This window comes from Micromys minutus (genome assembly GCF_963924665.1).
Source record: "Micromys minutus genome assembly, chromosome: 20".
Lineage (NCBI taxonomy): Eukaryota > Metazoa > Chordata > Mammalia > Rodentia > Muridae > Micromys > Micromys minutus.
In genome coordinates, this window is record NC_137955.1 from 13,533,201 (window position 1) to 13,677,379 (window position 144,179).

The 144,179-nt window shown below is 43.3% G+C and overlaps 1 protein-coding gene across 1 annotated transcript; it reads left to right on the forward strand.

Annotated features, from left to right (window-relative positions):
- Window positions 1–18,497: 18,497 nt before the first annotated feature.
- Window positions 18,498–110,736, forward strand: ANKRD55 (ankyrin repeat domain 55; the record flags this gene model as incomplete). Its single annotated transcript, XM_080933857.1, has 11 exons — window positions 18,498–18,552; window positions 43,549–43,671; window positions 49,575–49,705; window positions 53,466–53,575; window positions 62,449–62,509; window positions 74,603–74,731; window positions 85,121–85,305; window positions 91,916–92,083; window positions 96,124–96,788; window positions 107,614–107,706; window positions 110,474–110,736. 11 exons carry the CDS (start codon window positions 18,498–18,500, stop codon window positions 110,593–110,595), a joined length of 1,842 nt encoding a protein of 613 aa, XP_080789983.1. The 3' UTR covers window positions 110,596–110,736.
- Window positions 110,737–144,179: the final 33,443 nt, after the last annotated feature.

Genomic DNA, 144,179 nt, shown 5'->3' on the forward strand with positions numbered 1-144,179 from the left:
TCTGCTTTTTTGTATAAGGTGTAATGATAACTTTTGGCTTTATTCCAAAGGTTTGCACTGTTATTTTTTGTGCTTTAAAAATTAAATTAATAACAGCTTGGGGGTAAGAAACAGCAATTTTTGAAGGTGAGGCTTGTAAATGTACCCATAAAATAGGTCCTTGATGTCAAAATACTTTAGTTAGAGTATGATCAGATGAAAATACTAATAATTGTAAAGGCATTCAATAATCTATACATTACAAATGTGCTCTTTCTAATGTTCTTTTTGACCTTTTGTAAACAATCTCTGACTTCAGCAATAAGCTGTCTATCAGAGATGGGATCAGCATTACTCTTAAGAATATCTAAGAGGATATACACTTTTAGCTGCTTCTCTAGTTAAAGAAGTTGCAACTAGAGAGCTTGAAAATGTGTTAATACTCAGATAAATATTTTAATTTTCTAACATCAGAAATATGAGTAATATTCATTTGCCATAATTGATTAAGTCCTCGAGGGTGAACACCATTATGTGGTATAAAAAGAAACTGAGGACATTCAGGACAAATCTTTACAATTTGATGTGCACATTCTCTAGAAATATCAAATTGTTGCTTTAGGCCATTACTTGATGGTAGAAAATGAGATTATAATCTGCCTGGTATAAAAATCTGCTGTATCATTGCTTTTACTAAGGGATCCAGGGAACCTAGTATCTCTTAAATATCCTATAAAGTAAGGGACAGTGTGTTCTCTCAAATTAAGTTGTATTTCTATAAGCAATTGCAAAACTAAAAAGTTAGCAGTATCTAAAAATGGAGCAATTTCAAGCAATAATAAACCATAAGCTATATATTGGCTATCAGTATATAAATTGAAAGTTTAACTAAATTTTAACATTAAAAAACAGTGGCGACAGCACATAATCCAATAATTTCTGCTTCAGCAGGGGAAACTCAAGAGAATGAACATGTGGTCCAATTATATATGCTGTCTTCTCATTAGATGAGCCATCTATAAATACAGCAATTGCATTATCTATGGGCTGCATATGTAAATTTACAGAAAATATGAAAGCATGCATAGAGAAAAGAATTTTAACAACTTGTCTATTGGATAATGATTTATCAATTTTGCCTGAAAAGTTTGCACATACAATAGGCCAAATATCAGTATTAAGCAATAACCAATTTAATTGCTGTTTGGAATAAAAAACAAATATTTCATCAGGTTAAGAAATTTCTTTTTTATATACCTTTATAATTCTATCATACAGTTCTGTATTAACACAGCAAAGGTTACATCATAGGATGCTAAAAATTTACTTAAAGAGGAAAAACGATGGATGCACGTTAATGGCTCCTCCACCAAAAGGACTGTTGTGGCTGCAAAGCAAAAATTACAAACAGCCAACAGTTGATCATAATCTATATAATATCTGTTGTTAACTGATTGTTTTCTTTATATTTTCTGCAAAACTTTTCATTCCTCAGTTAACTGCAGAGGGGACTAGGATTTGCATCTTCTGAGAACAACAAACAGAGGTTTAAGACCTCCTGTGGTGAGTTTAAGGCAAGGTTCTAGCCAGTTAATATCTGACAGCTTTTGAAAGTCATATTAAGTAAATTATCTTTATGAATTTTCTATGTCACAATCTGACTAGGGTGACTGATAACCCAATTATTTGGATCCTTTTCTGGAGCAACAACCTTTCCCCAAAATTATAAAGATTATTGTAAAAGCAAAAAGTCCAGCTAACAAAGCATCGACAACAGTAAACATTGAGGATTCTAAGTCTCAGCTTCCTGCCACTAAAGCAGAGGCAAATCTCTGACACAATACAGGACCATTCAGCCATTCCCTGAGACAAAATTTTTTAAAGACATCTATTGCCTCAAGGGCTTTCAAAACTACAAGCGGACATGCCAAATTCAAACCCTTTACAATCATGAAGATGCAAAGGAATAGAATGAAAACAATCTTTTAAATTTATGATAATTCTTTGGAATGGCAGCTGAAGCAGTAAACCAGGCTGTGATGCTCCCATAAGTTCTTCGGCCTCACCAGCTCTTTGCAAAGCTGCAGCAATCTCTACTTGTTTGATGTTTTTCCTTAATTACAAATATGTGGGTTAACATCTTGAGCCTGAGATCAAACTTCAAACTGCAGCCAATGGAACACCAGCACTTCAACTATCATTTTTAAGTTTCTTTTGTAACATTAGAGCATAACCATAATTTTGGAAAAGCAAAACCAATTTTTAACAGTGTGAATGATCTATTTTTAATAAAATCAGTATCAAGTTTACTACCTTCACACTACAAAGTTTGGCTGCAAGTTTATATGTATGAATGAATGGTGAGGCAGCTTTGAATACTTCATTATTTTAAAACACATCTTATAAGTCTGTTTTCTAGAACAAGAACTTCATAAAATATTACCCCAAGTTTGGGGTACCTATAGAAAACTGTTTCCCAGGTTGGTTCATGCTGCCTGTTGTCCAAAATGACTCCAACCAAGTTATTAGTTTTAAACAAACTTTTTGTTAGCAGTGTTACAAATTTTTAATCATACCCAATTGCTTATAAGCCAATAATCTACAACCAAGACATGCAGAGCATCTTTATACATTTTTCCCATTTACATAGTTTACTTAGTAAATTTAGTTGTTCTTTTCTTTAATTAAACAACTTTATTTTTTAAAACAGAGATAAATATACAGATTTTAAAAGCATTTTTCCATAAAACTATATGAATATTTTTTGTCAGTACTTGATTTTTTTAAAGCTTTGATAGTATGCATTGAAAACTTACTAGTTACAATACGCATAAAGTACATGTAAAACAAAACATAACATGGAAATAGTCAAAGTTTCCTTGGTGTGTAAAGATTTAAACATAATAATTTTTAAATACCAAGGATTGCCACAAGGCTATCTTCTTAGCTCTTGAATTATTAATGACTATATTGATACATTTTAAAACCAGTCAAAAACAAACATGAAGTGACCATACATCTTATATATTGAAACCAGATAAAATTCTCACTTTTTCAAGCTATAATTTTAAGAGATGAGCACCCTGTCACCTGCTGAGCTCAATAAACACAGTCAGAGATTTTTCTAGGAGAAACAGTCATCAGCTCTAAATTGAGAAGCTGCTGGCATCATTAAGAGCAACTTAAATCAGCTCCTAGCAGGTCTCCAGCTGAGCTAGACTACTAATTTCAGGTACAGGGCCCCAAAGGCCTGCTTTTTATTTTCACCTTTTATTATTACCCTTTTAGACACAAGTTAAAACTAAATCCAGGGCGAACAACAAACACATAACATTTTAACTATTTTTTTAACATAAAACACAAAGCAGCACTCAATAAAAACATGGACACAAACTGACACACACCCGGGGACAAACAATGAGAGAGAGAGAGAGAGAGAGAGAGAGAGAGAGAGAAAGAGAAGAGAACTAGATGTGTCAAAGAGACCCTGATATCCTACATAAGAAACCCAGAACCAGAATTAGACATTTCTCTAGTGACTTTCTCTTGTCCCTAGGAGAGCTCTGGAACGGTTTACATCTATTTTTCTTCTCTTTCACCAAACCATTCCAGACAAAGGACCATTTTTCTGGGACTCATTCTCTCTCTCTCTCTCTTGTCCAATTAAACTTCCTCTAATCTATGTACAAAGACTTAAATCACCTATGAAAATGATCTTCACTCCTCTAGATATTTAACATAACACATACACAAAACCATTCTACCATTAACTCTTTTTATGCTTTTTGATTAAGCACAATCACTAGTTGATCCACCAGCTGTGGTTCCCATTTCCAATACACCCCAATTTCCTTATACTCTGGCCGGCTTTTGTCGTGGGAACATTTTTCAGAATGTCCTTTCTGTCCTGGATCTCAGTGGAACCTCCAACTAATGATGCCTGTACCGCCAATCTATTTGGAATTGAAGAAGGTCTGAGGGTTTGAAAAAGAAAGACACAACTCGATTACTCATCCTGTTCCCAGAAAAGGCTGCTTTACTCTCTGAATCCAGCTCTCAAGATAAACAGCTACAAAGGCAGGATGCAAATTCCCTAGCTGCTCAGTGAGTCTGTAACACTCACTTGGTGAGTTGGGCAGTAAGAACAACAGGAACACAGGTATGAATCAGCTTGTGACTGGGCCCATCTAAACTTGAAAGGAGGGCATGTCCTTTTCCCAGTGTCTAGACATACAATCGGGCAGTTCAGCTAACCCTTGAGAGGGGATGGGCATGGCTCCCAACAGGTAAAGAAAAGTTTGAATCTGTCATTTAAAGATGCAGAGATTCACTTCAGATTTAGTTTTTGAAGATCACTTTTTTTTTTTTTTTTTTTGTTTCACTAAGCCTGGTTGTGCTGAAATTTTTATTCTGTATGTTGAGATCTCATTTTCCCCTTGTGCTAGCTGATTTTGCATGTCAACTTGACACAGCTTGAGTCACCATAGAGAAAGGATCCTCAATGCCTCCACAAGATCCATCTAAGGCATTTTCTCACTTAGCAATCAATGGCACAGGCCCGAGTCCAATGTGAGTAGGCCATCCCTGGGCTGTTCTGTTCTCTCAGAAAGCAGGTTGAGCAAGCCATGTAAGCAAGCCAGTAAGTAATATCCCTCCATGACTTCTGCATCAGCTCCTGCTTCAAAGGTTCCAACCCTGCTTGAGTTCCTGTCCTGGTTTCTAGTGATGAACTGTGATCTGAAATTGTAAGCTGAATAAACCCTTTCCTCCCCAAATTGCTTTTTTTTTTTTTTTTTTTTTTTTTGGTCATGGTGTTTTCATCACAGCCATAAAAACCCTAACTTAGTCACCCTTTAATTTCCCAATTTGAATTCAGTGGTGGAGTTGCCTTCCCTGCGGAAAAAGAAGAAAACATGTCAGAATAGTCGGAAGATGAATTCCTGAATGCTGAGTGACTGTACCTATGTGACATGTCCCATCAAGTAACCTTGCCTAATTTCACCACCAGATGTAGACATCAAACCTTTCATAAACAAATAGGATTGAGTGTGCTAAAGCAACAATTAGTGTGGTTGCCTTGTGGAGCAGTCAATCAAACCAGCTACACTGAATAATGCAGAGCAATTTGCACTGTGGCTTAGCTGCTTCTTCTGTGCTATAAACTCCATGGGAATCTGCTGGCTGTGTTTCCAGGGAGAAGAAACTAGAGTTTTAAAAATCTGTCTTTAAACGAGAACTTGTGAAAATAAACAGAAAGTTCTCTCAGCACGTTGTAACTGTATCCCTGGCAGCACCACCTGTGAAAGCAATCTTCTTTGTCACTGTGTAAAGGAAACTCCAAGTCCCCTGACATTATTAAATTGCTGCTGCCACACTGATACAGTGGAAGCATCTCTTCAAACAGCTAAACAATAACCTTGAATTTCATTCTATAGATGAAATTGTTTCTTTCAATGGTTATTGCTTGAATTATCCACTCTTCTCTGGATCTGCTTAAAAAATGAAGGTGAGTAAGATGTCTCTTTCTTGGCGTAGCTTAGAGCTCTGTGAATGTTGGGGACTTTATCAAGACCTGTGAGTACAGGAATTTAGCAGTTAAGAGTCTCCTGAGAGGAAAAGGGAGCCTGGGGCAGAGCTGGAGGGAGAAGGAATAAATAGATAATACTGAAAATTACAAAACTAGCTTCAAGACAGTTAAGGTTTACTGTTCATACAGAACTTCACTTTTCCAACCAAAGGGTCATGTCTGGGTCCAGTAGTATTTCAGTAACTCTTTATTTTCCTGCCTTAATATTTCTGAAGATAGAAATTCTTCCCAGACTTCTCTACATAAGACATGTTGGTTAAGGATCCAGATACCAAACCTGTTCAGGCTCTGCCAGCATTGGACCCAACTAAGATAGCTTCTGTAGTTCCATAAATAGAGGAAGATGGGAGTCCTGAGTGAGTTTAGGAGCAAATAAACTCATCTTGATTGAGCATTTACCATACGCAGAGCAATATGAAGACTTGACTTGAGGGCAGGTTTATGAGGCTGAACTCACTCTTCCTTTCCTCAGGCTGTGCTGCTTGGTCTATCCTGCCCCACATCCACTGCCCACAACACTGAAACCACCAATGAGAAAAGCCTCAAATACTACAGCCTGCCTGGTTTTCTTAGCCCCACTGTCACAATTAAACACCTGTGAATTAGGTCCATCTGGTTGGTTGTCTGTCCCTGTCTGGCAGTAGATTTTTCTTCTGGCAGCCAGGGAAATAGGATTGGGCTGCAATGGAACAAGAGGAGACTGGGTGTTGCCAGAAGATAGCGACTTACTTGCTTTTCTGAAGGTATGCTAAGAAAGAAGAAATGAATGGGATCCAAGAACCATTTTAGTTTTTATCTCAGTGTTTTTAAGGCTGCAAGATCTAAGCACAAGTTTAAGCTAAAGAAAGTCTCTCAGGGATGGATGAGGATGAAGGTAAAATGTAATAGAATAAGTGGTAGAGATTGCAATAGTAAATGCATGGTAAAGATTGCTATAGAAATCATTCCTCTGAGAACTTGACATACTTAATCAGTTTACTTCACTCAGGAATTGTGTACACTGGGCATGGTGGTACTTGGTCATCATTCCAGCACTTGGGAGGTGAAAGCATAAAAATCACAAGGTTGAGGCCAGTTTGTTCTACACAGGAGACCTTGTTGGGTAATAACCTCATATCATGTCATGAGGAGTTGAGTCAGGTTCTACTGAGCAATAGCCCTTAGCCATAAAGAATTGCTTGGCCCCAACCTGACCATTCCATTTGGCCTGCAGAAACAATACACCCTGTAGATATTAAAAACAATTCACCTGCTTCCAGTAAACCACAAAAGAATAACTGCAACTTCCTAGTAGTTATCTATATGTGTGTATATGTGTATATACATGTTTCCAGCCCTCTAATGGACTCAAGTTTTATCCCATGGAAAGGCTGAGGTCCCTCACTGTTCAATATAACAGATTTTGCATGTTGAGATCAAATCTACCTGCCTCTCTGCCTCTGTTTCTTCCTATTCAAAATAATACAAAAAAATCAACTTCAAGAGAAGGCCTTAATATTATTCTGATTGTACAGATTAGGAAAGTAAGGTCACACCATGTCAAGACCCAACATTAAAAATAGGACTCAGACAGTTCAGTACCCAGATTCTTAACAGTGGTGCAAACTGGCCTCTCCGGGGAAAGCTTTTGAGTAGAATGAGGTTCAAAAATAATGCAAGTGCATTCTGAGGACCAAAAGACCAACATTTCCTTTTAGCAGAAGGCATTGAAGTAATCCAAGGTAAGTAACAGAAAAATACAGAAGAACAAGGAAGGAAAGCTGAGGTCCTGAACCTTGGATAATGCGGCTTGTATAGACTGATGATGTGGCTACTCCACGTTGTGGTTAGTGGGGAAGGTTTTATTGTAGATAAGAGAGAGAGAACAGCCAGAGGCAACTGGAAGAGTCCAGAGCAGAGAGAGAATGTGTGTGACTGAACCTGGCCATGACTTGAGCAGGAGCAGAGCAAATAAGGGGTGGGAAGAGAGAGGGAGGATGCAGAAGAGAGAGGAGGATGCAGAAGAGAGGGGGATGCAGAAGAGAGGAGGATGCAGAAGAGAGGAGGATGCAGAAGAGAGAGGATGCAGAAGAGAGAGAGGATGCAGAAGAGAGCGGAGAATGCAGAAGAGAGGGGAGGATGCAGAAGAAAGAGGAGGATGCAGAAGAGAGGAGGATGCAGAAGAGAGAGAGGAGAATGCAGAAGAGAGAGGAGGATGCAGAAGAGAGAGGAGGATGCAGAAGAGAGGAGGATGCAGAAGAGAGAGAGGAGGATGCAGAAGAGAGAGGAGGATGCAGAAGAGAGAGAAGAGAATGCAGAAGAGAGAGGAGGATGCAGAAGAGAGAGAGGAGAATGCAGAAGAGAGAGGAGGATGCAGAAGAGAGAGGAGGATGCAGAAGAGAGAGGAGGATGCAGAAGAGAGGAGGATGCAGAAGAGAGAGGAGGATGCAGAAGAGAGGAGGATGCAGAAGAGAGAGAGGAGGATGCAGAAGAGAGAGAGAGGAGGATGCAGAAGAGAGAGGAGGATGCAGAAGAGAGAGAGGAGGATGCAGAAGAGAGAGGAGGATGCAAAAGAGAGAGGAAGATGCAGAAGAGAGATATAGAGGATGCATAAGAGAGAGGAGGATGCATAAGAGAGAGGAGGATGCAGAAGAGAGAGGAGGATGCATAAGAGAGAGGAGGATGCAGAAGAGAGATGCAGAAGAGAGAGAGAAGGATGCAGAAGAGAGGAGGATGCAGAAGAAAGAGAGGATGATGCAGAAGAGAGGGGAGCGTGCAGAAGAGAGGGGAGGATGCAGAAGAGAGAGAGAGGATGCAGAAGAGAGAGAGGATGCAGAAGAGAGGAGGATGCAGAAGAGAGAGGAGAATGCAGAAGAGAGGAGGATGCAGAAGAGAGGAGGATGCAGAAGTGCCGAGAGGGGAGGAAGGAGGAGATAGAAACTGGGAGAGGGGAAATCAAGACACCAAGAGAGGAAGACAAAAATGGTGAGCACAGGGGTTAAAAAGAGCATGTGTAGGTGGAGGAGAAATGCTCACAAGCTGAAGAAGGTTAGGGTAAGAGAGGGGATGATAAGACCTAGAAGGACTCTCAACTGTGTAACAGGTACTTGTGGTAGTGAGGGAGCCTGGAGGCTGGCATTTGCTTTGCTATGCTAATAAGCATCACAGGTGTGGTCATTGTCCATTCTGACATCGCTTAAAAGAAAAATCTCTTACAGTAGAAACACCAGCTTTAAGTTCATATGGGATTGCTGGCTTGTTTAACTGCCAGAATTTAGGAAAATGGAGTTTTCCTTGGACCTGACAATACTGGTCCTTTAGCAGAGTAAACACTGTTGTGAGGACAGATACTCAGAAGGGAACTACCTCTCTTCTTGCTAGAGCAGCTGGTGTCTTCCAATTAATGTACCAGCTACAATTATGTAGGCAGATGTGTGAAGGGCCCAAAAAAATTTAGCAGTATTTAGTTTCTCAACTTGCAGATCTGGCATGCCTGTTATGGTGTGAACTTTTCGAGAAATGGCCCCAGCTTTGTTTTCATATGTCTCTAAGGCTGAACTGTGTGAACATATGTTTAAACGGGGGAGAAGCAGGATCTATCCTGAGACTTAACAGCTTTGAGTCTGATGCTTAGGGAGGTTGGTGGTGAGCAGGGAGGAGGGACAGGGGTAGGGGCAGTTCAAAGTCAGTGGAGCAATGAACTCCAAAGGTCCACAGCTCTGCTTAGCTTTCCTAGGAGAGGTGAAAAAACAAACCACGGACTGGTCCTAGACTGGGTGTGTTAGTCAGAGTTCTCTAGAAGAGTAGAACTTATGGAATGGATTAACATAGCCATGTCTATCTATATCGATATAGAAAGCTAGGGTTTTACTGCTGTGAAAAGAAAACACATCATAACCAAAGCAGCTCTCATAAGGACAACATTTAATTGGGGCTGGATTACAGGTTCAGTGGTCCAATTCATTATCATCAAGGTAGCACGGCAGCATCCAGGCAGGCATGGTGCAGGAGGAGTTGAGAGTTCATCTTCATCTGAAGGCTGCTAGAAGAAGACTGGGTCCCACATGGTTAAGAGGAGGGTCTCACTAACCACTCCCATGATACCACACTTCCTTCAACAAAGCCAGATCTCCTAAGAGTACTACTCTTAGGCCATGCATATATAGACATGGATATGGATGTAGATGATAGATAGATAGATAGATAGATAGATAGATAGATAGATAGATAGATAGATAGATGATAGATAGGTAAATGATTTAGATAGATAGATAGATGATAGATAGATAGATAGATAGATAGATAGATAGATAGATAGATGATAGGTAGGTAGGTGTAGACAATAAAGGGGATTTATTAGAATGGCTTACAGGCTCTGGACCAACTAGTCCAACAATGGCTGTGTATTAACAGAAAGTCCCAGAATCCAGTAGTTGCTCAGTTCACAGGGCTGGATGTCTCGGCTGGTCTTCAGTAGATGCAGGAATACTGAAGAAGCAGGCTCTGATGGCAGTGAGGGAATGAACGCATCAGTGAGAGTGGGAGCCGCAGGCAGAAAGACAGCAAACGTCCTTCTCCCATGTCCTTTGTGCTGGAAGCAGGAGTGGCCTCGATTAACTGTGTACCTTCCCACCTCAACGATCCTGTTCAGAAGTAGGTCTGCACACTTCAAATCATTTTACTAAGAAAAAGATCCCTCGCACATGTGCCCAGCCATTTGGAGTTTTAGTTGACTCCACATGTGGTCAAGTTGGCTACCAGAAATATAGATACAGTCATAATCACTGGTTTCAGCAAATGCTCATACTTCATGCAGTCTCCAGTTTGGAGCCCCACCACATGTACATTCCTTAAAAACCGTATATATCAGACCTTAAGTAGTGGAAGATCTCAGAGAAGAGAATTGTTTTAAAGTTTCCATCACTATCACAAGTACTGAAGACAACTTTTTTTTTCTTTTCACCCTTTGAGACAAGATTTCTTTGTGTAGCCCTGGCTATCCTAGAACTCACTTTGTAGAAAGGGCTGACCTTGAACTCAGAGATCATCCTGCCTCTGCCTTCAGAGTGCTGGGATTAAAGGTGTACAAGACAACTGACTGGCTGAAGAAAACTCTTAAAAGAAAAAGCTTTATTGGTTCATGGTTCATTGGTCCGTCAGGTTCTGGTTCCTGATTAGTCAGTGCTGTTGTCTATATGCTTATGATGAATGAGTGAATCACAGGAGTCAATCCACATACCACACGGGAAGAGGGAGGCAAACCCCCTCCAAGGGCACACTCCCAATGACCTAAAAACCTCCAGCTGAGCTCCTTCTCTCAAAGCCACCACCTTCCCACAGCAGCACCCTAAGGATGACTTATTAACATGTGGGCCTTGGGAAGGCTTCAGACCCAAAGCAGAGCAATAGTTGAGGCTGTGGTAATTAACATCCATGTTGAGCTCTTTAAGGCACCAAATTACTTTATGTATATATATAAAATGTGAGGTGACTGACATAGTAAGTTCTGGGCTAACGTAGACAAAAAAGGTAGGACTCTACTTTGTGGGTGGGGTGCTGAATCCACGTTCCTACACAGACCTATTAACTCAAAGTGCTCATCGAAGTTAACCCGAGGTGATGTGTGCCCATTAAATGTTAAGAAGCACTACTTTAGCCCATAATGATCAACTTGGGTCTTTCTTACATCAAGAATATGCCATGTTTTCGGTTGTTTGTGAGTTGGCAGGGACTGACACATGACCAACACCTTTGATGGCTCTGTGTCCTTTTTGTGGCAGGCACAGTCAGTAACTACAAGGCATAGCACATGACAGCATAGAGTCTAGCTCTACAGAGGAAGGCTTTTGTCTCATTAGCAATTTCCTCAGTAAGCAAACGTTCTTCCATTAACCTTGGTGACCTCGGAATTCACTTCCCTAAGTCTACAAGAACCTTCAGAGAGACAAATTCAATTACATTCCTCTTAAGGGCTTCTTCTAAAATTCAATCAATCAATCAATTCATTAATTCATTAATTAAGACAAAAAAAGTATTGTTATTTGGATAGTTCAGAGCTGCCAAGAAGAAGCCAAATGGGGATGTGACATTGCTGGAGACAGACCTCTACAAAATACTCACTTAATTCATGCCACAAGACTCCACTTGAACTTCACCAATCAATCTACCAAGCTTAAGGTGGAAATAGAGAACATTTGGTTCAAGTTGGAACATTTCAAAAGGCTTTTGGAGATGTTCAGCAAATTCACCATCCACATAGGTATCTGAACTGCTGTGGGTGGGTTTTTATTATATTTGTTTTCTCTGTTCCTGAAAATCTGTTGGCTTGATGAGAGAGTGGCTACAATCCAGACATAACTGAGTGCTGATCCCCAAGGCTTCCATAGACATTCAATGACGAAACAAATGCACTTCGGTGAAGAAGAAAAAAATAACAGTATCTATATTTGAGATTTGAAGATAAAGCCCACGATGTTTCTAGCCATGGGTACTGTTGCAACAGGAAGGTCTACCAACCAGTATGAGCCTAATTATACCCAACCATCATAACCTCTATTCCATTGGCTAAAAAAAAAAAAAAAAAAAAAAAAAAAAACAGTTATGCATTGATGAGTCACCAGTTTGGTGTGCTCTTGGAAGGTGGTAAGCAGTGGAGTCCTTACAATATGGGGCCTGATGGTTGGAAGTTATACCCCTGATGCGTGTTCTGAAGGGGACATTGAGATTCTGACTCCTTCTTTCTCTTGGTTCCTGATCTCCATGAGACGAGCTACGTTTGTTCTGCCACACTCTTCCCTCTATCACCATAGGCCCCAAACCAAGCACCAGTTGAGCGTGGACTAAAACCTGTAAAACTATGAGACAAAATAAAGTTGTGCTCTTTACTGTTGATGACTACAGGCTATTTTTCCAGTTTCAGTAAGCTGACTAACACAATCAATATTCATTAGAAATAAGACAGAAATTATATTTCATAAACCTCTATAATGAGTTTTAAATAAAATATATTGATCAAAATGTTAACCAAATGTTTACTCAAAGTGCTAGGTAGACACTATCATTTGTTTACATACAGTTTAAAATTAAAAATCTTAGCCCAAACAAATATGTACCTGTTACCATAAAATTAATTTTTAATTTATTCTTATCTGTTATCTGTGACTTATAATGTAATATCTACTTATTACGAAAAAACATACTAATATGTTATAAAACATATGATACAAATAATATCATACTAAAATGTTTACATTAATAGGTCCAAAGTCTTCTGATTCAGACTGAGATGTTTACAGAAGAGAATGTTATCTGTTGATTTAAGTTGCAGCTGTATTTATTAGAAGAGATGGATATTTCTGGGTAGTTTTATGAATAATTAACCTACCAATTGAGTTCACTTGAGTCTACTTTTAATGAACTGAACAAAGAGAGATGATCAACATATCCTTCTAAAACCAGTAACAAACCCACAGGGTTTGAAAATCAAATCCATTCACAAAGCTTTTTCAAAACAATGTAAACTCTGCTTTTATTGATAGCACTTTATAGACTAACAGTCCCCATGGAACGACTACTTCATTTCTCACTTATAACTAAAGTACAGTTCACAGTTGCATGGCCCCCAACCTCAGGCACTGTCTACATTCACCCAGCGCAGCTCACATGTCCTCCGTTTGAGCACACTGCTCAGAAACTCTGGTTTTATTGGAGTAAAAGATAGGAATTCCTAAAGCCTGTGTCACTTCATCTGTGGTGGTCAACCAGTCAGAATGCAGCTCAAACACAGCAGAACATCAGAACCCCTCCGTGTTCATTCTCTTGTTCTTATTGGAAAAACATCAGACTTTTTGTGGATTATTCCAATGGCCAGCCGGCTAATGTCACTTTGTCAATGAACAAGACCTCAACTTTGGTGTGAAAAGTCCTTTATAAACATTTCCTCCTTCACTGAATCCCCTCTGGTTCCCTCTCCGCTGTACTAGAGACATGGAATAAACACAGATGATGAGACCTGTGTGGAGTTTGCACTCTAGTGGAGAAGCCATATTTGGGTTTTTGTTTGTTGTATTTTTATAGAGTCTGTGGTAGACCAGTCTGATCTTGAATTCACTCTGTATCCAGGAAAGACCCTGAATTCCTGATGCTTCATCGCCTAGGTGATGGGATTACGTGCAGTGTCATTTCTTATCCTCAGAACTGGGTCCTGAAACAAGGACACAGTTTAGACACAGTTACAGCAATAAAACATTGTGGCAACACCTAAACCTGCAACAGCAGTCCTGTCTCCATGCTCCTGGACTTGATCAGCTGGAGAAAGGTCAAACTGGTGTGAGAAGTCATAAAGCATGGCAGTGGTACATATTGTAATGTTAGTTTGCCAACTATACATACATCCTACAAATTAGAAACATCTGACTAAAATCATTTGTTCATTTTAAAAGCCTGTTCATTTCCATTATTTCTACTTTTAACAATCTTGTTTTGAAAGTTAGGTTGACATCATAAGTTAATCTATGGAAGATTATATTGTTTATTTTTTCAGGTCTGTTGAAGTATAATTTTTGTACATTCACCCTTTGAAGTGCTGGGTCCTGTGAGCTTGACAAAGGATTACAAGGTGTGTTCCCCTCACCACAGTCCAAAAGCCCTCAGCATGCCCCTTGTAGGTCATCCCTCTCTCTGGAAGGCACTCAGGAAATCTCTGTCTGTGTTTTGTTGTTGTTGTTGTTTGTTTGTTTGTTTGTTTTTGTCAAGAGTGCCTAAAAGAAGTGAAGTGAGAATCTCTGGTTTCTTTGGAGACTCACTTGTGTCATGTGATGTTTTTCTGAAAACCGTCTTATGAGGGGATGTTTTGCTGAGAACAGACATGTGGTGTTTATCTAGAAGCTGCCTGGGGAAAGGGTGTGTGATGTTTTACTGGAGCAGACACTTGAGGACACATGATGTTTAGAAAGAGTGTAAGTACAACCCAACAGACAGTGGACTACACTCTTGCATTGGCTCTGCATCCCCTGCATTCGTTAGCCTTGTTTTCTTCGCTGACCATTGTCATGACTGAAATAGAGAAGAAAAGACCAGAGAATTTTTTGTGTATTCTGGCTGCTCTCTGCTGCTTCCAAGAACTTGTGCTGATTGGTTGAGCCCCTCATTTTCTTCTGGATGGAGCCTTTGCTACCGATTCATGTTTGGTGTTTGCTGGTGGAATGGACCGCTGACAACAAAGACTGGAATGGCTCCAAAGAACTATTTCTAAAAAGGTACACAACTCCATTTCCTATCACTTTCCTTTCCCCATCTCTGCTGGGTAGTGGGCTAGAAGGGAAGTTGAAGGTTAAAGAACCATAAGTAAAGAAGGTTTTGAAAAATCTAAGCCTACAGAGAAGAGATTTTAGTATGTAGTCTTTTCTGTCTGGTTTCTTTAACTCAGCAGCATGTATTAAAATCCATCCACCACAGAAGGTGCTTGGGATCAATTAAATAAGACTCAGAAAGACAAACTACACCTTTCTTCCTCTCATTTGCAGAGTGTGTGTGCATGTGCATATATGTATGTATGTGAGTGTGTGTATATACATGTATGAACATGTATGTATGTGTGCATGTACGTATACCTTGCATTTGTGTGTATGTATATGTGCATGCATGTGTGTATGTGTGTGTGTGAATGTATGTGTTGCTATGTGTGTGTGTGTGTGTTTATGAGAGAGAGAGAGAGAGAGAGAGAGAGAGAGAGAGAGAGAGAGAGGAATGGAAAAGGAACCCTATCTCTGGAAAGAGAGAAGGGGGAACAAGAGAAAGAATAGAAGTGAATATAATCAAAGAACATGATACATATAGAATAAAGTGTCATTACAGGATATACTATATGTTATAATGAAGATATACTAAAAAAATTACAGAGCAAAATTCACAAAAAAATTTAAATGCTCTTTAGAACATATGTTGTTTTTCTACCACTAAGTGTTAAGTTGCTTGGCTGTCCACTGGTTTTTTATTCTTCCATTAGGTTGTGAGTTTATACTTGCCAGAAGAAGGGCTCTCTGCAAGGAGCACCAGAGAACTTTAAAGTGGTAGAAACAGTCTGCATCTTGATTGCAGTAGGATATTCCACCATCACTGCAAATGAAATGGAAAATAGAATTTCTTAAAAATCTAACATTTTTGAAGGCCAGAAAAATAACTGAATGATGACCATGAATTCTCACAAGAAATTAACTCCCATGCAACAGATTAAAAAGCAAAGCTCCCTAAATAAACAAAAAACAAAACAAACAAACAAACAATAAAACCCATGAAGTTTGCCCAAGCCACACCTATGTAACACTCAGGCCAGATCACCTTTCAGTCTGTCTGCCTGCCTTTCTTCAGAATGAGCCCCTACAATCAAGAAAACAACCCTACCTATCACTTTGGTTTGGATAGTGATAAATGCTTTCACAGAAATCTACTAACTGGGGAGGTTTTATTTTGAAAGTCCTCTGCATAAATTTCTTGAAGCTGCTGTAAGAAAATTATCACAAACTTGGTGGCTTCCAACAGACAACCAAAACTTACTATTTCCGCCTGGAAACACAAAAATCAAGGTGTTGACAAAGCCTTCCTCTGGGTTTTAGGAGACAATAGGTTCCTAACTTCTTGCTGCTCTTAGTGGCTAGTGATGCTTGGCTGAGGGTTGTGTTGTTCCACGCCCTCCCTGCCTCTAGTCCCTGAGTGTTCCTCTGACCAGTACAAACCACTGAGACGCATTTCAAACGGAGCTCCTTTGCTCCAGTCTATGAAAAGATGCCATTTGCCAACACGGTGATGTTCGTGGGGTCTGGGAATTAGAACATGTAAATCTTTTCATGTGGCGTTCGTTCTACAAACCACCGAGCCCACACACACTTCATATAGTCCAAGAAACTCTCCAGGTAACTGGCTGGAGGGTCAGAGGCAGGCTGACTTCAGTTGTTCTTTTCCCAGGACCACGTTGCCTAGTTCCTCTGTCAACTATGTGTTGTGTTACTGCTCTGTATGCACATATGTGTGTGTTTTCTTGCCGGGGTATGTGCATGTGTGGGTGACCAGAGTTGACACGAGTCTCTCTCTTGATTGCTCACGACTTTATATATTGAGACGCAGTCTCTCAGTTGGAACCGGAGCTCACTGAGGGTCTAGCCATCCAGCTTGCTCCGGAAATCCTGTCTCTACCTCCTCAGCACCGAGATTACAGTCAAACTGCCACATCCTGAATTCTAAAACTAAGCGGGAATTTCATCCACTGACTTCTCTCTCCAGCCTCTGTTTGCATTTTTAAATCAAATAACTGCAGAGTGTTCTGCAGGAGGGATCCTGTGTGGGAAAGAGTAAAGATGAATAACATGGTTGGGTAAATGATACTGCTGAGTGATAAATAGTCTCTGAAGTGAATAAAAGCCCTGCTAAGTGAGAGCCAGCCTGCGTGTCTGATATTACTAGTGAGTAAGCGTGGTTGTTGTCACAGGGATGTGAGGCCCTTCCTTTCCTTGTTTTTTTTTTAAAGAAAAATAAATGGCAGGCACATAGAAAATGTAAGTCAAAAGGCAAGAGAGAAGTGCTTACAAAAGAGCACAGAAAATTAGATCATCCTGTATCAAAACAAATGTCAGGGCTAAGAGTGTAGTTCAGTGGTTGAACATTTATCTAGCATATAAGGTTTGGCTTTAATTCCTGCACTACAAAAACAAAAGTATTTAAAAAAGAAAAAGAGGGGTTGCCCTTACCAGCCGATTGAAAGCCAGGCGATACCGCTGAGCATGCAGTCACTTGGAGGACACAGGAGAATCCTGCCTTACTGCCTGCCGACCTGGGTGCCTGGACAAGGCCTGGGTGCCAGGCTGAGACTCTGTCTAGAAAAAAACATGAATGGTGTTCCTGAAAAGAGATTCCTGACGGGACCGCTGGTCTATACACACACAAGTGTGCACATACATGTGCACACGCATAGATCCAAAGCTAAAACCACAAATGAAATGTCTTCATTTTATAAAAAATAAAAACAAATCAACCGTGGAGACGGTTTTTCCCCTAGCAATCGATCTTGCCATTGTACGCAAATCAGAGCACGATTTCCCCCTCAGAGTTTTGACCCTAGAGGATGAATTTGCTTGGCTCCGTCTCAAAGCAGGACATCTGGTGACTTGTCTTGTTTCCTGCAGAATGCAGTAAGCAAAGCCTTGTGACTGCAGGCTGTTTTGATTTCGGTCCGCACAGATATTTGAACCTTGACCTACAACCTTTCAAATGCCACCGCCCACCCCCAAAGTCTTTCTGCCTGGAGGAGGTCACTGCAGGGAGCCTGAAAATCCGCCCCAGCCTGGCACGAGCGCTCAGCAGGGCACGTGGCCTGCAGCCTCCTGCTACAATATTTACAGCCCAGTCCATTGAGACGCCGGCTCTGCTCACGTGACCCAAATGCAGTTCTCCCTCCACCAAGAACAAACAGCCGGTCTGCAGTCTGCGCGGGCAGCTCTGCACATGCTCCGTCTGGCCCGGTGAATCTCTCACTCATTGAGATTTCTATTGGTTTAAAGCGACCTCCCCAGCCGCCGCCGAAGCTGCAGCATTTTCCTGGCCCAGATCCAAGGCAGGCACCCCCATGAAGGCTGTCTTACTTTAGGGCTGTCTTATTTGATCAACATTTGGGATGTTTTGTCTGTCTGTTTGGGGGAAGAGTATGTAATACTCACATGAACATAGATGATGAATGGGGCTCTGAAAGTAACCCTTCCTCCCCTGCAGTTTTTATAGGAAGAGTGTTTTTATGTCTTTTCAACGGTGGCCTTGTAGGCAATCCGCAGATCGAGCACACACTTAATTCTACAACCAACGGGAGCATCAGCCAACGATGCTGAAGCTGACCGACTGCAGTGTGTGAAATGGTGCTTTCTCCTCTCCAGAGTCCTGAATGTCGCGGCCATTCTGATGGTGAACGATGAGACAGGCTACCATGGATTTCAGCACCTCATCTGTGTTTGATCAGCACAAAGGTAACGTGATGCTTTATTTACTATGTCCTTTGGTGTGAAGAAATTTCCAGTTTGTAAGGAAAGGAGGAAAGGAGTGTGTGTGTGTGTGTGTGTGTGTGTGTGTGTGTGTGTGTAAACAAACCTGGTAAGAACTTGGTAAGCTTTTTGGAAGAGAGAAAAAGCAAAAACAAATAAAAGCAAGCTATGGGCTTTCTGTCTTGGGGACACATTTCTAGTCCCATTCTTTAGCTTAGGTTTAAGGCATATCGGCTACTTAGATCACCTTTATGTAATGGCATAGAGTATGTTAGAGGAAGTGACATATATCACAGAATATATCACAGACCTCTTTCAGTCCGTAAGTCCTGTCTTTCGTCACTTCAGCCACCACAAGCCACTGTGGATTTCCCTCACAGACAGGTCACGCTGACGCCACACCTCGTTCACGGTTCTGCAGTGACTTAACACTGTATTACTCCATTGCATTGGCAGAGTATTTTTTTCCTTAGCCTTCATTTGCATAAAGGAAGTCACCATCCACAGGCCAAGTAGGCTGTAAATTTTATTCACCCTTGGCATCATCAGACATCCAGACCGTCAGTCTGTGCGTGTGACTTAGTGTGTGCTATGTGCCTCCACACATGTGTCTGTCATCTGTGGAATTATACCGCTTTCCTGCATACGGTGGAGGGCACTCCCACACTGTAACTATAGCAGACACCCAGCATCTACCCCACTCCCCATACTGAAACTGCTCAGCTTCCCAAGAACCTTGAATAGTTGTTTTCTTTCAGCTACAGCATGAAATGGTGGCTTGTGAAAGCCTCATTAGGAAAATCCATTTCTTCTTTCTTTTTTTTTCCCAAATGCCGCTGCTTCAAGCTAAAGTCACCTTTCCTGGATTTATATCTGGCTTCATGAGTAAATGATGTTTGCTCAATAGATTTCTCAAATAATAACATAGGTTTAGATTTCTGAGGCAGTTGCTAGATAGAGTGTTCCCCAAGTCTTATTGGTGGGGGGATGACAGAGAGAGAGACCCTTGAGAACGTCTTGATTCACACTGAGTCTTTACAGGCACCACAGGAAGGGGCTTGTTGAGGTTCCCCTACCACCCCCTCTCCTCTCTGTACATTTTGTTCTACTGACGGCAATCAGCAGAAATGAGAGCTGTACTTAGAGTCAAACAAACTGCTTGTGGTGATTGGAAAACAGTGTTGCCAAGCTGTGGATGCAGAGAAACACAGTGAGCTTATTTGGGGGCCTAATCTGAGGGAGCAGGGGCTGACTGCAGAAGAACAAGCCCTTCAAAGCAAATGTATCTGTCCCCCCACCCCCGGCGCTTTCTAACTGGAGTGAGATCAGGGCATAACTAAAGTGCTGGTTTAGATGATTTTCCTGCAGCATCTTTTCCGGGAGAAATTCAGGGCAATTCTTCTACCTGATTCTTCCCATAATATCAACCCTCTCCTGGCTATCTCGCATTTCTCACTCACTTCTCGCTGATGGAGACAGGATTCCACATCCATAGCTCTGAAGGCCGATCAGCTCAGCCTCACGACCTCAGTACTTTATCTGACCTCTCGGGACCTTCATTTCCTTTGCAGTAAAACGACACAAAAGCTGCCAGCTGCAAAAATACAAATGATACTTAAGAGGCAGCTGAGGCCCAGTAAGTGTTTGCAAATCATGGCTGTTCCTGGTGATTTTAGTACCACCCTAAGCTCTAACTTAAGTGTAACCATCTCAGTTGGGAGGTTCAGTTGCTGTTGGGTGGACTAGATTGCATGCCTTCTTCAGTCAAAACCCCTGGGGCTAAACCTTCCCCTACTTTAAAAACTCCAGAGAGTCTAATACGTTTTAAGACATGAATAGATTTCAATATTATATCCTTTAGCAAACTGTGGTTAGATGACTAGAAGAGCTGAGAAGTTCAGTGTGATCGCTTCCCAGACTTTGGGCTAAGATGAAGCGAATATCTGATCGACAGGGAGGTGAAATGAGAGATTGTTTTGTTCACTCCATGCATCTGCCTGGTATTATAGTATCTCCAGGAATGGTGCAGTCCAGGGGAATCTCAAAAATTAATTAATTAATTAATTAATTAATTAAAAGATTAAAACTGGGCTGAGTGTAAAAACCCAAGGGCGACAGCACCAGATTCCTATACATATGTGGACAAAGGCATTTCTTCTGGAAGCAGCTTAAACATCTTTTCGAAATTTTCCCTAGGGACAAATTATAGACAACTATCTACCTTCTTCCTATAGACCACCAAGGCCCGGGAGAACCATTGAATTTATTGAGCTTGCTTACTGAGCAGAGACAAGTAACTCACAGGATCATGATTGACTCCCAAGCTGCTATACCACCCAAAAATCTCACCCCAACAGAGATAACTTTCCTATTACTGTATAGACGGAGTCGCCCTCTCAGTGAATCAGCCACAGATTGTAGATTCTAGCGCCTCCCAACACCCCAAGGCCACATGCAGTTAAGGGAAAATGGCTGTGAGGGGCAGACGGGATCTAAGGTGAGACTCTAGTGATCCTCTCAACCCTCCTTTGAGGGATGAATGAATAAATGTCCATTGTCAACAGGCTCCACCCACAGCTGCTCTGATGAAAATGGCAGCTGTGGTGCTCAGAGGCCACTGTTCTGCAGCAGAAATTACACAGTCCACTGGGTCTTAAATTTAGATGCGTAAGAAATAGTCTGGGGACCTGGGGGACATTGAAAATAGTGATGATTTGGTTCCACCTGTGGGGTATCCAATAAAATGGGTATGGGTCCTGCTTGATCCGCACCGCCAGGATGTTTCCCTGTGAAGCAAAGGTTGAGAAGTGCCCCGTTCATCCCCTACCTTCTCAGACGGGATAACAGAGCACCTCAAGGCAGCTCTTGTAATAATCACCCGATGCTAGTTACTAATAGGGAGGGCCCAGATCTGGGTGCTCTCTGCACGGACAACAAAGAGAGCAATTGTAAGCTTTTAATTCTAAGCATAGGCCAGAAGTCAGCTGGTGGCTGAGAGAACGGAGGGAGGGGGCTCATATGCAGGCTCTAATGAGTCTCTATGACTGTATTTTTCTACAAAGTCTCATCTCAAGCCTCCATAGCTGCCCTACCCAATGGCTCTCTCTTGGCTTTGGTTCCTTTTCCCATGTGCTGTACAAGGTCTCTGTGGGCTTCAAGACCAGGTTATCTGACTGGCCCACCTTGCTTTGTAAACTCTAGAAGGAGAAAACCTGAGTCTGCAAGGCTCCCTGTTCCTGTGTCTTGTGCTTTCTGCTCTCACCATAGCAACGGCTCTGATCCCACGTGTTCCTCCTGGCTGTCTTCCCTCTCACAGCCCACATGCAGGAAAGCACTGTAGTAAAATTTACTACAGAACACAGAGGTTCCTGCTCAAATTGAAATGCTCCTTAACTGAGGGGAATCTACGTTATCTGCGTCTTTCAGCTCTGCCACAACTTGTGCAAAGTAAAGCTTTTAACTGTGTCTGAAGGCATCCCTGACCTCAGAGAGGAAGCCGGAGACAGGACTGGTTTCCACAGCCTCCTTTGTCCCCGTCACGGGGAGTGACGAGGGTTGGGTCTACTGGAGTGCTGTTGGGAAATGGAGCTGGGGCTGCAGGCTTCTCACAGCCTGTGTCTCTTGCAGAAGCTTTGTGGGAATGAGAGAGGAAGGGCTGCTCTTCTGCTTGAGTTAGTCCAGTCGACTAGGATCCAGGAACTACTGTAATGAAGAAACACCCCCAAGTGGTGCTTAAAACAACAGGAATCTCTCAGTTCTGGAAGATGGAAATCTGAAATCAAAATGTCAGCAGGAGAGCACTCCTTCTAGAACTTTCAGAGAAGACTCCTTGCTTCTTCCAGTTTAAGGCTGTCATGACCTCTCTACTTCCATCTCTGCCCCTATCTCTGTCTACCAGACTGTGTGCATGCATCTCCTCTGTGTGAGCAGTCCATGGTACAAGTCTCAAACTCCTGCTCCAGACAATGCAGGAGAAACGCTTTATCATCTGAGTTAACCTCAGTTTGTCACATCTAAGGCAAGTGGTGTGTGTGTGTGTGTGTGTGTGTGTGTGTGTGTGTGTGTGGTGTGTGTGGTATGTGTATGTGTGTGTGTTATAAATCAATCATCATGTTTCAGGAATTAGGACATGAACGTATCTCTAGGGTTACGTGATAGAAGTCAACTCTCAGGAATCAGGTATGCTGGTTAATTTTTTTGTCAGCCTAATGAAACCTGGGGTCATCAGGTAAGAAGGAACCTCAGCCAAGAAAATGAAGTCTATCTTACAGCTGGTCTGTGGAAGAATTTTCATAACTAACGGTTGATGTGGATCATCACCACAATGAGCACTGCCACCCCTGGGCATGTGGTCCTGTGTAAGAAAGAGGTACATGCCTTTGATCTCAGGAAGCAGGGACTAGAGGATCTCTATGAGTTCAAGGCTAGCTTGTCTACAGAAAGAATTTCAAGACGGCCAGGGCTACACAGAAAAATCCTATCTCAAAAAAAAAAAAAAAAAAAAAAAAAGCTCAGCAAGCCATAGAGAACAAGCCGGTAAACACACTCCCCCATGGCCTCTGGTTCAGTTCCTGCCTCGAGGTTCCTGCCTGGAGCTCCTGTGCTGACTTCCCTTCATGGTGGACTGTGAGTTGTCTGATGACACAAACCTTCCTACCTCAAGTCATTTCTGGTTATAGTGTTCAGTATAAAACCCACCTAGGACATAGGCAAAATGATGACATGTTTTTTGGTAAAAATGCATCTTTGCATGGAAAGTTGGCATGTAAGAGAAGAGAGAGCACATCTCTGTGGTGCCAACTCTGAACAGGCAAAGTGTGTAGATAACAGGGAGGAAGAACTAATGTCCCCTGAGCACTGCAGAGCCAGCCTCCTGTGCTAAAGACCACACAGACCAACTTGCAGAGTCCTAGTATCAGCCTCTTTCTGTTTATTCCTTTTTATCAGCACAATTCAGAAAGCTCATGGCCTAACCCAACATTATCACAAAGTTGGACGGCAAAGCTGAGTCTGTTTTTCTTCAAACCCCATGTTCTTTTTGCCACAGTATGTTGTTTTATTGGGCAGCTATAAAATTTAACAAGAAAATTAAGGGATCAATGAAAAAGATAAAATGAGCTACTTTTCACAAACAAGTTACCCCTTGATATAGATCAACACATAAATGTGCTGATTATAACAATCACCATCTCGTCTAAAATGTGACCGCCATTTTAACAGAGATACTTACTTGCATTTTACTGAAAACGCAAAAGTTAAAACTGCTGGGCTATATCCAGATGCCTCCAAAGGAAGAATAAGAAAATTTGAAAGGATCCAAGGAAGAGGGCAAAGGAAAGCAGGCAAAGCGGGGGATAAACAGAGGGCTTTACCTGGGTTCAGCTGATGGTCTCAGGCTGAAAGACTGAATTTGAGGTTGGTTTTCTGGTTGACAGTACAGGCAAAAGGGGAATGCACAAGGAGCCGGCAACCCACGGGTTAGAACTGAATCCCTAAGGTGATGGTCAGCCTTGTTCCTCTCTGGGTTAAGAAAGGAGAACAGAGGAAAAGGACGGAAGAAACTTCTTTTTTACCAAAGTTTTGGGCCATTTCAGACCAACTCTGGCTCCTCTTCCTTCTCTGTTCTGCCACTTCCCACCAGACAGCTCTTGGGTCAGGGGATGAGAGACTGGTCCATTTCGGAGACTGCTGAGGTTCACACTCACCAGTACCTCAGAAGACTCCACCTCCAGCCACACCTTAAGGAAGCTGGACACTAGGGGAGTGATGTAATTCTCTACTACAGGGCAGCTCTGCTATTAGGGGCAGAGTGCGAGGATGGTATCCTGAAATTGAGGAAGACCTGATTGGGTAGCCAGGTTTCCAGTGTCAACTTGGTTGCCTCCCACGATGTCACCAGATCAGGAGTCTAACCCTCAACTCAAGCAGAACTAAACTGGGTCACCACACAGAGTTCTTCATCTTCTCCGTTCAGGAACTCCACTGCATTGCAGGACCACATCTCCTTCCCTATAGATTTGCTCCTTTGGGGCCACCATTTTGGCACCTACAAGAAAAACCATTAAACTTCTAGTTGTTGTGATATAACCAACATCTTACCCACCCACAAATATGGGCCAAGGTGAGAAGGCAAAGATCTGAGTACACTGAGGTTCAGGGTCCGGGGAAAAGTATGGCATGTGACTGAACTAGAGCCATCTCACAGAGAGACTACTTCCAGAGGTTGTCACATACTGAGTGTGCGCAAAAATGCTCAGAGAGCCTGTGGGTCGCTTAGTGCCTGCTTATTCTGTTATGTCCTGAAGGATTTGCATCTCATACTTTCTGATCGACCTTCTAAAGTCATGAGAGTTTCACCCCAGGATTAACTCTCTGTTAATAGGTGTGTGTGCTTTATAAGTGTCCTTCCTTTGTTTCTGTTTGTGAGAACTGAGCCTAGCACTTGGGCATTAAAGAGTTTGTTCTGGGTCATTGGTTATGCTGGGGAAGGAGAAGGTATTGTGACCTGTGCAGGAAGCATTTCTATTTCTAAATGTGCCCTCCAACATAGGCACATAATAGGCAAGTGCTCTCATCGTTGTTTTAGCTATTAGAAAATAACTGTGTGTGTGTGTGTGTGTGTGTGTGTGTGTGTGTGTGTGTTTGAGAGAGAGAGACAGTGTGTGTGTGTGTGTAGGAGAAAGTCTGTGAGAAAGAGAGAGGAGAGAGCAAGTGTGTGTGCGTGGAGAGAGAGAGAGACAGAGACAAAGACAGAGACAGAGACAGACAAAGAGAGAGATAGATAGAGAGAGAGAGAGAGAGAGAGAGAGAGAGAGAGAGAGAGAGAGAGGGCATGCATGAGAGTGAGAGAGTGGCTAGAGAGAGGGTGAGGAGGAGATGTTTATACAGTGGGCTGAGCATCAGAATAGCAGGGGCTTTTTTGGCTAGACTGACTGGCCAGCAATCCACAGCCATGCTCCTGTATCTGCCACACATGGTAAATAGACACATTTCTCTACTTGACATTGTACAGGGTTGCTGGGGCTCACACTCTGGTCCTCAACACTCCCACTGCAGGAATTCCTGCCTGCTCTGCTGTCTCCCCAGCTCCCGAAGAGAAATTTTAATTTACAGACTGAAAGTAATATAGAAATTCAAATAGTGTCCACTCAGATTACATTCGTATAATGTAATATTTTAGTCTATTTTATTTTTGTTCTCTCCCACCCTCCCCCCTTTGTGTGTGTGTGTGTTCATTCTACACCATGTACCCCATATTATCTACTGACCCAATAATGCCTTTTTTGAATTTTTAATTGGATATTTTAAATATTTATATTTCAAATGTTATCCCCTTTCTTGGTTCCCCCCTCTCCCATGCCCCTTCTTCCTGATTCTATGAGGATGCCCTCTCCCACTCACCCACTCTCACATCACTACCCTGGCATTCCACTACACCGGAGAAATGAGACTTTACAGGACCAAGGGCTTCTCCTCCTATCGATGCCAGACAAGGCCATCCTCTGCTACATATGCAGTTGGAGCCATGTGTCCCTCCATGTGTGCTCTTTGGTTGTTGGTTTAGTCCTGGGAGCTCAAGAGGGTCTGGTTGGTTGATATTGTTCTTCCTATAGGATTGCAAACCTCTTCAGCTCCTTCAGTGCTTCCCTAACTCCTCCATTGGGGTCCCCATGCTCAGTCTGATGATTAGCTGCAAGCATCCGCCTCTGTATTTGTTTAGCAGAGCCTTTCAGGAGACATCCATATCAGGCTCCCGTCAGCAAGCACTTCTTGGCATCAGCAATAGTGACTGGGTTTTGTGGCTACAAATGGGATGGATCCCTAAGTGGGGCAGTCTCCAGATGGCCTTTCCTTCAGTCTCTGCTCCACTTTTTGTCCCTGTATTTCCTCCCTTGAGTATAGTTGCTCCCCCTTCTAAGAAGGACTGAAGCATCCACTTTTTGGTCTTCCTTCTTGATCTTCATATGAACTATGAATTGTATCTTGGGTATTTCAAGCTTTTGGTCTAATATCCACCTTACAGTGAGTACACACCATGTGTGAGTTTTTTGTTGTTGTTGGTTGGTTGGTTTTTTTTGGTGTGTGTGTGTGTGTGTGTGTGTGTGTGTGTGTGAGAGAGAGAGAGAGAGAGAGAGAGAGAGAGAGAGAGAGAGAGAGAGAGAGAGAGATTGGGTTACTCACTCTAGTTCCATCCATTTGGTTAAGAATTTTATGAAGTCATTGTTTTTAATAGTTGAGTAGTACTCCATTGTATAAATGTACCACAATTTCTGTATCCATTCCTCTGTTGAAGGACATCTGGGTTCTTTCCAGCTTCTAGCTATTAACTGCCAGACTGATTTCCAGAGTAGTTATACCAGCTTATAATTCCACCAGCAATGGAGGAGTGTTCCTCTTTCTCCACATCCTCACCAGCATTACTGCTACCTGAGTTTTTGATCTTAGCCATTCTGACTGGTATGAGGTGGAATCACAGGGTTGTTTTGATTTGCATTTCCCTGATGACTAAGAATGTTGAACATTTCTTTAGGTGCTTCTCACCCATTTGATGTTCCTCAGTTGAGAATTCTTTGTTTAGCTCTGTACCTCATTTTTTAATAGGGTTATTTGTTTTTGTTTTGGTTTTGTTTTTTTGGAGTTTAACATCTTGAGTTCTTTGTATAGATTATATATTAGCCCTCTATTGGATGTAGGATTGACAAAGATCTTTTCTCAATCTGTTGGTTGTCATTTTGTCCTATTGACAGTGTCCTTTGCCTTACAGAAGCTTTGCAATTTTATGAGGTCCCATTTGTCAATTCTTGATCTTAGAGCATATATCTGAGGACCCAGCTATACCACTCCTGGGCATATATCCAAAAGATGCTCCAACATATAACAAGGACACATGCTCCACTGTGCTCAGTAATGTCTTTTATACTGTTACCTACAACTCCAGTAAAGAATCCAGGCTAAGAGACACTCTGTTTAATTCTCATATTGCTTTATTTAAAATTTGGTACATATCTGTAGATTCTTTTGGTCTCTTATGACACTGAGAGTTTTGAAATTAGATTCATCTTCATCTATTAAAAATTGAGTTGCACTTTTGTAGTTCATCTGAATCTTCCTGAGCTCAAGAGAGGGTCTGCATCGTTCTCATGTAGTGTGTGTCTTTAAATATCACAAATAAATCCTTTATGGTGACCATCTTGGAGGAGAGGTCACAAAAGTCAATGTCAACTGACTCTAATAGGGAAAATTTTTTCTATTTATTCATATTTATTGATAACTACTTTATTTAGAAACTAACAAAACAAAACAAAAGCAATACAAGACTATGTAGCATTCCCTTATTTAGTAAAAAGCATATATATATATTTCATAGCCTCAAAACAGCCTGTTCCCAGCTCCTCAGAAGCAAGATGGCTCCACAGTACTCATGTGTATCAGCTTCCAAAGAAAAACAACTCAAATTATCCACTACAAGAAGGGGTAGCACCGCAGGCATGGTGACAAACTGTGTTTCAATCATTTCATGTAATCCTTGCCACCGCCTCTGAGATAGACTCCATTTTTGATCTGCCTAAGGTTGCAGGACTGCTGAAGACAACAAGATAAGCCTGAGGCAGCCATCTTAACTCAGGAGGCTCGCTCCCAGTCTTTCCTCATACTGCCCTTCCCCCCAAGACACACCTTCTATGCCCAGCATCCCACCAGCCCTTTCTTGGCATGTAGCACTCACTCGTGGTGAGACAGCTGGAATTCTTGACAGAGCTTGATTGTCCCTCTTGTCTGTTACCCCTCAGCTGGGCTTCTCTCTGAAGGGAGATAGGCCAAGATACCTGAGCTTATATTGGCAGCCCAAGCTCTTTCAGGATAGGGTGGAACAGTCTCCTAGAAGCTAGCCTGGAGAGCAAAGAATGGCCTCAGCATCTGAACAAGAGAAAGAAGGAGGGGTCCAGAAAGTGAGACCAAACTGGAATGTGACCTGTGGAAGCCCCTTGATGGCCAGAGGCGTTGCCAGGACAGGGTTTGGCTTCCATCACAGCATTTCTGAGCCTCCTTCTCAGTCCCTCCATTCTGTGTAGCAACAAGATGACACTTCTCCAGAAGATGGTTTGGAAGGCTGGGGCAGCTGTAAACAAAGGCACATGGAAACTTTTCAACCTGGCCCCCTTGAAGGTTGGTGTGGTGCCTTCAGTTTCATCACTAAGACCATGTCTTTGGTCTTAGGTTTCACTACCTAAGCTATTCAGAACCGATAGCTATTTTTTTTAACATCCTGGCTATTTAAATCTTTGAGAGGAGCAGCTAAGTCCACCTGAATTGATGCTTTTATTCTGTGCTTGCTTACTATTATATGAAAAACTATTCCTAGGTTTTGGGCCATAAGCAGTTTGACCTGGTAGGGAACTACTGGGCACAGAGGGGAACTGAGATGGCGCATAGGGGTCGACTTTCTGATGCTCACAGAACAGATGAGGATGCTGTTTGGACACTTGGGTACCGTGCACATTTCCCAGTGTCATGTTGCTCTGGCAATCATTCCAGTTTTGAGACAGACCCTTATTATTCTGGTAATTAGAGGTTGTTTTTTGGGTATGTCGTAGAAGAATTTTCCTTCACTATCAATCTATTTTCACTAAGTTAGATATCCGTACTCACTCTATTGTTTCCTGTTTGTGTTTGTATCTGTTTGGGAGAACGGCAGCACAGTCATGCTCCTTCTTCAAACAATAGTGGCACTTTTAGAGTTGAAAGTTAGCTTCCACTCTAAATATAGAGCTCCACACCCTCCCTCTTTACAATGAGATTGAAGGACAGAGGGATTCCCAGTAATGGAGTGCTGGGGACTCTGTGGCCATCGAAGCCACAGCAGTTTCTCATGTTCCAAGGGTGCCTGACACTGTGTAATGTCTCAGCTCCCAACTCTTCCCACTTTGTAGGCCATGCTCGTTGAGATGAGGCTTTGAAGGTGTGATACAAGGGTTGACTTAATTAATACACACTAAGTACCTGGAACTGTGCCTGGCCCACGGTAATTGTATGTGCTACTGTGGGCAATAGGAGTTATAAAGATAGTCATAACAATCCCCTTAAGATCTTTATCAGGATTTAAGGAAATAGTACATGCAAAGCCCTTGAAGCCTCCCCGGCCCAAAGCACTGACTTGGAAAGACTGTTACAAATGACTCATCTAAGCTCATTTGGACTAGCTGTCTCCCCAGGTTCAAGCTGCCTTCTCATGAATTCATGACAGAGCACCTCTTTTCAATTGAGGCTGGGGTACAAAAACCACAGTAGAAAAAAACTAGTCTCTCTGGGAAACTGGTTGATCTTAGATGCTGTTACATACAGTTCTTTTCTCATCCCAGCTCCCTTAACCTATAATGGTGGGAGAGATTTTACTAACACATAGACACAAACCAAAGTGTCTTCATGTCCTGCTGTTGTATTCTTTTAGTAGCAATAACATTTATTACTGATTTTTATGCAGTAGAATTTAATTTATAATTTTGTGTTTACAAATTTAAATGATCCATAAATGCCTCCTTCTCCCCTTTCCTTCTTCCTCCGTTTCCTCCTTCCCTCTCCCTCCCTCTTCCTCTCTCCCCTCCCCTCTCCCTCCCTCTTTTTCTTTCTCTCCCCTCTCCTGCCTCCTCTCTCTCCCATCCCCCTCCCCCTCCCTTCCTCTTCCTCTTTTCTTCCCCTCTCCTACCCTCTTTCCCTCCTTTTTTCCTCCCTCTCCCCCCTCCCCTCTCCCACTTCCTCTCCCCCCTCTCTCCCCTCTCCCCTCTCCCACCTTCTCCCTCCCCCTTTCCTCTCTCTTCTCCTCCACCTCCCCTTTTCCTTCTTCTATTCCTCTCCCTTCCTCCCCCTCCCTTCTCCTGCCCTCTCTTCCTCCCATCTCTTTCTTCCCCCTTTCTTCCCTCACCTTTCTCTCTCCCTCCCTCTCCTCCTCCCACTCTCCCCTCACTCCCTCTCCCCACCCACTTCCCTTTCCCCTTTTCTCTCCCTCTCCCCCTCCCCTCTCCCTTCCTCTTTCCCTCCCCTCTCCCTCCCTCTTCCCTCTGTGTGTGTGTTCAGTTTAGAATAAGCTTGAAAAATCCAACTTTTAAAGAACATCACTTTTTCTATATAAAATTTCCATCTCTTGATAATTTAGCATCTGTCTTCACATTTTCAGGAAATCCTCACACACTTGTAGAGCTTTGCACCCCAGCCACCAGCTTTACCACCTTCCCTGGATGTGTGATTAATATCACTGCTGTGCTTCCGGCTTTGGGTTAGCTGTGAAATGTATTTTTGCTACTGTGAGTATAAATTCTAACAGAATGAAGTTTCTCAGCCACAAAGTTTGTACGATGGTGGAGAGTCAGGGACAGGCTGCCACAGGACAGAATAGAATGTGGGAATTCGGAGTGTCCATTCTGAACTAAAGAAAGGTCAAAGTTCAATGGATCATATGGGGTCTTTGCATGCTGATGGAAAGGCAATTACAGACCATAGTGACAGGGTGGTTATACGTCATAGAACTATGGGTCAGAGGGTAGAACTGTGCCTAAGAACCTTTAGCATTGGTTGGGTTTCTTCACTTACTGCCCATGGAACTCTGGGTAAGCCATGCAACTCTCAATCTGGGTTCTTTCACCCACAAGATGGAAGAAATTGCGGTCCCCACTTCCCAAGCTGAGAATTAAATGAATAGTGCGTTAATCACGGTGCCTGGCCTGTTCTAAGCATTATGTAAGGGTTTCTCAGAATAGCAAATATTACTGAGATCGCAGCGCAGCCCTCAAAGGTCCTGTGTGTTTCGTGTAAGTACTTGAGGTAGTTTTCACTAACGCTATCTTTGTGTTCTGATCTCTTCAAAAGTTCCCACAAAAGTTTTAGAAATTGAAACTGTACAAGAAACAACAACAGAACTCCAAGAGCCTTTACTGTGGACCTTCCGTGAAAGGCTGTGGCTATGAATGTGGCAGACACTGGCTGCATCTCAAACTTGTGCATGGGTTGCTACAGAGACAACAGTTCTGGGAGGTCCCCGCTTTCCACATCCCAGTTCCTCAGCCAGGGATATACAAGGCTCTTCCTCAAAAATGTTGATGACCTAGTATCTAACCAAGTGGTCATTATAAATTAATGGAGAGGAAAGGAATGACCCAATAATTGACGAGTTGGGCAAAGTCAATTGCACAAAAGTAAATTTTAAAAACTCATGTTACTCAAAGCTAAGAGTTTACAAAAAGTCAGTAAAAAGTCCAACAAGGAAGACTTGTCTAATCATAAATGCAATGTTATAAACTTTAATATAGTATCCATAGATTTTTTTGGATACATAAATGCTGAAAAACTTGTTCATAAAACCAAGTAAAACTAACAGAGCCCAGTGAGAACTGAAGTGGAGGAGAGGAGAGGAGAGGAGAGGAGAGGAGAGGAGAGGAGAGGAGAGGAGAGGAGAGGAGAGGATGGAGAGGAGAGGAGAGGAGAGGAGAGGAGAGGAGAGGAGAGGAGAGGAGAGGAGAGGAGAGGATGGAGAGGAGAGGAGAGGAGAGGATGGAGAGGAGAGCAGAGGAGAGGATGGAGAGGAGAGCAGAGGAGAGGAGAGGAGAGAAGAGGAGAGGAGAGGAGAGGAGAGGAGAGGAGAGGAGAGGAGAGGAGAGGAGAGGAGAGGAGAGGATGGAGAGCAGAGGATGGAGAGGAGAGGATGGAGAGGAGAGGAGAGGAGAGGAGAGGAGAGGAGAGGAGAGGAGAGGAGAGGAGAGGATGGAGAGGAGAGCAGAGGAGAGGATGGAGAGGAGAGCAGAGGAGAGGATGGAGAGGAGAGGAGAGGACAGGAGAGGAGAGGAGAGGAGAGGAGAGGAGAGGATGGAGAGGAGAGGAGAGGAGAGGAGAGGAGAGGAGAGGAGAGGAGAGGAGAGGAGAGGAGAGGAGAGGAGAGGAAAGCAGAGCAGAGCAGAGCTGGAACATCGCTAAGGGATGAAGAGTCAGTGTCTCTACTGGATTTGAAGCTCTCCTAGACAGCACACTGATGCCGTGAAGTAATTCCTGTGACATAGGGAAACAGTAGCAACTGAGCAACCCCATCACCTGCATTAAATTGCATCTCTTTTTACATAGGCCATAATTTTAATTTCTCCTTAGAAATCTTCATCTATAATTCCGGGATGTACAGTGAATTCCTGGGGACTCAATCCATTGCATCCTAAGATCATCCCTATTTTTCCCAAGGGCAAAAGATTATAAACTCCAACAGTTATTTTTTATAACATTGAATTTTGGGGGACAGAGTAAAATGTTTATCTGTGGCCAAGTCTAGAGTCAAGCTCCCTGCAGTAACACACATCAAATTTTGAACACTGAGTGGAGGTTTTTGATCTACATGTCACTGACTGAAATGGCTACAAGGCCTGAAAATAGCCCCCAAGACTGTTTCTCAATGGTAAGAAATGACCTCTGTTGGACCTACACTTATCGGTCTAATGGCAACCATAGCCATATTGCTTGCACACTCTTGGAAGCGTAAGCCTTCTTTTTAGTTTATATTTAGAAAACCCATTGCCCTTATAGATGCTTTATTCAGAATTCCGTTGCAAATCTTTCCCACAATTAAAGTACCAGTAATTTTGAGATCTGAGACTTTTCACAGCTTGATCACAGTCACTTTAAAAGTCCTGCATTTTCTTTCTTTTTTTTTTTTTTTTTTTTTTTTTACATTTAAACACTGGGCATTTTGATATCTGAAACCTCTGACTATAGCTTGATTAGTATGATACACATTAGAACCAACACCAGACAAGTGGATAATATCCCTCACCCAATCCTCTACAGGCATTGCCCTCACCTTTAATGGTCTAATAATTTGGTTTTTGAGTTTTCATATGCCAAGGTCTCTACCAACATCTGTGTTGCATCAGGATCTGATACAGCTTTGTTCATTGCTGAGATCAGTCTTTGTAAATAAATCAGTGACAGCTTCTCCGGAGCCTTGTATAATCTTTGTAAACAAGGTGAACTTTTTCCTGGGCTCAACTTTGCCCCAAACTCTTAAAGCCACTAAGAAACATTGTTCTGTAGTAATGTCATTGAGTTGAATCTGTGCTTTTACGTCAGAGTACTGCCCTTCACCCAACAAGTGACATTTTCTACCTTCATTCACTTTACTCTATTTCAATGTTCAGTATTCATGCCCTCCCTACCCCTGCCATGTCAGCTATTGGAACTGTGGACCAGCCATTAGTACAGCTGTTACAAATACCTTCCAGTCTTGGGGAGTGATTCTGTTTTGAGGAGCCCAGTTATTGAGAGTTTGTCTCACAGAAGGTGAATGTATCCCATATGAAATCATGGCCTGTTTAAAATGCCTTAGATTATCATTTCTATAGGATGTTCCTGTCTCGTCATAACCTCATCACACACCTTTATCAGGTATAAGTTGTAGAACTATTGGGAAGCTGATAGTGATGAGCTCATAGCCCCCAGCTGCCCCTCCTCTCGCTCTGGTGACTCAGCTGCTTCTAGATTAACCCTTTCGCTCAGATTGGGCTGTGTCATCAGCATATCTGACCCAACCCAGCACCGTTTCTTTCACTCCTCCCTTCTACAGGACACCCTCCCCATCTTGCCTCTCTTGCCAGGACTGAGGCCTTTTGTTCTCTTTCCTGCCGCTCCTCACTTCCCACGTGCCTCCACCTCCACCCGCAACCTCTCCAGTTGCGCAGACAGCTCTGCGACCCTCAGAGAAGGGAGAGAGCAGAGTGACCCTTTGTCTCGCCGTTTCAGCCATGTTTTTGTTTCTCAGGCCCTTCCATTTCCACCTGCAATTTTCCCAACTGCTCAGCCAGTCTTTCAACCTTTTTGAAACAAAATATATGAGGAAAAAAAGAGGAAAAATATAACAAAATTCTTTCTGGGAGCAACGTGGGAATATATGGTAACAGCTACAATAAACTTTGTGCTGGCCTCTTGTAAAGCAGATGTCTATCCCTTTGTTTTCTGACATCTCCTCCATGACATTTGAGACCAAATTTTCCACTTTTATCTTTAACTTCAAGCCTCATGTTGATGTGCTGCTTGTAGCTGGTCTTTGCTACTTTATGGGTTCTTCTTTTTCCCACCATTATCCCCCCCACCCAGTTTCAATTGTATTTCAATTCCTTATAGGTATCTTTGATGGCTAGTCATCATTGTCAATTTGATTTGTTTTAAATTATCTAAGAGGCACAATTCTGTTCATGTGATGAAAAGTGACTCAATGTTTTCCTCTCCGTAGATGTTAGGTAGACATGTAGAGTATCAATCAGAAAAGGAAATATAGAGGTTGGCTGTCTACTCAACACCAATGTTTCCTCAAAAGACATCACCAAAATCGGCTCGATCAGAACCAACTGAGATACAGGCTAAGGTTAGAGAGCACTAGCTCACAATGCAACTCCACTTTTGTCTCTGGTTCTTCAAAAATCTTTTTTTTTTTTTTCTGGTTTGTGCCCACCAGAATCCACTCTGGACCTACAGGAAACAATTCTAAACTCTTTCCCAGTATTTGAAAGCAGTTTACTGGACTGTGCTTCTCTACCTGCTTCTTCCCCAGAGTTCCCACAGGATGGTAAAAGCCTGACTCTATCACCTGCCACTTCGAGGAAATGAATAAAGGCAGGCATATTGATGTTTCAGAAAAATGAAAAGAGAGCGGACATAATGCTTGCCTATACTTAGTTCTCAGCACCAGACAGACTAACTCAGTCCTTTACAAAATTTAATATAAAAGTTACACTTGCCTAATTAACAAAGGATTAGTGCAATATATTAACATCAATTCAGTGCGTAAGAAACCCCATTTGCATTTGAAAATACACCCTAAATTGATTGATAAATTTAATTACCCTATTAAATTTTAATTTAAAAGTTCTATACATTAAAAAAACAACAACATCAAAACCCACATCTTTTGAAGAACCACTGTTAGGGCATTCTGAGAATGCTTCCTAAGCGCATGTAGTCTCGGCATGAGGGAGACTGAGGCAGGAGATTCACTAATAGTTCAAAGACAGGGAGTTTCTAGAGAGCCTGGACTATTTACTGAGATCTTATGTCCAACAGAAAAAACTATCAAAACCTTAGGCATGGTGAAGTTTGCCTGCAGTCCAGGCATCTAGATAAGAGGCAGGAGGATTGCTGTATCTTTGAGGACTGTCTTCACAGTGAGTTCTAGACCAGCCAGGGTTACATAACAAGTAAGGCCCTCTTTTTAAAACTAAGTCATCATTTAATTAATCAACAAACAGATACCCCAAATTTAAAAAAAAAAAAAAGAGTATTTTCTAGACAGGTGTCTTCACTTGTTTCTGTGTGTTTAGAAAGTTCCAAATTGGCTCTGAATTGTACTAAAGAGCATTGACATCCCCCTGGTTCAGAGCCCAGAGACCATAAAAGCTCTTCATCACCAGGGGGTGGCAATGTTGTCACACGGAGCCATCATGTTGCTGCGAAGGCTGGTACTTCCTGAAAGCTGCAAAGGCCTTATCTCCTTACAAATAGAACCTTCTAGGTTGCTCCAAGATGTAATTTCTCCACTGTCCCACAATACCCAAGATAACTGTGTGGAAAGACAGAGGAATCTAAGTCAGGAAAACATCCTGTAAAGAATCTCTAAGAAATTCTACGGTCCAGTCACAATAGCCCAAAGATGTCTCAATCATCACTTCAACATGTCTTCCCATTGAAGCATGTTCTTATTTTGTAAGTTTTCCTAATTGGATATTTTATTTACTTACATCTCAAATGTCATTCCCTTTCTCAGTTTTCCCTTTGCAACCCCCTCATCCCGTCCCTCCTCGCCCTGTTTCTATGAGAGTGCTCTCTCACCTCACCACCCTGCATTCCCCTACACTGGGGCATCCAGCCTGCATAGAACCAAGGGCCTCTCCTCCCATTGATGCCAGACAAGGCCATCCTCTGCTACATATGCAGCAGGAGCCATGGGTCCCTCCATGTGTGCTCTTGGGTTGACAGTTTAGTCCATGGGAGCTCTAGGGAGTCTGGTTGGTTGATATTCTTGTTCTTCCTCCTAATGATCTCAGACCTTCCCAAAGCAGCAGCACTCAGTGGGGTAGATATCCATTGCCCAGTGAATGAACGTTTTAGGGAAGCATATTACATCCAAACCATAACAGGGATCATCATACAAAGCTCTATCTACTCTTTGGGTAATAAGATGCTAATGTAAAGGTACTAAGCCACATCTCTCTCAACATTTAAGAGAAGAAAAGCTTGGCTGACTTTGATGAACATAAATAATGTCAGTTCCCTGTAGAGAGTACGAAAATTACAGTAGGTTCGGAACATGATGAAGACATTTCATTTTTTTAGGCTGCTCTTTTGTTTCTTTCTGTATTCCATGCACAGAGACACATAAAATGTTTTAGAATATACAGCCAATATTTCTTCCCATGGTTCTTCCTATTCCTTCATGCCCCCCCCCCCAGCTGCGCATAGGTCCATCTGTTTAGGCTTCAAACACAGAGATGAGAAGCATTTAAAACCTGTTCCCTGGGAAGAACAGTAGAGATGTGATAAAGTCATAGTGCTAAATAGGTATATGACAGAACATAAACAGATATATACATCCATAGAAAGATACATGGAGAAAAAAGGCAGCATGTGTTGTTTAATTACATAGAGCTATTGGATGGTGTTAAGTGAACTTGTGACCTCTGGTGGAAAAGATGCTCTCCTGTCCTCATTTTAGATCCCAAAGGATTGTCCTCCATTCTTTTCATTGTACTGGTGATTTCTGCAACATCTTTTCTCAATCCTTCAGAAATCTTTTGAAGCAGCTCCAAGGTAGGACTAGGGATTCACACTCACCATGGTTTGCTGAGCATTTTTATGTAGCCTCTAAGGAAGAGTCTTCGAGTTCCTAATTGCCAGTTCCCTAGCAGATGCCAAGCTTAATGAGCTCAGAAGGTCATTTTGCTCAGCCTTATAGGACCCTGTTCTCTCTTCTATATGCCTCACTTTGAGTTCCTTCTTAGCATATTTCCTGGATGGTCTTTGAGCCAAGACCACCCATCTTTAACAGGATGCTTATTACCTCCAGTGTGACCTAGAACGTATCTGTCATGCTCTAGTAACTCAAATGTCTTTCTTTGTCTGTCATTGTTCCTTCTAACTACGTAGGAAGTTCAGAATAATTTGAGTGCAGCACTGTTCGAATGAAGGCCCTTTGAAAGCAAGACTATTCACAATAGAAAAAAAAAGAATGAAGTACTTAGAGATAAACTTAACCTAGAAAACAAAAGACTTGCACACCCAAAATTACAATGAAGTGCTGAAGTAAATTAAAGAAGATGCCAACAAACAAAAAGACATTTAGGGTTTCCTGAGGTACAAAGGCATATTAAGATGTCACTGGTTCTCAAAGAAGTACAATCTCTGACAAAAACTCAATGACATTTTTTATAGAAATGAAATTTTTCATTCTAAAAATTTATATGGAATCTCAATGAACTCCCAGACATTTCAGACAGTTTTACAAAAGAAAAACAAAATTAGAGAGTTCTTACCTTTCCTGGTTCTACAACTGATAAGGCTGTAATAATCAGAAAGTGTTGTACTGGCATGAGGGTGGTGTCATATAGATTAACGGAATAGAACTGGAAGTTCAACGATGATTCCATGTAGGTTTATGTAAAGGTGATATATGATTAGACATAAGAGAAGTAGGCAGGGAAAGATCTGGGAAAGCAGAAGAGGAGGCAGTAAATAGAGATTGAAATGGGAAGGGAGTCCAGAGGCAAGATAGAGGCAGACCAAAAGTGTTTGTTTCTCTTGGCACATCTCTAGCTTGATATTTCTAAGGGTTTCCATGGGTCTACTTATCTCGTATAGATGGACAGTCCACATCTCTGTCTATTGGTTGCAAGCTTATTATGGGTTTGTGGATTGAGAGTTTCCTTTTTTTTAATAAAAGGAAGGGTTCATTTGGTTATAGTTCCAAAGGGGAAAGAGTCTGTCATGGCTGGAAACCATGGCAGTACGGTGCAAAGATGTCAGTTGGAGCAGAAGCCAAGAACCCACATCTTGAGCTTCACTAGATCAAAGGCCTTTTCTCCTATTGATGCCAGACAATGCTATCCTCTGCTACACGTGCAACTGGAGCCATGGTCTCTCCATGTGTGTTCATTGGTTGGTGTTTTAGTCCCTGGGAGTTCTGGAGGGTTTGTTTGATTCACCATATAAACCTGTTTGATAAGTTAGTGGATGTGGAGTCATGTTTGTACCTGGTGGTGGAGGAAAGAAACACACTGTGGCAGTCGTATCCACCCAGGACAGAAGCAGCAGGGACAGTAGAGTGAACAGCGCCTGAGTTCTTAAAGGTGGCTTAGAGCACCAAGATAGAGATCCCCCATAGTGCCAAATGGCTGCTCGGGAACCAGTAGCCAGAGTTCCAGACTAAAAGAGAGAGAGCTGAGAGATTGTGGGGTCTACATGGTGCGTGCTCGGCTCTGCACTACGTTGGTGTCCTCGGTGTGAGACCACGGTGCTGATAACAATAGGATCTTTTTAATATTTCCTGCAACCATTCCATATATCTATTGTTAGCTAGTTTTTAACAAGGGTGCTAGCCAGGCATGGCTGTGCACACCTTTAATCCCAGAACTCGGGAGGCAGAGACAGCTGGGTGTATGTGAGTTTGAGGCCAGCCTGGTCTACAGAGAAAGTTTCAGAACAGCCAGTATGGCAAAGAGAAACCCTGTGTTGAAAAAATAAATAAAAATAATATAAAATTAAGATGAGCACTAAGATCATTCAACAAAGGTCTTCAAAGTACACTGCTTAAGACACTAAATAATAGCAGGAAAGATTTTAAACTCTCACCTTACAGCATATCAAAGACCCAATCATAATGCGTAGAACCATACAACTTTTAGAAAAGGCCCAAAGGAAGAGCATTTAGCAATGGATTTGGCAGGGATTTCCCGGGCATGATGCCAAAAACACAAGCAACAAAAGAGAAATATAGATGAATTTTTGTGAGATACTATTAACTGTAAATAGGATGTAGTTTGTGCATCCAACATCTGGTACAGGCATTAATATTAATAACAAAGTTCTTCATATGTCCATAAAGGCCAAGACCACAAAACAATGACCCTATTCCAAAATGAAAAATAGGATTTTAATAATCATTCTTTCAAAAACAAAGGAACAGCCAATGACACATGAAAAAGATGTTCAACATTGGCAATCATTAGGGAACTGTAATTTAAAACCACGACTAAATACTCAGCCATTTTTAAAGGGATGGCTGTTAATTAGATTTCTCAGCCCATGCCCAGACAGACCACACCAAGCAAACACGGTTCCACGTGGAGAGGTTTAATAGAACGGGATGGGGCAGGGGTCAAGGTCAAGAAAAGAGAAGAGGAAAAAGAGAGAGTGGAGGAGTACCCGATCTTTTGTACGGGTAGTGACGTCACTTGCCACCAGGTAGAGATGGGATTCTGAACTGATGTCTTCTGGGAATGCTTTGGCTGTTTCCATGGCAATTGATGTGCTAGGTTCCTGTCAACTGTGGGTGGAGCCATTGCTGGGGGAAGGGGCTATCCTAATGCCAACAATGGCTGTTATAAAAAATAACATACTTTCACACACAAATGAAGTTCACTATTCCTCATTCTAGCCTCTCTCCTCTTACTCTGCCCAGCCTCCTCCAGCCACATTCAACACACAGGTTAGATAGCTCAGTGTGAACCTGACCTGTGCAGAATGGAACAGCCCTATCACTCCCTTAATGAGGTAGTAACCAGTTATCAGCTAGAGTTTCTTCCTAGTGCATTAATTCACTAATTCCAATGGAGCCAATATCCATCTAATACCTTATGTTCTTTGCAAATGTGCCACTGTTAAAACTGTCCTTGCTTAGAACTCTCTCACAGACTGAAAAGAAAATTAAAGCATATTCACAAGGTAATCACAAAGTGACAGGCCATTTAATAAATAAACAAATGAATGAATGAATGAATGAATGAAAAAGAAGGCTATATTGGCACACGCAAACGTTCCAGAAATATTGTTGGCTTAAGCTGCGTGATTGGGGGGTTGAGTGGTGTTAGCAGTTCTCAGCTCTTCCTTCAACTGTTCTGCTCTAGTCCATCTTCATCCTTCTCACAGGGCTTTCCACTCAGAAGCTGACAGCAAGCGTCCCAGCTTCCCAGTCCATGGGAGAGAGGGAAAAGAAGAGAGGGAGGAGAGCAGTTCTCTCCACAGTCCTGGCTGGAGTGTATTTACTTTTTACAAACTCTAATCAGTTCACAGCCCTGAAAAAACATCACCTCAGCTACAGTGATGTAAATTCTTAACAGCTTCATTCGTTCCAGGTCACATAGTCTGCCTCTGGGTCAGGATTAAATAGTCCACTGAAGCAGCTGTTTGCCTAAGGTGGATTATCAATGATCACCCTAGAGTATCCAAAGTAAAGCTAGCATCAGGGCAAGGGGAGAGTTCACAACAGCAAAGACAAGTTCAGCCATCTCTCCGTGAGCCCCAGGTGTTCAGCAGACCCAGAGATGCTGCACATTAAATGTGAGATTCAAATCCTTCTGGCAAAATGAAGGTGCTGTGTGTATCCTGTCGTAGCACTCGGTCATGAATGGAACATGGATGTGTTATGTAGCATGCAGTCCATAAAAACCCTCAGTTGAATCTGGTGTGATGGCATACACTTGTGTTAGCACAGGGGGAAGAGAGGCAGGCAGATCACCCACAGATTTGAGACCAGTCTGATCTACATCTTGAGTTCCAGGCCATCAAGGGTCACACAGTGGTGCCCTCTCTCAAATCAAAACAAACAACAACAACAATCCAAATAGCTCTGTAGTTTGCTTCTCACCGTTAGCAGCTTCCTGACCCAACCAGGCTTCTCCTTCCAACGGGTGACTACCAGCATCTTTGAATATGCACCGAGAAGGTAGGTCCATCTTTGAAGTTGAGGTCCTAGTTCCCATACCCAGAGGTACTGGGGATCATTTTAACAAAGTGTTTTGATTTATGTGAAGATTTGTAACAAAAGCTAAGCGACATATGGCTTCTTTAGTAGCCTTCATCAACAAGAGCCCCATTTTAAATATATACCAAAGACATATAACACTGATATTACATGTCTAAATAAGCTAAAATTTTTAATCGGATCAGTATAAATAGCAAGTACTTAAAAATGCTTACTAAATGCTAGGCTGCTGTTAAGCACACAGGATTAACTTAAACACAGAGTCATTCCACCCAAGGAAGATAGTTTCTAAGGGACAGTTGTCAGTGTTGTCAAGATCTCTACTTCACAGATAAGGGAACTAAGCCAGGTGAGGGTGACTGGCCCACACTTCCACATGGCTGGTTAGCACAGGCCTGGCTGGCAGCCAAGATATCTGACCCTTCACCTGCCATGCAAATGAGCAGGGAGCCTGCCTCAAAATACAAAACACAAAACCAAATACGGCCAAGTTAGAAAGTAGTCACCTACTTTACAAAACAATGTTATCCTAAGTAAACCATCCTCAGTATCCAGCTTGCGCTGGACTGGCTAGCTGGTTAAAAATCATTAACAGCTTCTCAGAAATACTGGGACAGAGGAACCAAACTAGAATTTTAGGACTTGTGCCAGCTGAAGTTCAAAGCACCAAGAGGCCAATGGTCCTATTGCCCACATTAGACAAAAAACACAATTGTAAAACCATTGAGATATTCTTTCTCTGAACATCAGTTACACTTGGAGAAAACAAGCCTGGAAGCCACTTTAGTAGAGGGGCTTGGCATAGCCTCCCTAAAGGTATCTCCCCAAGAGAACCTGCTTCTTAGCCTTCTCTGTGCATTCCTGGAGTCTCCTGAACTACAGTCTGTTGTCATCTTTGGCAGTAAAATCTGTTGCATCAATCCCCTCCAAACACACAATAAGCAGTTGGCCTCCTCATTCAAAGCAGTTTCCTACAACCTTAGTTCTTCTGGAAATAGCATCTATACAAACACAGGTGGTTGAAAATGAACAGGCTTTAGTGGAGGGGAAAATATTCGAAATGAGGCACAAGGCACAAATATAAATACGGTAGATGAACACCAGTGGTAGCTACCACTCAACTTACAACTGAAGGACAACAGTGGTGGACAGGTTATGAAGGGGCCACATGAGAACCAGTTCTGCATAGGAAAATCTCCTGTTAGGAAGGAGGCAGCTACTGCTAGATGCTGAGCAAGGGAAGGGAAGCCCCATCTTCTCCCTTCCCAGTCTTCAGTGCCTCCCATGTGCAGCAACAGGATAAGGGCATCTGGAGATAAAGTCAGCAAAGATCAAGGTGCAGAGGACCCCTGGAAGACAGAGAGGGAGGAACATAATGTTGTTCCCATAGAAGGGAAGATAAGAAGACAGGTAATGGGTCTGTGGATGTAGTTCAGTTGGTAGAGGGCTTACCTGAGAAAGAACATGCTTCCAATCCCCAACAATCACATAAAACCAGGCATAGCAGCCCACATCTGCAATGTCAACACTCAAGAGGTAGGTGTAAGAGAATCAGAACTCCAAGGTCAGCCTCAGCTATATTCAAGGCCAACCTGGGCTACACAGGATCTTGACTCTAAACAAAAAAGAAGCAAAAGACATATTGCATGCTTCAGATCTTGAAGATTAATTAAAACCAAGACGATGGCCCTCTTTTTTCACTGATCTCTCTAATTTTGGGAAACCTGAATGCCTAAAGAGTCATAACATGTCAAAGAACGTCTAATCCCAAGGCTGCTTGCCAACATATGGTAGTGTTGCAAATGACCTAGAATGGCCCACGTTTTTTCAGAAGTGTCCAGGGAGTGTGTGACTAAGATGACTCAGCCTCTGCCTGGATTCACTGGGGAGGGAGGTTTAGTGACTCACTTGTGTGGGTGATGATCTGGTCTGTGGTATCCTTTGAGTGAACTTACTCTGCACACTCACAGAGTGTCTGGTTCATGCAGGTGACTCATCTGAAGAAGTCGACCTGACCATGGTATATCAGGCAGCATCAAATGGAGATGTCAACTCTCTGACGGCCGTGATTCGGGAGGACCCATCCATCCTGGAATGCTGTGACAGTGAAGGTGAGCTGTCTGTGCAGTTCTCTCAACTTAGGATGAAATGCATTATTCTTTCAGAGATGGTCTTTTGAGATGAGCAACACTAATGAAATCCCTTTTGACTGACCACAAAATACTGCACGCATCTTGCCTGTGGCTCTGTAGAATTTCTTGGCATTTCTCAGCATAATGACATAGGACACAAAACTTCAGCACCTTTCACTTATTATTCACTTACTATATTTCACATATTATATGGAGTGGGTTGTTTCCAGTATTTCGTAGGAATAACCAAGTAGGTATGTGTGTTTGGGGGAGGGTGTGCATGCCTGTGGTGTGTGTATGCTTGTGGAAACCAGAAGTCAATCTCAGGCATCATTCCTAGGGTATCACACATTTTTTTTGAGACAGAGTTTTTCACTGGAATTTGGAAATCACTCAGTAAGTTAGACTGCCTGGTCAGTGAGCCCTAAGTATTTGTTATTCTCTATTTCCTCAGGGCCAATATTACAAGTACAAAACATTATGTCTCACTTTCTTAAGCATGTTCTGGGGACCCTACTCAGGTTCTTATGATTGCACAACAAGCATTTTGGGGACCGAGCCCTCTATTTGACCACCAGTAATTATAACAAGTATCTAGGAAGAGCAGAAGTGGATGTTGGGGAAATGTGTCATAGTCCTTCAAAGAGCCAAGAATTTGGCCCTTGGGATGACATCATGATTGTGTTTCCATTTCTACTCTTTTTAAATACAACTCTGATATAATGACTAAAATAACTCTGGAAACCAAGAGAAAGGCCAGGTCCTAAGATCCAAGGATGGGCATGGTGGTAAATTCTCTGGATTGTCCTTTTGCCTTGTGTATACCAGGGTTGAGGCTAAAGGAGATAGCAAAACAGAATGCCAACAGATGTGGACAAAGGAAAAGCCTCTGAAAACCTGCATTCTGTAGACAAAATGCCAATACTTATTCTAGAAAAGCATTGCTAGGAAGAGACTTTCTACACTACTGCATGGCTTCACAAGAGAAGACACTTCCACCATTGGTCCAAAACCACTGTCATCTCTATAAGTTCTCGCTTAAGAAGCTTAGAGGAAGAAAAGCAAAATATCTCAAAACACACAGAGGGAAGAGAGGGAACAAGAAAAATGAAATTGAAAACAAAAGCAATAGTGAAAGATCAAAGAAACAAGGAACAGTCTGTAGCAACACTGACAAGAAAAATTAACTGAAGGAGATACAAATTTCCACTCTTGGGACTAAACCCAAGGACATCACTACAGATCCTACAGAAATGTTGCAAACAACTTCACATATATAAATTTGACAATTTAGATTAAATGGATAATTATTCAAAATAAAATAAACTGGGAGAAGGAGAGCAGGTTAGATTCTGTTAGTACCTGCTATTTCTATACATGAAAATATCACAGTGGACAACAGGAATATACATAATTAATTGTTGTAATGGTTGTTAACAACTCTATTATGAAACAAATGAATATTCCTATAACTATTTAGAAAATTAAACTCATAATTTAAAAATTTCTAACGAAGACTAACTTCAGCCCTAGATGGTCTTATTGAGTCCTACTATTTATTGTTTGTTTGTTTGTTTGTTTGGCATTATTTTATGTGTTTAAGTGTTTTGCCTGAATCTTGTCTGTGTACCATGTGCATGCTTGGTGGACAAGGACAAAAAAAGGGTATCAGATATTTTGGAACTAAAGGTACAAATGGTTGTGAGCCACCAATCTGGGTTCTGGGGACCAAACCCAGGTCCTTAGGAAGAGAAATAAATGTTCTTAATCACTTTATCTCTCTGACCCATTTACAAAAAAATTAAATAATAATCAGCATTAATTTTATGTGATTTCTTTCAAAAGAGGAAAATGCTTCCTAGCTCTATTTATGAACTAAAATTACATTAATATCAATACTTGATAAAACTATAAACTATCTAAATAAAGAAGAAAACTCATATCAGTTAGTACAGAAGTATGTCATAGAATTCAATACGCATTTGTGATTTTAAATCTCAGAAATCAGAAATGGAAGTGAGCTTTCTCATCGTGACAGAGAACAAAGCCAGGTACAGTGATATAGTTCTATCCACTTGGGAAGCTACAAGCACAAGTGTCATACCTATGCCAGGCAATCTTTTAAGATTATCTACAGTATCACTCAGTTGAACAAGACTGAATATTTTGACTCCAAGATCAAGAACACAGGAGGAATTGTGATTGGAATTTAAAAAAGGCAGGCACAAGATAAAACAAGGCCTGTCAATGGATGAAAAGGAAGGATAGGCAGGAATAAAGTTTTAGAAAGAGGAAGAGAAGAAAAGCAAGGAGAAGGAGGAAGAGACAACATGGAGGAAGATGCAGACAATCCTTTTTGCACATCTCTGCATAACTACAGGTTGTTATGAATATTTTATAAGGGATAGATTTGTACAAGATGTTTTGTTTTGTCTAGGTGGGCAAATTATATCATATCATTTGGCTCAGAGCTTATGATGTGGACGATTTGTGGAATGTAAGGTTTACTGAGTAAATCTGAGATAAAAATTATTGATAAATCATAAGTTTCTAGAGTTTTGAATTGATCAGGCTGGTTGGAATATGAGCACAGTTTATGGCTAGTAGAGAGGCCACCGGGAGAGATACTAACAAGAGAGCAACAGCTGCTGAGATGAACTAATGTCAGTTCCACATGGCCCTCCACTGCCAGAACTAACACACACACAATACCTACCTTCCAAATGAACAAAATATGATAAGGTGTGTGTGCGCGCGTGCGTGCACACATGCGCGCTCATACAGGCACACTCACAAGCAAACATAGGCACTAGTCTTTTGAGCAATTTCCTCTCAGAGAAAACTTTTCATCTTGAAGGGAAGTTCCTTAAGATACAAGATGTTCTAAGAGGAATTAAAAAATTCTATCTTGAAGGGACTCTCCTTAAAGTAAACAAAGAAACAAACTTAAAATTTTAAGGAAGTCCCTGAAATGGACAAGAAACTATAGCCCTTCCCTCACCAAGCATATATAAGCAGTAAGAACTGAAAAAAGACACTCTCAGAGAAGCTACACCACCTAAAAAACAAAAAGGCCATCTGCCTTGGAGAGTCTCATTTTAGTTGAACTGCCTGAGATACTCCAATCTGCCCAGCTGTCTATAAATTGTACAGCGCACTTCAAGTTTACAATTCACAGCATGCTATTCCAAACTTATGTCTGATATGAGCTGTCACATATGCTGGGGTGGACTTTTGGTGATGCAACTGTCTTTTAGTCATCTCCCCTCCTCTAAGTAACCCCTTATCCCTACTCCTATATGTAAATTAAGTAAGTTCCTTATTGGTTCAGAAAGTTGGACTTTGGTGATATCTTTACATTTTTCTGTAGTTGATTCCTATATGGAAAAGTACAGGTTTTTCATATCTCCCCAAGAATCATGTGATTCAATGACTGGGATAATTAAAATAATATTTTTAAGAAGTGGAAGGGAGCTGATGTTGTAAGACTTACTATTATGTAGCAGCAAAAATCGAGACTAGACGGTCTTGGCTGAGGAGTAAACACCTAAGCCAGTGGAATGGGACAAAGGACCCAGAATGGGGCCTCCAGAAACATACTCACCTAATTTGAGCTGTAGCTCAGTGGAAGAAATATAACTTTTCTGACAAATGGTGCCAATCAATACACATAAAGAAAAGAGAAGGGGGAAAGGGGGAAGAAGGGAAGAAGAAGAAAGGAGAGGAGAGAACAGGAGGGGAAGGGAGACAAGAGGAGAAAGAGACTACGGGGAAAGGAAAGGAAAAGAGAAAGCAATTTCATTCCAAATCTAACAGATTTTACAAAACTTAAGTTAATGGACGTGAACATGAGGAAAAGATGGTACTGCTGTTGTTGGTTCCAAATCCTTGATAACACAGGGCATTTATTCTTTCAGTAATTTTCATTAACTTAATGTGTAGCAAGTGGTTTCTAGTGTTACAAGTTTATTGTTTGTTCTCTTGGGAATTATGTGTCTTTTCATTTTCCCTTTCCATCATTGTGTCTTTCTCATTAATTGTTCCTTATTTACTGTACCTAATAATCTTTTAACTTTACATGTTAAGATAACTTTTTCTGATAGGTGTGGCAGAATATGTTTGTAATCCTCACACTCAGGAAGTTGAAGCAGTCCGATCACTAGCTCAAGGCCAACATAGGTGACATGTGAAGACCATGTCTCAACAAAAAGAGTTAATTAGCTAAAACAAAACCACACACACACCTTATGTCAACATGCAGCTAGCCTTTGAATTTTGGTGGATAATATATACTATAGAAGTTTTAAATTTATATAATTGAATTTAACAATTACAGATTTTAGCTTTTTCATCTTCTACTCAAGTCCTTAACATTACAAAGATGGGCTTCCATATTTCCTTTTCAGAATGTTACATTTTTCCTGCACATTTTTTTCACTGATCCATCTAGATTATGTTTATGGGTGGTAGGGACTCTGGCTACATCTGAATTTGGTCCCTGTGTGCAGCCAGTTTATCAGTACATACTTACTAAATCCCTTGGCCCTCCCCACCAAGGTACAATGTTCTCTGAAGAAATTTGTATAAAAAGTACAGCCTCAAGATCAATTTAAACTAGTCAGAGAAAACATGTAATTTTATAAAAAATATTATGTAAAATTAATGTTTTATTTACTGAATATCTCAGATTTACAAATTGTTTCATTTTCTTATTCATTATGTTCTTTCTCTTCCCTCTAATGGTCATCCCTATCTCTTCATATTTTTCACTTTTAATATTTATTTATTTGTTTATTTGTTGTTTTTCAAGACAAGGTTTCTCTGTGTATCCCTGGCTATCCTGGAGCTCACTCTGAAGACAAGCCTGGCCTTGAACTTAGGAATCTGCCTGCCTCTGTTTTTCTCTGGAGTGCATGCACCACCACAAAGCTTCTAACTACTCGTTAGGAAGGGAGATTGGGAGGAAGAAAGGGAAGGGAGAAAGGAAAGGAGTGTGGTAGGATGAAGGAAGGAAGCAATGAGAAGATAAGGAGAAAGGGAGAAAGAAGGGAGGAAGAATCTACTGTTTTAAGAGTCACTTCATTGCCACTTCAATATTAAAAAGGTGGAATGTAGACTGGCCAGCTGCCAAATTCAGGGAAAACAGCAGTCCAGCAAATCCATTCTCAGGGATCTCTGTGGACCATAGCCGGGTTCATCCAGAGAAGCACAAGCTCAGCATGGGTATCCAGCTCAAAAGAATCTAAGCATTCAAAAGAACTAACATGTCAGTCAGTTCAGCAAGGGTTGGATCTCGGTCCAAAGGAATATGACACCCCTTGCTTATCCCAGAAGCCCCTCAAAGTTAAACAAAATGTGTCCATTCATCTCTATTTCTACTCAGCAAGAAAACAAAATGCCTTTGGTGGTGTTGATTCAGAAAGAGTTCAGTAATTGGTTATCTTACTGAGAACCCAATGCTAGGCTAGCTCCCAGATTTACCACCCACTACCTCCAAAAGTATGCTGAACCTGCTTGCCCGGGTGGACCAAGAGCTGGTTTGGGTTCTGCATCTACTTCAGCCTAGTCAGTCCAGGTAAACTTACCTGGTAGATCTGGAGTTATTCACATCCCTGAGGCAGCAATAGCCAGTTTTGGCCACCTTTAATATACCAACTACTACAGGGAACTGAGTCTGGAGGGGAAGAGTCACTGACAGCTGAGGGGCGGAAGCTGGAAGATGTCTCATATATAAACAGAAACCATCATTCTCTCCTCAGCCCCACAAAACCCAACAGCTGGATTTGCTCTACAGGAAATCAGAATGAATGAATGGACCAACAGTTTGCTCATAAATCTCGAAACCTAAACATCTGTAAAGCAGTTGAAATGTCTCATTCCAGGATGTACGCCCTTGATGCACGCAGTTTCTGGACGCCAAGTGGACACAGTAAAGCTGCTGCTAAAGATGGGTGCCAACATTAATACACAGGATGCGTGTGGTCGCACCAGTTTATGCCTGGCAACCTACCTGGTACGAATCTGTTTGTTACTGGGGCTATCGAGCAAAGGAGCTAAAGATGTCATGTGGATTCTACACATAGAATGGTGCTCATGGGCTGACACAATAGGTCAACAAGAACAGAGCTTTAGGTTTTACTCGTTATCCTCAGGGCTTGTATGAGTCGAAAGCACCATTTTCAAAATATTTATTTATATATCTATGTGTTTATGGTTTTCCAAGACAAGGTCTCTTGACAGCCCTGGCTGTCTTAGAATTCACTCTGTAACTCACAAATTAGCATAGTGGTGATGTGACCACCAGGGAAATGTTATTTTCTGTCTCAACACCAGAATTTCACTTGGAACATTTCTGGCACTTGCTGGTATTTCTACCAAGGCTGCCATAAATAACCCCCAGAGGGTGGTAACAATTTGAAAATTCAGTTAATTCAGGGTGGGGATAGATGAAAATTAGCTGAATAAAAGCTCCAGGCTGCAGAATGTGAGAAGCGGACCAGGGCATCCATCGAGGACCTGGGCTTCAGGGAGAAGGGCATCGGGGATGAGGTCATTAGGGACATGGGCATTAAAGATGAGGGCTTTGGGGATGTGCCAGGATCACAGGGGCAACACCACGTGAAGAACTCGCTTGTTTCATAGCTAGTGCTCACATTAGAGACTGTAGTGTTACCCCTCATACTAGGGATTTCAGTTCAGCATTGCCCAACATTAAAGCAAAGTGAGGTTAAGCCTCACTGAAAACCCTCTGCCCTTTCCTCTCAGATGCTTTCTGTGGTCCTGGAAGCTCCCCAGGCTGGCTTAAATCCATGTGAAGCAAGCCCTATCTGCCATGTCGGGATGTTTATTGCTTTCCTTCTCTTCCAGCGACAATGCCTCTATGCTCTCACATCTGTTGCCTCTTGGATTCACTGCTGCTGCCAGTTGATAGTCACGGATTTCTTCTATCCGCCCCCCCCCCCAGGGATTCACCCCCTTCATCCCCACTGAAATAAAACACTTCCCTTCCCCAAACACACCACCCCTTCCTGCCACACAATTCAGAGTTTGCAATGATGCGTTGCTCAATTCCCACAGAGATTTTCTTCAGAGTCCTCTGTATTTTTTTTTCTTCTCAAACCGTCTCTAGAACCCACAAACAATTTTTCTGAAGTGTGGTCCACAGGCTTCTTGGATCAAGATCCCTTAAAGGTCTTTTCTGAAAGGCAGGTTCTGAAGTATGCTAAGACATCCTTAATTAGAAACTCCTTTGATAGATGGGGCAGAGGAAGATGGGAACCTGCAGGTTTAACTAACCTACCTGGCAACTTTGAAGACCACGGCTTTGTATGTCTGTTAGCTAAGTGAGTCTCTGTACCTCAGACAGATGTAAGATCACCCTCTTGGTCACCTCCCCTATAGCACATGCCTTCATAGCTGCCACAAACCTTTTGTGTCCAAGAAAAAAAAAAAACAGACAAAATTTTGAATTAATGGTCAGAGGAAAGGGATAGGATGGCTTCTAAAGTTGGCTACCATTTGACTCTATAATATGGTGGAAACAAATTGTATGTCTTTAAAAGACTCTAAACTCTAAAATTCAAAATTCAAAAAGACTAGGAAGAAGTGCCCTACTAAACATCAATTATGAGGGCTAACTTGGGATGTAGAAAGGTGACGTCTTTTTGGGCAGTTCTTGCCATTTTAAAGACCTGCGTGAGAATAGTTAACAGTGCACAGGGAGGGATGGCTGCTTCACTGTACCTGTCTGTGTGAGTCCCCAAGACTCACTGGGAAAAGAAGCATTCTGAGGGCTGCGGTTGAAATCCAGCAATGTCTAGGTTTGACCACTAAGAGAAACTTGGCAAAAGAGGCACTTAGAAACTGAGTCTCAACTCAGGGTACAAATAAATTTGTAGACATGTGACCTTGAGCAAATCACTTCACTGTTGTGGTCCTCAATTCATATTTTTGAGGCATAGTAAAACCAATAACCTAAGCTTATCACACCTGAAGGAGAAGATGGAGCCAGCTAGCACGTAGTGGGGAGGTAGAATACTCATTTGTTGTTTCAGAATGGTATCGAGTGTTTCGATGTCTTCACTGGTTTTTAAATTTCCTTTCTGAAGAAAAAGAAAAAAGAATGAAGAAAACCACATACGCATTGAGTTCCAGGAAACATTGCAAAATATTTTAGATATTTCAAAGCTTTCTCCACCAAAAGATCTGCTTTTTCAAAAAGTGTATGAGTCTACTGCTTGGGCAATTCTGATGTTTACCCAAAATGCCTTGCTGTTGGATCCCCTGCTTCGTTTTCTTTTAAGCAGAGAACTTGATGACTTTGATATTAGCAACTAGAAACAGATTTAATATATTAGCAAACTGTGAGTTAATGCTGACAATGTCTCCAAATATTTCTTCTACTTAAAACAGATATTGCTGTTCAATTCTATTGAGCTTTACCTGGCATTGCAGCCCATGACAGTTATTTAGTTTTGATTTTTGTGACGGGCTCTTATGTAGTCTAGGCTGGCGTCCAAGTTACTATGTAGAATGTGCTCTTGCTTGACAGATGCTGTCTGGACTCTTTAAATCCACAAAATTCTCTCTCTACTCTTATTTTCTTACTTGAATAAGATTATTAACCCTTGAGGCTTGGGTGCTTCCAAGATTGTCACACTAAGGAAGAGAATCTTCAATCATCTCATGTTACTGGGACATCTCGAGGCCTGACTATATACAAATGGAGGAAAGGACAGACTGATTTTGAATAAAAGGTTCTCACACCTCTCCTCTCAATGAGAAGTTCAGCTATTTGATTGTCTGATTATAAGGAGGCAAGAAGCTCATGGGTTTTAGATAAGTGTAAGAGATCTTCTGCTTAGGATCGAGAACCAAACTTGGTTTGAGCAATGTTGGATCAGTTAAGGAAGTATAAACTCATAAAAGCAGTATAAAGCTAAACAGGGCTAGCCTTAGGTTACTCCTGCCCTTTAACACAAGATAGCAGGAAAAAATGACCCAGTCAGAAATGCTGGCCAGCAAGGTGATAATGTAAGTTTCCGTTGGTACAATTAGGATGCAGGTAATTCACACTGTATCTCGAGAAATACATAGGCCCGTAAAACCTTGCAACGGGTCTCCATCCCTTGGAGAACACTATTTATGCCTTTGTGTTAGAAATTCGGGATGCATATCTCATTAAGCACAATGAGGCTGATTCAATTAAGCAACATGCTCTCCTTCAGGTTATTAGAAAAAGAACACAAAATAGTAAAGAATGAAGCCCTACACATTAAACGCAGGAATGTTACTGGGACAAAGGGGCATTGAAATGTAGTGTTTAGAAGTAGGTGTGTTTTTATTCGAATCAGACAATTGATATGTCTAAGTTGGAGCTTAAGCCGCATACTGAGAGGCCAGGGAAGGTGGCCACTGCCTGTCATGGGCTATCTCTGGCATGTGGGAGCTAAGAAGCGTACGTGAGGCAGTGGAATCCCAGTGAGCGGTCCTGGATGTGAAGGAGAGTCAGACAGAGCACCTGCATCCCTCTGCATTTGAAAGGGCAGCCATCATACAGAAAACCTGGGGATGTGAAGCTCCGACTTTCTCTGCTCAGGTTGGAACTTCACTCCTTAATGGTTTCAACTTAAACATGCTTTTAGCCAAACCAAAGAAGTGGGGGAGGAAAAAAGACAAAAAAAAATCAAAACAAACAAAGACCTATAGAAAGCATGTTGACCTGTGTTATGTGGTGCTATGCCGCATGACGAAGCTTTGCTACTGCCTTTCAGGGCTGGCTTGAAGGCTGTGTGAGTCTGCTCAGAAACGGTGCCAAGCACAACATCCCGGATAAAAATGGCCGCCTGCCACTGCACGCAGCCACGGCAGAACCTGACGTGAGGTAAGCATGTCATAGCAGTCCGGACGGGAAAGACCTTGCAGGAGAAGGGCATGGAATCCATCTCACTGATAAATATAAGACTTACCCATTTTTGGTAGATAGGGCCACACTAAATGTTCTAGGGTTATCTTAAACTCCACCCTTACTTCCCTCCTACTCCAATGGAACCCCTTTTGTCATAGCCTTTTATGAAAGGAGAAAGGCCACTTTTTGTCACTGGAATTCATAAATTCATTCATTCATTCATTCACTCATTTATTCTTGTAGTCATAGTCAATAGTCAACTCAATTAACTATTACCAGACCTTTATTATGAACCAGGCAGTTGTAGTCCCTAAGAATGCCACAGTAACCAAGACAGCCATTAATGTCCCAGAGCTGACACTGTCAAAGGAACCAAGTGGTTCACTACTAAACAAAGAAACAAGATACTTTTCAACAATGACAAGTGTTTTGTAGAAAATCAAACAAGCTAAAACTGCCATGACATGTCAGTGAGGTTAATGTCCAAGTGGAGCGTACAGCCGGAATCTAGGAGCATGGGAAGAACTGGATTTCTTCGTCACTTTTATAGAAAAGAAAGGGCTTCGGAAATCCCAGGTTCATCCCCGAGGTTGCCGCTTGTTATCTTGAACCATATCCAGAAATAACAGAACTTACTCAAAGCCTTGGGCAAGCCCAAACCATTAACTATCACTAACATCATAGTTAAGCAAATGATCTGTTTTCAGAAAAGGGGAGAGGAAGGTGGGAGAAGGAAGGGGAGAGAAGAGGGAGAAAAAAGAAAGGGAGGAAAAGACCTTATTTTAGACAGCGTGTACAAATGTTTAATCATAAAAGTATATTGTTGCTAGACAAGTGATCTTGAGAAAATACATTTTTAAACATTCCCTGCAAGAATTATGCTGCCTTGATTACTGAACTTAAGTGAGTTTATCTGCTTCTTTTGAGTAATTTTAAAAGCTATGTATGCTGAAAGATAAATGCCCACTCAAGTTACTGTAATTATAGTTATTGCAGTAAATAAAACCCAAAGTTTGGGTGCTTCATACTCAAGTTTTACTTCACAGTCCAAAGGTCATTGTTGCTGGTGGCGGCTACCTCCCCCCACATTGTGATTCAGGGACTCAATCACCTCTCCTCTTGTAATGCTTGCATCCTGAAAGGTCCCAGAATGTGCCTCACTTGACCTAGTGATGGGCAAAGAGGAGCAAAGGGGTACCTTGTTCGTTCTTGCAAAACCTCAGGCAACTCTCACTGGTCACGTCTGTTCTTCTTCCTTTAGAAAGGACTAGTCATTTGCACACACGTGAATAGAATGAACCTCAGGAAATACAGTCCTGGAACGTCAATCTCTCTGCCTCTGGTGATTCTGACCAGTGAATTGGAAACTCTGATTTAGATGAAAAAAAATTCTCTCTGCCATGAAGTAAGTCTTCTCAATCAAAGTTACATTCAAGGTCAGTTGAGTCAGCTAGATGCAACCTCCGAAATAATTAGTTAAAAATCCATTCAGGTATATGTCCTCACCCATGGACTATTTTGTTGTTTTGGTTTTTTGAAGACAAGTTTTTCTCTGTGTAGCTCTGGCTGTCCTAAAATTCATTCTATAGACCAGGCTGGCCTCAAACCCAGAGACTCACTTGACTATGCCCCCCCCACACACTCACACAGTGCTAGAATGAAAGATGTGCACCACCACCCAGCTCCATGGAGTTAGTAGATAGCAATGTCCCTAAACGCTCTGGGATCTATTCCGAATAGGCAGAGCTTTGAAAGCAAAGAATTGAGACTTCCTAATGATCCAGCCAACATCCTCTGATGAGTTTAATCCAAAGAAGTAAACCTCCTTCTATGTGTTAAAGATACAAGTTTTCTTTTTATAAATGAATAGTTGATTCTGAATGGTAAAATCCTGCTTTACAGTGCTACTCAATTAATGAAATCCAAAGCTGTGGTTGAATATTTTGAAAGCAATATTTTGTGTTAGTGAGTCTTCTTCAAAATGGATTGGGTCAAACCCTTACCAACCCACAGACAGCAAATAAAGTAGCTGAATTGCAGACAGACAGACAGACCAGGAAGCAACCTGTCCTAACAGCTTCCTCTGCAGAGTGAATTGATCAAAATGAGAAACTTAGCGGTTGTTTTACTGAGAAATTTTATGGCAGAGTTACATCTGCATTAGATGTTTGAAGCAGAAGTCACAGAGCTGGGCTGCAGCAACCTGTGTGAGCATCAGCGTGCTCTTAGCATTGCTTTCTAAGGAAACAGACCATGTCTGACTCTGTAGGCGTCTTCCAGTGTCTCAGCCACACTGGAGAAGAAGAGTCTCTTTCATCAGGGCACGTGAGCCTAGTTTCTTAAATGAACACAACCTTTAGAATAAAGGCATTCATTCATTTATTTTGTGTGTGTATGCACACATGTGCACACGGTGGCTGACACGGTGAGTCAGAGGGTAACTTTCAGAAGTTCTCTTCTTTAGCCTTCTGAGTTCCAAAGATCAAACTTAGGTTGTCTGACTTGGAAGGAAACATCCACTGAGCCATCTCACCAGCCTATACATAGACAGGTTTAGCAAGCTCTTAGATCTGGGTTAAATTAACTGTAAGTAATAGTAGTGATGAAGAAGATGAAGATCATGTTGGTGAGGTTATGTTATTATAAGCGTGCTCTGAGCAAAATCCTTAGAGCTTTCTCCATTCTGACTCACTTAGAGCACGGCTCTTTTATCCAGAGTCACACTTGTGTCCTCACTTTGCAGGTGAAGAACTGTGACAGTTGGAAAGTTAACTAACTGACATGCACGAGGGAAACCTGCCTGATGGGTCTGCTGTCCTTCTGAGAGCCACCTTCATGTGCCTTACAGGGTTTATTTCAGAGTAATGGTCATATTCTATCAGCAAGCCCTTGGCCTGTGTTGCTAGGCCTTATGAGAAACAGTCTTAAAAATTTTACTGGCTCACAATTAGATCATATTTTATTCATTACAACATCTCCAAAAATCCTATATAGAAAACCACAGAATAGAAGTTTTACTAAGGGAGGGCTGGCTCTGCTCCAGAGAAAACAGTTGGAATATGTATTATAGGAACTCTGTGGTTTATGGTCCCGTGACTTGCTTTCTGTGCTTAGGAAGTTCAAACCTCAGCTTGAAACCTGCCTGTGACACACACCAGACTGAAGTCTTTTCTGCCCATCTTCTGTCCATTTTCTCTGGCTAATTTCTTTACTCCCCTTGTTGGGTTGAGGTCAAAAGTGACTGGGAGTCAGGCTGAACTTGAATCTGGCCTCATCTGACCAACCCCTTTGTCTAGGATAAGTTAATATGTCAAGGCAGATGAGTTCCTTTCCTAGGAAGAAAGGGGAATGCACTTCTTTTCTTAAAAGAAGGAAGGTGGGATAAGAAGAAAATATATGAACCATAGTACCTAGTGCCTTGTGTTCAGAAAGCGTTAATGCCCAGTGAGACTCTAGACAGACGTGAATACCACATGTTAGCAATAATGAATCCACATGCTAGCAATAATGAATCCGCATGCTGGCAATAATGAATGGAACCCCTTATTGCCACTCCACCAGTTCCCATCTTGGCACATGCAGGTCTGCAATTGGTGTGTACAAACACACCGCTGTTTGTACACATAGCTCTGTAGCATCGTGCAAGTGATCGGGTGTTCACTGCAAAGGATGCTGGGAAAGAAACATTCACTGCACTTTGTGTAGACTCAAGGAAACAGACTACTTTGGGACTGCATAATTGAATTCAGGCTATTCAACTCCACCAGAAACTCCCTTTGCAACTTGTGAGCACATCTGTATTTTCTTATTAGTAAGCAGTATGAACAGCCACCGGCCCAGAGACCTTGTGAAAAGCTGTTTACACTGGCTTAAAAATCTGCTGACCTTTAGGTTTGCAAACAGCAAGCTCCTCCCATGTGAACTCACTGGAGGCTATACAGGAAAGCCTCAGACTGAAGCTGCTTTTAAACAGTCCAGAGGGATGCTTGCTTTCTGCCTTCAGCTTACAGAGAAATTCAGGTTCTCTGATTGGTTTGGATTCACATCCTCAGCTAAGCCCCAGGGCAGTGGGGATTGGAGCAGACACCGGGATAAATGGTTTATACATTCGCCTGATGAAGAAAAAGGAGCTCAGAGAGCTCTGAGCTTTCTGCTTTTCAAAAGGTCCAAGTTTTCTCCTTTTCAGCGCCCTTGAACTTGTACCATTGTCTCAATAAAAGAGGGAACAGGATCCTTAGAACAAAGCCCCAAAGAGACAGAATTGTGTTTGTACAGCCCCGTAGGCGCTAGCCCTGAAAGGCAGAAGCAGTTTCCTCTGGAAGAAGCCACCAGGCTCTGAAGGACTTCTTCATGGTCTCCATGGTAACAGGCTGATTTTTTTCTTTTCTTTCTTTTTCACCCACCCCCACCCTGCCCCACATTTCTGTGTCTTTTTGTCTCTCTTGACTACATCCAAAGGGTTTCCAGCCTCCCTACCTTGGGATCCTGTAAGTTACTAATGCTGTAAGCTGGTGTGGATACTCCATTATAGCATGCTCTTGCATGCAGATGGCGTTAGGGACAGGAAGGAGAGACGGCTGGCTTGGCAGGACTATCTCCACCCACTGCCATCACTGAGCTGCAAGGCTGGGAGTATGAGGGGTCTAACGAAACAGAAAAGATTGCAGAGGTTAGCTGCCCCTACTAGCTGATTCCTGCTGCCACCTGATTCACCTGACGGTGGCCAGAGAGGACGCAGAAAAGACAAGACCCAGCGATTTTTTTTTAAATGAGTCAATATAGAAAAGTTAGGTGTGGCCACATGAGAGTGCTCCTCAGTGCTTCATGAGCATTGGCGCATTTAAAATTATGGCGAGTCCTGAGGAATTAGAAGGTATGCTCTACACTGTACACTTGGAGAGGCAAAGCAGAGAACCTGGATCTCTCTGTAGGCCAAGGGCAGAATGCAGCACACAGATGAGACATGAGAATGTTATAACTTGTCCACGGCCCCTGGACAGTTGGCAGGAAGCATGGATTCTCCCAGCAGTCCTCTGTGCTCTCATTAACCAGTCATGGCCCTGGGGGAGGGAAGGCACCTGCTGGGCATCCTTGTTTGCTGCCCTGGTATGTGGTGTCCTGGAGCTGCTGCTCTGAGGTCCTAGGGCAGTTTGAATGGGTTCCAGCAGGAATGGTGGAAGAAGTGTTTCTGGCCACATGCTGGAGTTGTAGGAGAACAAGATAGAAGCCCTCAAGTGTTTCAGAGCTGAGGCAGATGGAGACCAAGCCAGTTTACCTCCACACCACAGAACAGCAAGGGGCCGCCAGGCTTCACAGGGAATATCTAGTTTTTAGTTCAGGCTGAATCACAGGAATGCTATGTGGTAGCTTTAGCCAGCAGTATGGTGAGTTTTGAGGAGAGAAAGAGAGAGAGAAATGTGACCTATGCTATCTTCAAGTTCAAAGCCAGCCAGAAATACATGACAAAATACTAAAAAACAAACAAACTACAACAAAACACCCCAACACACACACACACACACACACACACACACACACACACACACACCAAAAAACTTACATTCTGCAAGAGTAGAAAAAATGTACCACCCATTAATCTAAAGGGGACAAGGAATCATTGAGAGAGAGAGAGAGAGAGAGAGAGAGAGAGAGGGAGGGAGGGAGGGAGGGAGGGAGGGAGGGAGGGAGGGAGAGGGAGGGAGGGAGGGATGGGTGGAGGAGGGAGGGAGGGAGGGAGAGGGAGAGGGAAAGGAAGAAGGGGGGAGTTCTTCATCTGGATGTGTCCAGCTTTGAAGACCAATGAGTCTTGAAGACTTATAAATTTAAGTTGTTGAAGAGCATAGGTTGGCCCATCAGACAGAGAAGGCAGAGGGTAGCAACCAAGGAAAATCCAGTGACACTGGCCAGAGACTGTGGTTCTCTCTATTCACCTGCAGGGTGGCCCATGCCTATTATCCTAAGCTGAGGGAGAAGAACCACAGTTTGGATGCCAGCCTATGCTACTGAGGAGTTCAAAGCCGGCTCTGGGTACATGGCAAGATACTACAACAGAAACAAAACAACAACAAAAAAACTTACGTTCTTCAAAAGAACGGAAAAAGTTGACCACCCCCTAATCTAAAGGGGGCAAGAAATCATTTCTAAAAGTTAATCTGATTTGTCTCTCCTCCAGAGGTGCTCCCACTAACTAAACAGCCAAATCATAGGTGTGGAGATTTGGTTAACCCCAGGGCCAGGGATTACAGAGAGAAGGAATGTGAGAAGCCCATGGTGAAAGGAATTCATCCCACAGCCCTGGGACCCACCCATCTTTCTCTGTTCACCCCTATTCCAATCTTCCCTGTGCCTCACTTTCCTGGGAGCCATTTCTCTCTATTGGGTCCACAAAGGAAAACCTGTCTGAGTGCAGAGGGGACACTCGACCTGGGGCTAGCTGAGAGAGGAACACTGCCCTAGCTCAGTCAATTCTCAACCTGTGGGATGTGACCCCTTTGGGGTCACATTTTTAGATATCCTGCACATCAAATATTTACATTACGATCCACAACAGTAGCATATTTACAGTTACGAAGCAGCAACAAAAATAATTTTATGGTTGGGGAACCACAGCGTGAGGAACTGTGCTAAAGGGCCGCAGCGTTGGGAAGGTTGAGAACCACTGCTCAGCTCCTCTCTTGATTCCCCTCCACTTCTGCAACCACTGCAAACAAAGGGACCCTGGAGATTTAAAGTGGCCACTAGAGAGAGACACAGAGAGGAACAGTCACCAGCTCAGCCTCACTTCCACCCATAAAGCAACCAGAATGGAAAATAAACCCAGAGGCGAGACAATTAGAGAAAAGTTCAATTATTTTTATAGTGACTTCCTATCCGATAAAGGAATGAGCGTGGAACACAGAAGTTGAAAAAAAGCGATGCTCTGCTCACAGTCTTAGCCCATTCCTACAAATCTCTGTGCAAGGAATTCTCAGCCCGCTGCAGCCACTGGGCCCTTCGCTCCACTGATGTTATACGTAGGAAGGTCACTCGGCAATGAGGCAGGAATTAAGCTCCAGCAGCAGCTTAGCTCCCCCAAAGACAGTAGAAGAAACTAGATTCAAACCCAGGCTTCACAAGCCATGTTACGTTTATAGGGAATAAGGATGACCTCATCCCTATTCAAACTCTCCTTGCACAAAGACAGTATGATTGGCCCAGCATTCTTTTCTCTCTTGTTGGTCGTAACTTAATCTTAGGGTTCGAGATGCCATCTAAGTAAGCTGAGAGGAGTGAAAACTGGATGGAAGGCCTGGGAAGATGGAGGCACAGAGACCCAAGAGTGAATCCTAGGACACAGAAATCATGCCAACTGAAATCTACAACCCAACTGGGGATGAGGAGACAGACAACAGAAACTCCAGGGATAACTGACAAGGGCAGTCTGGACATTCAGTGAGCTCCGGACTCAGTGAGAAACCCATCAAAAAAAGAAAAGAAAAAAAGGAACAGCAACTAAGGGAGACACCTAATATCCACTTCTGTCCTATACAATACACACACTCACATGCACACATGTACACACACATACATACACATGAACACACATGTACACACATGTACACATACATACACATACTACACATAGACATACACATGCCACACATACACACACCACATACACATGCACACACATGCACACATGTACACACACATATACATGTACACACACATACCACATACACATGTACATGCATGCACACATGTACACACACATACTACACATATACATACACATACACAAACACATGCATGCATGCACACACATGCATGTACATAAACGTGTACACACATAGGACGTACACAGAGAGAAGAAAAGTGGATTGGAGAATAAAACTAAACAGCTTCATTTTCCAAATAATTCTTATAAAAATCATTTGAACCTCTTTGCTGCCTCCGTGTTCTCAGCCCTCGTCATCGGAGTTCACTGACCAGACACCAGCACCTTCTCAATGGTTTCCAAACAGGGCTGTTTACCAGACTGGCCTGAAAGGGTGCTTTTCAACTGTTTCAACTAGGCTTCTCTGAGCTCCAGAGTCCAGACCCGCTGTTTGTGATTTTTAAAAATCTCTCTGGAGGTTCAGGGGGGCCCAAGGCTTCAAAATTTAGAATTAATGTTTCTGGAAATAACACTCTTGTCTCTCAGACGTATTCTCTGTGCTGTAGACTTATTATCTCAGTCCCCTCACTGAGCTGTGAGACCAGGACCTACTGCCCCCGAAGACAGGAAGCTTAGGCAGAAAGACGGTAAGCAACTTGGCTCAGAGCACAGAGTTTGGCAGGGCTGACATGTGAACCCAGACAGTCTGGCTCCAGAGCCTGGCCCTAGAACCAGCGCCCCCACCGCCTGTATCTCATGGAGGAAATGTTGACCTCAGACAACCAAGTTCGGGGCAGTGAAGTTGAACTTGAGACTCACTGACTGTTGTTGCTCGTGTCCTGTCACCGCCTGCTCAGATGTCCCTGTTTTACCAGTGTGCGTGAATGCAAGCACTGTGTATGTTTATGCACAGGGAATAAACGCCAGGCAGCACATGACTGGCTACTGAAGTACTACACAGGTGACAGAGAGTGAGGCTGAAGGCTTCCTGTCTTGCCTCGCCTCAGTCCCCAGGAGCACCGAGATGAAGACAGACATGCTCCTCTGTTTTCCACGCTAACGGCTTCCCATGCACCTTTTCTTGGCTCGATGGGGCGAGCCTCATTTTATTCGGAGGCTTGCAACTCCATTCCTGGTGGCATGCTTTAAGGCCCCTTCATCCTAAGCACTCATGGCCGTCAGGGCTGTTGACCCGATCTGTTCTTCCCAACAGGCTCCTCATAGTCCTGCTGCAGCAGTCCAGCCTCAGTGAGATCAACCACCAGGACACGGAGGTCAGTCGGCTGTCCCCAGCCACATTCTGCTTGTTCTCTGCTCCCGCAGAACTCTAGCGTGCTGGGTGTGAGCAGGTTCTACCACGGAGAGGTAGAGTTATTAGGCATTAATTATATGACTGAAATTGTGCTCTTTCCCTCTGGGCATTCTCTCTCCTGTCTCCTGTCCCCCAAACGTAAGTAATAAGCCATGGCTTCAGATTCTTTTTTCCCAGTTAGGACGGACAGACAGAATAGTTCTAGGTCAGCATTGCTAGTCCATGTTCATCATGACTTTTTCTTCGTATTGCTAAGGCAGCCATGCAGAAGGCTTCCAAGTTGTCATTCTTCATCTTTGAACAGAGTGCCAGGTCAGACCTGTCAGCGCTGCCCCAGCAGCTAGGGGGTTTGGTCTAGCTGTTTATTATAGCTATGTCAAGTTGTTTGAGGTCAGGTTGTTTTCACTAGCCAATAGATTTCTACTACAAGCATCCCAATTCCAACGGAGAGACCTGGGCTCTTAGCAGGCTTTCTATATAAACACATGCTTGGCTAGGATACTCTTGAGTGAGAAAGATTGGTAATATTGAGAAAAACCTGGTCTAAAGACATGCACACACAAGATTCACACTGCACTGGTTGTGATAGACCCAGCTGGTCACAGACATTGAGTTAGCAGTCAGCCCCTCAGAGCTTCCTCCTGGTTTACATCTATGCCCCATCTGTCTTAAGCCTGTCATCAAAGGCCTCACACTGACCATCCTGATGCCCACACCCAAAAGCCCCCGTTCAAAACTTGGGTTTGAGATTGAACATCTTCCTGACTTGTGGGTCACACACTGTGCACACTCCACAAACCTCAGAGGACAGGAATGCCCCTTTTTAGACTTCTGCTTTGAAAAGGAGAATCAGAGTTGAGATGGGTGTACTGATCGGTCTGTGCCCACGTGTGAGGCAGAGTACTGTGTCAGCACACTGGGGATGTCTAAACCCTAAGCAAGCTACCAACATCTTACCCTACATCAGTCCCAGCCTCACCCTCAAAGAGGGTCTAATTTAGGCATCAGGAGACTCAGCCATTCATATTCTAAAGCCAGACTCCACTTGCAGACCTGCCACTCTGGCTACTTTGAGGTTAAAGAAATCATAATTCCTCACCCCCCTGCTCTGCCCACGGAAGCCGAGGTGAACACAGATCTTTAAAAGACGTCTGGTTCTTCCTCAAAGTGATCTCTGCTTAAAAAACTGAGGGGCATAGTGGTGCATACCTTTAATCCCAGGATAACTCAGAAGTTAGATACAGGAGGATCTCTGTGAGTTCGAGACCAGCCTGGTCTATAAATCAAACTCCAGGACAGCCAGGACTACCTAGAGAGATCCTCTCAAAACAACAACAACAACAAAACTTTTTCTCGATATCACAGCAGTGTTTTGACCAACAGAATTCTAAGCTCAGAAAACAGCAGTCTTAAAGGTGATATGTTTTATCCAATGTCACAGTCTCCTCTTAAACCAGTGTCTCAGCAGGTCTGCATCCAAACGAAACCTCCCTCTGATTAGCTTTTCTGTTGTAAACAGTGTAGTCTGTGGGCTGTGAGGTGCTTGGCAATTAGGATGTCCACACAAAATTTGTCTTTCAGAATTAGCTTGGTTTATTCACAACCTTATAATACATCTCACCGAGCAAGGAACAGTTGGTTGGGCAGGAAACATTGCTGAAGGATTCAACAGGGCATTTTTCTAAGGTGAGGACACTTCAGGAGCTTTGCCAGCTCAACCCACCTCCATAGTAACGTCCTTCATTTGTGGGTGGCGCTGGTGGAGGTTGTAGAAGGTCTTGGCCAGAGGCTAGTGCTAACAGTTGGGCAGACATGTGGGAGTTCAGCAACAGTGCCAGAAGTTCAAAGGTTACTGGAGCCAGGGCTACACACAGAGAACGGTCTCAGGTCCTCTGATGATGCATGTCATTGACACAGAAGCTATAGAAGCCCTGTCTTGGGAGCATGGCATTAAGATCCCAGAGCTTGGGGCTAGTTCACTAGCATCACTTTGCCACTCTGTGGTATTGCGTGGCCAGTCCATTAACACCTTAGAACTTGTTTGTGTTTCTTATCAGGGCTTCTTGGAGGCGGGCTCACGGGCTTATTCCAAGTCACACAGAATGGTTTTTAAGTTGCACATAACGGTTCCATTCATGTTTCTAAATTTGTGTTTTCCATACTGTGTGCATCTATATGAACACGTGTAAATTTCATATAGGGTCAGCTCTCTGTACTTATGGGGAACTAGCCCTATGCTCTCTTTAGGATACTGAAAATCAGAAGTTTGAGTGTCATCGATAAAACAGTGTCGTTTTTGCCAGTAACTTACACCATTGTTATTCTCAGACATCAGATCTCGAAAGTGCTGCCAATACATCCCTAAGGATTGAAAGCAATGTGCGATGGTTGTGAGACCGAACACACCGTTTAATGACAAGAAGTCTGTGTGTGATTAAGATAGTTCTGGTCTCCACAAATATTCTCAGTCCTCATTTGGTTGAATCCATGGATGTGAAGCCCACAGATGGGAACAATCATGAAAAGAGCGAAGGGGAAAGCTCAATCTCTGAGAAAATTCTAAAACTAGAATGTGATGCTCTTATGTCAAGAAAATGGGTATCATTTTAGAAATTGTCCTATATGAGTTCATGACATGCAACAGTTCTTCTGGGGTTCAGTTTTTATATAATCATGTTTTTTTCTATTCTGTAACGTTAGTGCTACATGTAATATTAGAAAGCACCTCACTCATTCCAGCCAACCACCTGGGCCTCCAAGTAACCACTTCACCTACCTCCGTGTTCATGTAGTCACAGAAACCACAGACCACCACACAGAAGGTATCACGCTCTGTGCTGTTCTTCGAGTTTACTTTCTCGGCTGTCCATGTCCATGAATAGAAATCTGGTCCACACTAGGAAAACACTTTGGTCCATTTAGCCATTCTGTGGATGGATGCTCAGGTTGCCTCCAGTTTTTCCAGCATCATATCATTAATCTAAAAATGCAATCTTATGCAAGTCTCCTTGGGTCCCTTACAGAAGAATTTCTCTAGAAAAATCATTTCTGGTTTAATCATTCTCAGTTTAATACACAGTGCCCATTTGTTTCCCAAAACTCTAATTTATATAGCTCCGTCAATAGGCTAAGTAGCCTCTTCTCCGAGTGTTGTTGAGCTACACTCAGTTATTTGCGCTCCTCACTTAAGACTGCGTCGTCCGTGCATTTGACACTCTTCTTCTTTCACCATCTGCCTCTTTGCATTCACTTTTCATTAATCTACAGTGCTCCTTGTCATTCTCTTGTTTTATATATTCCGAATGTGGCCCCTTCGTCTTGGCTAGGTTTAAAATATATTTTCAGTTTGCTGAACTATTCACAGTGCCATGTTCACAAACTTGTGAATACAATTCATTAGGATGACTGTGGGGTTTTTTTTGCCTGTTATTGATTTTGCTTCCTTTTATTTTTTTAAGAATGCATATCTACCCTCAGAAACTTAATTACAGAGGACTAAATTTTCTTGTTTGTCCATGGTTTCACTTCTCAACTCTTTATTCCAGTGATAATCTTGTTTTTTCCTGTTTCATTCTTACTATGCTGTTTGATTGTGAAGTTGACTTCTTTAGAAGCTACTCACAATGAAGAGGTCTTCACAGTGGGACAGACTAGATGGGTCAGGTTCCTTTGTGTAGGTAGCCTAAAAGGCACTCAGAAAAATCAGTGGGGGGTTTGTCTAGTTCAGAGAGGGAACTATCAAGTTGCTGGATGTCTGGAACCTAGCCTCTCCTGCCTCATCTTAGACTTCATAGGAAGAGTGCCCGGTCAGGAGATGTGCTGTTGGTATCCGGGTGAGAATTCTTAGTGCATCACACAGAGAAGCACCATTATGCCTGGCGTTTAGGATGCAGTGTTGGTCTTACGCACGATTTTATGTTAGCATATTTTTTAGGAGCAGCGTCATAATCCAAATACTAGTTATAACAGTACTTTGAGAAAATAAATCTAACTTGCAAAAGCAGATGTGAGACTCTGGACATGATCTCACTTTCTGCATTCCTACTTCGTAACTCTTGCCAATGTGCACCCAAAAGCAAAACCAGGAGAAAGAGTCCCTGACTCTAGACATCTTGCTTGGTGGTTAACAGAAGGCAAGTGTTAGAGCATCTAAATACCCCAAAGCTTTACACTAAAATTTACCATATTTTAAAGTGCAGTAAAGTCACTCCTGCTTAAGAGTTCTCAACTCCCTCTATCTCCATCCCCAAGCCCCATAGGTTTCTGAGGATAATGTCTCTTCCATCTTTGTATTCCTCAACTCTATCCCAGTAACTAACACGTAGTGGATATCAAAGTGTGTGTGTGTGTGTGTGTGTGTGTGTGTGTGTGTGTGTGTGTGTGTGTATACATGTGTGTATATATGTGTATACTTGTATACTTGTGTGTATATTTGTGTGGTGTGTGTATGTGTGTGTATACGTATGTGGTGCATGTGTGTGCTGTGTGGTGTATATGTGTGTATACATGTGTATGTATATGTATATAAACATTTGTGTTACTTGTCTCCAATTGTAACATTTAGCCATTGAGATGTTAAACTGATTTTCTAGATTAGAAAACTCTAAGGCAAAGATAGGGGACTCAATTTACTGAACTTTCTTTTATCTGTGAGAGTTTGGGGGGTGTTTTAGGTTTGCTTTGGTTTGGTTTTTGTTTCTACCAAATAGAAGTGAAATAAAATAGAGTTCATCGTGCATTTCTAATCCCCTCTGAGGGATACTCTATAACTTCGTGGGGAACACCCACATGTGACTGTTAATGTTATGTGACTGTTTGTTAGGTCTCAATAAAACCAGGGACAAATGGCTGAGGTGCCTATTGAGACATCAAAGCACCAGCTGGTTAGCTTTCAGTACCTGTGGCTCCTCCCAGCACCTCTCACCCCGCCCCCTACCCTAAACTTCTGCCTTCCATGGGCGGGGCTTTCCCTTCCCTGCCCCCAGCTTCTCTTTCTTGTATAACCTCAGCCATTTTGGACACCCCACTTCCTGGCCTCTTGGTTGTTCTCCTGGCACACTCCTGCCTCACCCCATCTCTCTTCTCTTGCTCTATCTCTCTCCCCTCCTCCCATGGCCCAGTTCATATACAGTAAAACTTCTCAGTTCGTGTCTAGGAGCAGTCATGTTCTCTTTTTTTTTTTTTTAGTTCAGTTTTTAAATGTCAACGAAGGAGAGGTCCATGCATTTCTGGACCCCTCGAGATGTAGAGACATTTTGCCCATCTCTCAGCTCCCTGCTTTTGTTCTGACCCCTGCCCACCTAGGACAAGCCAAGTGCTTCAAGAGGTCGCATCAGCATTGCCGTGTCCTTCAGTGTTAAGGAGAGGTGGAAAATTTGCTTCACATGAATCAGATTTCTGGTTCAGAAAAACAAAAATTAGCAATGGTTGTCAGAGAGGGAGATCTGAGATCCTTTCAGTACCTGTCAGCTAAGCAGAAGTTGCAATGGAAGGCCCTGTACTCAGGACACAGTTACTCATCAGCATCGATTCACAACAGCCACCTTGTGCACCACCAGCTAAAACTGCCACTGAGTCCTGCGATAACCTCAAGACACACTATGTCAAAGAAACACATTCTGGAGAGCTTATATTCCTAACTTAATGGGACGTATCCTTCCAGTCTTTGAACTGATGTTTGTTTATTTTTCATAAAAATGGAATTCCACTGTCACCGAGGCCATCTGGGGTCTTCTTCGCACCATGTCTATGATTTCTCAGTTTTCACATCCTCAATGTTTCTGTGATCCAACTAAACCCTCAGTGGAGCGGAGAAGACAGATGGTGGGTAAAGCAGATGAGGGTAGCCATCTCACATCCAACAAGTTCCATACTTCCCCAGTCCAAGAGATCCTTGATAAACTGGAATTCACTACTTCTAGAGAACAGGTCTTGAACACCTGCTGTGTGCCTGGGGCCATAGGCAGCTTACACATTTCTGTGTTTTACATTTCCATTGTGATGTCTAACCACTGCTTAGGCAGACCAGCTTCCAAGCCTGAGTGAAGCCTGGCTGTATATGGTCCCAGCATCTTCTCACCAGCACAGCCGGACTGCCTGCAGGCTTCACAGAAACCGACAAGAAGAGGAAGCAGTTGTAGGAAAACGTTCCTCAAGGATCACTTGCACAATATCTGTGGCTGCCCAGCTGCCTGAATGACTTACCCAGCTTCCCCATGAGCTATTGAAAGCTTTGAAAGCTACAAGGATTTATTTTTATTTCTCATTAGCTCGGCTGGGGGTGGAGTTAAAGCAACAGGAAATTTCTCTTGACTGAAAGTTTACAAATGTTTACAATGTGACAGTATTCAGGGAAGTTAAGGCAAGTCATAGTTGGTTGTCAAAAAGAGTTATTTCTAGCCAGGCATGATTGTCCGCGCCTTTAATCCCAACTCGGTATAAAAGGGGAAATGAGAAGTGGCTAGTTACTATTCTTTCAGCATGAGCTCTGCTGGAGATGAAGGCTTGGTAATGCCTGACTGCTTTTCTAACCAATGAAAGCAGGGTAAAAATTACATTTAAAATATTAACCTTAACTGGGCAATAGTGGCAAACACCCTTAATCCCAGCACTTGGAGGCAGAGGCAGGTTGGAGGCCAGCCTGGTCTACAGAGTGTGTTCTAGGATAGCCAGGGCTACACAGAGAAGCTGTCTCAAAAACAACAACAACAACAAAGGAGTCATTTTTTTTTTTTTAGAACAAATTCTAAACTTTATATATAATTTTTTTAAAAATCAAGAAGTCATCAACTATTGAAAAGCAGACTCGGAATAGGTCACCACTCCCGTGCAGTCTTTTCCCTCGCTTGCCGACTCTGGGATCACTCCTTCTGAACAGTTCGCAGGGGCCCTGACAGTCTCTCGATGACTTGTTCGGAATCGTCCACAGGAAAGCAGGTCTGGTGAGACACCCAACACTTAGAATGGTCGAGAAGCAGGAGTAAGGAGCATCGGTCCACAGCTGGCAGATGGGCTTGTCCACCGGCGGCCCGCTGGGTTGCAGCATTTTCTCCATCAGGTTGAAGCGCACGCGCGCTTTGCTCTCATTCTCAGCAATGGCGAAGTAGTTGAGGAGGTCGAAGTGACCCATGTAGGAGCAGTAGGAATCCCGGTGCTGGTTCACAAGCCATTCCCACTTGGTGGTGTCGGCGTGGCCCGTGCCGATGTACTTGGACTGCAGATGCTCCAGCTGGCTGTGGATGGTGTACCGGTCCGTCATCTCGCCGCTTTGCTCTTAGGCTTCGAGGTCAGGACACAGACGAGACGCTACCGCTCTCGGTGTTCAAAAGAGAGAGACCAGGAGTCATTTTTAAAGTGTTACTAACTATAGGAGACAACCTGTATCCTCTTGAGAACCACCATTACATGAAATGACAAGACTTAAATCAGCTAAGATCTCTCCCTCTCCCTCTATCCCCCTCCTCTTCTCCCCCCCCCCAACAAAACTTACCCACCCTAGTTCATTTCCAAGCACAGAAATCTACCAATATGATGATGATCTTTTTTTCTTCAGAACTACAGACATGAGGATTCCAATTCCAGCCTTACCAAGTACTCCGCCAGTGTCTCAGGCAAATTGCTTAACCAGTCTACTTCAGCCTCCTCACTTTAAAAATGATTATAAACCTCCTATACTTGGGGTCACTGTAAAAATTCAGTGAGCTGATACATACATATTTTCTGGTATCACATAGGTGTAGAATGGTAACATTTGGGTTGACCAGATAGCTAAGCAGGAAAAAATGCTTGCCAACAAGTCAGGCAGCCTAAGTCCTATCTGGAAAATGGAGAACCCAAAGCTACAAGCTGTCCTATGACTTCTGCAAGTGCTCCCGCACAAACACACATACAAAATTGACGAATGTTTTAAAAACATAGTAACATTCTTACTGCCCTACTCCTTTACCAAAACATGTAGGATGTTTGTTTTGTTTATTTGGATTTTTATTGTTTTAAAAGAATAATCCTTACCATGTAGCAAGTCTGAGTAAGACACAATTGCTAGCCTTGCATAACTACAGTTTAATTTACAACCAATTTTTCACAGTGAATTCCCATGTGTTTAAGTCACAGCTCCACATAGTCATAGTTATTACACATCTCCGTGTGTGTGTGTGTGTGTGTGTGTGTGTGTGTGTGTGTGTGTACACGTTCATGCTTTTGTGTATATGGAGGCTACAGGTCCATATTGGATGTCTTTCTCAGTTGCTCTTAACCTTAGTTTTTGAGTCGAGCATCTGTGAGCCTGTGACTCACCAATTCAGCTAGACTGACTGGCCAGCAGGCCCTGGGCTCCTCCTACATCCGTCTCTCCAGTATTGGTGTTACAGATGCATGCCGTTAAGGCTGGCTTTTTAATATAGCTGCTGGGGATCCAAACTCAGGTTACCATGCCTCCAGACAAGCACTTCACAAACTGAGCCATCCCCATGGTTAATAGTAGTTCTAAGAATGAGATCTTCTGGAAACACTCACCAAAAAAGCATAGACTGATAAGCTGGTAACAGCAATCATTAAACAAGTTCATCTTGTATGGAGAATTAATTTGACATCTTCTCTTCTTACGTGTATATGAAAATGCAAAGCTGGGCCTAGGAAAGTGGCTTGGCCATCAGAATCCTTCTGCATAGTCTTAAGGACCCAAATTTAGGACCACATAAAAAGCTAAGCACATTGTAAACCTAGCAGTAGGGAAGCAGAGACAGGTGGGTCCCTGGAACTCACCTACCAGCAATTTAGTGAGCCCCAACTTCAATTGTTTCAAAAATGAACAACCCAGGAAGACACTAGATATCAACCTCTAGCTTCTACATCCACATATACTCACATTCATATACATTTTCACCCGCATGCACATGCACACATGAGCACATGCATGAACGTATACCACACACACAAAATATACAAACTGTTACAAAGCAAAGGCAAATTGTACAAAAATCAAGAGATGTGATCAGGAACAGAAGTCATTCGGTCACTTAATAAGTAGCCTTCTCTTAGCACCTGCAATGCTCCCACACTGCTCAGAGCGTCTGGGATTACGACAGGCAGACAAGAGGCCACCAATCGTGACTGAAGCAGGATTGAAACAGGATTGAAACAGGATTTCACAGAGAAGGAGGCATCAATGAAAAATAAAATAAAACAAGTCTGGTTTTCTTGTGCTTGGAATTTCAATCCCAGTGTCCCAACCGAAAATGAAGAAGATTTATAGAAACGTGTGGAGTGACTGCATCCCAAGAGAAAATGCAGCAGTTTATCAAGTAGGCAAGTCCAACGTCCCTAGGTCAATATTCCTTTCCATATGGAATCAATTTGTTAAGCAGCCCCAAGAACAGCTCTAGAGGCTCAGCGTTAGAGGACACTTGAAACTTGAAACCTGAAAAAGCACCATAAATTACAGATTTAAAATATGAAACTGTTTGGGAACCAGGTGTAGAGAGCTTAGAACATGGTCTGACTGTGTGTCCTGGGAAAAGAAAAAAAATATCTTGAGAACATGGGGAGGGATTTTCCACAGTCTTTACTCCAGAAGGTTGTTTGGAGGATGAAGTATGACAGTAGCTTTAAGAACTCTTATGAGGAGGCTGGAGAGATGGCTCAGTGGTTAAGGGTACTGACTGCTCTTCCAGAGGTCTTGAGTTCAATTCCCAGCAACCACATGGTGGCTCACAACCATCTGTGATGGGATCTGATGCCCTCTTCTGCTGTGTCTGAGGACAGCTACAGTGTACTTAAGTACATATATATAGAAAATAAATGAATCCTTTTTTTTTAAGAACTCATGAATTTCTGAATCAACAAATACTCTGGGGTGACTAGATCAAGAACTGTCACCTGTGCTCAGCTCATCCTATGCAGCAGAGCAGGACTATTACCTGTCTTCATGCTGTCCTGCAGGAGTAACTGTAAAAGAGAAACTCCATGGCTTCTCCATGCCTTGCCCCTTTCTCAGGAATCCTAAAATTAGTTCACTTTGAACATTTTCATGCGGGTGAGAGGAATGACCAAGGAGCAGCCACTTCTCCTGTCATACTTCCAGACACCACTGTTTCTTTGAGGTCAGCCTTGCCCAGCATAAAACCACCTGCCATTAGACCACTCTTTAACTATATGACCTTCCGTTCTCAGAGAGGCTGAGCTGCATCAGATAGACTCAGCTAGTGTGCGGAAATTATGGGATAGCAAGGAAAACATGATGTCTAGCCAGATTAGTCAAATATTGTTCAATATCGATGTTGATTTGTATAACCATAAGACTATCGCTTTGTTCAAAGATCCTTTGTCCTCCCAACCCTTTCCCCTTGTTACTCTAATGCCTTGGTAGCTTGGCTTCTCCCCATCCTTGGCCCCATACTAGATACCGGAGCCCTGCTCCTCCTAGCACCCTGTCTCATCCAATTCCTAAAGCAGCAAATGAGCAACATTGCCAAAATCACCACCGATCAGGTTTTAGTTCAGTACCAAACTGTCCCCAACTTAGAAATCCAATGTTTTGATGACACCTCTCCTGTATAAAAAGAGAAAGGGGATTGTGGGTTTGTTTGAAGGGCTGAAGTTGGAAATGTGAAAGGTGGAGTTCGGTTGAAGCCCCAAAGACTGTCAACCGGCAGGTGCTTCCTGAACTCCCAATTGCAAATCCACTTTGCCTGGATGCACCACAATGGGGCAGATGTACAAGGCTCTAGGCAAGCCCCAAACCCCACGTCCACAGGAGAGAGTGACATAGACTCTAGCCAAGTCAGCCACTCCCTAAGTCCCTCCCCTGCACACACACACACACACACACACACACACACACACACACACACACACACACGTAGCATTAGAAAAACAACGATAGCCAGTCTTAGAGGCAAACGTATGGGAATCTGGTGGTTGGATCCCGGGCTGTTTAAAAGAGAAGAGAACAAAGGAGAGAGCGCGCGAAAATAAAGACACATGTTGAAACCTTCTCCTCGGTCCTGGCTCCTTTGTGGTCCTGACTCCTTCGTCCTCTGTAAATGCTTTATCCCAGAGCCTTATCGCAGGCTCTTCACTTTTCTAACAGGCAGGCAGGGGTTTATGGCCCTGGCTAGCAGGGCTATAATCTGAGCACCGGCCTGAGTCTTGGCCCACAGTTCGCAGCCCTGGCAGCACCCTGCTGGGATTCGTTCCCACGCCTTCCAGCCTGAACTCCTCTGGGCCAGGCAGAGCACACCAGGAGCAGCCTTCCCTGGGACCTGCAGTGTGAGGAGTTACCTTCTCCCGGAGGAGCAGAGCAGGACCCACTCCCCCAGACCATTAAGTACAACAAGCTAGCTCCATTCTCCCAGCTTCCATGGTAGGATTTGCTCAGAGCAGTGTAAATCGGATCATTCCAACATCCACTTGAAACCCACCACTGTGTTTCCGCTGACGTAAAATATAATCCAAATGGTTTATACAAGACTGGTATTTCCACTGCCCTCCCAGGGTCAGCCTGTCTTGGATTTCATCTCTTCTCTAGTTTATTCATTCATCCCACAGTCTCTGTTCTAGGTACTGGGACCTCAGCGGTCACACAGTGTGCAGGACTTGTTGGGGGATTGCATCCCATGATTGTTGTCCCCTTGTGTATATCCTCAGCTATGTGGCTTGGTGCTGACATCCCTCTTCTTTCAGTCTGTCTCACAGAAGCCTGCTTAGAACAGACTTTACTCCCTTTTCATTCTCTGTGTGACCACTGCTGAGCAGGGAAATCCCCTGACTCCTACCTATGCATTTATTGTCTGTCTTCCTTTATTTTACCACAGCCCAACCCCCATGAGGGCAGGCACCCTGATTCTGATACTCAGTTTTGTATCCTCAACAACTATGAACGTGGCAGAAAGTTAATCATCAATTATCCCTTGAAAAAAGTGTTTAATGAATGAATGGAGTAGTGAAGCAACAGCAATGGGTGTGCTAGAGAGGGCTTGCTGGCCTTCAGAACAATGTATCTTTGTTCTCTTAGGAACCTGTGTTCATTTCTGTCCCCGTGACCATTATATTTCAGGGAATGACACCACTCCATTGGGCAGCTTTCCACAACCGGCCTCAACACACGCAAATGCTGTTGAAGAAGGGGGCAGACCCCACCCTTGTGGACAAGGACTTTAAAACAGCTCTCCACTGGGCCGTCCAGGTGAGAACTCAGGCTGTGAGCTTGTCTCTGTTTTAAGTGATGTAAAGCCATGTTAACTAATTTCTGCACAGGTCCACCATGAAAGTAGGAATGATCCTACATGATTGTACTGATATTTATTTGAAATTAATATGATAGAACAAGGAGGGCGGTCTCTGCTCCTTTACCCTCTTCTTATTTCCAAAAAGGCAAGTCACACACACACATACACACACACACACACACACACACACACACACACACACAAACACACAAACACACACACACACAAACACACACACACAAACACACACACACATGCACACACACACACACAAACACACACACATGCACACACACACACACACAAGCACACAAACACACACACACACACACACACACACACACACACACACAATGTTCTCCCTTTACACTCAGTGTTTACCATTGACCTCCAGAAACCCTCAGAGGATTGATTGCCAGGCAAATTCCTTCAGTCTTTGGACCAGAGCTCACCGACTCTCTTCCATCCCAACCCTCCGCAGCTAAGCCGCTGCAGATGATCCTGACTTTTGCACAGGACAGCGGAAAGCAATGAGTCACACTCCTGCATCACTGTCACGGGAGTTGAGCCACCTCAGGTCACATGGCCATAAATAGCAGACCAGGTCTGTGAATGCTACAGTCCAGAGAAAGTCAAACAGGCTGAGATAAAAAAGTGAAGGCAGCTAATAGCTCTGAAGTCTAGCCGATAGCCAACGGGATGGCGGCTCACCAGTGACTGGAGTTATGCCTGCTCCCACCCTCTGGGAGAGCTTTCGGGTGCTTCCTTCTGCAACCTTGGCTTCCGAGGCCTATGCACACACTGCTACTCTTTCCTGCCATTGGCCAGTCAGGGTAGCCTCGTGAGTCATCTCTGCTACCCAGATACAGTTTCACTTGGTGTTTTCATGTTGGCAGGGTAGCACCTGCGAGTTTCGGGACTCACACGTGTGCCTGAGGTAAGGGGAAAACAAGCGGTTTGGAAACTGCTCTGGTTTTGTGCCTCTAAACTTGGCTTCAGTCACAGGGTACTGAACCCAGCCCTGGGCAACGTTACAAAGTGAGCAGGGCTTGTTTCGGTCATGCCCACCTGTCCTGGCATGCACCTACAAACTTTTATTATCTAATCATATGCCCTGCATGCTCCCTGCCAGCTTTAACTGGGACACCTCGCAGCTGCCTCTGGCTAGTTAGGGATCACTGCTGTGGCAATGGTCCCATGAGATCTCGTTCAGCACCCAAGCAGTTCCCTGTGCCGGTTGGTTCTGAGCTTAGGTGAGGATGGTATCTGAGAAGTAAGCATTTGCTACGTCTTCACCCTCAGTACATTTGCGCTCTGATTCCTGCCTCCGGGCTGTGTGTCCTTTGAAAAATTCTCCTCCTGGGTAATTCTGACAGACATGTATCATGTGCTTCCCCTCCCCCATCCCAGCCTGTAGATGAATTTTAATCCAGCAATATGGCTGCCCTGGGGATGGACCACATCCGAAGATAGGACCCAGCTGGAGTGCAGACACAACACAAACCTTTAATCCTTCTGGCTGAAATACACACCTTTAATCCCAAACAATGATGTCTAATTGAGGGGCAGACAAAGTGACAAATCAGAGAAAGATTTGACAGAATGAGTCAGAGATGGGTTACTCCCAAATCTCATCTGAACAGAAAAGAGAGGCCTCTTAAAGAGCGGGGGTCATGGGGATGTGAACAGAAAAGAGAGGCCTCTTAAAGAGCGGGGGTGGCGGGGAGTTCATTGAGCTCAGTAGGGTTCACTGTGGAGCAGTTTAGTTCGGGAGTTCACAGGCAGTCTTTCCAAGCAGAGTCATGCAGTCAGGAGCCCAGAGAAGCCAATTTGAATCACTCATCTTGGAGAGGAGTTCGCAGAACAGCTGAGTTGAACCGGCCAGCCAGAGTTCAGAAGGAACTAGAAAGGGTGGTTTATTCAGCAGTGAGTCCCAGAGGCTGAAACTCTCTGGGTCTAGGTGAGCAGATGGGGCTGGAAGCCGAAGCCATCAAGGCCCGGGTTTAGAGAAGATCAGATTGTATGGAGGGAAGAAGCTTCCAGGCCTAGGCCTAGAGATAGATAGGGATAGATGCTCTGGGCTCAGCCTTGTATCCACAGAGCTTGGGTATGGCTCTCACCTCCCCAGTTCACCTGAGGAAATAAAGTGTCCCAGGTACAGGAATAACTTACCCTTCTGAGACTAAGTGCCACTCACTAACAATCATCCTCTGGTGTGATGACTTCGCTCCCCAAGAGTAAAGGAGTGAAGAAAATACTCCACCGGCTGACGTTCAGGACACACATGCCGTTGACAGCTGACTCTAACTGGCTCAGCATTTTAAAGGGGGAAATGCTAATACTCAGCCCATGGAGTAGCTCTATTGGAGCTACTATTGTGGCCCTGTTGGAGTAGGCGTGTCACTGTGGGCGTGGGTTTTAAGACACTCATTTTAGCTGCCAGGAAGCCAGTATTCTGCCAGCAACCTTCAGACAAAGATACAGAAAACTGTGAGCTCCTCATGTACCATGCCTGCCTGGATGCTGACATGTTTCCACTTTTATGATAGTGGACTGAACCTCTGAACCTGTAAGCCAGCCCCAATTAAATGTTGTCCTTTATAAGAGTAAAAAAAAAAAGTGATATTTACATTGACACCAGCCACAGGTTAGCACCTCAATTGGAATGAATCCCCCAGCAGGCCTCGCCCAATGGCAGAATCCCGAACTCCATCCCAGACCTTTTGAGTCTGTCCCTCTGGAGATGACATCTCTCTGCTATCTTCTAGGTGGCAGTTTGGCTAAAGCCAGAGCAACACACTTGGTTTCCATGACAGCCCAAATTTTATCTAAGGAGAACCACCCAAACCTATGCAGCTCACTGTGTTATCATCTCTAACTTTCACAGAGACTTGGTTGTCGTACTTGAAGGTTCTAACTCTCCGAATCAGCAGTTTTTAGCCTGTGGCTTGGGAGGATGACCTTTCCACAGGGGTTGTCTAAGATCAATGAAAAAACACAGATGTTGGCATTCAGGTTCATAACAGTAGCAAAACCTGTTCACATCAGTGAGGAAGCAGCAATGAAAACAATTGTATGGCTCAGGTCCACTCCAGCATGAGCATGTACTAAGCATTGGGAAGGTTCGAGGCCTTGGGAAGGCCAACAACCTCTGCTGTCACGGATCCCGCTGTAGATGGCGGTGCTCCCAACCTGCCGTACTTAATCAGGCTCGTCTAAAGAGCTTGTGATATGGATGCTTAGGCCTGACTCTTAGATTCTCTCCTTCAGCTGTTCTAAGATGGAGCCCAGACCTGAATATTGTTAAAGCCCCTTCCTTCTCTCACAGAATTAACTGTGCTGCTAGGATTGGGGGTCGCTGTCATTAACATGGGTACCAATACCTTATCTACATTTATCTTCAGCGCATGCGCTTGGGCTACGACTGTGCACAGGAAGTGCCTCATGTGTTTGCTCCGTCGATCAATAGTTATTTTTCTGGAGCATCTGTAAATATCTGTCCCAGGAAGTCAAATGAGTAACAAAAAGTCAAGTACCCCCCCCCCCCCGGTGGTACCTGACATCCTATGTGGAGCTGCCCCGAGCTTGCGCTCATCTCCCTGAGAAAAGAGTCGGCAGCTTTCTTCAGTGACTCGGTGACAGTTGGCGACTGTGCCGACGTGCAAAGGATCCTGGCTCTGGAAGACCACTGTTCCCTCTTCCTTCCACATGCTTGGTATTGACAGTACATCCCCAGGGTGTGTGTTCTTCCCTTTACACTTGGAGGATGAGGAGTGAAGTGGGAGTCCTTGCTGCACTGGGATCCTGTAGCCTGTGTCTTGTTGGACAGGACCAGCACTGCACTGTTTTGAAAGAGTTTCCACATGAATGAGGCTGCTTCCAATTGTCCTTTATTCTTTTGCTCAGCGTCTTGCTTTTCTTTGGGGCTGTACAATGAGATCAGATTTGAAACTACAAAGCTCGGAAATAATTAAGCTTTTGTATTCGACCCAAATAACCAGAGCAGTAAGGATTTGGAGCATCAGGCCCACAAACTAACTTTGTATGCTACAATGGTCACTGCCTCTTTCCTATTCTCCTATCTGTCTAGAGGATACCACTGTGGGGCTGACAGAAGGATGTCACCTACAGTCTTTGCTAGGGTTTCATTGCTGTGAAGAGACAGAATGACCACCACAACTCTTATAAAGATAACATGTTATTGGGGCTGGCTTAAAGTTTTGGAGATTCAGTCCATTATCATCATGGTAGGAAGCATGGCAGCATCCAGGTAGACGTGGTGCTGGAGGAGCCAATAGTTCTGTATCTTGATCCTGAGGCAGCAAGGAGAGACTGAATTGAGCTTTTGAGACCCCAAAAGCCCATCCCCACAGTAACACACTTCCTATAGCAAGGCCACACCTCCTAATAGTGCTACTATTAGGTCAAGCATTCAAATACATGAGTCTCTGGGGGTCATTCCTACTCAAACCACCATGCTTGCTGTCTGTGATAATCTGACGGTGTTGTTCCAGACATGCAGGGTCATGCTCCCTGTGATGACACTAACCCACTGGTGCCTCTGCCTTGTGTTCCTTCTCCAGCCAAGTACAAAGGGTAGTGAGATAGACTAAAACCCATGCAGACATGAGCTCAGATAACTTCCTCCAAGTTGCTTATTTGAGGTATTTGTCACAAGGCAAAGTTTGACTCACATAATGTATAGAGTCTGTTTCTGGGGCATCTGTTCTTTTCTCAAGGCCTTTTTTTCTGTCCCTTTGCCAATACCATAGTGTCTTAACAACTGTGGCTAATAGAAAGTGTTTACGTGGGATAATAGTCCTTCCACCTTACTGTTCTTTCTCAATATTGAGTCGTCGTCTCTTGATACTTACCTCTTCGTGTAATCTCGAGGGTCAGCTGATCAATATTTATTGGAAATATACTGAGTCTGAAGATCAAGTTGAGAGAAAAAGGCATCTTGACAACAGTTTTTCCCAAACAAGATCGGAGAATTGCTTGGTTTAAAGAGTTTCCTGCTAAGGATGCTAACCTACACGACATTTAATAGAATGTGTATGGGTGATTTGCGTTCATGTGTGTCTGTGCATTGTGTACATGCCTGTTGTTGTTGGAGTTCAGAAGAGGGATGACAGTTTTGTGCCACCATGCGGGCGCTAGGAATCAAACCCAGGTCCTCTGGAAGAGCAGTGACCATAACTGCTACGCCATGTTTCCGAGCTGACACTGTTCTTCTCTTAGTCTGGTTTATTTTCCTATGACAGAAATAAGGCGACTTGGTCATTTCGCAGGAAAAGACGTTTCATTAGCTCATAGTATGGGGGCTCAAGAGTAGGTGCCGGGACATGCTTAGTGTTTGGCAAGAGCCAAATACTGCTCCATGAAGAAAAGGTAAACAGGAAGAACACACCATATGTGTGAGAATACAAAGCGACAGGAGACAGGGAAACTGACCCACTTTCTAAGAACCCACTCTCAGAGTAGCCAGGGTAGACTTCTCAGAACTTCAGTGATTACCTCCTAAGTGTGAACACGCTCCTCCCCACCAGCCTGATCCAATTGCCTCTTAAACAAATGGTCCACTGCTCAATACAATTACAAGGGGACAGAGGACCAGGGAGATGGCTCAGCAGACAAAAGGATCGCTATGCACCTGTGGACCTGAGTGGGAATCCTCAACACCCACATAAAATGGCAGGCATAAAGGTATACACCTGTAATCCTAGTGTTGTGAGGCAGAGACATGCGGATTCCTGGAGCTCACTGTTCCGTGTTCAATGAGAGGCCCTGAAAGCAAGGTAGACAGGAAAAGGCAGTCAACATCAACCTCTGGCCCTCACATACTAATACATATGAGTGTGTACCAGTACACATAGACAGGCATACACTGCTTATTCATTCTCTCTCTCTCTCTCTCTCTCTCTCTCTCTGACTGTAGCTCTTTCTCTCTCCCTCCATCTCTCTTTCCCTGCCTTCTCCTCCCTCCCCGTAAACACACACATACACAGAGAGTCAGAGACAAAGATAGAGACAAAGAGAGGCAGAGAAAGGCAGAGAGAGACAGAGAGCTGACATTATATTGGAAGTTGAATTTCAGAATATGTTTTATAAAAGACGAACTATATACAAAACAGTTGTTTCTAATTTCAAATTCTATTTGTTCATTACCAATATATAGAAAAATAATTTTGTCTTTTGCATAAAATATGTCTTGAAACATGTTATAATTGTTACTTAGATTTTGGGCTTTGGGTTGCATCTGTCTTTTCAAACATGCTACCTAGACACTCACATCCATGTGGTGTCAGTTACAACTCTTCTTTCCCAGGACTTGCTTTCTCTCCATTCCCCTGTCTTATTACAGTACTCGGGACTCTGACCCCAAAAGAGCTAACTGAGACCTGTTCAGAGGTATTGTGCTTTTTTCCCTCACTGGTTACCCTGGAGCGAGTTGTCGGTCGCATATTCTGCAGACTCACCGTCTCCGTTCCAGTCGAGTTTGTCTGACTACAGCTTTAACACGTCATATGCACTCAGACCTTTAAGGAGCTGTGACTAAGGAGACGTTGGCACAGACACTAAAATGCTGGCCTCCCTTTGTACGCTCAGTAGCACATGAGGACTGGTGTTTACATCCTCTCATTCAAGGCAGGAAGAGTATCAGACTTTCCTGTAAAAGGAAGGCACCATACAACCTACTCTGCATCTAATTATTATCCTCGTTGCTATGACAAAGGCAATTGAAGGGTGAAAGGGTTACTGGTGGCTTTAAGTTTGAGGGGATGCAGTGCATCATGGGAGGAAGCATGGCGGCAGGAGCTGGAGACCGCTGATTGCACTGCGTTCGCAATCAGGAAGCAGTTGAACTCCAGGCCTCAACTCCCTTTCTCCTTGTTACACAGTCTGGAGCTCTAGCACTTGGCACGGTGCTGCTCACACTCAGGGTAAGGCTACCATCTGTTCACATTTCTGCAGCAGCACCTTCACAGACACACCCAGAGATGTGTTCCCATGGCCATTTGATGATTCTAAAACAGCCGGTTTGATACTGTAGATTGACCATTACAGGTCCCTAGACATAGCTGATAACCAACTAGTCTTACAGCCTCCTACTGAAACTCCTTCGAAGGACACTGTCTTAGTTACTATTCTATCACTGTGATGAAACACCATGATCAGACAATTCTTATAAAGAAAGTATTAAATGGGGAAGGGGCTTGCTTAGCCCATGATCATGATGGAAGGGGCCATGACAGCAGGCAGGTAGGCTTGGTTCTAAAGCACTAGCTAAGAATTTATATCCTGATTCATAGGCAGCAGGCAGAGATAAAGATGGAGAAAGACAGAGACTGAGATACTGCGCCAGCCATGGGCTTTTGAAGCCTCAAAACCCACCTCCAGTGACACACCTCCTCTAACAAGGCCACGCCTTTGTATCCTTCCAAAACATTCCCACCAACTAGGAACCAAGCATTCCAATATATGAGCCTCTAGGGGGCATTCTTCTTAAAACTATGACAGACACCTAAGATAAAACAAGTCCTCAGTCTAGATACTATCATTTTGGTTTTGTTTTTTTTCATATATAGCAACATTATTATTATCTGTTACATCATCTTTCTCCTTGATAAGCCTTCTTCTGAGTCAGGCTCCTCCAGTGCTCTCGCCTCACAAGGGGTAAATAGAAAACAACTCGACTGCAATCGTTTTCAGGGGACATGAAGGCCACGGGTCATTACCCTCCAACAAATGCAGAGCAAGTAAATACAACAAAACAACCCACAGCCCCATGTAGCATCCTAATGCGGAATCCAATAACTTAAGAACAGGTTCTATGTGCTATCATTACTCTCTAGCTTAGCCGCCTCCCCACTGATGTGGATTCATTCTCTGTTCCTCCTGTGGACCCAGCTGGGCATTGCTACTTCTCTCTCAGTGTGTCTCGGTCTCTGTGACCTCCCTCATCCCCACTGTCTGAGCCTCCCTTTGGCCGATACCATACAAGTGCTAGTGAGAATGCTGTGTGTCACCAAGACACTATCATCTCTATGCTTGGCTTATCTATCAGTGCCCTCTGGGGGCTCCCTAAATCCTCACCAGGGTCACCAAGGCAGCATCCCTAAGAGAGACTTCTAGAATGCCTACTGACGAACTTAGTCCTCAGTCGTCAAGACCCATCACGACTACTTATGTGACAGGTCTGAACAGCAGTTTTCACTTTGGCTGCCTCAGCGAGAACATACAGGGTCCTTTCCTCAAAGATCAAAATATACAAATCCTACAGAGTCAATAATGGCTCAGCTAATCCTTAGCTGTGATCCAGAGCAGATTCCTGAGTCCGTCTTGCCTCTGTTCCCTGACCTTTCCAATGTACCAGTAATAGTAGTAGCCACCTCCTGGGATCCGTGTCAGAGCGGTGTAGAACAGGACTACGCAGTCAGCATCTCTCCGTGCACACAGCTATCACCATTATTTCTGAGGGAAGCTCAGGAAGAAGAGTAAAACACAAATAATAATGTTACACATGAAACCACGAGAAGGCAAAGGCATCACCTGGAAAAGCCCCAGCAAAAGGCACAAAGAAAGAAGTGCAGAACTAGCTGAGATGTCTGACTGGCCTTATCCAGAGGCATGGGCTACACTGAAGGTCAGGTGGGGAGAAGGAGCAGAGGTGAGGGGCCTCCTTTTGTTTTTTCCCTCTGTCCTTAATGCCCCCTCCAATACAAAGAGAGGAAGCTGAACTGGGCTGGTTGCCCTTTGAATCACCTTGGCAACCTGAATTCCTTTTCTTGTCCAGGAAACTGTAAACAAAACAAATTCGCCTTGGTGGCACTTTTCCCTGTTTTTCTTTTCAAGGAGCTCCTACTTTCCAAGAAAAAAAGTCACCTGACTGTTTCAACTGTGTCCCAGACCCCTCAAAATGCACTGAGCAATGTCATGGGTCAAAGACTCTAGAAAAATTGACAAAAGCCCCTGTGTGATCAAAGAGGCAGGCATCTCGAGGTGGGCGTGCACACACCACGTTATAGCCAAGTCCAGTGAGAGAGGGAAAGGAAGTGGGAAGAGGAAATGTGAGAGGAAGAGAGACCCGTGTACTTTGTAGGCAGGGTCAACTTCCCAGCTGTGTGGCCAAGGTCCAGGGCGGGGCAGGGGATACGATGTTCTGTGGTCACCACCTAGAAATTTGCAAGTTTTGTAAGAGAAGTCAGGTTAGGCAATGATGCCTGCACACACACAATTCTAACCCCCAAACTCCTGTGTCAGGAACCCACTCCTGCCCAGCCTGTGCTGGTGCCCTCTGCTCTGCCCGAGGCCTCTCCCTGTCCTAGAGGAAGTAAAAGCCCAGCAGGTGCCCTGTTGCTGGATGGATTCTGAGTACTGGAGAGGAGTGGTAGGAGTCTCTCATCCTGGCAGGCTGAGGAATGAGACTTGTTTTCTCCCTCCCTGCATCATTGTCCTCATCACCACCCTGTCCCCTGAAATGAGGAAGTCAAGCGAGCAGATCTAATTGTTGTCTAGGTGACCCACCTGTCGGGCCAGCTCTGACGTCAGCTGATGTTTGCGGTCCAGTTCACTGGGTGCCGAAGGACGCTAGCCCCAGCTGGAGACAGAACTCCTGGCAGAGAATTGAGAGAAATGGAAATGTGTCGGAGAAATTAAGTACAAATCATAGGAGGCCCATTGCTTGTGATTAGATTTCTGTACAGGCCCCAAGAGAGCAGACAAAAAATCAACATGGAATCGCCACATTGCCACATTTACGCTCCATCTCACTAAAGCAAGTTTATGTCACTAAAGTCATTGCCTAAACTTCTGACAAGCCAGGAGGGGATGGGAGCGAGAAGCGAGGTAGGGACAGCCAAATTCTCTGCAGATCAGACCACGTGATCATGCAGATCAGACCACGTGATCATGAAGCTCATTCCTTTTAACTCTTCATCCCTCCAAACCTGCGCCCACCATCGCAGAACTGTAAACTTACTTAAAACATTACAAGAATTGGGGGGAGGGTGGCAATTTTTGGGGGGGGGGATAATTTATGTAGTTCAAAAGTGTGAACTTTAGACACAGTCATATTGGATAGTCAAAGGTTGGCTATGATGCAAGTACTTGACAAGCTGGTGTCTTAAGCAGATGGGTCTCTTAGTCCTCATCCTCTGTGGAAAGAAATTTTGAAGTGACTAACTAATCTGGTTTTTCCTCCTTCAGCCATTCTTTATCTTTTAACAGCTCTCCCCTCCCCCATCCCTCTCTCTCTCTGTCTCTCCCCCACCCCCACCCCTGCTCATCATAGACAGGAGCGTGCACAGGGCTGTTCATGATGGGTTTTCTCTGACTTTTTGCAGAGTGGAAATCGAATTCTGTGCTCCATCATTCTGAGCCATCGCCAGGGCCCGTCCATTATCAACTACGACGACGAGAGCGGAAAGACGTGTGTCCATATCGCGGCTGCTTCGGGTTTTGGCGACATCATTCACGATCTGGCAAAGGTCCCCGAGTGTAACCTGCAGGCTCTGGATGTGGATGACAGGTATCCGTGGCAACTTAGGAAGTGCTGGGAACTAACTACCAGTCATCTTCTCCTAATGATAATCTTAAAATAAAAATGTTGAAGGTGCTATCATTTCCGACTACATCCTTACTGCTGGTAATACCCGTGCTGTGACAACAAGCTTTGCTCTATTTTAGTAAGAGGAGGAAAAATCATTGTTATGGAGATATCATGACTATAGTGCTGTCAGATTTTCCACTCTTCACCGAACATAGGCAGTGATCTCAGAAGGTTTTCTGTTGAGCTATGGGCCCTGGTTCTTAATGAAGTTCCTATTTTTTTCTCTCCTGAGATATATTGTAATGGCCACAAATTGTTACCTAGACCTTACTGGGGATTTTTTTCAGTCATTGATGATGGCTGGGAAAGGAATCTGGGTCTGGAAGGTACGATGATTTGTCACAGCGCATGTTTGTAATCCAGGGAAGGATTGCCTAACATCTTGTAAACATAGTGCTCATCACCTACAATAGCTTGCTTACTAACATTTGTTTAGTTTAGTCACTAAGTCCACAGAAATGTAAGAAAAAAAAATATAATAGGCAAAACTATTGAAAATATGTTTAAGAATTACAAAATATCTAAGGATGTATTTAGCATTTTCTATTGAAGTATGAAGTGAGCATAGCATAATGTTTGATGTCCACAAGAGCTCTTCCCCCAGATATCTTGAATTCTGAGTGTGTGTGTGTGTGTGTGTGTGTGTGTGTGTCTGTGTGTGTCTGTGTGTGTCTGTGTGTGTCTGTGTTAGGGAGGGGTGACTCATGTTCCTTGTAGGTCTCAGAAGCTGGAATTGGCTAACCTGATGATTTTAATTAAAGTTGAAGTCTACTTTTTCCTAAAAGCAGGTGTTGATCCTGTGAGGTAAGAAAGGGTGGGGTGTCAGTAAGATGAGGCAAGACTTAAGGAGAAAAGAATGTGTTTTAGCATCAGGAAATGAAAGGAAGTTTGCCTACTTCAAAAGTTGCTGGAACCAGCTCAGAGCAGACTCTTTCCTGCTTTGCAGAACCACAACCATTATCCTGGGCCTCAGGGAAGAAAACAAGCCTAGAGAGGAAAATGGTTCAGTGAGGTGAGAAGAGAAGTCCAGTTTCCAGGAAGCTCTAAGCCACTGGCTAAGCCATTCGTGTATTCTCCATCTTGTATTCTCGTGTTGAATACAGTATGGAAACACCCCATTTAAAAAAATGGCCGGTGGGATGGCTCAGAAGATAAAGGCGTATTTCACCACGTCAGATAAACTTAGCTCTATCTTATATAATGAAAGAAGGGAACAGAGTCCCACAAAGTTGTTATCTGATCTCCATCCAAGAGCCATGGTACACAAGCTTGCAGGAACATACCCACACACAATAAATGAATGTAGGGAGAAAGCTGAGACACATAATATATGGCATTTAAAATATGAAGATTAATGCCTTCTCAAAAATACCGCAGAAGCAGCCTGCATGTTTTAAATGCCCAAAATGCCATCAGTCTATAAAGACATAATTCACTTCAATAAACAACTCGTTTCTCTTCAAGGAGGACAGCCTTTTATCACATTCTCCTCCCTGCATATTTCTGGGAACATCATGGATGTTTACAGGCTTCTCAAATCAACCCTTAGCTACTGAGAGCCAGAGCAACCCTGCACCCTTCCTCCGCTCATCATCCCACCCTTCCACCCATCATCCCTCACCACCCAGAGGCCACCATCGCCCAGTGCTGGTCTCTGCTCGGTTGCCTTAAATCATGGGTCCTGACTTTTCGCTCCTCGTAGCAATGGCTGAGGCCAGTCTGCTGTGCCTGCAGGTGTGAACCTGCAGCCTCAAGATGGGAAAGGAACAATAGCTCAGAGAGTTCAGAACCGGTGTCAGATTTGCCACAGAAAGTCTCCGTATGTGAATCAGAGGTTGTCAGTCTGTTCCTCTCGTTTCTCCACACCCCTTCTATGATGACCAGAGGAATTAAAACAGTTGGTCTTAGCAGAAGTAAGTCAGGATTTATTTCACAAACCTTCAAAATGAATGGTTGCATGTTGGTAATTTATTGAATTTATTGACATTATTTTCTTCTAAATGGACAGAATAATCTTCTCTAGTTTCGTCACGTAAAATATTGTCTGGAGGGCTCTAAGTAGAATGGAACAAATTCTTCCTGCCATATTCAGATGCAGAGTGATCTATCGTTGTATTGATGAGACATCGCCTTTCTAAGGCAGCAGTTCTTGACCTGTGGGCCACACCCCTTTGAGGTTACACATCAGATATTTACATTACAATCCATAACAGTAACAAAACAGTTATGAAGTAGTAACAATATGATTTTATGTTGGGGGTTCATCTCAACATGAAGAACTGTATTAAACGTTCACAGCATTAGGAACCACTATGCCAAGGTGTTATAAAGTACAAAGGGATGTTTAACACAGAGAACACTTCTGGGCCCAGCGGCCTCACTATGTGCAGAGATACTCAGTCCCAAGGCCCTTCTCTGACCACTTCCAGGTGTTCCATGCCTGAGGGTTGCTTGGCCCTCTCCAGCATGCACAAGACCCTGGCCCCAGAACAAGGAGAGCCTGCCACGGCCATGCCCTTCTTTGGATGGAGAGACAGGAAGCTTGGTCAATCTCTTCAAGGGAGACCTCATTCATAGTAATGGCATCTCTCTCTGCCTTCCTAACCCCAGTCCCCAGAAAAAAAAGTAAAAGCCAGAACCTGACAGTGTGACATTATATCATCCAAAATGTGGCCTACACAAAACTATAGAAGATTCAAGAGTCTAGTCTCTTTGCACAGTGTTTTTCAAAAGCCTAATGGCCAAGGTTACTCATCGCCTCTGATCTGATAGAAATTTCCAAGCAACTGCAAGTCTGTAACACGTCCAAAAACATGTGAGCACAAAACAACCCATAGCTACGGCTAAGGAAGACGCATTCGGTTAATACTTAGAAGAGATGCAACACTCTGGCTGTACCCCAACCCACCCAACTCTCCTTATATGTTATCTTAGCCACAGATATTAGTCCCAAAACATCTGCTTTACATGAAAGGTCCTGATGTACACTGGGATGCTTAAAGACATATCCAGAACAAGGTACCAAATGAACTGTTCAAATTCTCACTTCTCATAGAAAGTGAAAGGCCACAGTGCACTGTTTCCCGGAGTTGTTTTGTCCATAGTGTAAGAAAGTATAAGAAAACCTCATTGAAGCATCCTTTCAGCAACTGTTTGGTTGAGACCCTTCAGAGCTTAGGTGATGCAATCGATATATGCTGTAGGTACAACCCAGTAAGTTAAATGCTCTCATTCCCTTCCTCCGTGCACTGTGAAGTGCATCTAATGAAAAGAGTGGACTATTCGCCATATAAAGTATGAGTGATTTGTGACAACCAAGATTTTTAAAAATAGTAACAATTGTATCATCTATAATTTAATCCTCTTTTTCTCAGTATGGAATTTAACCTGGGCCCTCAGCGTGCTAGGCAAGCACACTACCACTGAGCTACCAAACCAGCCCTGTCATTTCTCATTTTCATCTAGTAGACTAATGGAAAATGTAGCCTCCATCTCTTTTGGTTGATTATAGAATTTTCACAATACCAAATGTATAAAAGTAGAGGTAAGAGATGAACCTCTTGATCAGATGAGACTTCACTCTCTAGGCTGTTCGTGGGAGTATGGTCATCGTGGGTTGAAGGGGGTCCCACTGGCTAGACACACCACTCTGACAGGGCCCTCCCTCCCACTAGCTCCACTGAAGAAGCTGAGCTCTGGGACCTATTGCTTAGCCCAGTAATCTTTATGCTCTAATCAACCTCAGTTTTTGATGGAACTGGAGTTCAAATCCAGTGCCTGGCACAAGGCACACATGCTCTATTACCGAACTATATGCTTAGGGCATTATCACCCTTATGTCATATCTGAGGGAGAACACTCTGTCTAGAATTGGAGGACTCAACTCCCTTTGTATGTGCAGTTAAATATTTTGCCTCTGCTTTAGATCGGCTCCCGGTTTTAAGGCAGGCGTTTGGAAGCAGGAAAACATTATTTGTCGTGTCTACCTGCCACATCTGTCCCCTAAACTTAAGAACAAAGCCAACCATGCCTTTACATAGAGGACAGAGGACATGTGGAAAATACACAGTCACATTAACCAGGTGGTGCACGAGTGTAATCCCAGCACTCGGGGAGGAAGAGGCAGGCTAATCTTTGAGTTCAAGAAGAGCCTGGTCCACAATGTGCCCTCCAGGACAGTCAGTACTACACACAAAAAAACTCTATCTCCAAAAAAAAAAAAAAAAAAAAAAGCCAGGCCAGAGAGAGAGAAGAACAAGCAATCACACTAATAAATAACATTGAGGAAAATGGGCCACATATTATAAAAGAATATGCACATATATGACACATACCCAGAGATAGGAATTTACTGTATAACCTTGGCTGACCTCAAACATCCAGTCATGGTTCCTTGGCTTCCTGGATGCTGAATTTATAAAAATGAGGACCATGTCAAAACACAGTTCTTATTTTTAGTCTAAATAAATCTAGTAAAAAAAATACTGATTTTCTTTCTAATCTATAGGCACGGAAAAACTAATCCCGTTGTTTGGTTTTTGGTTTTAACTTTTAACTTGCATAGATTATGTGCTAACAGAAACAAAAGCCAGAACAGCCCCATTAACTGCAGTGCTGCCTTGTTATAGTGGCACACACTCCCATCCTAAGCCCTGGCAACCATAAATTGTTCTCTCTATAGTTTGTTCTTTTTGGAATGTCATATACTTGTGACTGTAGTTGACTGTCTCTGAGCCACCATGGGAAGTATTTCAGATTTCTGAATTGTTGAGATTGGGGAAGACTTTCATAAATATAATGAGACATCTTAAAATGAAACCAAGTCTAAACACAAAGTGTGTTTAAGCACATAGCCTCAAGGTAGTTAAATGTACTTGCACTTCAGCTCTGACTAGTCCTCCAGGGTCAAATATAGAATTTTCCACTTGTGACATCCAACATGTCAGTGCTCAAAGCACTTCAGAGTTCAGGTCTTTAAAAGGAGGAAAGTCACTTTTAAGCTTGGCTCATGTCACTTAGCAAAATACACTTGGGGCTTATCTCGACTGTCACTCATTAGTAGCCTGTTGGGTCTGTCATTGTGTCATATTCCACAGTATAGAGGAACCTCAATTTGTTTATCCACTGGCCCATGATGGTGGCTTTCTTCTAGTTTGGGGAAGTTAGGGTGCAGTTGCTATAAACATTTGAGAGCTAAGTTTTCATTTCTCTACCTAGGTATCTAGCAGTGGCAATTTCTGGGTCCCATATTCAGGATATAGTAAACTTGTAAAACTTCTGCTAAGATTGTAAGCAAGTTCAGGTCGTCTACATTTTTACCCCATTAATTATTAGCAATCTTTGCTGGGGTTTTCCCTATTGCAAACATTTAAACAAGCAGGTAGTATCTCTTTGCTATTTAAACTTGCCTTTCCCTAAATAATTTTGTTGTTGTTGAAGCAGGGTCTCCCTTTGTAGGGCAGACTGGCCTTGACAAGGTGTTTTTGAGCCTGTGGTGTTTCTTCTTGAGCGTCTCACTACCCACATCTCTTTTTGGGTGAAATGTCTATTTTGCTTTTCTGCCACTTTTCTTCTTGTTCAGCTCTGGAAGCTGATGTACATCTAATTTTAAGCCTTTCGTTGCACATGTGATTTATAAATATTTCCCCCTGTTGTCTGAGCCCTCTATAGTTTATTAAGAAAACACTGGTTTTATAATTTTTTTAAAAACATGGTTAAGTGTTGTTGATTATCTGCCTTCTGGTTAAGAAAGTACTTTCTAAATATAAAAAAAGATAAAATGAAATGTAATTAAATGTCAATGGTTTTCGTTTTTTATAGAAAAATCACTAAAACCAAGATTGAATAACAAAACTTTTGACATTTGTATAGTTGATCGATAAATCATGTGTCTTTAATACGTAAAGAGCCCACTTAAATTACTAAGAAAAACATTAATACTCTAACAGACAAATAGAAACTGTCTATAGTGTGGCACATGCCTATAATCCCAGCATTAGAGAGGCTGAGGCAGAGGTCTGTGTATTCAAGGCTAGTCTATGCGATACAGTGCAAATCTACCTTTTTTTTTTTTTTAAGGCAAAACTAAACAAAAGGCATTAAGAGTGATTTTGGTGAAGAAATTCAAATGGCAAGTGCAGCCTTTCTAGTAAAGAAGCACATAGGAAAACAGAATCCAAGTACCATTCTGCCAAACTAACAAAGACTTTAAAGAAGTAAGAACTCAGCTGTAAGAGGGTAAATTGAGTCAGCATTCTTAGAAGGCAGTTGGAACTGTGTGTAAAGAGACTTCCTATTCTAGGACATTCTCAGGAAAAGCAGAGATGAGAAAGGCAGAGAGAATGCACAGAGGTGGAGGAAGCCTCCTGCACACACCCCAGCCTCCCTATCCTGGGTCCATACTTTCTTTTGTACCATGAACAGCAAGGGGATTGTCCTTCCTCCTGACTCTGGCTGGAAGCCAGCCATGGCTAAGCCTGGAAGGTTGTGTGACTCAGCCTCTTGTGCTTTGTCTCTGTCATCCCCCCAGGACACCCCTGCACTGGGCTGCAGCTGCTGGAAAGGCAGAATGTGTCCAGTCGCTGCTGGACTTGGGTATGGACAGCAACCTGAGGGACATGAACGAGAGCACGCCCCTGGCCTATGCTGTGTACTGCGGTCACACGGCCTGTGTCAGGCTCCTGTCCCGAGAAGGCCGGTGAGTTTTTCTGATGCATTAAAGTTTTTATAAACCACCAACGCGTAAACCCAGCCATAGTAGTGTGTGGTTTTGTGTGTGAGTGTGTGTTTGGAGGAGGGTGGTAAAGGTCAGAGAATAGCTTTCAGTATGTGAAATTCATGTCATCGGGCTGGGTGACAGACATTTTTATCCACTGAGCCATCTAGCTGGCTGCAGTAATTTAATAGTATGAGAATGACATAAGTAGTGTTATTAATTATCTAATCAGTTACTGTCATCTATGATGGAGTGAAATGGTCTTCCTTGTGTGGAACAGGAGAACTGAACAAGCCTGACTCCATCAGCTATGGGCCAAAGAACTTAAACCTCCCCTTCCTCTCCCTTTCTTCCTGCTTTTGCCTAAATTACTTTTTCCAAGATTATTATACACTCTCAAAACTTTCTGAAGATACCAAAGAGCTTTTAAAGTCTGAGTTACATCTGTCACCATTCTGTAACTTCAATATATTTAACTTCAATAAAATATTTGTTTTGTTATTTGTTTAGGTAATAATAAATTTGGGATTGCTACATGTTAGAACAAAACCATATTTTAATTAAAACAATATTGTAGCTGTAATCCGGAGACTCTGGAATCAAAAGCAGGAGAATCATGAGTTTGAGGCCAGTTTGAGCTATTGATGTAAGAAGACACCATCAATAAATGAATAAATAAATAAATAATAACGATTTTATTTAGTGTTGCTATTTTCCAAAACAAAGAAAAGTAGTAAGACCAGCACTGTTTTACACTCTTGGCATATTATTTATGTTTTTGGCAATTAAACAAACTTTGAAGCTTGCACTATGGTACAAAAATTTCATCTGATCAAAGCCCAACACCACTAAGGACAGAAATTAATACCACCACACTAGGACCAATTACCATTCAATATACAGGTTTGTGTTCCTCTGGGCTTTGCTTCTGTGCAAGCTTTCAACATCAGAATGCTGAATCCCACACTGTGTAGGGGTGAGGGGGATCAAACCTGAAAGCAACATAATGTCATCAGATCTACTGGGTTTCTTTCCAAGAAAAAAAAAGTGAGTTTAAGCACTGCTCCTACAAACAGTCAGTTGTTAGGTGCTGTGCACATTGCAGAATGAGACTGATAAAGCTGATACACAGCTGCCTCAAGGGAAGATTCAACCAGTGTGTTCAAAAGAACAAAAACTAATAATAAATAAAATATAAAAATGAAAATACAAAATTAAAATATATCAAGTCAAGAAACTTTCCCAATCCCTTCAAACCGAGTATATGTTTAACTGCACTAAAAAGTGTTTCATCTGTAAATCCAGAAGCAGCAAAATATTACTGTATTAGTCCAGAAACTATTATGAAAAAAAAAAGAAGACAAAATTTAGTCAGTGTTTTCCTTTCCCCAGCTGCTTATATGATAGCACTAGTAAGATGCACACTCTGGGAAGCCTTGTGTCTTAGCCACGCCCACTGTTTCTAGAATTCCACGTGCTGTTCCATTGTTCATATATTCTGCTATGTGGCTAGCTGAGTAACTTAGGTAGTTTCAATTCTGGGCAGTCATTCATTTGACCATGTGACTTGCATAGTGAAAGGGGAGATTTTAAAAATGCATTAAAAATGTAAAAATAGAAATGGCTCTGTGTGTGTGTGTGTGTGTGTGTGTGTGTGTGTGTGTGTGTGTACATTTGTAGTGAGAAAATATCCATTGTCTGAATCTCGTTTAGTGCTAGTGTTTTTCAAACAGACTACAGCATCTTGCTCTGAAGAGTAACATTGTAGTCTCCCTCTTGGCAGCTGCAAGTGGGTCCAGTTTCATGGCTGATCCCTACTGCAGGAAGTATTGGCTGGATTGTGGCCTCAAAGGAGAATAGCACAGACTTCCCAAACGACTAAAACAGAACACCGCCTCAGGGAAACTCAGCTGGAGCCAGCACCAAACTATGGCACTACCCTTCTCACATTTGAGTTTGCTCGGAGAGTTGAGCATTCCTCACATCACCACACCCAACCTCCGGCACACCCAACCTCCGGCACACACAACTTCCTTGCCCACTGCAGCTCAAACTCTAGGCCTTCTCTGCCTATTCCTTTAGTAGAGTATTTTTTATAACCATATTTAGAGTTTTTTTTTTTTTTTTGATGTGTAAAACAAACATCATAAAATAGGCAAGACTCTGAGGTACGCAATGCCAATGCTGCTGGGATCCTGGGAACTCTCAGAAGAAATAGAATTATGTCTGAAGCTCCCTGCCTCTCTCTGCCATTCGAGACCTGAACTCACACCTTATGTTAATCCTGAGATTTGCCAGAGAAAAACCAATTCCACCATTTTGAGCCAAATCTGAAGCAAGCTTTATTAAATATTAAATACCGACCAAAAGATGGACTTTGGTCAGGACCACTCCCTGAAGCTGAGTGACCGTGAAATAAGTCTCATGGGGATTTACAAAGAGAAACCTATAGTCCACTGCAGGAGACTTTTATTATATTCCAAGAACTACAACTCCCAGCATTCCAGGAGGTTACCTGGTCCTTGGGCAAGTAGAGCTTACAGGTTAATTTTGGGTATTTCTAATGCATATGCCACAGTTGACTGTCATATTAAGCTATTTCAGCTTAATCAACAGTTGAAAACACATTGCCATGAGTTAGTTAAGAGAATATAGCCTCTGGAGGCTGAGAGATGGTTCAGTCAGCAAATGCTTGTGTAACAAATATGAAGACCTAAGTTTGATCCCCCCAGAAACCATGTAAAAAGCCACTCACAGAAATGGAGACAAGAGTTGTCTATGGTGTGCTAACCAGCCAATCTAGCTGAGTAAGCAAGCTTCATATTCCGTTAGAGGCCCTGTCTCTAATGAATAATTAATAAATTAACAATTATTAATTAATTAATTAATTAACTCGAGTTGGGCCCGAGACATGGCTCAGCAGGTAAAGAGGCATGCAAGCTTGCACTACAGTTCTATCCTTGAAGCCCACACAAAGGTCAAAGGAGAGAAACAGATTCACAAAGTTGTCCTCTGACTTCCTTGGCAGGCAAGCACCCACACTTACTTGCATCCTCCACACAGATCTCAGCATAAAATCACAACTCTCACCCCAAAAGGGATCAGAGATGGATTATTCTGGAGCTACATATAAGTGGCCATGGCCTGGAAACAGACTAAGCTTACCTCAAACTCTATGTTCCAAGATGAAGTTTTCATAGAAACAGAACACAGAAAGTTGCAAAGCAAGACACCTTGCAAACAAATTGATGGAAACATTTGGTAGGCAGGTTAGAAGAGAGCAAGGGAGTTTCTGATACTGGCCTCAGGTACTTTCTGGCAATTCTCAGCCTTTTGGTTGATTGCTCATACCACAAGATTGCCGTAGCGGTCACCAACAGAGGAGAGCAACCAATGGCTGCTAAAAGGGTTAAAAATGTCCTGAGAGAATTAGGCTCTGGACTTGTGACATTGCAACCCCTGCGAAGATGGGGGGTGCAGCTTCTCTCAAAGAACTCTTACATACACAATTATTAATAAGTGTCAAAGATTAAATAACTAGGTAAGGTTGACAGAAACAGTGAAAGCCGCATAGCATCAACCTCTAGTCTTCACATGTAAGGAAAGGAGAAAGGAGAGGGAGAGAGGTGGGGGGGAGAGTTACAGGGGAGTGACGGGCGGGGGGAGGAGCAGAGGGAGGTAAAATGCCTGAAGTTTCTTCCATGCATTATAGCATGACATTACATACACATATAGTGCTGTCAAAGAAACAAAATGGGGAAGGGTGAACCCAGCCCCTGAGAGATGTGGGTAGCACAGAGAGGGGAGAGCAAGGGACAAAATGCTGAGGTACCACCACAGAAAGGAGTTAATAGAACATGGGAACTCTTGTACAAAACCTCGACTTGAAGACAATGGGCACCTGTGCCTGAGCCCAGACTAGCTGATCAAGCAGATGGAATGGGGTCGAGGGTACCATGTCTTGATCTTTCCCACATTTCCTGGCCTCGCCTGGCATTCTTTTTCTTTTCCTGTTTCTCTAGAGCAGAGCCTGCCAGGCCTCTTCCCTCCCAGAACAGTCAACCCCAAAAGAAGGAAGGAAGATTTAGCGTGCTCAACCAAATCTTCTGCAAAACTAAGAAAGAGGAGCAGAAAACCCATCAGAAGGACCAGAGCAGGGCCAGACCTAAGGAGGAGGACACCTCGGAAGTCAATGACATCATCGCCACCTTTGACAGCGTCGTGGATACCAACTGCCAAGATCAGACTGGTGACCAGGTGGACATGGTTGTCTTTAAGAAGAGGACCTCAGAGAATTCGAAGTATCTCTTGCCAGAAAAGAAACCCCTGGCCCGAAAGGGGCTTCCACCAATCAGAACACAGAGTCTCCCACCCATCACCCTGGGAAGTAACTTCCTGACAGCCTCCCATGGAGCCACCTCCCATGCTGGCCTGAGCTCTGGTCCTCAGCATCCTGCCCAACGTTCTCAGAAAAGCCAAAGTGAACAGGACTTGTTAAATAATAGAACTGGCTGCCAGGTGTCACTAGATAATCCCTGGAAGGGTGACACTAGGCAGGTGTTCTCCTGTAAGGCTTGGACCGTGTCTTCTTCTGATAAGTTACTAGACAGGCTGTTGGCTGGTCAGTCTGGTCACCAGGAGCTCTCTGGGCCACCATATCTTCCTAATCTACATAATCCCTCACCAGGTAATGGACTTCATTCTCTCTCCTCAAGGCCTCCCTCACACGCGGAGTGTCTTGTGTACAATTAAGCTAGTAACCGCCAGGTTCCAATAAACTGGGGAGCACAGCTGCTTTTAATTTTGTCCCAGTTTGAAGATTTCTGGGCAGTGAAAACTTTTCAGCTTTTCCACCCTGAGTAAAGGGTATTGCTATCCCCCCTAAACGCCATTCTTCCCTAGAGTTGGTGGCATGCTCATTCTCAAGAAATTAAGTTGCTTGTACAGTTAGCAAACCATGTGCTTTAACTAATCATTCAGTCCCCACTCATGATCCACCCCACCAAACCTTTGTGGAGACAAATGGCCTCATTTGTGCCTGTGTAGAAAGGCAACATATTTGCACGTTTATAGTTTGTGTCTCCCACACACCGAAGGCTTGCATGGCCGTGCTCCTTCTTCCTTCACCCACAGCCACTCAAGCATTGCTCTTGCTTTCAGACACATTTTATACATCTGCATACATGACTGTGTTTAATCACGAAATACCCCTCCCCCTCCCCCCAGTCCTCTGCCATCTCCCTGCTGCTGACAGTTTCCTGTAGTCTCAGCTTTTCTGTGTGACTGTTTTGCCCTCAGACTCAAGGGACTTTGTCCTGGGCTTTAAAAATAATTTCTACCAATAAACACAAACTATGAATACATACCCTGTAATAATTATCGTGCTGAGGAACTTAAGTTTGGCAGAGATTGTTGTTCATAATCCAGGACTCAGAAGCCAGAGATGGGCAGATCTCTGAGTGCATCAAGGCCAGCCTGATCTACATTGTGAGATCCTGGCCAACCTGGTCTACATAGGGAGGCTCTTTCTCAAAGAAAATAATTAAAAGGATGCTTACATTTTATATACATACAAATATTATTCATATACATTAATGTTCCCCTCCTTATACATAATACATAAACTACGTAATGTATTTTGCCATTTGCTCTTTTAAGAAAGCTAGCCTAGAACCTACTACGTAGCTGGAGATAACCTTGACGCCTCTCTGGCCTCTACCCTTCAAGCTCTGGATGATAAGCTTCTGCCATCTCCCCAACTCTTAGTTTTAGTTTAAATAAAAATTGATTTATAAGGGATTCTCAGGCCATACAACAACTTCCCAACTCTGTTCACTCACACAGTGTGCCTTGGGTTTTGTTTGAATGAATCAATTACCAATATTTAAAACTTAACATTTTACATTTAAAAAAAAAAAACCCACACAACTAAAGATTCTAGTTTCTCTGGAGAAACTGAAGCCAACATTCCCACAAGAATGTAACTGATTGGCCCAGGGTAGCCGATGTCTTCTTGGGTGCCACTGTTCCCAGTACTATGCAGAATTATTTACATCACTAATTCTCTGTCAATATACGTCAGGCATTTTTATAGTAGGGTTCAGGGAGGACATTATATATTTATTTAACTCACATTTCTGTCTAAGTTTTAAAAAGGAAAAAAAACGAGTTCTTTTTTTATTTTAAGTGTGGAGGGTCATGTTTCTGTTTGGATGTGGAACTTATCAATCATTTTTTTAACTCTTGTATGTGCACATGTATGTAGACACCTTGGAGGTCAAGGGACAGTTTTGAGTGCCATCTTCAGGAACGATGCCCACCTGTTTGAGACAGGGTCTCTCATTGGCCTGGGGTTAGCCAATGAGGTTAGAGGAGCTGCTGTGAACACGAGATGACAACAGCCTGTTCAGCAGTGTCGCGTGGGTTCAGAGAAACACAGACCCTTGTATTTTTAAAATACTTTACCAACTGAGCCACTCCTTGTGGTGGTTTGCGTGGGAATTATCCCCATAGGTTCATATGTTTGGAAGCTTGGTCGCCAAAGAGTAGCACTATTAGGAAGTGTGGCCGTGTTGGAGAAAGTGTGTCACTGGGGTTAGGCTTTGAGGTTTCAGATGCTCCAAGCTATGCCCAGTGTCTCCCTCTCTTCCTGCTGCCTTTGGTTGCAGATGTAGAAGTCTCAGCTCCTGATACAGGACTATGTCTGCCGGCCTGCCATCTATCCTGTTTCCTACCATATCAGTAATAGACCAAACCTCTGAAACTGTAACCATTTTCCTTTATAAGAGTTGCCGTGGTCATGGCAATCAAATCCTAAGACACCCTTCCATCCTCAACCATCCTATCTTAGACACAACATGTTGGGTCTGCCTTGGTCATTGGTGTGTTTGTTGCATGAAGCTTCTAAAGAAGAATATGGCTCCTTCTCGTGTACATAAATATGCATGTAAATCTCTCAGCACAGGATAATTATGGATGTGCACATGAAGGCTATTTGTTTATTTATGAGATAAGCCTCTCAAGAGTTTGCTTGCCCCATAGAGCACTGAAACTTTCAGGCTGTGGCATGGGTGATGTTTTCATATTGTTGCTGCCAAGGAGCAGAGAGGGAACACATGGTTCTACCACCTTTGACAATTTGGTGGCTGCTGAGGCTTCAATTGAGCCTTCCTTTTGGAGTTAGTTTTAGCCTGGCCAAGCTAATAATGCTTTTTTTAGAGAACCTTTTGAAAACTTGGAAATCTTGTTCTGTTCCTGTCTGTTTAATATAAGTGAGGTTTGGGTTCAGCTACCTAAAACAGAAAGCCAAAAAAAAAAAAAAAAAAAAAAAAAAAAAAGTTGCACACTGACTCAAAAATAGGAAAAGAGCTATCTTAATTTCTGTCAAAACACACTTTGATCTTTACCAAATTGCTGGAATTGGTGTTTACAGAAAAAGAATGGGTTAGTTGGCAACAGGACCAAACAAAGAGGCAGGGACCCAAATCTCAGACCACCTCCCCCTGGTGAGGGCTTGAGAGTATTATGGGGTATAGATACTTGTGATTTAGGAGCAAGGGGAAAGGCGACTGGAGGCGAGGTGACCAGTGGGTGCATTGTCCAGCCTCACAACTCTTCAAAGCCCTGTTCAGAATCTTATCAGGAGCATGAGGAGAGAGGTTTTTTGTTTTCATTTGTTTTTTGAGACATAGTCGCTTTCTGTATCCCTGGGATTTCCTACACAGACTGGGTATTTCTTGAACTCCTGACAATACTCCTGCCTCAGCCTCTGAAGTCCTGGGATTTTATGCATGTGTCACCACACCCTGAAAAACTGATGATTTTTTTTCAGGTCAATTAGAAGCAAATAAATAGTTTCGTGTAGTGACACATGTTCTTAACACTGGAAGTGACGGGGTCAAAGCAGGAGAATCAGGAGTTTAGTGCCAGCTTCTGCTACAGAGAGAATTTAAGGCCATCTTCAGCCAGACTCTAAACAAATCAAAAAAGGACTGGGGGTGGAATCCTGCAGGCATCATAAGAAACAAAACGCAAGTGAGCTGGCTAGGGTAACTAAGTCTAGGCCAGCTGCATATCCTGGTGAAGGATGGTCAATTGGGGAGGCTGTTCTCTCACCGAGCATTCGAGGTTTCAGTCTTGTTATTTTGAGTGGCTCCTGGGTCCTTAAAAGATGAGATTTGGGCTTCAGTAGATACATACTTAGTATTCTAAGGCTGCCTTTCATGAATGCACACCTACCAAGCTTTCAGCCTTAGTCTCCTGTGCAGTAAGTCTGAAGTAGGTATTTCCGAGACTTTCAGTAAATGTGAGATCAGCAGTGCATAATTAACACCACACACAAACACACACACACACACACACACTCTCTCTCTCTCTCTCTCACATACACTACACACTTATACTCACACACATCATATACACTACACACTCTCACACACGATACACATACTCTCCCACACACTTCACACATATACACACTCTCATACACTACATAAATGTATACACACATATACACACTTACACCATACCACACATACACACACAACGTCGCACATATACAACACCACACACACACACAGCTCCAAATACACTTACAGACACTACACACACATTCTCACACATACTACTCTACACACAGGCATACTCTCACACAAACTACACATACACTCACACAACACCACATACTCATACAAAACCACACACACTTATACATACTATACACACTCTCTCACGCACACTCATAGAACACCATATACACACACAAACTACACATACACTCATACAACACCACACACACATACAAAACCACACACACTTATCTATACTATATACACTCTCACAGACACACTCATAGAACACCATATATACACTCACACAAACTACACACAAAACTCACACAACAACACACACACACACACACACACACACACACACACAGGAACAGACTGAGTTGTTATGGACAAAGTAAAACAGTAACTAACAGATGCTACTTGACATAAGTTTGCTATTGTTTTGCTTGGGTCTGGTTGATTGGGTTTTGAGTTTGATTTGGGGGGTTATTCATTTGCTTTTTGTTTTTTAAGACAAGGTCTCACTCTGTAGCTCAGACCACATACTCACAGTAATCCTCCTGTCCTAACCTCCCAAGTGTTGGGAATATAGAAGGAAGACACCATACCTGCCCTTCATTAGTCCCCGTGCTAAGCACTACAGCTTAAAGACAAGATGCTAATTGAAAGATCCCCCCCCCAGAGAAGAGACCCTCACTCAAGTCTCAGATAACATGACCCTCCAAGAACTCATGAGAGACTGTCCTTGCTGCAATTACACAAGGTTATTAACAGAAACCAGAACACTGAGATTGAGACTTGTATCCCACACAGGGGTAGAGGAGTTTGACTGCAAGTAGCTGGGAGAAGGGGTATTTAAAGGAAAAAACCACAACCCAAAGGGGGTAGGGAGGGTGTCATTGGAAAATGCCAAAATTACCAGCTAAGAATCACCAGGGAAACACCTAGTTTCTCAAGATTGTTCACAAGATTTTAATCTAACTATTTATGGTCAGCCAGTTCCTAGAACAGAATTACTGAACCTGCTATAACTTTTATGGTCAGCCAGTTTCTGGAATAAAAGAATAGAATTGCTAAACTATTGCTGAACTGGTTAACCTACAATTTTGGCTCTATTCTGTCTGCTAGGGGTCTTCTACTTTACCTGTTAGGGGGACCAGGGTTTATCCTGGTCTTTCATTACCCACTTCTTCTAATGCCTAGTTCTAATCATAGAACTATATCTCAGTATCTTTATAATATTGATTTTCTTGACCTCCACCAGTCCGTCTGATCTGAGGCAGGCTGTTTTTGCTCACAGAGTTGGTACTCGTCCTCCAACCCGATGGTTAGAACCTGCACAGGCTCCCCTTTTTGGCCCTCTAACCTGTGGTCTATCACTAATAATCTTTATTTTAAAAATAATTAAGTTTAATCCAGGTGTGATGGCATGCCTGGAGTATAATCACAGCTACTTAGAGGAAGCTAAGGCTTCAAAATGATATAGCACAAGTCACATGGTGAGACTGAGGAAGGGAGGGAGGGAGGAAGGAAGGAAGGAAGGAAGAAATGGAAGAAAGAAAAAGGAAGGAAGAAATAGAAAGAAGGAAGGAAGAAAGGCAGGGAAAAGGGAGAAGGAAAAGGAAGGAAGGAAAAAAGGAAGGAAGGAAACTGGATCTAATAGTTCATGTCTGTAATCCCAACCCTTGGAAGGAGGATCAGGAGTTCAAGAACATCCTTGACTATATATCATGTCGGAGGTTGGCCTGGGCTAAGAGAGAACCTGTTTCACTATCCCCCTAACGGTCCCCAAAAAGAGAAGAAAGGAAAGGGATGGAGAAGTGTGTCTGGTGTCAGTCTTCCTCCCACTCCCCTCGATTTCTGGGGGCTGTTTTCAGACACCTTGCCTGCTGACTTAACAGTAGTCTCACTGTGGCTCTCACTTCATTTCTGGGCTGTGGTAACATATTCTCCTCCTGTTACCCCTTCAGCCATGGCTAGAACAAAGTCCCTCAGTCGAGGGCCTGTGCGGTTTCCCAGTGTTTCTATCGTGAGTTTAACATGTATGATGTTCCCTCTGTTGGAAAGACCTAGAGGGCTCTATTGATGAACTCTGATGAACAAAGAAAGAAATGTGTTTCTGCATCAGCAGATCATCAAGACATGGGAGTTGCAACATGTCGGTCTCATAAGGCCCTTTCTGGTCATAATTCACCTTACCTAGAAAGAAATTAAATGGTTTGCTCAAAGATATTCCAGACCATTTGGTGATGTATTTAGAACTTGAACACTGCACTCCTACACAGGGGTATGCTCCTAAGTATTGACACTGAATATATTAATGTTCTTACTGATTCTCTACAATTTTTCTTTATCAATTATGTTGTCCCCAAATGAACAAATTTCCCTAACTTCTGAACATTACTTCTGGTGGATATTTTAACACCATTGATATATTGTTTTAATACCACTAGGTCTTTTGCCTTAAACTCAATTGGAATGGGCCAGTAATATGGCTCAGAAGGTACAGAAGCTTGCCTCCAAGCCTGGTGACCTGAGTTCAGTTCTTAGAACCCATGAGACAGAGAGAATCTACTCCCAATGACTGTCCCCTGACCTCCACACACATGCTCTGGCCCAAGTATACATACACATATAAATACACACATGCATGCATGCATGCATGCATATATACATACATATTCACACATACATACATATACACACAGATAAATTTTGCTTAAAAAGGGTCCATTAAAGTGGCTGAAGTTATTTTAGGCGGGTTGAAATTTCGTGAAACTCCCAGGTTTTTATGGCAAACCTTGATGTGGCGAAGCAGTTGCATAGCTCTGGACTGATGGCTTTCATTGAATGGCCTCTTCTCTCGGGCCTGGGTTTAGCAACACTAGCAGGAGCTAATGGTGCAGCTGTCTGGGTTCCAGGCAGCTGCCAGTCTGTGCTTGCTCAGCAACCTCAGCATTCAGCTGCGCTGGTGACTGCTCCGTGTTTATGGAGACCTGTCAGTGGGTGGCAAGAATGATGGTGATGGGCACTTAGCCTAATGAGTTGGAATTTGGAGTGCCTCAGCTTAATTCATTGCCAGCAGTGCATAGAGAAAATGGAACAGAATGGGCTGTGGTGTTTTCTGCTGTCCTGGTTATTTACAGGCGGTCACGAGAGAAGTAAAAAAAAAAAAAAAAAAAAAAAAAAAAAAAAAAAAAAAAACCCTCAAGTGCCATGTCCTTGTTTCCCTTAAGAGACAACAAATTTTTCTCCAGAATTTTCTAGATAATTCCAACAACAACACACTCTCCGGTTAGGTAGATTAGAACCATTGACCCCTGGGTTTAAACAAGTTAGCAGCTTTTCCAGAACAAAAGCCAAATTGCTAATTTGGGTAAGCATAGCCCTCAAGGGGTAGGCTTTCCTGCAACTCACCAGGAGCACCGGACCTCCCTCCTCAAAACCCTGCCACACCCCCTCTGCAGTTCTAGGCCTTGCCCTCGGTTCCACTGTGTGATGCCTTTGCCTGTGTTACTTTAGCTTCTAACTACTATGTGTGGCAGATTCCTACAATATTTTAAGAGACAGCCCAAGCTGGAAACAGTGACACTCCCCCACACACACACACCCAAAGACTGAGTTGGAGGCCAGCCTGGGCTATGTAGAAGACCCTTTCTCCCAAAAAAAGAACAAAACAAAACAAAAATCCAAAAGGGTCAGGTCAAAGCACATCTTCTGTTTGAAGGCCACAGAAACTCCTTTAAATAGTGCTCCTCCTCATTGAGTATTTCCCACCAGTTCCACCGGAAGAGAGGTTTTTATCCCCATCTCCCACCTTATAGAGGAAGCTCTATGGATTGAGATTCTGAGAGGTTAGCTCACCTTACCCAAGGTCTTGGAACTGCCCAGGAAAGGGGCACGCACACAGGCAAAGCCTGTAGGACTCAAGAGCAGCTCTTCCACAGGACGTAGGCCTGAAATGTTCTCCAAAATGTAATCAGACACACAAAGGAAGTAATGCAAGCCCTCTTTCCACTGAGGTGAGCTTACATGAAATGTCACAGCACTTCCCATCAGGATTCCGTGTAAACTGTTATCCCCTGAAAACACAGACCAGGTCTGAAATGAGTGAGTTCCAAACAGGTAATTGCTGGCTTCGTCATGTTGTTGTTCCAAGGAGTGTGTTTCCTGAAGGCGCCTGAAGCAGTAATAAGAACTTTGTCCCTCAGAACAGAGCAGAAGGCAGCGAGGGACCTTCCAGGTCACTGTCTGTCTCCCATCCAAACAATGTTTCTTCAATGCCTAGGGAGAGCGAATGTGAGTTTTAAGGTTAGGGACAGCCAGCCTAACGCCTAGTTCCAGTCTTTTCCCAGAAAGAGGCCTTGAACGTGTTTAGAATTGCTCCCAACCGCAGGGCCCTGACAATAATGAGCACCTAATGAACAGCATCCACAATTAGCACTACCCGGTAATGGATTCCTCCTCAGGCGTGACCCCATTTGGGGCTTAATATAATTCTGCATAAGAAGGGTTTCTCTCTAAGTAATGGACCCTGGGGTTATTTTACCTTCGAGGTTAAAAGGATGTCATATCAGCCACAGAAACAAACCTTGGCTCAGTCATTGTCACAGGCACTTCTCAGGTGACAGCCATGCATAGTGTCACCTTGGAATCACTTAGGTAGATGGAGTCTACCTTGGCTCATATTCCCCACCCCCCACTCACCACCTCGCCACCTCCTTATTCTAAGGACCTCTTTGTGCGAATAGAAAGCCTGAACTCTGGATTTGCTGTGGTTGGGTTCCTTACCAGACTGAATGGCAGACAGTGGCATTATTTGTGTGCCTGTTCATAGTAGGGTGGTTTTGTTGGTGTTTCCTTTGTGCTAAGGTCGACTGAGTTGCGTACTTTATCCGGAAAGTGAAAAGGTGACCTTGTATTCTCCCATTCAATCTTCAGGACAACTGGAAAAGACAGCTATAATTATTTTTACCATTTGACATACAGGAAACTGAGGCCAAAAGCAGTTACATCACTTTGAGCAAGATCACCCACCTAGCCAGAACATGATGAAGCAGGAAAAAAAAAAAAAAAAAAAAAAAACCTTTTCCTGTGTGATGTCTAAGATGGAATTCTCACTCACCACTGTACTCTACTGATGTTTCAAATGGGGTTAAGCAACGTTTTAATGAACATACTTTTTAATTTTTATCTTATGTTTTCTGTTTGGGTGTTTTGCTCTCATGTATGCCTGTGTACTACATGTGTGCCTGATGTCTAAGGAGGCCAGAAGAAGGTACAAAGCCCCTGGAAGTGGAGTTATAGACAGCTGTGAACCACACCATGTGGGTGCTGGGAATCGAACCTGGGTCTTCAGGAAGAGTAGCCAGTGCTCTTACCTGCTGAGCCATCTCTGCAGCACCTACCTTTTTTTCCGTGTTTGTCTCAAGTATGTGTATCACCTGTGTACAGTCCCCAAAGAGGACTGGACCTAGAGTTAAAAACAGTTGTCAACTATGTGGGTACCTGTGAAAGCTAAGCCATCTCTCCAGCCTCCCCACCTCGTTAAGAGTAACTTGTATTTTCTTCTCTTCTCAGATATCCCTTAGTGATTAGTGATATGCTGAATTTTTAAGAACTAGCCTTCAAAAAAAAAACAGTGATTATTTATTCCTGTGGTGGAAATGGGTCTACTTTATGGCTGTGAGCTGGTGAAAATCTGATGCTCCACCTGAAAAGATTCTGGTTTAATCCACTTGGGGTGTGGCCAAGATTTAGGTACCTTCACCTAAGGTCACCACATCTGAGCATCGGGGATTGAGACACACTCTGCCATAGCTTTTAATAGGAATCACTCACACTCAGCAGAGATGTCAAGATAGGAGGTGACAACAGTAAACCACGTGACTGGGATTTACCAACTTCAAAGTTTAGAAGTTTAGCCCTCAGACGTGACTAATTGTTCTTGCTTATGACTTTTTATTTAAATTAGTTCAGTTGAAAAATGACTTCTGGATATGGCTAGACAGCTCAGTTGGATAAGGGTGCTGACCACTCAGTGGGGAAGGTGCTTTGTTATCAAGTCTTCTAACCTGAGGGTTAGCCTCAGGATCTACTTGATAGAAAGATCACTTAGGTATTGCGTAACACAACTGGGCCAGGGCCAGAGGCATAGTGAGTAAGTAGCTCATGCCTGTTGTGTTATAAAAAAGAAAACAAAACCAGACATATGTCTGGTGGAGGCTTGGTATGGTGTGGGGGAAAAAGTTTGCCTCTGCGGGGCCCACGCTAAGACATCCCTTCCCCCTGAGGGATCAGCCATACAATGCTGATATAGTATAGAATAGAGTTTATTTAGGGTATGGGGACAGAAGTTGAGGGGGTAGTAGAGAGTGGGGAGGGAAATGGGGAGCAAAGGGACAGAGAGAGGAGAGCAAGAGCAAGAGAGTGAGGCAAGCAGCCACTTTTATAGTGAGTCAGGCACACCTGACTGCTGCTAGATAACTGTGGGGTGGAGCCCAGACGAAATGCCAACAATACCTAAGACGCTAGTGTTCAAAAGGCTAACTGCACCCTCACACATGAGTACATGCACACACACACACACACACACACACACACACACACAAAACTAAAATTAAGAAAAAAAGTAAAACAGAAAACCCACATTTCCACTTAGGGACATTTCCTATGGGCGTGTAAATTTGATAAAATATGTTTTGTTTTGTTTTTAACACTTTCTGGTGAGTGGTGGATAACAGTGTGCCAATTATGACTGCCACTGATTATGACTGCCACCGATTATGACCGCCACCAATTATGACCACCATCAATTATGACTGCCTTCGTGTCTGTCACTTAAAGGGGATCTTCATCAACTTTATGAATCTCATCCATTGGACTTTAGGGTCTGCTTTCGGTCAAGTCTTGAATGATTAACATATATGTATTTGTTCCCAGGACAAGCTCTACAGCATCTCTCCCCGAACAGACCTAAAATCAGGGATTTCCCTCTTACTCGGAACAGCCTTGCACCTCTACCCGACCAAAAATGTAAGTACTGGAGCTCCTCGGGCTCTCTCCATAAGTAATATCACGTCTCCACAAACTCATCGGTGGTTCACTTCCTTTTTCTTTTTCAAAAGACTATCAGGGGCCAATGCTTGTGCACAGAGAAAAATCCCTAAAAGGACCTAAAAGTTGGTAAATAAATACTCCTAAGTAAATAAATGAATGCATAAATGGAAAATAATACCCTCCCCAGGAAATTTTGTTTGAAATACAAACACAGCAATAGGAGTTTAGTTGACTATGAATTATCTAATGTCTTTAAGGATGTACTTTAAGCTGGATGTGTTGGGCGTGGCTTTAATTCCAGCAGCACTCAGGAGAATGAGAAGTTCAAGTCCAGTCTTGGGTGTATAACGACGGGATTTGAGGGCTGCCTACGCTACAGGAAACAAGTCTCCGAAAGGGGGTCTGGGAGGGGCAGGGCTCTGAAGACGACTAATCCCTTCCTGTGTAGGACCCAGCCCAAGCATTCCTAAACCCAAAGGAAGTGTTTGGTTTGCTTGGTTTGGTTTAGTTCTGTATTGTTTGAGACGTGGTCTCACTGTACAGCCCCATCTGACCTTAAATTCTCCATTCTCCTGCTTCAGCCTTCCAAATGTAGAATTGCCTGCCTACCCAGCATGCATGGCTCTTATGCTTTCCCTAGATAGCTTTATTTATTTCTGTCAGAATAGTTTATGTAAAGCTCTCATAATGTAAAACGCACTCTCTTAGACAAGAAACCTTCATACTGAATAAACCCAAATATCACCTGCTATATTTATTACAGGGGTCCCAAACACCTAGAAGTTATGAGTTCATATATCCGTACATCCATATTAGGAGGCAGGTTTTTATCACTATTCCCATTACACAGGCAGGAAAACTAAGTTCAGAAAGGACTTTTCAAGCATCACTTAGGTAACAGAACAGCCAGGAGCAAAGCCAGAGACTAAGTGTGGTGGTTCATGCTTGTCAAAAGGCTGAAGTAAGAAGACAGAGAATGTGTGGCCAGCCTATGCTACATAGCTAGTTCAAGTATAGCCTGGGCTATATAGATACTGTCTAACAAAAGAGAAAAAAATCTAAAGGATAGAGAACCAGCTGCCTCATGAAACAAACGACGTTTACTAGATGCCAATTTAGTTTCTTCTTTGTACACAATCCTAACCTGTTTCACACACACACACACACACACACTCTCTCTCTCTCTCTCGCTCTCTCTCTCTCTCTCTTTCACACACACACACACACACACACACACACACACACACACACACACACACATTCAACTTCAAGTTAGATCATTTTGGAACTGGCTTACCAATTTCAGACAAGCTCGTAAGACTTTCTCTTGCGTGTCTGGACCAATAACTTCAGCATGATGAGACTGTTAAGGGATTAAATTGAAAGACCCTCGTCCAGAGGACCTTTACCTGAGGGGACCCCAGGACCCAAGAATCAGCCGAGACCACTGGCTGCAATCAGCATGAGGGTTTATTTGATCAAAGTACACAGGTACCTGTGGGCACACAGTCTCTCGGAGGACTTGCGCGCCGGACAAAGGGGCAGTCCCCTTTTTATAGAGCTTGGGAGGCAGAAGCAAGGTACAGAAGCAGAAGCATAGCAACAGGGTTCTAATTGGTTAGTTTAAATGTGGTCAGGGAGTGAGCCCAAAAATATGGCTCTAAGGAAGCAACTCCGGGTACCAGTCGGGGCTGCAGCTTCCGAGGATAATTGCTTTGGGCTTATCTAAGTGTGGGAACGGTGGCAGAAATATGGCTCCAAGAAAGCAACTCCTGATACCAGTCGGGGGCTGCAGCTTATCTGAAAGCTGGGCTTGTCTGAGTGTCTCCCTTTCTTTGTCTATTGCTAGCTGGCCGCCCACTGGTATCTTGCTTGGCCACCTGGGACCCTGACCTAGCCTGCCCCGTGTGTGCACAGCCTTACAGAAATGGCATTTATTGTTGCTAAGCGGGGGTCTTTCAAAATGAGACAACATACTTACACGCCTAAGACACTTGACTTATTTATTTACACAGAGTCACGAGGCAAGAAGCCCTTTCTACCCCAGGCCAAAGTTTGAATGGGACCAAGCAAGAGTTGGAGAACCCTATAAGTCAAAACAGTGAGCTAGGGGACACTCGGGGTCATTTTTCACAGTGATATAAACTCAGAGCTGGAGTTATTTGTCCAGAGAAGGGGTTAGAAGTGGGCAGCACGATTCCTCTTGGACAGACTGATCCCTTGCCTGTCCTGACAGACTTGTACACAGTGAGGGTTGTGAGTGAATGTGGCTTGGAGAAGCCAGAGGTTTATACAATTAAATTCCAGGAGAAAAGACAAAGATATTTAATCGATTTTTGCTGAGTGCAGAAGAAACAGAGCAAGCTGAGCTCTTCCCAAAAGAAACTGGAGAGCCTTTGGGGCTTTGCCTAAAAGCAGCCATCTCTGTCTCCAGACTTGTTCAGAGCCATGTGCTAACTTGCTCATCCACAGCTGCTCCACCCCCCTACCTCCACCTCCAGAACTGCTCCAGCAGGCACGCACACACAGCCAGAGCACTTTGAATCAAAGCTTGTTTTTGTGCATTTTTCAAACATTGACGTGTTGTAAGCCTGGTTAGATATGAGCACACAGCTTTTCTCCTAAGTTCAGCTCCCACCAACACAGGCTTCTTAGAACGTGCTCGGTTCTCCGGCACCAGCCCATAGGTGCCCCTGAGTCTCAAAATGTCTCTCATTCTATCCCCTCCCCTTCTCAAATCCAGTTCTCTCTGGAGAGCCCCTGAGGACAAACCGAGTGCTTCCTGCGATTCCCAGCCAGAGGGGACATGGCCCACCAGCTGATGAGAAGGAGCGGTCCTCCAGTCCCACCCACAATGAAAACTAACTGCAGGTTGCTCTCTGTGGAAATACGCAAGATATATATTTTTCATCTTTCCAAGGGTGAGATTACTCCAGTTTATATGAGTAACGTCTTAATTTAGTAAGCTGCGTTCTACAAGCCATTTACGGTTTTATAATTCGAGGTTCCTTATTTCAAATAAATACACTTGCTAAATACTCACTTAGAATCTCCAGGTGTGCAAACATCCCCAAGTCTATGAGTTTCTGTGACCCCCACCCCGGCCCCCCACACACTGTAATTCAGAAACAAAATACACCCCTGCAAGGAAGATTTAGGTATGTTTCCTTTATGTTTGTGCCATGTTTGCAGTTTTGTCTGGTCTTTTCTTTTTCCTATTTGGTGATTTTATGTATATTCTTAAGTGTATGCTTTGCTGAATAAAAAAAATATATAAGAAGAAAAGCAAATCCTAGACTTGTTTTTCAAATTCATTTGCATTCTACCTCGCCCTGACACAGCTTAATTAAAACACAGTACTAAATTTCTACATCAATCACGGGGTATGACTTTGAAAGGCTCAATCTTCTGCAAAATATTTTCTGATACTGTCAGCTCTTGGCTAAAACTCAAATCACTTGGCAGTGTTTACGTCTGTTCTTTGTTATTTTTTTTCCACCTTCTGTTGTTTTCAGGACGTCTGATGGCCCCATTGATAACAAGGATCATGGGAGCTGGCAAGATGTACTTCCTGGTCTGACGGGATTTCTCCCCCTTTCCTCTAATGTTCTACTTGTAAAGAATCCTCTTGTGTGTGTGTGTGTGTGTGTGTGTGTGTGTGTGTGTGTGTGTGTGTGTGTGTGTGCATCAGAATAATGCTTTCTGCCTTCGAGGCCATTTCAAACTTGAGATTTAGCAAAGTTCTGGAAGATGCCCTCCTTCACTGAGAAGATGGCATGCTATTTAGACTGACATTGGCTGGCAGGTTGGCCTCCAATCACCTAAGGTGACACTCTGTGTTATCTAATGGTCTGCAGGCTTTGGAGATGCATCAAGTATAGCATTTACTAGTTTATATTAGGGTTAGTCTTTGGAATAGACATGACAGAGAACCTTCTTCTGGTGGCACGTTCCAGGATGCAATGTGGACACTCAACACTTCATTTCTTTTCCAGAAGGGAGGTGTGGAGAGAGAGGTGTCAAGAGCAGCAATGGTAAAGAGTGGCCAGGATCCCATCCTGGCTGTGCCTGTGGCACCTGAGGCTGTGAAAGAGAAAGAATATGCTCAGCCTTCTACCCTGAGCAGAGCTGAGGAAAAACCCGTCCTACAGCACACAGAGGAGCCTTAAGATGCAGCTTCTGTGGGGTCTTCTTTTTGTGTTGTTTTGTTTGGGGGAGGTATTTTTGTCTTTAAAGCATCTGATTGTTAGATGGTTCAATGTTTCGATAGGCTGCTACTTTAGAATGCATTTTCACTCACTAGTAAATGCCTTGCCCTGCACTGCCTAGACCACCCAGGGTAGGCACGTTTCTGCTTCAGTACTAAACATCCCCCAAATCCCTTTGGTCAATGCATTTGGGCCCTTAGCCACCCATGTCTCACCCCGGCTGGCAGGATTGACTAGTATATAGTATAGATTCTGTCACAATCTGTTTTCCGTGGTGATCAGAGCAGAGGAAATGAGCTGAGTCATTATTTCCTCTCACACTGTGTACATGTTACTAATTTTAAGTGGGGAGTACAGAAATCCAGCCTCTTTGTCTTTTCAGAAAAGAGGGAATTACAATATTTATTAATGATCATAACAATGACCACACTAACCAAAACAGAGAGGGTCCCTGATTGAATAGAGAGGGAAACATGTTTTTAAGCACAGACAGCTATGGACTGGGCCACTGTCCCCTAACACCTGAGTGGACATGGTACACATGTAGAGGCTTCTCCAGTGTGGGCTCTTCTGTTCAGTTTGGCATGAGGGTTGTTGCTAGCTGGGAAGATGCCCTATGCTGCCACTGCCTCTTCCAAGAGAGCATCCATCCTTCTGCCATGAGGCAAAGTCGCTAATGGCACGAAATGATCATTGACTACTATTTACCTGGCAAAAGCAGACCTTTGATCTCTGTAGTTTACAGTTACATGGCTTTCAAAGGACTGTCTGTTAAAGGCTTCATCTCAGGCTTGCTGCTGTTAGAAACTGATAAACTCTCAAAGGAATGGGGTTTAATAGAAAGTCTTCTGGCCACTGGGGACCTTGAAGATAACTCTGGGAGCCTGGCTGTCCCTTCCTGTTCTTTGTATTGTCCCAGCCTGGATATGCACTCCCTGGCATGGTGTGCTACCTCCTATGACCAAACAGTAATGAGGGTAACTGACCAGGAACCACAAGTCTAAATAAGACTTTCTTCTTACAGCCAAGTACTGACATGTCAGTACAGTCATGGGAAGGGGGGGGATCACCAATTAGTGCTTTTCAAAGTCTCAAAGAATCTTTTCTTCTAAAATGAGTATTTGTTGTTTTCCCACATATGCCTCCCATCATTACTAGGCCTGCATCATTTATTTATACATGTAAACAAATTCTTTTATTTGATTTACTCTTGTGAACAGATGGGCCCAGTCATTCCCTGTCTCCCTCTTTCAGACACATAATTTGAGGCAGAAAAAAAAAATTAAGTAACTTGCCCCAAATCATGTAGCTAATAAACGGCAGAGCCAGGCTTAGCAAGTAGGTTTCATTTGCTTTCATGGCCCATACACAGAATGGCCAAGCTGTCATTTTCCTGGTCCACAAGTTCACGCTCATTTCATAGTGTGGTATGTCCTTCCTGACTTTTATGCACTCTGTCTGTCTGTCTAACAGACTAAGTAGAGCTACTGTCACTATTTCAGGAAGTTACAGCAACTCAGGACTTTATGTTAAACCATCAGGGCTGAGTGAAGTCATTGCTATTTATTTTCTCTGTGTTTTTTTAGTTCCCCATGGAAATCACCTGGCTTTACAGTGCTGTCACTGCTCCCAGTAAATCCGCAACTCCATTGTTCTTATCATCTTGGAATTAAGCCTGTATAAATAGATCTATGTGGCTCCAGATTATTTATTTCAACTCTACCAAAGCACAGCTTGACACTCAGTGTGACTTCAGAAAAGCTCACTAAGTAGCAGATTAGAAATGCCAAGCCTTCCAGGAAGACAAACATAATCATTCATTTTCCTTTGGCCCCTGTTCTTTGAAATTAACCCATGCCTGTCTCCCAGCAAATACTTCCTGGCACTTTGAAGGTGGTCTTGCAATAACTCTTTGGACTCCTTGACAACAGCTCCTTGGAAACAGAGTTGGAGTGGGGTAACTAAGAAAGCATCATACACATGACCTTAGCATAAAATATAATCCCCAAATGAACAGAATTTTTAAAAATTATTTATTTATTTTATATATACACTGTAGCTGTCTTCAGATAAGAAGAAGGCATCGGATCCTATTACAGATGGTTGTGAGCCACCATGTAGTTGCTGGGAATTGAACTTGGGACCTCTGGAAGAGCAGTCAACGCTCTTAACATCTGAGCCATCTCTCCAACCCCCAGAATTTTTAAAAGAACATGATAATATACCTTTGCATAGAGGACTAGTCTCAGTGTATTCAAGAAAAAATATTACTTAAAACCAAATAACTAAATTAGAATTGTGTGTTTCCTAGACATTAATGTGGAAATATTAGTTCATAATTATAGGAGAGAACTGTCAAACTTTGTAGCTCAGTGGAAGAGAGTTGGCCTAATGAATGACAAGAGGACATACCCTCCAAGGGATGGTTGAGGAGATGGTTTTAACTGTGGATGAGAAAGAGAACACCCAGAGGTGTCTGGGAGAGTTCAGATCAGGGGAAGAAAGCAGTAGACTAATCATGACCAGTAGACTGAACTGGGACAAGGGAGAAGCAGAGTGAGATAGAACTAAGGGAGGGGCAAGAGAGCCAAGGGGGAGGGAGAAAGAGGGAGTGGGGAGAAGAAGAGGGAAGAAGGAAGGAAGGGAGGGAGCACAGAGGAGACAGAGAGGACCAAGAGGACCAAGAGGGCTCATGGGTGAAAGAGCAAAGGTAATACAGGAATCGGAAGCTGGGGAAGGGAAGCCAAGTCCCCCGTGGACTGGGGCTTTAAGGCTGGAGGCAGGATGAGAGGAGCTGAGAGGACACAGTACTGAGTGAGCTGGAAGGCCTTGCTTGCACCACCGTTAGCCATTTCTCCCAAGTTTCTTTTGGCCTAACACCTAGCATGTGCAAGGCTCTCAGTTAGATCCCTAGTACACAGACGTGCACACTTGCTCACATGCGCGTGCACACACCTATAGCTTCTCAAAGCAGATGTCTTCCATCTTGACCTCTATTCTAACTTCTGTTTCCTTGGGTAATTTACCGGATTCCAGAACATCTTCAGAAGTCAAATCTGGGAACTTAGTTGAGTAAATTGTACGAAAAGCTAGAGAGTTTCCAGTCAGCGGGTCATAACACACCCAGCTGTGACTAGGGGGATAAAAGGAGTTTTCACACAGATGTATGAAAAACAGGAAATGAGATGCTGATCATTTAATCCCTGCTCTGAAGTTGTATTAATGGTGGAACGCCATTCAGTTGCTAGCTAGCAGTCTATAGGTTACAAAAAAAGCCAGCCAGACAGCTCAGAAGGATGGGGTATAATCGGACCAGTTGATACTGAGGGAAGAAGCTGAAGATTTGGGAGACTGAGACGGGAATGCAGATGCTGGACAGAGTGATTGTAATTGACCCCACATGAATGGTGGATGCAGGTATGATGGATAGCCTGCATCCCTGATGCACTGACAATGGACCACTGGAATCTGAAGAGTGAATGTAACCAGTTTTCAGGGTAAAAGCCTGGGTTCCAGTGGCACCAAAAAGCACTGTTTGGCCACCCATTTTGATGTGCCAGTTAAAGACACAAAATGTAAAGACTTTCCTCGGGTCTCCCTGATGACAGACGATTGATTTTGAAGGGAACAATGATATCATGCTTAGGTTTTGCCTTGTTAAGTAAAAACATTTCATCAGACGCAATTTACCTCAGGGCTTATGGAAACTGCAATACTTGGATGTGTGGTTCAGCACTACACTCAGAAAGGGACTCCCCCTGAAGGTTCATCGTGAGCCAAATACACCTCTATGAGTATTCCCCGGGGACCACTGTTTCTCCCTGTTACCCTGTGAGCCCAGTAACAGCTATGGCTCAGGTTAGTCAGTTTTTCTGTTCAAGGTAAGTATCCTGGTCTTGATATATATAGATAGCATTGCAACCCCATACACAATTAGCCTTTAGGAAGTGAATGTGTGTGCCTCTCCTTGACCCCTCTTGTATCTAAGAAATAAGCAGCAAATCTAGTCAAGAACCCAAGATAGGTAGGAAACATATGTTGTGTTTTCCCTGTGGTCTGTTTTTCCAGAATAAAGAGAATTGTTATAGTTTGGATATGACTTAAGCATGTCCCTAGGACGAGGCGGGAGGAAGGATACTCTCTTTAAAGGTAAAGCCTTTGAGATGTGACTGGACTGGTTAAGTCCCTGTGGATGAGTGGTCAGGGCATTGTAACAAGAGGGGAACATGAGCACACATGACACACACATACACATACACTTACACACATGCATGTACACAGGTACCCACACTCCTTGACTGCCAGTGAAAGGCTACCATGCAATGTGTCTCCTCTACGTCGGACATGTAGAGCTGAGAACCAAAATGAACTGCTTCGTGTGCTCACCCGGTTAGTGCTCCTGGGGATAGAGAATGGCCTAATTCAGAGAAACAAAGGTGGTACCTATGTCCGGGCAAGATGTAGATTCTTTCTACTCTGGATCCACACAAGTGGGTATGAACAGCTTTGGATTATTGGTTAGGAACTGGTGCAGCCGGTCACTATTGCATGGTACTAACACTCAGACATCGCCCCGTAGGCAGGAAGGCCACAGAGAGCCTAAGGCCAAGATCTAGGAAACTTCTTCCTTGAGATGGCATCTCACTCTGTAGTCTAGGCTAGCACTGAATTTGTTTTCCTTAGCCTACAAATGCAGGGACGGCAGCAAGTGCGACCACACTTAGCAAGGTCCTGGATTTGTCTCCTTTTTTAAAGTCGCTGGTTCTCTGGACTTAGCTGAACATGTTTCTGCTAAAAAACACAGATGATCTTGATGCATTTGTACATTTACTCATTGAACAAATATTTACTGACTGCTTGGCTCTGCAGGAAAAAAAAAAGAGTGCACAGAGAAATAGAAGCCGTTGATAAGGGTGAGTAATAGTGGACTTTCTTAAACTTACTAGAGAAAAAGGTCACTTCATTATTAATTTTTCTCTGGATTCCATTTTGTGATTTGAGACCAAAAACAATACTTTTAATAAAACCAACAATTACGTCTCAAAATTGCTTCTCTGTTTTTCTTCTCCAGGTCTCAGCCACAGGCTCTTCTGGTAAGACTGTAGTGTAACTGGGCCCACTGACATGCAGCTGTAATTCTAGGACTTGCTAGGCAAAGACAAAAGGCTGAAGGGTTTGTGGTAATCCCTGGCTACCGAGAGATGGGGGCCAGTCTACGTTCCGTGGGACCCTGTCCCAGAAAACAAAACAAAGACCATAATTTAGGACTGATGGTTCAGGCTGGTAATTCAAGACCTCTGGAAGCTAAAACAGGAGGGTTAACTAGTCTGGACTGCATAGCAAGTTCTGATCTATCAGTCTGACCTACATAGCAAGACTCTAGCCTAGCATAATCATCATCAGAGAGGCTTCATCCAGCAACGGATGGAAACAGATACAGAGACCCACAACCAAACCTTAGATGGAGCTCGGTGAAGCCCATGAAAGAAGGGGAGGAAGGATTACAGGAGCCAAAGAGGCGAGGATACAGAAGAAAACCCGCAGGGTCAACAAACCTGGGCTCACAGGGGCGCACAGAGACTGAACTGACAAACACGTGAACTGGCCTTCATGTGACTGGTAGGCCTTCTCCTTATATGTTAGGGTTGTGTAGCCTGGTGTTTGTGGGACAGTGCTAGCAGGGGTTATTTCTGACTCTTTCGCTGTTTTTGAGGCCCCTTTCTTCCTACCGGGTTGCGTCATCCAGCCATAACATGAGGGGCGGTACACGGTCTCACTGTAACTTGATATGCCATGTTTCGTTGATATCTTTGGGAGGCCTGCCTGTTTCTGAAGGGAAGAGGAAAGTGGAGGAGTCGATGAGAGTGGGGGACGGAGAAGAGAGGAGGGAAGGTTCGAGATGTAATACATGAGACAAGAGCTAACTTTGAAAAATAAATAAAAAACAAAAGCCTCTGGATACAAGTAAGTTTCAGTACAAACCGAATCAGCAGCCCAAGTTGCTGACGCCGCCTCTTCAGAACCCTGAAGCTTAGAGACGAAGTCTTCCCGCTGCTGTTACCTGGTCAGAATGTGAGCGAATCTGGTATGTTCTCACAAGTGTCACCTTAGTGTCAGAGACCAAAGCTTTTCTAGTTTCTACATCAGTTTTTTTGTCTTGTTTTGTTTTGTTTTTGTTTTTGTTTGTTTGTTTTTTCAAAATGACCCCTTGGGCCAACTGTCAGGTCTACGAGAAAGGATTCCTAAGCCTTGAGACCACAGGGCCTGTGAGAACAGGGGAGGATTCTGAGAACCTGTCTCTTCACCAGCCACCCACATCTGGTCAGGGCCATTTATTCTCCGTCCTTGTGAATTAGCTTCTCAGGTGGAGACCATCAAGATGCGTGGATTTATCAGTATTAGCCTAGGGGAAAGGACCCAGGTTCCTCACGGTGATAGACTGTGAGTTTCTTTCTTTCTCTTCTCTCATACTTTTTTCCTTCCTTCCTTTCTTTCTTTCTTTAGACAAGGTCCCTCCCCCCCCCCCCCTCTAGCCCTGGCTAGCCTGGAACTCACAGAGATCCACTTGCCTCTGCCTCCTGAGTGCTGGAATTAAAGAAATGTACCACCACACCCAGTTCTCACTCAAACCTTTAAAAAACTGTTTTTAAGAAGCAAAACAGCATGTGTTTTGAGTTCCTGTTTTTCCTAACCACCCCCCCTTTTTTAATCTTGGGGTTATCTCATGAACTCTGGACAGGAAGCCTAGAAGATCTGTCACCTTTGTACATAGTTCCCTGGGAATGCAGAGTCGGGAGGGGCCACCGCACAGCCAAATGTAAAAGTCAGGAAGCACTGGGTACAGACAGTGTCTCTACTGTGATTTCATCATACAGCTGGTTTTCATGACACAAACTCAGAACGACACATTCTAAAAGCCTCTCAGGTGTGTCTAATCTTCAGTGTTTGAAACTTGAAACTACAGAACATCTAAAATTAAAAATTAACTTTATAATGCTTTCCTTTCTGTAACTTTATAATTTCACCCACATGAGTATATGAGGAAGAGCCTGTCTCCCGTTAAGGATAATCTGGGGAATGTGTTGTCTTGACATTTTAGAGACAAGTAATCTGAAGGGAGAAATATGTCCATTCAGCCCCTAAAGACATGCATGGCAGCCCTTCACTGTTGCTAGGCATCCTCTGAGAAGCGAAGAAAAATAGTCGTCAGTGATAACTGTAATTTAATCACCATCAGAAGGAGGGTGCTGTACAGCGAAAGAAACTCTTCAGGCTTCCGTAAATCCAATTCCTTATTCTCATCAGCCATTTCCCTCCCATCTCTTACTTCAATCCCCTTTCCATAAATAAAGATTGACGACAAAGTTTTAAATACCCATGTGCACGCTGCTCCAGGTGGCAAAGCAACTGAAACAAACACAAGAGGCCCGCTCTCAGAAAGCTGCCTGTCACAGGATGCCAGCCCAGATCCTCCAGGTGGTGTCTGTACAGACAAGATCATTGCAAAACCTGTTGTTAACTATGTTAGTGCAAGGAGGGTGCCCCTCTCAGCCCAGGAACAAGACACACCCAGACACCAGATTCACAGAACAAAGATTCAATACCCAGAAGGGGGTAAGGCTGGGGGCGGTGGTGGGAGGGAGGCTGCAGAGATGCGCTGCAAGTAGTAGCAGCCAGGGCAAGAAGCAAGCAGGGAGCAAGTGTCTTTTGCAGAAATGCATTTGTAGGGAGAAAAGGTGGGTGGGTTGGTAAATCCTGAAGGACATATGAGTCAAATAATGTATTTTGATTGTTGGACCTCGGTGTTTTGTCTCAGGCCAAATAAGGGAAGGGGCCTTGGGGGCGAGCTTTAGGAATGCTCTCTAACCCTTTTAGGAAAGGGGTAGGGATTTGGGTAAAAGGCAGCACCAGTCAGAGCCATGTTTCCTATGTTTAGGCCTGCCAGAGCCCTTCACTCAGGTTCTGTCTGACAGTTATCAAATCTAGTGACTATTTCGTCCTGTCTGGATGCCAGAGCCTCCATAAAACCCGATTCCCAGATGAGTTTGCTGCTGCTAATGGCACTGACTCCCTTGGGTTGGGTGCCCTCTGAGTTGGATACGATATATCGGAAGAAATGGAAACACAGAAGAAACACTGCCACTTAATTTAGAGATTCCTGAACTGGGCTATAAAGAGCAGATTTCATTAAGAGGAAGTTTCCAGAGGGCATTTGCCAGAGAAGGAACTGTGTGCCACAGGGAGGGGCCTAGACAAAAGGGACTTTTACAGCCAGACTCTGCGTGATAAAGGAGAGAAATGAAAGTCCTAAACAGAAACAATTAGAACATCAACAAAGAAGTGAGGAGTGAAGAGAAGAGCAGATGGGGACAGGTGGAAAGGTCTGAATGTTGGACAGCCATGCTTCGTCAGAAGCCATCAATAAGAAAAAGGGTAACTTATGGAAGTAATCTTATGGGAGCAGGGGAGTGTCTGCCCCACTCTTTCCCACTTAGCACCCTAGTAAACAACAAAAGACATTAGAATTTATTAACAAAGCTAAACTGGGCAGGTGCTGAGACTATTATAACCTGACTAGGTTACTAATAACCAGATAAATGCCCTATTACTTGCCAACTGAGTCTTGCTTGATTTCATGTGACGTCCTCAGTGTGAGCTTCTTTTGGCCATGTGCCCATGGTTCATCCAACCTCATGGTGACCATCTCCTTCCCCTGATGACCTCCTACTTGATCTCAAGTCCTGCCTTCCTCGATCCCCCATCCAGTCACAGGCTCTAACTGCCCCCCCCTTTGTCCAGAGATTACTGGGGAATGTTCTTTACAGCACATTGGTCCAAACTGCAACTGATGTTGGTACACAGAACTCAGCATCTGAACACACAGCGCATTAGACCAACCCCAACTCTAACTGGCTGTTACTAAAATTGATCAGGGCTTGGTTTGGACTGACCTTCTTTAGTAAAGCCTCACATGGAGTCACCAAAGCTGAGGTTCCCCAGAAAGGTAATAACCAAAACAACACCCAAGCCAGCTTCAGTTGGCAAAAACACGGCTGGTTCCACCCTTACAAGGAGAGAAACTTTAAAACAACTTTTCTATTTCTGCTTTCCTGGGTCTTTAATTTTCAACCATGTTTCTTTACTCAGGGTTTCAAAACCCATTCCGACCTCATTTGGTTGTAGAATGAAGTGTTATGCAATTCGAGAGTCACAAGAAACGCTAGCTAAGGTCTTGAAGTGTGTGGTAGTTTTATCTTTAGACGTAGCAGACTTGGTCTCTTGCATCAGAACTGGGTTGTTTTTCACATTCATTACAAACAGTTGATATTCGCAAGAGTTTAAATGTGTAGCCACTCTTCTAAGATTAGTACACATATCAGTCACTGCAATTAATCCTAGCCACAACTGGATTGACAATGCCATGCTGGTCTTTTGTGCAATTTATAAGTTTTCAAAGCTGGGAAGAGAGGAGAGCAGGATTCTAGCCCCAGCAGTCTGGCTTTGACCCTGACCTCTAACCTCTACACAGCTGTTTCCTGAGTACCTCACCAATGTCAATAATGCCGTTACACAAGTCCTTAAACCTTTTTTCTTTCTTGGAGGAAGGGCCTCTCTCGGCCCTGGGAGGGAGATAAGTATGGGATGATTCTGCATGTGAGCCATGTGATGTGTCTTCTCTGGACCTGCTCATGAGGACATTTACAACTTTCTGTTCCCTCTCTAAAGTCAAGTACAGAGACTAGTGAAAGGCTCTAAGGCTTTTGAGGATGGGGAAACGGTAGACAGGAGCTGGCTCAGTTCCCTTGCCCAACCCTCGTTTAACCTTTAGTGTTTTCAAGAACTAATGTGTGGGGCATCAAATGGCTGAGGAGCAAGATTTATTCCAACAGTTATGACTCAGCCTCACTCTGATCGATATAATGTCTGTGGTCAGTAATGACTTATCAGGTGACTTTTAGCTGTGTGCTTTCAATACAAGATGTTACGAATAAGCGTCAGAACTCCCAGTAACATTCAAGTATAAAGAAGAATTTTAGTGGGGGCTGAAGAGATGGCTCATCATTTAGGAGCACATACTGCTCTTCCAGAGGATCTGAGTTCAGTTCCCAGCTTCTCAGACACTTTCCATTCTTTTTCACACACACACACACCATTAAAAATAAAAATATTTTTAAAAAAGAATACAAAACAAAATCAAAGTGAGTAGCTCTGACTAGTACAGCCTGGCTAACGAGGAAGAGCCACACTGTTGAGGGCTGAGGAGGCTTTCTGCACAGAGCTACTGCTAAAGTGAATGTGATAATACTGTCATCCTGAAACTGGGTTAGGGGATCCCCAAGACCAAAGTGGATATCCTCATATTCTGGCTGTCTCTGTCCTCAGACTCCCTGTTGCAGAAATATTGGTGAGACTAGGCTCCAAGGTTTGGACAGTGAGGTGCTTTCTCAAGGCCAAGACCCATATACTTTCAATGCTCAGGGTTTGTTTACCTCTCAAACCACCAACTGCAGACAAATGAACTCAATCTCTCCAGCTCTGCAGGGTCAGGACCACTGGAGGAGGGAGAACAATAGGGTGTGGTTCATCTGGGATGACTACTCTCTAGGCTCCCCGGAGAGACAGAGCTCTTCCCTCTCCAACTCTCACTCTTCACTACAATACACACTGTCATTAGCTTCTGAAGAGCAGGACGAGGCAACTAATATTCAATAGGGAACTGAAAAGGAAAAAAAAGAGATGTAGATGGAGTGTGGCCATTGTTTATTTCTCTGTTTTCCTGTCATAAAGATGCTAGCAAGAATGTCCGTTCTGGATTTTTCTTTCTCCTATGAATGGGAAGGGGAAAAGCCTCACAGGTATAGAGTCTTGGCCCTAGGAAAACTAACATTTTAGAAGCCTGTAAACAAAATATCTGAACAGATTGAGAGACAGATGGTGTCTGTGAGTTTAACGGTCTTGTCTTAGGGCAGTTTTAATAGTCTCTGCACTGAGTGTCCCGGGTTTGGCTTTTGGTCAAGTACTGCAGTTGTTGAGGCTGCCAAGTCACCAGTTTAATTAGGAAAAAAGTAAGTAACATAACACTCCCTGTAAGCTCTGCAAGAAGCAACCAGTCACTTCCTGTCCTGAATGCTGCCCGGCAGCAGAGGTGTCCTGGGTGTTTTAAAATAGTCTGATGTACATCTTATAAGACAGATATGATTTCAGTATATTTGAGCAGTAGCCAACAGAACCATAAAACCATAGAAGAGAAGTGTGCCAAGAATCCAGAGAACCTGCGGAACGTTCTTTTCCTAGTTCTAATTTGTAAGTGAATATGTCTTTAAATATCCAAGCAACCGTGGAAGTCCCTAATTATGCATACAGATAGAGCACATTTGTATACACCTGGCACAACTACATAAAAGTAGTATATAAAGAATCAAGTTGCAGTGCTTGTGTGGACACGTGTGTGTGCACACACACATACACACAAAACCACTAACAAAAAAGTATTTCTAAAGGTTTGCATAACCCTCTTCTTCTTTCCTTCCTCCTTTCTCTCTCTCTCTCTCTCTCTCTCTCTCTCTCTCTCTCTCTCTCTCTCTCTCTCTCTCTCTCTCTCTTGGCTTAGCAGAGAGTAAAAATGAAAGCTGTCTTAGTTAGGGTTACTAGAAGGGGAACTTAAACTAAAAATTTAATAAATACAAATCAGATGAGGGTTTTGGCATTCAATTTTTGTTTGTTTTGTGTTGTTTTTAGTGCTGAGAGTTGAACTCATGGCCCCACACAAGCTTCCACTGAACACCATGACCAAAAGCAGCTTGGAGAGGGAAAGGCTTATTTTGCTTATACTTCCGCATCATTCTGCATTGATTTGTTCATCATGAAGGAAGCCAGGGAAAGAACTGAAGCACAGCAGAAGCCTAGAGACAGGAGCTGATGCAGAGGCCATGGAGGGGTGCTGCTTACTGGCTTGCTCTCCATGGATTGCTTTGCTTTCTTATATAAACTTTCTTATAGAACTACTGGTCCAAGAATGGTCCCACTTACAAAAAGCAGGACCCTCCGATAGCAACAACTAAATAAAAGAATGACCTATGGAGTTGCCTGCAGTCTGATTGTATGGGGGCATTTTTTAAAATGAGAGTCCATGCCCTGCTCCTCCACTGCCTCCTGTGACTTTAGCTCATGTCAAGTTGACACAAAACAGCCAGCGCAAAAGCTATTTTAATCTTGTCCTCTCTCTTTAACAAACTCACTATATAGACTATTTTTCCAAGATACAGATAAAATCTCAAGTAGATTCCATTACCCTTTTAGGTCTTCAAACATTCTGTCTCATGAAAACCTTGAACTTGTTTAGGACCAAGGCTCTAGTTAGGGGGCAAGACGGACAGTGTCTTACACATCGTGTGCAGGGCCTTGGGTTCAAGTTCTAGCAACATACACACACTTCAAACAAAGCCATTTAGAACCAAGATTCTGAATCCAGTCTTATTTTCACCTACAGTTCTAGCTCAGCCTGCTTGGTGTTTGAAAATGTCCAGGGGAGAGCCGAGTATTTTTGGCTTCTTTTCTCTTGAATCAGCTTTCTTTCTAATTTGTAAATGTTCTAGCGTTCTCGGGAACACCAGGAAGAACTGACAAGAAAGACAGGACACAGTAGAGCAGCCTCTTTCTCTGGTGAAACTTGTTTAAAATCATCAGCCTCAACCTACTTGCTACTGAATGACTCCCCCTCTGGGTGGTGACTGGCCTATGTCTCCAACCAGCCTTGCATCCTAAATTCACTCTTCTATTGGAGACCTTTCTCTTGGACAAGATCAGTTTCATAGATGCTACTAGTTCCTACTGACACATGCTCCTGAGACAGATACTTTATCTACCTATGAATGGTCTTACTTTGAAATCTTTCTCTCATGGGTAGAGGTTGTGGGGGCCATCCTTTTGGTGTATACATCCTCATGCAGTATAAAGGGGGGAGGCCTCAGCCACTGTTCCTAAGTGGCTAGACAAGGTAATAGGCTAGTTCCATCAAAACTGGGCCATACTTTTCAAGACATTCTACATAAGGGCTGTAGCAAACTCACCTTTCTAGGGAGGGATGTTTGACACTATCTTTTGTCCTTACATTAAATCCAGAAACTGCTGAGCCTCTGAGCATGGAGGAATGTCTTAAGGGTCATTTTTCTTCAGTTACAGCCAGGGTTTCACAAGAAACATTTCTTTGGTGCAGATTATATTTAATTTTTTGGGTTTTTTTCTTTCTTTTTTAATGGATATTCTCTGTATTTACATTTCAGATGTTATCCCCTTTCCTCCAATCCCATCCCCGCCTCCCCTGCAGATTATATTTAAGGATCACTGGATTTCATTGGTTTTATTCTAATTCAAACATTTGTAGGGAAAAAACAAGATCAATAATCTAATTTTGAGTCTTACTGATTTTAACAAATGAGGGGTTTTGAAGAAGAAAATATAATATCTAGTTTTATACATATATATACACATACACACACATATATACATATATAATCAGGAAATGAATTGTGTTTACTGAGTTCTCAGTTCATTCTTCTGTGTAGTTTGACAGTAAACTGACATTGTCACATTCGTTCCTTGATCTACTTGGTGACTTAAGGAAGCACTTGATAGTACAATGTCCTGTCTATGAAGACAGAAACGGAGTGGCTTCATCCTGGAAACATGCTGTCTGTAAATTGACCTATGTATGACAAGTGTATGTGATAGTACCCGGGATGGAGACTGTCATAGTCAGGCATGTAAGACACTTCTTAGCCTTCCTCAGGTTCAAAATACCAGGTATGTAAATATATTTTCTCCAGGGAACCATTGAAAATTCCACTAACTCACAAATAATGACTCCATGGTGTCTCACAATGACCTCCTTTGACTCAATACTGCATTCCTAAAAGCAACCCAAAGGTCAGCTTGTTCATTTATTATCCATCTGATTCCTACAGATAGAACACAAGCAATGCAGCTCAATGAGATTTTAAAAAGCTCCTGAACAACTCCACTGTTAACAGGCGCCATTCAGCCATCAGGAGTTCCAGAAGTCTAGTGAACGACCAGATGCCAGTGGCCAGTATATATCAACCAGGATATGTCATCCTCAGGTCACCACTGCTGGAAGTCAACAGTTAGTCTCTGCAGTGTCTCTGTACCAGACCCTAGACCAGTGATTCTCAACTTGTGGGTCATGACACAGGGGTTGCATATCAGATATTTACCTAGGGTCTAGACTGATGACCTCATCACTGACACTGAACTGGAGAGAACATGTGGAAATGTGTCAGTGAAAGAAAGAAGAAAATGGTCGAGATATTGCCCCCCCTCTCCTCTCCTTGGCCCACAGTAGGGGCATGGTGACCATGGACCTAATGGTGGGATGAATATGAGAACAAAGCCTCTGTTGTTTTCAGGACAGGTCATATCATAAAAGAACTAAATTCACAATCATTTCTCCAGTAACTCCTTGTAGCAGCACAGTGCCTGATGCTAGACATAGCGCTGTCTACCACCCTGGTCCTAACCTTGAGGGGCTCTTATCTGTCACAGAAATGAGTTTTTCTTACCACCCTCTCTCTTGTAAGGCTTTCCCTGGGCATTCTGTTGTCTCCAGAAGTAGCTAAAAGTCAACAGAAGTTTTAAGAGAGAATTATATTTCTAACCTGGGATCTAAGATGTCACTGTAAATTAAGCAGGAAGTGGAGATGAGGAAAGTTGGGGGACAGCACATAGGAAACCTCGGGAGTAAGACAGAATGTACAAATACTGCAAATCCTTCAGTAATGTTGACAGAGGTGGGTGAGAGTATGGGACTGGTAAGCAAGGGACACATGGAAACTCTGGGAGACTATTCTGTGCGATTTGGTCTTTGTCGGAAGGATTACCCTCCATCAACGGGTTTGTGTAAACGAGGAGCCAAATGGCAGACAAGGGTATTTCAAAGCACTGCTTGCAGTATGAAGAACAGGAAGGAAAGCAATAAAAATGGGGTTAGGAAGACTAGGAGGTTGTCACATTCACTACGTAGGAAATATAACCAGATGAAATGGAGAGCGACGAGAGGTAATACAGTCGCTAGACAGAAGGAATATATAGCACAGGAGGTGTCCAGGATAGCGTTGGGATTCTGACTTCAACCACTGGAAACTCGTGGGACCATTCCCTGAGAAGAGGGTGGCAGCTGGAGAACAGACTAAGGGGAGCAGCCATAAGTTTTCTGTACAAGATTCCCATTCTGGAATGCTGGAAGTAGTTCTGTGTTCATTGGTTCAGATAAACCACTGAACTTTGTTTTCATTTTTGTTTTACTGTTTTGTTGTGTTGTTGTTGCTGTTGTTGTCATTGTCATCATGGTCAACAACAGTGTTGTTTGAAATAAGGTCTCACTATGTAGCCCAATTCCTCAGCCTCTGGGATTACAGATGGATGCCGGCATCGTGAGTCCTCCTGCTGAATGGTCCATGAATTCTACAACATCATATGAATAGAAGAAGAACCCACAGAGGGTTCTATAAAATCATGGTGAAAAGACAGATGCCACTAAAGCCAAGTCACCAGCATCATATGCTGCTGCCTAAGGCACAAGTTAGACCGTGCTGGTGGGAAAGAGCCTTAATTAGCAAGAGGGTTATTAATGCTGGGGAGAAGGTTCAGTGGGCAAGAGTGTATGCTGCACAACGTAGCACTGGACTCCACAGAACTCATACAACAACTGGAAATGGTTACTTGTGTACCTAGAACCCAGCACAATGGGAATGAATCTCTGAGGCTTTCTCACCAACAGCCTAGCCAAAAAGCAGTGAACTCCATGTCGAGTGGGAGACTCTGTTTCAAGAAATAATGTGGAGTATGACAAGTACACTACACCCGGGGGGGGGGGAGAATGGGGGGAAGGGAAAGAGAGAGGGAGAAAGAGGGAGAGAGAAAGAGAGGGGGGGCGAGAGAGAGAGAGAGAGAGAGAGAGAGAGAGAGAGAGAATAAATGAATAACTGACATTAAAAACAAACATTATTAAGACAACACCTCTACGACTCACCGAGCATGGAGAAGTTGGGCTGGTGACTGTCTAGATCCTCCCCTGCTGCAGACTAGTTTTCATGGAACTAGAAAGTACTCTGCAAACTACCAAAGGGCAAAGGTAAATATCAATCCACCTCCAACGATCTACAGTGAAGCCCTTTCTGCAAAATGCACTAGTGCCATAGTGACACAAAGCTTGTGGGTGTAACCACCTAACATCTGATTGGACTTAGGACCCATTTCTTGAGCTGGAACCTATCCCTGTTCAAGTGACCAAGACACTGAGACTATATAGCCCAGGGACACGGGGGGGGGGGGAAACAAATACTATTGTTCTGCTAAAGGAAGGTGGCCATGATGCACTTCTGTACTCGTGGACTAGTACCCCATGCAGCCATCATTAGAGATGCTTCCTCTTGTGACAGATGGGGACAAATTGAGCTCCTCAGCCAGACGATGTGGAGAGAGCAAGAGGCCTTGAAACACTCAGTTCTGAATGGGTTCTAAATGTCTCTATCTGATACTTCCCCTCAGCTCTCAGGGAACTTTGTGGAAGAGAAGGCAGAAAACATGTAAGAGCCAGAGGGGATAGAGGACATCAAGGAAACAAGGCCTTCTAAATACAGCAGCGTTGACAAACACAGGAACTCACAAGGACTGAGGCAGCATACACTGGTCTGCAGCAAATGGCATCCCAGTGTTGTGAGAAGTGGACACAAGCCCCCATCCTCAACCCAGAAGCTGTCTTCAATGGATAACCATTTGCAAATAAAAAATTAGTTTTCTGCAATAGAGATACAAACCACTTACAAGGGATATGAATCAATCTTTTTTAAGTGATTTACTTATTTCATGTATATGAGTACACTGTAGCTGTCTTCAGACACACCAGAAGAGGGCATTGGATCCCATTACAGATGGTTGTGAGCCACCATGTAGTTGCTGGGAATTGAACTCAGGACCTTTGGAAAAGCAGTCAGTGCTCTTAACCGCTGAATTATCTCTTTCCCTGATACAAAGCATTTAAGATCTGGCCCTGTTCCCAGCAGTAGATATCCAACACAAAACTCAATAGCATCTTTGGAGACACTTGTAACACAATATATTGTCAGGGCATTATTTTAACCTTCCAAATTCTTTGCATATATTATGACTTCTGGTTTTAAGTTTTTGAGAGATTCCTATGAGTTTTGACATATATGCCTCTGAGTATTTATGTGTGTTTATATGTGTGTATATGTATATTTATATATGTATATATATATGTATCTAAATATATGTATATATGAGTGTCTATATGTGTTTCTTGTGCTTTTTCTATAGATTTTTCTTCTGTTTGTTTTGTCCTTCCCAGTTTATCTGGTTTTATTTTTATGTTATTTTACTTTATTAAATTATTATTCTCTAGATGCCTGCTGTTTTCTAATCAGAGACAGAAAGAATGTGAATTCTGATGAGAGGGAAGGTAGGGAGGATCTCAGAGGAGTTGTGAGATGAAACTGTAATCATAACACACTGTATTAAAAATCTACTTTCAATAAAAGAAAGATAGAAAACACAATAAAAAAAACAGTAAAAGGAAGTTTCTTTTTAGCGGGATCAACGTTGGGGTAATGTTGGCATAGAAGTCAGGGTTCCAGCATATTAGAGAGGAACTTCAGGGTAAGGAATTAGTGAGAGTGCGTGCAGACACTTGTCTCAATAAACCCGATGTAGTCAAAACAGGTCAAATAGCCAGAATCAAGAGGATGCAGAAGCAAGGGAGGGCCGTGGGTGACAGGTAAACACTCCAGGTGAGTCTCAGGTGTCATTCTTTAGGGACTATGCACTTTTTTTTTTTAGACAGTTTCTCACTGGCCAGGCTAAACTGACCATCCTGAGAGACACAAGTGTCCCTAGAATGACATTTTTGACAATTTGGAATTTTGATTTCTTTAAAAACCACAGAAATATTATGAGAATATTTGCGTATTTTGTTTTGTTTTAATACCAGGTGTAGGGATATGGGGGGCTATGTCACAGCAGCTGACAGTAATTTATCTTACGCTCTAGCAGAGGCCCGATTTTGCCAATTGCAGACTCTGTGATGTTTAAAATTCCGGGAATTTTTCAGAGGGTATAAAAATGCTAGAGATCCAAAAGGCTGGGGTCAGTGATTGTTGATCCCTTGGGGGTTGTGGCCAGGCTTGGTTGTGTTTTGATAGTGGCTGTGCTCAAAAAAGAACCTGTAATCAGGCAAACAAAGGAAAAAAATAGATTCAGTGATCTTTTTCTCTCTCCCTTCCCCCCCCCATCTTGTTTCTCTCCTATCTAGTGTTAGGGGGGTAAAACTGGGGGCTATTAAGGATGGGAAAAGAAGAACCCACAATGTAGCAAAGAGCACCTACACTTCCCGAGCACATACTCTGACCACTGACGTCAGCCCATCCTTTTCCATAGGGTACTGGAGACCTCACTAAGGTCGCAAGCATTTTATCAAATGTGCTGCCTCTCCTGCTCAGAGCGAATTATTTTAAGAATGGGAAGAAACTGTGGGTTGTTTAAATCGGGAGCAAGTAAAGCAGGAGAGAGAAGGACTCTCCATGAGAGCTGTCCACAAGGCTGCAAAAAAAAAAAAAAAAAAAAAAAAAAAAAAAAAAAAACCAATGCCTTGAAACTAGTTGACAGTGAGAAGAAATCACTTTGGTGGTGATGGGAAGGAGAAAGGAAATGATGATATCTTCCTCAGGTAAGACTGCGGCGAGAATGGGAGGAAGTTCCTGTCTAGTGGTTTTATTTTCTCATCAGTTAGAAAAAAAATTTCCCACCTAGAAAACCTGTTTTCTTTCCTTAACTGTATGTGCCAACTTTATGATCATGAATTTTCTCTGATTGTGGTTTCACCTATGAGTAAACCCTAAACTTACCATTAAATAATTACTTGTCTTCCATTAACAAGGGGATCTTAAACCCCTAGTCCCAAGAGTTGCTCAAGCGGAGATTTAGTGGGCGTCAGAGTACGGATGAATTCTACCCTAGGCGTAATGCTAAAGGCTCAAAGCACCTTTATTCACACTGGCTTTATATAGGGAAGAGACAGCCAACGTCACAAGAGACTCAGAAGATTGCAGGTACCTCTATGGGCACCAGTGACTTAGTACCCACCCATAAGGAACACCTCAAAAGTAAGTACATCACAAATCAGGGTCTAGCTTTCCTCGCCATCCTCAGCTGTCAGCTTTCCATCACAGCCGGAAACAACATGGCAGCCAACACAACATGGCCGCCAACTTATTTGCCAGAATGTCCAAGACTCCACTCAGATCTGAAGAAGGAAGCAGGGAAGCTTCTCCTCCCGGTTCTCTGTCTTCACTCTGGAGATCCCAGTTTCTTGTTTCACACGGAGGGAGGATCCTGGAGAAGTCTCCTGATTGGTCAGCAGCAGCCCCACCTCCCTCCACACCCACATGGGCTTCCTGTGCAGTTTGAAAAATGAAAGGTTCAGATCTGTCCTTTGCCGCAACTCCTGAAGAAAATTATCTTCTAAACTTCCACGTTGACTATTTCAAAGCTAAGTGAAATGAAAGCAGAAAGGGAAAGTGGTGGGTAGCAGAAAGGGTTAAACGGAACGCAGAAGAAAGAGGAGCAGTCAGAACTTAGAAGGGTTGTGCTGGCCCAATCTATTGAGATGTAAAGGCATACCATTTTCTCCTTGGTTCTTTATTGTCTAGCAAACATTTTACTATATCCCAGAAGGATAAAATAGGATCCACTCCACCGCCAGAAATGCAGCAATCGGAGAGACTTTTCTTGTCAAGAAGTAAACAGCAAGTGAAAGCTGGGAGCCAAAATCAACAGTTAGCAGCTATTACTCTCCAGCTGGAAAAAATATGTGTAATTTTAGTTTCTCCAGCCACACCCCTTGCTGCCATGGGCCCAGCATTTTTATGCCTAGAATTTTTACATCTTCGGACGTGACCATAGTCCAGCATCTCTGATCCAGGTGCTGCTGTTTGGAAGCCCCCCCCCCATTCCAATGCTTCCACTACCCTTGTCACATTGCCACTGCCTCTGGAATAAGAAGTGGACCCTGCTCTTCTTCCTGGCCAGTTGGCTTAGGTATCTCAGTCAACACAATTCCCTGTTGACTGTGGCAGACCGTAGCCCAAATCACTCATTTCCCACAACAAACAATGGAAAACTTCTTTTATATGGTCCCCAAACATCACCACTTTGGCAGAAGCAACCGTCAGTGTGATTTGTCTGCCCAGAGACAGCCAGGGCCAGAGTGAGTTGGGGCTGCTGGACTGTCATTTGGAAAATGGGTTGTTTTCCTGGGGTGAATTTAGGTTTATTGAGTTTATAAAAGCTTCATTTTGGAAAAGATGATGGCTATAGTTCATAAGAAAGCATCACAACCCTGCATCTAGAGGCTTCCCAACCCTCATCGCACACGTGTTAAGGACACTGGGACCTGAGCACCGAGGCCATCCGCTATGAAGGACACTGTGTAGGCCCTGCCACGTTGGAAGGCTCACTTTGGATCACTGTACAAGCAGAGAAAGAGGAACCCAGCCAGAAGACTGTGGAAGACAGGGTAGGAAGCTATGGGCTATGGTCTTTGAATTTGAATTTGCATTCAATGGGGAGGAAAAGAGGAAAAATGAAAGGTCAGGTTCCTGAACATGTAGGGGTTGCTCACTGATTCTCACTGAGGTCAACCCCAGCTTAGAGATTAAGCAGAAACACATTTGGCCTGATTTCTGCAGTAAACCTGTCACATGGGATAAGAAAGAAGTTAGGGGTGTAACAGCTAAATGCAGTGTGTGGTCCACGTGTTGGGTCTGGTTTGAATAAACCAGTTACAAAAGACCTCCTGAGACAAATAATGGAAGTTGTTATTTATTTTAAGGTGATGCTGATTACTATAAATTTGTGAGAAAATTTTTTTATTTTTAGCGATGCATATATGAATATTTACTGTTGAAATATTATTGCTTCTGGAGTTTACTTTGAAATATCTGGGTTAAAAAGAGCAAAGTAAATATTGTGATAAATTACCAATGAGTTTAGATAGTTGGAATACATCAACTTAATCATACTCTATGCTTCTGTTTATTGAAAAATACATGGGAATTTTTTTTTTAAGTAAAACAAGCAAAAAGTCAAGGATAGTCTAAAAAGGTTAGAAAACATCTGCAGGTCAAATATTTCCCACAATCTCTTGTACAACTGAGAGTCAAGTGCAGAAGAGCCCACAGGCAACAAAATCCATCTCTGTCTCCAGGAGGGAGCAATTTACAAGCAGACAGGCATTCAGACCTTAGAGCAATGGGACAGGCCCAGTGGAAACAGGGAGGAAGGGGGAGAGTGAGGGAAGGAAGGGAGGGGAAGGAAGGAGAAGAAGGGAGAGGGGAGGAAGGAGGAGGGAAAGAAGGGAGAGGGGAGAAAGGAGGAGGGGAAAAGGAGAGGAGAGAAAGGGAGGAAGAGGAGGGGGAGGGGAGGGAGACTTATAGTAGGGAAAGGGAGGGGTTTGAGGAGGAAACAGACCAGGCTTGCCCAGTGGAAAATCCTGTTAGGTAAAGAAGTCCTTCTCTTTCAGCCAAGGAGCACTCTCAGAACCTGTGCAGGAGCTGAGGAAGCAGGTGGGAAAGGAGAGGGAGCACCATGAGAGATCAGAGCTTTTTAAAGCCCATTTGCAGTGACTTTAATCAATATACCTTTGGAAGCCACATATGGTGACACATGCCTTCATTCCCAGCACTCCAGAGGCAAGCAGATCTTTGTGAGTTCAAGGCCAGCCTGGTCAACAGAGCAAATTCTAAGACAGTCAGGGCGACACAGAGAAACCCTGTCTTGACCCCTACGGCCACCACAAATGACCTGGAAGTGGCAAGAAATCAGAGACTGGAAAAGATCTCTGGGTAGCACGCATTTCTATGTGTGTGGTTTGAATAAGAATGGTCCCATAGGCTCACATCTTTGAAAGTTTAGTCACAACGCATGTAAAGAATTACAAGGATTAGGGGGTGTAGCCTTCTTGGAGTAGGTATGTTCTTGTTTGAGGTTTCAAAAGCTGGGTCAGGCTCAGTATCTCTCTGTCTCTGTCTCCCTGCCCCTCCCCTCTCTCCCTTTGTCTCCATCCCCCCATGCCCCCATCCCCCACCCCTGCCTTCAGTTCCAGATGTAGCTCTCAGCAACTCCAGCATTATTCACTCTGCCCTGTTGTCACAGATGATAACAGACTAACCCTCTGGAACAGTAAGCAAGCCCCCAATTAACTGCTTGCTTTTGTAAGAGTTGTCTTGCTTGTGGGTCACAACAATAGAACAGTGATTAAGACACTAAGACGCTCAGAAAAGCTAAAACTGAATCACAGCAAAGCAAAGAACATTTTACACAGAGAGAGCACCGGATGGGTCAAAGGTGGAGGCAGGGGCTGCATTCATCCCCAGCAAGTGTCATTTTCTGTCTTTCCTGTCCTGGTGTCTGACTCTCCAAACACTGACCTTCTAGGCATGTTCTCTGCTCTGTTTACACAGAGGGGCTCCAAAGTCAGCCTCCATTTTTGCTTGGTTTTCCAGCTCTCAGTAGTTTAAATGGTACTTAATTCTCCCCCAAACTGAAGGAACCTACTTTCCTGTAGAGGTACCTACAAGAGTCAAGGTAACAAGGAACACTTCGGGTTTGCACAGGTCTAGGCATATGTGCCCACACCGGCTACATATGTGGGACCCTGGAGCTTCCAAAAGGAGTTAGAGCTAAGCATATGGATGGAGAGTTGCTGACACCAGCTTCCCGATTCCCTTCTTTTGTTTCAGGACACAGACATTCGCTTCTTTCAAAATTTAACATGCCGATAACTCCAAAGAGCTGTTTCGAGCTCAGTTTCCTGATGTTGTTGGGTGAAAACAGGCCTTTGAGTTAGCTGATCCCCCTGCCTCCTCTGCCTCCTGAACAGAGAGGAGCATTTGTTTTTCTTTTATCCATTTTCTTGCTCTGTGTTGTAAGGTCTCACTCTGGCCTGTACGAGTGCATTAGGACTGAGCATAAAAAAACCGACATTGTGTTTTCCAGGAATTAGAGCAACGGTGAAAGAAGAACCTTGAATGCTAAACAGACAGAGGAAAATGCCAGGCAATCCACCAGCAGACACACCTTGGTTTGGGAAACTTAGAGCAGGCGTTGAATAGAGGCTCCCTCCTGCCATTCCAGGGGAAACTGAGGAAGGTGGACTGCTGTGACTTTGGAGGCTAGGCTGGGATACAGCATGAGTTGCAGGCTAGATGCTGCTACAGAGTCAGGTCCTGTTTCAAAACACACATACCCCTGTGCCATCCCTGCAGAAGTGAAACCATCACAAACCCAGAGACTAAGAAAGGCCTGGTGACTTGTGTGGCCCAACTTCAAAGGCTTAGCCTCACATCATACCAGCAGGACTAAGTCTTGCCTGCCACTTAACGGCTGTGTGACTTAAGGTCTCACTTCCGTTAGACGTGGATAATAACGGCTCAGGTTCCCCAAGGCCGTTATTAGAATTAAGTAAGAGAATGTACGCAAGTCATGAGCCCCTGGCAAAGAAAAGGCACTTAATGGGAGATATTGCTAATACTAACTAGCAGGGCTAGGAAGGATCAGCAGAGTCTAGATGAGTAGAAGGAGAAAAATAACTGTGAGTGGGGCCCAAGTGGTCTGTTATGGCATCATAGGAGTATGTTAGCATAGGGTAGACCGGATCTCACAAGGCTTGGAATAGTGTGTTACCAGGCACACAGATCTGTCTGCATATCTCACTCTCTGCCTTTGCTCTGCTCTCAGCATTTTATGCTTGGAGCTTATAATCACAGACGCTAATCTCAAAAGACATACTCAGTCCAAAGCTTAGTCTGCAGTAAAAGTGAGTATGAGCAGTTGTTAAGTTACTATGTGTTGTACAGGTTCACATTCTTTTTCGCCTTGAGAAACAGGCACAGGTTAGCTTCAGAAACAGACTGACATGGACCAATGCCCTATTTTGGAAATTCAGATCTTCAAATCAAATGTCAAAATCATGCTGAATTTTCTTGAAGAGCCGAACTGGAGGCTGGCAAGATAACTTAGTGGGCCAGAGAGATCTGCCTTCAACCCCGATGGCCTGGTTACAGTTTTAGGGTCCACGTGGCCCTCCAAGCAAGTTTTCCTCTGACCTCCACAGGTGCACAGTGATATCTCCCTCCTCTCTCTCTCTCTCTCTCTCTCTCTCTCTCTCTCTCTCTCTCTCTCTCTCTCACGCACACACACACACACAGAGCAAGTGTACATGTCTTTATTTTTTATTTTGTTCTTTTAAGCCTACTTTCAAGCACCGAATTCCAGGACATCAACTTAGATAAGAATGACTAATTGGCTATGCCGCTATTTTTAATCTCCTTTTAGGCATTTAAAGCAATCCCAAAAGGATTATTTATTTCTACTGCTATATAAAGTAAAGGAATATGCCTAAAACTAACACATCATATCCACTCTAATGCATAACTTAAGTTTTTAATCAAACTTAAGCCTCTTTGAGACTATGAACAATAGGGACCGATGGGGGATAAACCGAATGTGTAAACAGAAGAGAAACGGACATACCAAACAGAAGTCCAATAACTTCCCGTATACATCACTAACTACAGCAGTGGCTACAGTCCACACTCCAGGCAGCAGCTGTGGACAAGCCTGAGTCCTTAAGTGGCTTCCCAATTCTGTTTTTTTTTTTTTTACTCTGCCTCCTCCCATTTCTTCTGTCCCATTCATCATTCCTCCCCCCCCAACACCCCCCTCCCCCAGTTTCCTACATTCTTCCTGGCAGTTCTCTGCCCACCCACAAGCAAGGATGACGATAAACACTTCCCGGCTTTCTCCAGAGGCCATGGGTCAGAGGTTAAATGATCCACCCTGAGGAGCCTAGGTTTGCTTCCCAGCCTTGGCTCAGGGCCTAGCTCCCCATGGTCACACAAAGTGTCCAGGATTCTAGGCACACACCAGCTTCCAGGGCCCTTGGAGGGAGGGAATCACCTCCACCGTAGAGGAGCTGAGTGACCAGGGAGGACCTCTAAGGAGCTCAGCTCGCGTGGGGATCTTCCTGTGCTGAACTGATTTTAAAAAGATGATCATTCATACATTTAACACTAAAAGAAAAACAAACAAAACAAAGTCAACAGTTTGCAAGGCCTTGGGGGTCAGGGCAAGGCAGCTTTCCACTGTTAGAGGTTGAGGGGCTTTTTCCTTTCACTCCCGGAAGCCTATTGTCTGACAAATATGCTAATACTGCTGGAATTCCAAAGCGAAATTACAAGAAACAAAGAGGAAACTCAAAGCTGGGTCCAGGGGATTAAGATTTCACTTTTAAAAGAGTTTATCCTATTCTAAGGTGTTCTCCCCTCACCCCTACCCCACCCACCTCCCGCCAGTTCGCATAGGAGTGTTTTAGAAATACATTTTACTCTTTAGGAATGGTTTCCCGTTGGGCTTTCTCTCCTTTTAAACAGTTAACATTCCTTACAGGTTGTCAACACAAGGAAGAGTAAGTATTGCCCTTCAGGGAGTTATGGAAGTTAATTCTATTGGAATGGGAGGAGACAGTTTACAGAAAATGCGTCCTGGGCTGCAGACCTCCTCATAGAGCAGAGAAAAATCTCACATTCTTCTTATTAGGCCCCAAAATATTTCCTGGAAATTCTTTGCATGACAGCCAAGGATGCCCGTATTTGGAGCCCTGTGGGCTAAGAGAGGGCACACCGTTGCTTCACTGTTAAGAAGGAAACCTAGCACCATTATTTCTCCCAGATGGTTATGAGGTCATGGGGTCTTATCAATATTGATTCAATACTTACATTATCACAGGGGGGAAAGCTTGGTGTTTTAGGAAGAGATGGCGTACGTGATGGGACGTGAGAAGCTATGCTGATGTACAGCTAGTTGGTGAGGCTTCTCCTTCAGCGTCTGCCGCTGGCTCACTGTGACCCCTTCCATGCTGGAGGTTAGCTGCTGGTGGGAAAGCAAGTGGTCACATTCAGGAATTGCTTGGATGTAAGCATTTCTGGTAAATGGATCGCCGTGGCTGAAGATCATATCTCGGGCCTGGAACATATTAGGCAAGCCTGCCATTTCCTCCCCAATCCCCCCCTGCTGTGGGAATTTGTTGATTTCTTTTCTCTCTGTATACTTATTTTCATACTAAATCTCCTAGTCATAGTTTTTACACTCTTGCCCTTAGAAACTGCTCAAAAGTGTATGCGCGGCAGAGCTCACACATGGTCTGGCTATCACGGTGTAAGAATGAATAATAATGAATTCTATTATACAGCATAGTCTCTCAGTCATTATTTACATAATGTGGGGGGTTCCTTTTTTATTTTTAAAGCAAATGTTATATAATCTTTTTTCATATACACAACATAAAAGAAAACTAAAATGTGAATATGTATATTCACAGATATGTGAATCTCTCTCTCTCTCTCTCTCTCTCTCTCTCTCTCTCTCTCTGTGTGTGTGTGTGTGTGCGTGTGTGTGTGTGTGTGTGTGTGTGTGTGTGTGTGTGTGTGTGTTGTGTTAAGGTAAAGGGTAGGTAGTATTAGGGCTTTGGTATCAAGACATTCCTGGCAGAATGAAAGATTCAATGTCTTAAACTGGTAACATGTTTGTTACTTCAAAACTTTGACTACACACTGAGACTTCAAAGAAACCATGACTGCCACCACCCCAATCCTCAGAGTAGTCTTCTGAACCTGTCAGAAAGATGGATGCTGTCAGAAAGAGTTTGTTATTAAAGCTCCAGTAGAGCACATTGTTCAACATTTTTTGCTGTTTCTTTTCTGAAAGATTCTCCAATTTCCTCTGGTCTTAGTTCCAGGAAAGGTTGTGCTTCTTCTGGGCCACTGCTTCTTTTATCTTATCAACTGTGTACAGAAGCAGCCGCAGTACAAATTTGAAGCTGGTTATGGGTAGGCCCAAGGTCAAATCTACAGCCAAGTCACTCCCTAGCAATTATGGCAAAGACACGCTACAGGCTCCAGATTTGGTTCTTTTTTATTTCTAATTATTATTTGTGATGAATTATTGTATTTTATATATTTTTTTCTTGAGAGTAAAGTCCAAATGTGAATTAATAAAGCATTCTTTCTCTTGATTTATTAAGACAGGGTCACTCTACATAGCCCAGGCCAACCTTGAACTATGTCCCCAAACTACCATCATACTCAGAATGATCCTTTGCCTCTCCTTCCTGCATGCTGGGATCACAGACATGCACCTCCATCCTGGTTGAACTAAGACATCTTCCCAAAGTTCTGGCTGCAGATTTAGCATAGATATATAGATTTGACATAGACATATGGCTATGCAGAAAAGGAAAACTATTTACTTACTGTCTTAATTAAGGTTTTACTGTTGTGAACAGATACTATGACCAAGGCAACTCTTATAAAAGACAATGTTTAATTGGGGCTGGCTTACAGGTTCAGAGGTTCAGTCCATTATCATCAAGGTGGGAACATGACAGAATTCAAGCAGGCTTGGTGCAGGAGGACCGACAGTTTTACATCTTCATCTGTAGGCTGCTCATGGAAGATTGACTTCCAGGTAGCTAGGGTGAGGGTCTTAAGCTCATTCCCACAGGGACACATCTACTCCAACAAGGCCACAGATATTTCAACAAGACCACATCTCCTAATCCTGCCACTCCCTAGGCCGAGCATATACAAACCATCACACTTACTATAACCCTCCCCCCAACTTTTTTGAAATGAAGGTATGTGTTATATAGCACAAGTCTAAGGCCCTTCCTGCTTTCTCTCTTCCCCCACTCACACTGCAGCTGCTTCCCACTCAGTGTGCCTCCTCCATCATTCTAGCACGTCCCCCAGCCACAGAGGAAACTAACCTGTCTTTGCAGTGCTCAGAATTTACGCCAGTCACCTCTTCTCGCCCTTGTTCCTAATAAGATACCAGCGCTCTAAGTCCTGGCCTCTCTCCAAGCTGCACGCAGGGGCAGATTCACGCAGATGGAGCTTTACAAAAGGTCCTCAGGTATCTGAAAAGCCATGAGAAGGTGATGTAGCCCTAGAAGCCATTCAGTGGCAGAGTGTGAGCTGGCAGGAGGGTAAGGGGACCCAACCTTCCTAGACCATCCTGAAGACCTGAGCCACCCTAAAGAGCACACGAGATCTCTTGAGAATGCAGGCAGGGCTGACGCTCCAAAGGACCAGAAGCAGAAGAACTGCTTCCTAACAAGAAAGGGGTTTCACTCCTGCCGGGCCGGTCTTCCTGGAACAGATCTCACTGACTGTGGAGCCTTGTCTCGGACTTCTCACTGTTGGAAATGCCATTTCCAACCAGAGAATAAAGTCCTACCATCCTCACAGCACACCTAGTTCTAATGTCCCAACCCGGATCACCCAGTCCTGAGACGTCCCTCCTATGTCATCACCCGCTAGCTTCACACTGCCAGAAATCCTCGCTGACGTCACCAACCCCTTTTCTCTGACTCCTTCTCTCCCATTCCTAAAACCAGAGGGTGGGCTGGCTGTGGGGGGATCTGAGACTCTACATGCACCAGTTCAATCTTAGTCTTTTATTTCCTCCCACGAGTGAAGATGGCTGCCACTGAGTTATGTCACCTAAGAAAAGTAAGTCAGTATTCAAAATCTGTGTCACCAGCTATAGACACAGTTCAGTCTGGAAGGTTCCTGTCACACAAACATGGAGGACTTAAGTTTGGATCCTGAGAACCAATGCAAAAAGAGGGGGTGAGCTTTGCAGCTAAAGGAACCTGCTGCCAAGATTGACAACCTGAGTTCAATCCCTGGAACCCACATGTTGAAAGGAGGAAACACAGTAGTATAAGCACATTTTCACATGTACATGTACACATACACACAGAGAGACGCCCAGACAAACAGGCACACACAGACACCCAGACAAACAGGCACACACAGACACATATAGACACATACAGACATATGCACACTTACACACAAGACAAACACATACACAGATACAAAGACCCACACAGACATAGACACAAACACATACTCTTACACATAGACATACATACACAAACATAGACACACAGAAACATAGACACACATGGACACACACACACAGCTGCTGTGACAACTTTAGAGAAAATGGAATTTCTTGAGTGGGAATGTCAGACATCTAACTGTGACCATACTGGGCCCTGTGGCAAACACTAGTCATAGACTCTATGTTGAGATTCTGTAAGCCCCACCCCTCAGTTACCTAGCAACAGCCAGGTATACCCCACCCCTCAATTACCCAGCAGTAGCCAGGTATGCTCTGCTCCAGTGACCTGACACTATAAAAGGAGCTGCTTGACCCCTCCTCTCTCTCTTGCTCTTGTGCTCTTGCAGCCTTGCTCTCCCACCCCTACCCCTCCTCTTCCCTTTCCCTTCCCCCCCTCCCTCCACGTGCTCATGGCTGGCCTCTACTTGTCTATTCCGGGGGAAAAAAATTCCCAACAAGGGCCCCCCCCAGAGGCATCTCCCTTGCCCCCAGGCCTTACCGCACCTCCATGGGCCACATGCCCCCCCCCCACTATCTTCATCCTTTCCTTAACACTCTATTTGTTCATTGTTCTTTACTAATAAAAACCGTCTTGTGCATGCATTGGGTAACTGGGTTTCAGAATCACTGAGCCCTAGAAATAAGCTGATTCACCTAGACTGATTATAGTATCGTATTCTCCTTACCAAAGCAAGAAGGGGTATATGGAATAACCCAGAGATGGAGTTATCTGACACCATAAAGCATGGTCATGTGACATTGGTAGAACATGGGGCCAAGATAGGCCTCACCAGTTCTTCTAACCATAAAACACAATGCATGGCTGCTGTCATGCCAAGGACATAAAGAACATGAATCTTCAACCATATCTTTTAGTCACTGAATTAAAACACCAAGACCCTCCCCCTCTTCTAAAACCATCAATGAGAGATAATACAGATTCTAAATTTAAACTGCTCTGGGCCATGGTTTTGTTGCTAGCATTAAAGGCATATCCATTGCTACAAAGGCCAGAGACAGGAAAAACAAGGCACAGTGCCTCAGCTCTCTACTTAGTGAACAGAGCTAAGGACATGAATCTTGGAATTGTTAAGTCTGCAAGGAGTCCAAGGAACATCACAAGAACCATTTTCAAGGGATCCATGTGGCCGAAGTTCCATCTTCTACCTGGTCACATCCCTAAGTTCTCTTCTTCCCAGGGAATTTTATTTTTGGCAGATGCTTCAACAACCAGCTTTTCTTGTGACAATACTGGTAAGTGTTTTGATTTGGAGGCCATCTGCTGACACAAGAGTAACCATAGATAATTCATAAATGAAGGAGTGTCATTGTGTTCTAATCAAACTTATTTATGGACACAATTAGTGTTTTGGGAGCTGGGCCACCACCATCAGGACTCATGGCCTACCCACAGAGAGCTGAACACCCAGGAGAACTCTTCCTCCTGAGTCCACAGGCCCACAGACCCACAGGAAAGACAAGCTCCAATCAGAGACAAAAGGATCACCTAGCATCACAGATAACAAGATGGGAAGAGGCAAGCATAAGAACCTAAGCAATGGAAACCAAGACAGCCTGGCAACTTCAGAATCCAGTTCTCCCACCACAGCAACTAATAGATATCCAAACTCACCAGAAAAACAAGATTTGGAATTAAAATCATACTTCATGATGATGATTGAGGTTTTTGAGAGGTGCATGAATAACTAACTCCCTTAAAGAATTATAGGAGAACCATGAGAACACACGTAGAAGCTCTTAATGAAGAAAAATAAAAATCACTTAAAGAGCTACAGGAAAACACAACCAAACAGGTGAAGGAATTGAAGATGAAAATAGGAACAATAAAGAAATCACAAAAAAGACAAGCCTGGAGATAGAAAACTTAAGAAAGAGATCGGGGGTCATAGATACAAGCATTACCAACAGAATACAAGAGATGGAAGAGAGAATCTCAGGGGCAGAAGACAATACAAAAAACATTGACACATCTGTCAGAGAAAACGCAAATATCAAAAAGCTTTTAACCCAAAACATCCGGATATCCAGGACACAATGAGAAGACCAAACCTAAGGATAATAGGTGTAGAAGAGAGCAAAGACTGCCAAATAAAAGGACAAAAAAAAAAAAAAAAAACCTTCAACAAAACCACAGAAGAAAACTTTGCACACCTAAAGAAAGAGATGACCATGAACATACAAGAAGCCTACAGAATTCCAAATAGATTGGACCAGAAAAGAAATTCCTCCTGACACATAATAGTCAAAACACCAAATGTTCAAAACAAAGCAAGAATACTAAAAGTGGTAATGGAAAAAGACAAATAACACATAAAGGCAAGCCAATCAGAATTACACCACACTTCTCAACAGAGACTATGAAAGCTAGAAGATCCTGGACAGATATTATACAGACCCTAAGAGAACACAAATGCCAGCCCAGGTTACTATATCCAGCAAAACTCTCAATTACCATAGATGGAGAAATCAAAATATTCCAGGACAAAACCAAATTTACACAATATCTGTCCACAAACCCAACCTACAAAGGATAATAGATGAAAAACTCCAACACAAGGAGGGAAACTACACCCTAGGAAAAGCAAGAAAATAATCTTGCAACAAAATCAAAAGAAGAAAAGCACACAAACATAATTCTACCTCTAACAACAAAAATAACAGGAAACAACAATAATGATTTCTTAATATTTCTTAACATCAATGAACTCAATTCCCCAAATATAAAGACATAAAGTATCAGACTGGATACAAAAACAGGACCTAGCATTTTGCTGCATACAGGAAATTCATCTCAGCAACAAAGAGAGACACTACCTCAGAGTAAAAGGCTGGGGAAAAAATTTCAAGCAAATGGTTTCAAGAAATAAGCTGGAGTAGCCATTCTAATATCAAATAAAATAGATTTTTCAACCAAAAGTTATCAAAAAAGATAAGAAAGAACACTTTTTACTCATCACAGGAAAAATCTATCAAGATAAACTCTCTATCTTGAACATTTATGCTCCAAATACAAGGGCACCCATATTCATAAAAGAAACTCTACTAAAGCTCAAAGCATATATTGCACCACACACAATAATAGTAGGAGACTTCAACACTCCACTCTCATTAATGGACAGATCATGGAAGCAGAAACTGAACAGAAACACTAATGAAATA